Genomic DNA, 102,534 nt, shown 5'->3' on the forward strand with positions numbered 1-102,534 from the left:
AGCAAATGTCTGTAAATTTGAGGGATTTAGATACGTAGAGACCTCTCTGGTGAGAATGTGTAAATGCATAGAGCATGTGGAAGAGTACTTTTAATGCAGGTTAAGGCCAGTTTTTATGCTTCTGCGTCAAAATTATGTGTACCTACATGCCGGCCAGATATTTTCAGAGCCATCAAGTTTTGGAAAAAGATATGTAATAGCAATTAAGTTTTGGAAAAAGACTAGTAGCTCTCCAGCCCAGAGGGTTGTTGAACCCAATTGCAGAACAGTTGATCTCAAAGCAGGTAAAACTAAGAAGAAAGGAAACATTAAATAAATAAGTAAACACAACGCTCCTCATGAGCGGGATCGAACCCATGTTATCAGGGTCGCGGTCCAATACACTACCACTGCGGCTAGTGATTTGGGACACGGCTGGAAAAAAAACAACGCTCTTATAAGGAGATAAGGAGCCCGAGAACGGGCTGGAAAACGAGAACAGGTGGAAACTAAAGTCACGTCAAGCGCGACAGAGAGACGGGGTAGGAGTGTAAACAAAAGCTTGCAAGAGAAGCATTTGTTTTTTGTTTTTGTTTTCATTATCGTTCATTTTAGTTCAAAAAAACTCAAACAATTTCTCTGTCGAGAGAAAGGGGAAGAATGACTTTAGTTTCCGGCAGTTCTCTTTTTTTTTTTGCTCATTCTTAGGCTCCCTATCTCCTTATAAGGGCGTTTCTTTTCCTGGTCGTGTCCCAATTCACTAGCCGGGGCAGTGATAGTGTATTGGAACGCGACCCTGATGACACAGGTTTGATCCTGCGTGAGGAGCAGTGTGTTTATTTATTTATTTTTTCTTTCATCTTTTTCAACTGTTCTGCAACTGGGTTCAACAACCCTCTGGGCTGGAGAGCTGCTAGTCTGTAGCACTCCATCCCATTACACTTCATTTTACAAAACATCTTCCAAAAAATGTTTTTTGTGGCCCACCACCAATGTTATTTAAGATATTCTATTCTTATTTAAGACTTCATATAACAGACATTGCCGGGATGATGGTGGACATTAATACTATTGATAAGTGCATTTTGTCCTTGTCAAACTCAGAAATACTAGCCTACTGTTTTCAGTTTAATAGAAAGAAAAATCATAGGGACTGCTACTTTAATCTAAAGCTTGTATTTCTTAAATGTATTTTGTTCCATTTATGTCCCACTTGTCCCAAACAGCAGGCATCTATGTTGCCCATTCTCAGCAGGAACAGGGCTGACACTCGAGTGCTCTGCCCTCTGCCTTTCTCTCGCTCCCTCTCTCTCTCTTTCTTTCTCTCTGTCTGTTTTCACTGGGATTATGGGGGGCTGAAGGCCGAGCTTAGCTCACAGCCTGTCTGCCTAAACCACTAAACCACCCATCCGTCAGGAACTGCCTGTACTCCGAAACGCTCACGCCCAGACAAGATAACATCAGTCGCCTGTGAGATTACACGCTTCTGCTGCCACTGTGCATTAAGATGAAGACTTTTTATAGACTGCGCGAATTAGACGAGCACCATGGAAAATTAAATACAAAGGCAGGGTGTCGGAGCTACATGTTGAAGAGGAATTCCTCCTCAGATATGCGATTATTTGTTTAATTTAATTCTGCTTAAGTTTAGTTATTGCATGGTAAGCTCTTGGCATCTGCAGCAACAGCAGGAAAGGCAGTTAAAGGAACAAAATGTACTAAATGACAGGAAGCTTGTAAAATATCTACTGCAGTCAGATTTTCAAACATCGGAGAGAGTTGTCTGCCCCGCACATACTGTATCTCCACAAATGCAAAGCTCAAGCAGGTTGCCAGGTTGAGAGAACTAAACCTACACGAACAAGCAGAAAATGAGAAAATGAGGACTTTGAACACTGAGTCAGAATAAGATCAAACTTTCTGTTTCTGTCATGCTGGTTGTCACTGATAGTTGATGTTCATGCTAGCATGGTAGCATGTTGTAGCATGACAGCATTAGCCAGCACTAGCCTGGATCACTTTACCTATCTCAAATATTCTCTGCCTTCATAACCAGCTGAACACAGACCACTATGAACATGAATGGAAGCATTTGAATGTTAAAATAACTTCAATATCTCATCCCTACTAGATAGTGGTTGTGATAAATTGCCTAGATAAGCTTAGATAATCCTAGCTGAAGCTCAGTGAGGGTTATCTGATCTGTTCAGGATCAAAGTAGACAGCTCAGCATTCGTCTTGTAGTCCTTCTGGGATCTAAACCCGCTCCATTTATACCAAACACATTGCTGGTATTAATTTAAATTTTACTCTTACTCTAGTTGTGGTAATAGGATCGGGGTGTGGAGGCCCCCCCCTTCACAAGGATGAACAGGACTCCAGCAGTAGGTTGTACTCGAACAATTTTTTTTATTTTTGAGTTCTCCAGACAAAAATAGAAAAGAAAAACTGGAAAAAAAATAAAAATAAAATAAAATAAATAAATTTATCAAAGCTGGAATTATTAAGCCAAAGCTTCTTCAAGCAATTCCAAATGGCCTCCTCTGACAATTCAGCGGCCAGCTAGTGTCGTCGACCGCAAGGCCACATAGACACAACCATTTTTATGAAAAAGGAAAAAAAAAAAAACATGAACTCCCCTATCCCAGAGTCCCCCCCTATTTAAATAACTAGCCCCGCCCCTTGGCTGTACCACTACTGGGCTAGTGGGGATTACAATTTAACACAACACAAACAAACATGTAACACAATACAATAGACAGCCATCCTACAACTACACACCTAATACACCATACACATTCCACAACTTCCCCCATAACCTTACATACTCCTCCCTCCCCTTACAGGTACTCGGACTATGCCTCCCCCCCTTCTACATACAGCCGTGTGCTTGCCGGCCAGTACAAGGGTAGCCCTGGAAGGCCGCCGCACTTCCCTAAGGAACAGGATAGAAGAAAGGATTCAGGTAAGTTTACATACACATTCACAAAATACATACACCATCTTAAACTAAGTGTGCTCAATGTCTCTGTGCAGTATTAGTGATAGGGTAGTCTCACTGACCCTGTCACACTAGTCATGGAGCTTTTTTTTATAAACAGCTCTATATTGGACAACTCAAAGAAGAAAATACAGATAAAAAGAGATGCTAGTGCTTAAACGTAGCATGTTTTGTTAATATCTGATGGGGCACATCCTTATTATTTGGTCCTTATTATTGAGTATTGGTTCTTTAACAGATGCAACGTGAAAAAAAAAATATTCAGCTGCTATCTCGTTTTTAATAATGTGAGCCAGCATTTCAGCACTTTATCCTAATTAGTGTCACACATTCAGATCACGCTACACATTTAGCTGTGCAATGAATGGCCTGAAGCTAGAATCTCTATATCTCTACTACCACTCTGTGATAAGTACCATGTTCCAGGCACTGTGGAGACAGAACAAGCCCTCTCTTATAATAACAGATATGAATGATTATTAATATAATGCAAAGCAGAGCTTAGGGCTATAGTGCGAAGACCAGGATCCGTCTCTTTGCTCCTTAAGAGGCTTAATAACATGATCACATAGTTCTGCAAATCCCCCTCTCCTTTGATGACCTTGGGAGGACAACGATATTGGAGAATGAGACAAATTTCTTCAGGCTCAACCCCCCAGACCTCATTATCTACTCTGTAGAAACGGCCTTGATGGTACACACGTACATCCAGACGAGGTTTCCGCCCCGAATTCAGACATCAATACGCAATATCGGAATTAATTCCAGTTCTTCCAGCCCACTGCCTACTTATGTATGTGTTCATATATTAAGCAGCTATAGGATTTCCTCCACCCAGCTCCCGATAGAGGCTTGGGCGCGTGAGAGAGAGAGACAAATAGACAGAGAGAGAGAGAGAGAGAGAGAGAGAGCATCTCAATTGTAAAGCAACTGCACCCTGCTCTCCTCTTCACCTTGATGTTGTCAGACGTGTCGGCTTTTGAGGGAATGAAAGTGCGTCTTCCAAGAAGAGCAGATAAAAGGGTTTCTGGTTTCCATTTGGGCGCAGGGAGGCTCGCACCGCGGGGCACGGCAGCCTCTCTGATGCCTCCTGACAGGCCCAGGACTTTCCACAACTTTCATGTCACGATGCTGGAGTCAAATAGCTTTGGGGTGGGGTAGGGGGTGGTGTGGTGGGGGGAGAGAAAGATGGGTGATAATAGAAAACGGAGAGAAAGAGAGAACCTGTCGTCTCCTCGCCTTCTTCAGCTTAACGAAGTGTTCACATTTAATTACCGCGGCCAGGCATGCAGACATCAGGCGCTGAAGGTGAGAGGACTTGGCAATCAAATGTATTCATTACATTATAAAACATGCTCATGGCTTTGATATTTGCCTTTGCAAAGCCTGACTGGCCAGCTGCATCACAAACAGGACTCCCGCAAGGTAATTCAATGTGTGCTATACACACACTGAGGAATGTAATGCATTAAATTTACTTTTTTAGAAATAATGATAAAATATACAGTATATACATACATATATGCTGTTTTTGGGGTTGCTTTTATTTCTTTTAACTGTTTAAAACAAGCCAAACATTGTCAAACATTTCTTGACAAATGGAACAATAGAAAATCTTTAGTAAATTTATTTTTATTTATTTTTTATTTTTGGAAGGAAAGCGCGTTATAAAGGTGCCAAAGATTAATTATTAAGTATTTCAAGTTATACTTTAATGTATAATAGTAAGTAAAAACTTAAAGGACTTTTACTGTAGTAAAACATGATAAAAAGTACTTACCTTTGATGAATATCACACCTCCGCTCTCCCACAGCGTTCCGAGATCCAGAAATTTTAACAGTTTGTCCGAACACCCTTCAGACTGGGTGACACAGGGCATAATTTCCCCTGATAAATCGCTTTTCTCACCGCTATCCAGCTCAAAGTAGCTCCACACCTCCTTGCTAGAATCCAGAGAGCTCTGACATTTAAAACGAGGCATTAATAACTTAAAAAGTGCACAAGAAGCTTATTAAAAACCCCTGTTTACATCCTATATAAACAGCTTTAGCTCCGAGCGCCGCCATTATTCCTGGCACCGGCTGCTATGCAATGCTGAGTCTATGTATATATACATATAGCTTGGAGCTGAAGCTCACCTTATAGGATGTAAACTGAAGTTTTTAATAAGCTTCTTGTGCACTTTTTAAGTTATTAATGTCTCGTTTTAAATGTCAGAGCTCTCTGGATTCTAGCAAGGAGGTGTGGAGCTACTTTGAGCTGGATAACGGTGGAAAAGGCGATTTATCAGGGCAAATTATGCCCTGTGTCACCCACTTTTACTTTTTTTTTTACTTTTACTTTTACTAAACCAAAAGTCCATTTTACACTGGAATTCTCCTTTAATGTGAAATGATGTTACAAGCAAAATGTGAAATTTACGGTATTTATCCTGTTTTTCTACCTAAATGAAGAAAACTTGTGGATTTGACTTTTAATGGAGGCCTTATGGAAATAAAAGCAGTGTTCAGTGTTTTCAAACATCTCACTTTTACAACAATATGCAGAATTTTTATGCCTATCGATATTAGCTTCTTGGCACCCTCAAATCAGGACATTGTATATTGGGTTTGCTCCTAATTGGTCTCTTCAGTGGTTTCTGTGTGTGGGATTTACACTCAACAGCTCTACTTTGCGTTTACAACTTATAACAATATGTGAATAACATAATAAAAAATAAATAAATAAATAAAGGATACAACACATACTTTTATTTTTTTAATAAATGGATGATGAAAGGCTGCTGAATAAATATATGGATGTGGTGGAGGTCACTTGGTGGTGGGGTTTGGGGATGGGGAGGGGATTGTGTGGGGCGATGCTACATCCCTGAATTGTTTTTTTTTTTCAGGATGGAATGTCTGACCAAGATGAGCTTCTAGATTTTTATCAGTTTTAACATTGTGAGAAAAACACTGTAATTATTCTGGAAAGTGTTTGTGGCCTCTTATGATGTGCTGTTAGCAAGCTAAAGAGATAGTAGCAGGTTAGCTTTTAGCCTTGCCCCCACTCCCATATACATTTATACCTTGTCTTCTTACCTGTTAAAGAAACATGCTAGAGAGAATAGATCATTGCTTGATGGTAAGAGATTGTAAAAAGCTAGCATTAGCTTTAAGCTTTGTATAGCTTTTGCTTCATTATGTGCTGAGTTTGAGTTAACCATCTGTAGACACCAAAAAAAAAAAAAAATCACAAGGCTCACATAGGGCAATTGGAACATTTAGGCTATGTTTACATTTCAAATAAATGTGGACATATGTGATTTTTTTATATATTTTTTTTACCCTAAGATGACCCAGATCTGATTTTTTAGGGATGTGTAGTAGACGTGTAATACTGATCTTTTTTGCGATCTAAATGTGAATGTATTCCCTAAACAAATAGTCTGGTGGTGATGTGCTGCTCTTCAGTATCAACAGCAACATGTTCCTCCATTGCCATAATGTTTTACCATTTTTCAAGTTTTAACAAAGTCTTTTTGTAGTGTGAGCTCAATATTCCACTACATTTGAAGTGATATAAAGATATAAAGATACAGACAGTAATGATATTACCAAACGTAAAAAGTAAACTCAAAGACAAAACTCAAAAGTTCTAATGTGCTATATGTTTTTCATATGGAAATGATTCTTATATTAGCATGCTAGCCAGTTCAATGCATCCCTTTTTTCACAGCACATGTATGCATTTGCACACATACAGAGGCATTAGGAGCGGATCTGAATACTCATGGTCATTGGATTGCCATTACCATTACAGGGGCAGACATGTCCTGCTTCGTTCTGGTCCAGAGGTTTCCAATGGGCTTAAACGGTGCTCCTGTTTATGGGAGCTTAAATGAGACAAGCGTGTAAAGCAGAGATCATGATACCGGCAGCCTTCCAATAAGCAATCTTACATGCATGAAGACACACATTCATGCACAAGCACGAACTGCGAAATCCCGTACACGCAGACACAAACACACACACAGGGTGGACGTCCCCGGCAAACCCATGCATGCACACCCTGCGAGGTGGAGGGCGGGATGGAGAGATTAGGATAAAGAAGGAGAAGATGAATAGCTGGATAATTAGCCTCATCTCCCAGGACCTGACAGAAATATGCAGCCGAGATGGATGAGGCCCATAGAAAAGACCAGCCTCGTCCAACCCCCTCTCGACTTCTCACGTTCACCCATCCCCCCGTCCGCACCCCATCCCGCCATTCAAGCAGGAGGAGGAAAAAGAGCGAGGGAGTGAGAGGGAGAGCATCCCCATTGGGTTTGTTATCAAAAACCCCTTCTCACTTCTGCAAATACCCTCCCAAATTCCCTAAAAATCCTCTGTGACAATTAACGCTCGGAGAGGCGATGCCTGGAGGAAGAGGAGGAGGAGGAGGAGGAGGAGGAGGAGGAGGATGATGGTGAGAGAGATGGATGAGGGAAAAAAAACACACTGAATGCTGAAAACCTTCAACTTGGATGACAATGACTTTGAAAGGTTAAGCATCTTCAGTGTCTTCTGGCTATAATGACTTGTGATACTATATAATTACATAGACTATCTAAGAGCAATAAACCAGATCTGAGATCTGAGATTTCAACATTATTTTTTTTAACTGTAACTTACAAGACAATGGCAGATCTCAGATCAGATCTACTACCCTAAGATCTCTTCATTTTCTTCATTTCACACTCTCACATTAGAGAGTATTAGAGTCCATTAAAAACAGAACAATCAATCAGCCAAGACATGTCCAATATCTGACAAGTGCTTCTGGAGATGCTAGGCTAACATTGCTAATAAATAATAGACTGCCAATGTTATCAATCACAGCTAGGTCAATACATGGCATACTGCTGCAGTCACATAATGATTACTAATAGTAAAGGTGTCAAAGTTGAGTATACTCAAATATCCATCAGAACTGGTAGTTTTTTGAATTTTTGAATGTGGTAAAACGAAAAAAAAGGAAGGAACAATATTATAAAAAATGACACATTACAATGCGACTGCAACAGCAGCAGGAGAACATGCAGTGACTGTATATGAGCTTGCAACACTATATTGCTTCCTGTTAGTAGAAAATAGATATGTATGGTGATATTTTGTATAATAACCTGCAAAACCCTTCCTATTAATATTAAAATGTGTTTATTAGTTTTACTTATTTTTTAGCTTCATAAATACATAGTAAAAACTATACAGTTTATGTTTAATTTGAGGTTAACTTTAGGTTTGTGTTTAGTTTGAGTTTAAGTTTAGGTTTAGGTTTAATTTGAGGTTAACTTGGAATTTGTCTGAGGTGTTGGTTAACGTTAGATTCTGTTTTAATTTGAGGTTAACTTTAGGTTTGGGTTTTGTCTGGGGTGTTAGTTAACTTTAGATCCTTTTTTAATTTGGGGTTAACTTTAGGTTTGGGTTTAGATTGAGATTAAGTTTAGGGTTAGGTGTAATTTGAGGTTAACTTTAGGTTTGGGTTTAGATTGAGGTTTAGGTTAACTTTAGGTTTAAGTTTAGTTTAAGGCTAGTTTAAGGTATAATTTAAGTGTAGATTAGTCTGAGGCATAGTTCAAATCAAGGTTGAGGTGTATTACCTATTAAGTTTAGGTTCATGTAAGGTTAACTTTAGGTTTAGGCTTAGGTTAACTTTAGGTTTAGTTTTAAATTGAGGTGTAGGTTAATTTTAGGCTTGAGGTTACATTTAGTTTTAATTTCAGGTTAACTTTAGGTTTGGCTTTAGGTTAAGGTTAATTTTAGTTTTAAATTTAGGTTGATGTTTAGGTTAAGGCTAGGTTTAGGTTTAATTTAAGGTTAACTTTAGGTTTGGGTTAACTTTAGGTTTAGTTTTAAATTGAGGTGTAGGTTAATTTTAGGCTTGAGATTACGTTTAGTTTTAATTTTAGGTTAACTTTAGGTTTGGCTTTAGGTTAAGGTTAATTTTAGGTTGAGGTTTAGGTTAAGGCTAGGTTTAGGTTTAATTTAAGATTAACTTTAGGTTTGGCTTTAGGTTAAGGGTACTTTTAGTTTTCATTTTAGGTTGAGGTTTAGGTTAAGGCTAGGTTTAGGTTTAATTTAAGATTAACTTTAGGTTTAGGTTTAGATTGATGTGTTTGTTGTCTTTATGTTTAGGTTTAGATTGAGGTTTAGGTTAAGGTTAGGTTTAGGTTTAATTTGAGGTTAACTTTAGCTTTGGGTTTAGGTTGATGTGTATGTTTAGTGTAGGTTAGAATGAAGTGTAAGTTAAGATTAGGTTGAGGTTAAGGTTTAGGTTAAGTTTTAATATTATTAGTATTATTATTCTTTTTTCTGACATGATTCTGTAGTGCTAGAGTTCATTCTCATCTACTAACTGAGTTTAAGAGGTTCTTAAACTAATACATTTAATATATTTTTCTTGATCAGTGCAGGAGTGTTACCATATAATGCAATAAATCATGGGTCACTGACAGCCTGTCTGAAATCACTTTAAATTATATTTGCACTATCGCCTCCCCTGTTACAGCACTATTATATATTATCAGTTCTTTCTCAGGGCTGACAGCTCATAAGTAGATACTGATATAGACAAATGATCCACACACACACAGGCCTTCTGCAGTCGACCGTCCTCCGGATGAAGAAAATTAACCCTGACACTGTGAAGCTGAAGCCACAGTGCACAGCGTCTCACTGCTGGGAGAGTCTGATTTAAAAAGAGGTTCTAAAGGGCTGATCTGAGTCCTGACCACCGCGAGTGTGTTCAGCTGAACCACAGTCAGTGTGCTGACAGCTGATGAAGTCCGGCCCCTCGCTGGCCCCCACCAGGAGACTTCTTCTGGGTGAGGGAACGCTTACAGGTGGACTTCATTGACTCTGTGTCATCACCTTTTCCTGTTCCTCATCTGATATGGGAAATTGTTCTTTTCCGACAAAGGAAACTGATCCCCTGTCCAGAAATGAGCCACAGCTGAAAACGCTCAGGACAGAAATGCGAATCTTCAAATAAATTAATACCATTTATCCTGTCTCTACTCGCCTCATCCTGTCTAAACATTTAGTTCAGGGTCCAATTACAGAAAATCTCTTATATATCATATCTACAATTTCAGCATTTATTCATTTAATGCTTTAACTACTTAAAAAAATAATGGCATTTTATATTGCATGAACGTATTGTTAGAAATGGGTGAATAAAAATGGTTAATAATGTTCAATATTTCTTCTCAGCTTTTGAACATGAATTTGTTTTAAAGTAACAGTCCATATCCTTTTGACACCATGCGTCCTCATAGGGTGACCTATGACCCCTTGGTTTTATATGGAGACACTGCCCGTACTGTTTAGTGATAGCTAGCACATGACAACAATACATTTAATGTAATGTCTCCCATACAGCTTCTCCTTGTGCAAAGTGCGCTGTATTGTTGACCGATGCACAGTGACACCATCTGCAGCAAGATGATGCTGCAGCTCTTTGGAGGTGGTCTGTGGATTGTCCTTGACTGTTCTCACCATTCTTCTTCTCTGCCTTTCTGATATTTTTCTTGGCCTGCCACTTCTGGGCTTAACAAGAACTGTCCCTGTGGTCTTCCATTTCCTTACTATGTTCCTCACAGTGGAAACTGACAGGTTAAATCTCTGAGATAACTTTTTGTATCCTTCCCCTGAACAACTATGTTGAACAATCTTTGTTTTTAGATCATTTGAGAGTTGTTTTGATGAGCCCATGATGCCACTCTTCAGAGGAGATTCAAATAGGAGAACAACTTGCAATTGGCCACCTTAAATACCTTTTCTCATGATTGGATACACCTGGCTATGAAGTTCAAAGCTCAATGAGGTTACCAAACCAATTTTGTGCTTCAGTAAGTCAGTAAAAAGTAGTTAGGAGTATACAAATCAATAGAATGATAAGGGTGCCCATACTTTTGCACCGGTCAAATTTTAGTTTAATGCATATTGCACATTTTCTGTTAGTACAATAAACCTCATTTCAATCCTGAAATATTACGGTGTCCATCAGTTATTAGATATATCAAACTGAAATGGCTGCTGCAAACACCCAAATATTTAGAACTAAAAATGATTAAGATTTATAGGGGTGCCCAAACTTTTTCATATGACTGTACAAATTGAACAGCTCCAAATCTTCAAGTTCTGCATTTTACCTGTGAAGCTTTAATGTGTTAATTAAAACAGAAAAAATATACAAGTCAGTTTGAATTGTGAAGAAAAGAGGATAAATCAGTTAGAGTTATAGCACAATCAGAGCTATTGCACAATTAGAAATATTACACTGGACAGAACTTATTTCTTTACTTAGAATGTAAGGAATACAGCAGTAGTTGATGACAGATGCACTTTAAGAGCAGCAAAGAAACAGTAAGCAGTCATTAACAGATTTTGATAAAGAAAAAAAACTATGATTATCTGCATGATTAACCCACTTAAAACTTGATCATAGGCCCCAGTGCATGTTCTAACTTTAAGACACAGCAGGGCAAACACCAAATAAACACCAAAATCAATTTATAGTGTTTTCTGAAAGCGTCCTCAGTAGAGTTTAGAGACAGTACGCTATATGCGCTATACAGTCAGAAGCAGCAGACTTATTGAATTAGAGCCAGAGCCTGATGAATGTATATTTGTGAATATCCATTTTCTGTGCAGCAGATGCTAATGTAGCTCGAAGGAATCCCAAAATAACAGTAACAGCTTGTTCAGCAGGGATTTTGTGGGTTCATTCTGCCTCAGCCAGTTTGCACAAGAATTGTGACAATTCACACACACACACACACACACACTGCTTAAGCAGCGCATTCATTTCTCTGTGTTCTGCCAAATCTCTGAGAGATTCTTTCAAAGATGGGGTTATGTTTCTGGTATGTTCTTTGCCAAAGTAAAGCAATGATGTAAAACTGAAATCAGTGCGAGATTTCCCCAGATTACCTCTCACAATGTCTCAGTGTAATCTCCAAACCAAAGTAGAAAAAAACTGCAGATCATAATGAGCAAACGCAGAGCCTGAGGCGTAATAATAAAAGGATACGATGACAGTGGGTAAGATGTAGGGAATGCACCATCTGAAAGAAATGGACTAGCAATGTTCATTCCTTCATTTGTTGCTTTTTTTTGTACACTGAAGACGTCTTAGACTAAGATGAAAAAAAATAAGATGTGTTATAATTTATTAATATTATTTACCTGATATTTAAACAAACTTACAAACTGAATATCTTTAAAACCTGTGATTCCATCAGATTCCATGTGTTCACAATGATAAAACAACACAAACACGTATTTGTCTATGGAAAAAAATAAATGAGTGAATTTGAATTTTAAAGAAAAGAATAGAAAATCAATTTGCAATCAGAGCTGTTGCAAAAGCGCTTGGCAGAGCTAATTCCTTCATTTGGAATGAGAGGAAAACACAAAAAACATTGATCTGGCCAAGTAAAACAACAACAGCAGTTGATGACAGATGCACTGTAAGAGCTGCAAAGAAAAATCCAAAATGCAGACATCCCAAGTTGCAAAAGTTGATTTCAGGGAGCCCGCCCCCCAACCAGTAACAATATCACAAGAAATTTCACAAAATCAAAAACATTTCATATCATATTACAATAATTATTAATATTGCCTCTGCCATGATCTGCTTTCTCTCACTCTCTGAACAAATCCCGAAAAACACTACCCGCCCACACTAAAAACTGATTGGCTGTCTCACAGACTCTTTGCAGAGAACAGGCCAATCAGAACCCTCTCTGTTTTCTCTCTCTCCTTCCCACACGCGATTAGAGAAAAAAAGTCTGTGGCCTGTGTGCGCGTTTGGGGCGCTCGTTCTGAATTCCGGGAGACTATATGTGACTCGCGGGCATCAGGGAGCCACTACCCAAATGCGGGAGACTCCCGCAGCTTCAGGGAGACTTGGTTTGTCTGAAAATGACACTTTGTGACATCTCCAACAACTATCACAGGGCTGAGGTGAAGATATCGCAATACACAATTTAACAAAGACTTTAAGGGCCATAACACTGAATTAAAATATATATATAATGTAGCCCCGTAAGCTCTACACACTCTACACTCTACACACAAAAAAAATAATTAAATGAAGTGTTCACATCACTTATCACACTTGGTTTAGTTCACTCAGTTAATTACTACTAAGGTTTTCCAGCTGAAAGCTCGTATAGCTGTACAGGACTAGGATAGTAATGTAACCTAAGGTAACTTAACCTTAGCATTTGTTTGTTTACCAGAAAACTAATTGAACATTTCTGTGTAAATTTCTCTCACATGTGATCTATTGTGGCTTTCTGTGCTCTAAAATCTTCTAACATACGTCTGAAGTCTAACTGGTGTTATAAAAATACAAATATTATGGGAGGAGGAACATGCAAGACTGCTTCTTTAATTAGATTTCTTTTTCTCTATAATTTATAGAGAAACGCATCCAATCAAATCGTTGTGCAACAAGACAATGACCCAAAACACACTGCTAAAAGCACTAGAAGTTCACTGGGGTAAAGTGGAAGGCCAAGTCGATCACTCCAGACTTTAACCCAATGGAGTATGCCCTTCACCTTAGATAGAAAGGGCACTCCCACTCCCAAAAAAAGAACAAGGCTAAAGTAATAGTATGTACAGCTCTGGAAAAAATTAAAAGGCCACTTCAGTTTCTGAATTTATTTCTCTGATTTTGCTATTTATAGGTAAATGTTTGTGTAACATTAACATTGTTGTTTTATTCTATAAACTACAGACAACATTTTTCAGAAATTCCATATAAAAATATTGTCAATTAGAGCATTTATTTGCAGAAACTGAGAAATGGCTAAAATAACAAAAAAGATGCAGAGCTTTCAGACCTCAAATAATGTAAAAAAAAAAAAAAACAAGTTTATATTCATATTCAAGTTTTAAGAGTTCAGAAATCAATATTTGGTGGAATAACCCTGGTTTTAATTACAGTTTTTGTGCATCTTGGCATGTTCTCCTCCACCAGTCTTACACACTGCTTTTAGATACCTTTATGCCTTCACTCCTGGTGCAAAAATTCAAGCAGTTCAGTTTGGTTTGATGGCTTTTGATCATCCATCTTCCTCTTGATTATATTCCAGAAGTTTTCAACTTGGTCAAATCAAAGAAACTCATCATTTTTAAGTGGTCTCTTATTTTTTTCCAGATCTGTATATCATTATTCTCTAAACATTTTTATTTGGTTTTAGAGACACATACAGTATACTATTCATAATGAAATAACTCACCAATAAACTACTGGAAAAGCCTGAAAAATGTCCAATGTTACTTACATTTACTTTAGACTATCTGTTCCTATTCTTTTGCTCTATAAATAAACTATAAATTGAATGGAATGAAACGTTGTTCCGCACTTCTAGACATAGATCTAGATGTAAATATTTGAACTAATATGTAAAAAGTTAGATCTGTCATTTATATAGATTTTTTTTTATCTAAAACCCAATATTTTTAATGTATAGCAAAAACTGCAAGGACTCATATTGTCATTCCAAAGACTAAAGAAACTGTTTTTGATTGACAAGGTTACGACATCAAGACATGTTTACTAGATCATTTATCAAGGGTGAATCCTGTAATGTATTAGCAAATGCTTGTAAAAATAAAATAACCTTAATATATTACTGCATCAATATCGTGTTGACTAATTTATACACTCTCACAGATATTGTGAGACATTTTTTTTAACTTACAATCATAGATTATTTATATATTTAAACCCAAAACACAGTCATAAGTAAAGTCACATCCTTTAGAGGAAGCTGGTACAGTATGTGTCACTGGGTGTTCCATGCCCATCCGTGTGTGCCATTGCGTAATAACACAATGTGCGTTATGAGGATATCCGAAAGTGGCTGTGCCCAGGGTGGGTAACCAGGCTACATCCTCTCCTGACACACACCGCTCTTCCTGCACAGTAAACTGACGAGCACAGCAAAGAACGAGAGAGAGCACAGCAGTTACGGCTGCTGGAGATTAGTTACATATGAACCACTGCAGTGAAACCGTGAGTATCAGTGACTTTGTTCACTAATGGACCAGACGAGGAGAACCTAAACGTCCAGGCCTGAGGGCTGAAACGTAATCTGAGGGAAAGGATCAAATATACAAAATACCAAGAGCGTCCGTGTGTCTTCTGTATGTGGAACAATGGTGGGAAATGCACTGCTGGAACACGGGGCTGGCCTGCAGTTTTCAATGTAAAGAAACAGAAAGGGCACATAGGGTTAGACTCAAGTATATGGGTATATATTTACCAGTATTATATATGACAGTAATACATTCAAACATACCTGTAACTGATTTATGGTTTATTATGGTATGCATCTACAGCATCAAACAAAACATAAAAAACATGGAGCCTGATCATAGATTTGATTATCTCTGATAAATATACAGCCAAGAGGTTTTAATTATTGCACAATATTTCAGCTGATTGATACTTGGTTAATATGGTTTACATTTTTCGTTGTATTAATGATGTATTGAGTCATACATTAAACATTACACATCCATGCAAATTGATCCGCTTGACTCGCTAAGCGCTAGCCATTTGGCCGTTCAGAGGTGAGTATTATTGGCCTGTAGTCTGCTGCTAACCCTGGCTAGCACTGCTGGAGCAGTATTAGCATTACCCGCTAAGCACTGGCTTTTTGGCCGTTCAAAGGTAAGTACTATCGGCCTGTGGCCTCCTGCCAACCCCGGCTAGCACTGCTGGAGCAGTATTAGCATTACCCGCTAAGCACTGGCTTTTTGGCTGTTCAAAGGTGAGTATTATTGGCCTGTAGCCTGCTGCTAACCCTGGCTAGCACTGCTGGAGCACTATTAGCATTACCCACTAAGCACTGGCTTTTTGGCCACTCAAAGGTGAGTATTATCGGCCTGTAGTCTGCTGCTAAACACCTGTTCCAAACAAGTGCCGCTTAAAATGCGCCTTATATTTGAAAATCAACCAGAAAATAGATGTTTACTGATAGTGTGCCTTATAATACGGTGTGCTTTATAGTGCGAAAAATACAGTATATACACTGTCATGCAAAAAACCTTGTTTCTCACTTTTTTGACAAAGTGTGCATCTACAGTAGTAGTAGTGCAATTCATTTTTTTTGTTCAGTTGTCCTAACATTGAGTTAAGTTTCAGTTTCAGTGTAAAACAAACTTCTTTATTAACAAAAATTGAGGAAAACATTTGATTTTCTATAATTTCTGGTATATGATATTAAGATATATAAGAAAATAAGAAATGGCTGAAATTCAGAGGTGTTAGACCTCAAATAATGCAAAGAAAACAAGCTCATATTCATAAAGTTCAGAAATCAATTTTTGGTGCAATAACCCTGGTTTTTAATCACAGTTTTCATGGCATGTTCTCCTCCACCAGTCTTACACACTGCTTTTGGATAACTTTATGCCTTTACTCCTGGTGCAAAAATTCAAGCAGTTTAGCTTGGTTTGATGACTGGTGATCATCCATCTTCCTCGTGATTATATTCCAGAGGTTTTCCATTTGGTAAAATAAAAGAAACTCATCATTTTTAAGTGGTCTCCTATTGGTTTCCAGAGCTGTATATCTTTATTCTCTAGACAATAAACCAATAAACTACTGGAAATGCCTGAAAAATGTCCAGTGTTACTTTCATTAACTTTAGACTATCTGTACCTATTATTAATTTTCTCAACTATACATTTAATATATTTGATAAAAATTGAATATAAATTAAAATATTTTATGGGGCAGTTTCCCAGACAGGTATTAAGCCTAGTCTTTTACTATACATAATGTAACTGTTCTCTTGCACACACACTCCTGGTGGTCTGAGGCACCACAGAGAACATCTTCATAAACACGGGCTGGCTGCCCACGGCCTCGTTTTTCTGTCTATAATATCCAAATACAATCGAGCAGTGTCAGGTCTGAGAAGGCCTCTCAATAGAGCGCTGCAGACGCGTCGCCATTGTCTGAGGCCACTCACCCAGAGCGCACTCTCCTTCACCCGGCTCCAGATTCACTGTCCTCTGAGGGTAAACCAGGCCGGGTGAGTGACTGTCGTAGCAGGTAGAGCATTCCCTCTGAGCGATTGTTGGTTAAATGTGGGGTATTTGTAGCAGCGAGGGAGCCTGAATGGAGCATCTGAAGTGAACAGGGCCGTGATTGATTGAAGGGTGAGGGGTCCGAGGCTGCGCTGGGGAATGGGGTGACCTCCACACAAAGGCCTGAGCAGAGACACCCGGTTTGTTTTGGGAGTGGACAAGCCCCCCATGCACACACACACATTCATACACACACACAGACACTGAAGGAGAATGTGAGCATGGCCTGACGTGAATGCTGTCTTTAATCCCTCTCCTGGTCACCCTGCTCCGCTTGTTGTGGGCCACCGGAGCCGGACTGCGAGGAATCTGAAGAATTCCCAGGCCACTTTTTCTCACGTTCCCTCATGGAGCACAATAATGGCTCAGCCAGCAGGGTAAAGTCCCTTTAACTCTCTGTCGCCGTCTCACACTCACACACTGGAGTGTTTTCCCAATTGCCCACTTTTCTGGCACAGTCATAAAGACAAGCCTGAATGATGTGCGCAGTGAAGTATCGCTTAAACACGGCTTGAGGATATCTGAAGGGCAGTGCCTTAAGGATCTTATGGGCCCCAGAGAGACAACGAAACCCTTCTATTTAAAACTGTCTTTAGTGAATCATAAAACTGACGAAAAACCTGATTCACAAAACCTGGTTGTACCTGTTATGGTATTTACTGTATTTATAGGTATATGTTTGAGTAAAATGAACATTGTTGTTGTAGTCTACAAACTATCTACCACATTTATCCCAAATTCCAAATAGAAATATTGTAATTTAGAGAAAGAGTTCAGAAATCCAAATTTAGTGGAATAATCCTGGTTTTTAATTACAGTTTTTATGCATCTTGGCATCATGTTCTCCTCCGCCAGTCTTACACACTGCTTTTGTATAACTTTATGCCTTTACTCCTGGTGCAAAAATTCAAGCAGTTCAGCTTGGTTTGATGGCTTGTGATCATTCATCTTCCTCTTGATTATATTCCAGAGGTTTTCAATTTGGCAAAATCAAAGAAACTCATCATTTTTAAGTGGTCTCGTTATTTTTTTCCAGAGCTATATATTTACAGTGTTAGCAGAATAAAATACACTTCTTACATTTCTCCATATGTGCTACTTGTTTAATACATTCAAAACTGCAGATAAAAAAATAGCAAAAAAATGATTTGTAAGTAGAGATGCACATAATATTTGGCAACCAAAATGTGAAAACTGAACAAACAAAAAAAACACTAAATAATTTATACTGACCCAATGAATTTTAACTAGGGGTTGGAATCATAGGGCATCTCACAATACAATATTATCACGATATGTTGCCCATGATCCTGCAATACCTGATATATCACAAGACAATTATCTACAATACATCAGGGCAACTGTGCCCAGAATTATGGATTTATAGGTGTCAGTTTCAGAGAACTTCTCCATCAATATTCTAGTCTGCAGGTGAGTTTTTTGGTCAGGCAGTGTATCGAAGTCTTGCTTCAGAAATCATGCTTAAAAGAATATATCTAAAATGCCTCTTTATCTTTAATACAGCCTCTAAATATCTAAAACATTGCAGACAGTACCATAACATGCATGCTGATACAATATGCTGTTCAATACCATGTGGTATGTTTAAACCTAATTTAAATGAATCACCAAAAAAAAAAAAGAATAATAAAAGAATCTGCAACACAGCACATTTTTCTAGGAGTGAAAGAATATTTCAGTCTTTGAAAGTGTTTTCTCTTATTTATCACAAAACACTGAAGCTGAAAGAGGATTTGTATCTCCCAGTGTTGCTACTGGGAGTTCTGCCCTGAGGGCAAACAGGGGAGTATTAGCTTTCAAAACCCATAACATTAACATTCACAGCACAAATGATATCTACTCCACTTAGAAAAACTCAAGCTCAGTAGTGCATTAGCAACAGCTGGAACAAAGAGAGATTAACATTCAGTTTACATCTACGGTGAGATTAAAATTTACTTAACATTGTTTATAATGCTGCAGCCATATTACATGTTTTTTTATCATCAGTGCACTCAGTGCACTCTTATTTTATTATTAATTCTTAAGTCTCCTAAATTTCTTTTTTTTTATTTGTGCACAATTTTCTCTCAAATTTATCTGACTCAATTTACCCACCCACTCACTAGGACTCCCCTATCATTTAACAGTGCTCCTGACACAAGGAGGGTGTGGAGGGTGTGCATGCCTCCTCCAATACTTGTGAAATCAGTCACTGCCTTTTTTCCAACTGCTGCCAATGTAGCATCAGTAGGAAGCCAACACACTTAGAGAAAGGCACCGGATCCCCAGCTCTGACACATCAGCCAGCAGATGCCTGTGCCATCTGTTTCCACCCTGAGAGACCACAGCCAATCGTGCTCTCTCAGACGCTGGCTGCTGATGACCATGGTGAATACGTCTTGGTCAGCTGAGCCACTTGGAGCCTAAGTGTCCCGTTTTTCTCAGAACCATAATGTTGTAGTACCTTGATGCGTTTCAGAATGTTGAACGGATGAAATTAAGTTTTATGTTCATCAATAACTGATTTACTAAATGTTTATATGTTTATAAATGTTTATATAAGTTTATATTATAAGGTAACAAGGTTATATTTGCATATATATTTATCATTTAATGTTTAACACCTACCACTATTAGTTAAAAACTAGTGTCATACCAATGTTACTGTACATAAGAGCATTATTATAAAAAATATGAGACCACTTCAGTTTCTGAATTAGCTTCTCCGATTTTGCTATTTATAGGTACATGTTTGAGTGAAATGAACAATGTTGTTGTAGTCTACAAACTATCTACCACATTTCTCTCAAATTCTAAATAAAAATATTGTAATTTAGGGAAAGAGTTGAGAAATCAATATTTATTGGAATAACCCTGGTTTTTATTGAAGGTTTTCATGCACCTTGGCATGTTCTCCTCCACCAGTCTTACACACTGCTTTTGGATAACTTTATGCTTTACACTCCTGGTGCAAAAAATTCAAGCAGTTCAGCTTGGTTTGATGGCTTGCGATCATCCATCTTCCTCTTGATTATATTCCAGAGGTTTTCAACTTGGTAAAATCAAAGAAACTCATAATTTTTAAGTGTTTTTTTTTTCCAGAGCTGTATATTTACAGTGTTAGCAGAAAAAATACACTTCTTACATCAGTCCCTATATGCTACTTGTTTAATACATTTAAAGCTGCAAATAAAAAATTAGCAAAAAAGGCAATGCAGCTATTAAACAACTCTGTAGGTACTGTGATATCCTAAACATAAATAAAACAAGAATCTTCACTTAACACCTCAAACTTGTGATTTAATATAACCCTATACGTCATAAGCTGATGAGCATCACTTCACCGTGAGCTAATAACAATATTAGAGGCAATGGGTCCTCTGGGAATTTGTGGGCGGGTTGTAATTAATGGTTTCTGCACTAAAAGATTCATTGAGAGAAAGAGTCCCTTGACTGAGGATTAGCCTAATTGAGGTCTTCAGTCTGAGGGTGAGGCTTGTTTTATTAGGCTACTTTTTTCCTATAATATGGTAAGCTAAGCTATCCATGTCCATGGATTTGATAAGTATATGATTTATGACCACATACAGAAGTGTCTCAGATCTGATTTGTAAAAATTGAATTGAATCAGATCTGAGCCACATTGAGGAAAAAAACGGATTTGAGTCACTTCAGCCTGGTCAATGTGAACGTAGCCTGGGATGAGAGACTCTTATTAGAAAGAAAATAATTACAGAGAGAGTTAGGACTTGTATCACTGTGTGATTTTAGGCTAAAAGGGCTTGCCATGCTCCTCAGGCTGGCATGGATGTGGTTAACTCCCTGATTGGAGGAGAAAAAGGAGGAGGAGGTGAAGGGAGGGAGTGAGGGAGGGCGAGGAAGGGGAGGAGGGGGGTCTATAGCAGCAGGAGTGGCAGCGGTGGAGCTACAACACAACCCACCACCAACACCAACACACACCTGACTGCACTCATAATACACACACACACACACACACACCAGCTCTCCAGCTATATACCTCACTGGAGCTCGAGCTCCAGCTCTCTCTGTGTCTCACGCGGACTTTTAGGAGGAGGTTTTACAGATGGAAATGTGACAGCAGAGCATTTCTCCAGCTTACCTTTCTTTAACTCCCGAGGCTGCAGTTCGTTTTAGGAGAATTAACGTTACTTTTGCGAGGTTTTGAGTCTGAAAACTCTGGGAACTCGTGTGAGGAGAGAGGAGGAGGAAGCCGGAGGAGAAGTGCAGCATCAGATGGACACAGTTTTTGTGCTTCTCTGGAAAAAATCTCCTGAGTTTATGGAGAAAGCTGGACAGCAGCGCGGAATGTAACGCCTGGAGTTACCTGTGATACAGTGAGTGACTTTCCTCCAGAACTGAGGTTTGAGTTGATTGAATGAGTCTGTGTGTAGCTGTAGAAATGCTGCTTTTAGAGTTTTAGTCTCAGCTGAAGAGTAGAAATATATCCTATGTGTTTGTATCGCTCTTTTATAGCTCGCTTTTTAACTCGGTTTGAGCTCAGAATAACTAAACGTTAGCGTAACCTGTGACTGAGCTCCTGTTAAACCTGCTCCGGCTTCTTTTGTGAATTAACTGTCCATTCCACCTTAAATTATTCTGCAGTTAGATTAAACTCAAGCACTATTTAAGGTGGAACTGCAAACTTAAATCAGAAATGACGGTATGAAACGGTATAAAATTCATTTTCACGGTATGATAACACTTGCATACAGTTTAACGATATCACTTCTTCTAATTGTAAATATTAGGGATGGGCGATATGGCCCTAAAACAGTTTTACAATATTTAAGGGTATTTCATACATTTAGAAATATTTTATTTTATTTTAAAATAACACAACAAAGGAACCTAAAACAAATCCTGCACAGTAAATCAACACTGTGAGTGTTATACTGTATTTCAGCATTATTAGTCTTAACTTAACATTAACAGTGTTGATTTTACACTGACACATTTACTGTGTGACAACTGGGGTTATACCTAGGGCCTATTCCCTAGCCCTATGATCTAGTTTCCCACTCACTTACCTTTATCTACACGACAATGACAAGAGACCACTTCAGTTTCTGAATCAGTTTCTCTGTTTTTGCTATTCAGAGGTTTATTCTTGAGTAAAATTAACATTTTTGTTTTATTCTATAAACTTCAGACAACATTTCTCCCAAATTCCAAATAAAAATATTGTCATTTAGAGCATTAATTTGAAAATGAGAAATTGCTGAAAAAAAAAACAGAGCTTACCTTAAATAATGCAAAGAAAACAAGTTCATATTCATATTCAAGTTTTAAGAGTTCAGAAATCAATATTTTTTGATAATTGGTGGAATAACCCTGTTTTTTAACCACAGGTTTCATGCATCTTGATTTTGAATAACTTTATGCCTTTACTCCTGGTGCAAAACTTCAAGCAGTTCAGTTTGGTTTGGTGGCTTGTGATCATCCATCTTCCTCTTGATTATATTCCAGAGGTTTTTAATTTGGTAAAATTAAAGAAACTCATAATTTTTAAGTGGTCTATTTTTTTCCAGAGCTGTTTATTAAACAATAAGTTAAATAATATATTACTCCAACAAAATAACTGTTAAGGTTTAATTTAATGTAAGTATCCATATAAATATGGATTCTTAAAGTCATAATATTACTTTTACAATAAGATACGGAACACTCCTAATTATTATCATTATTATATGTTGACCCTTAACAGATATAAAACAGGTTATTGTTTAGTTGAACAAAAGTTTTGATATAATCAAATCTTGAATCAGGTTATTAATGAAAATATGTATTAATGTAACATGTCTGTCTCCTAATAATTACATAAGAAAGTTGTTTGTAACGTAAAGCTCTTTTAAAGTTTTTATTTCCAACTATTGATCAAATCGGTTCACTCAAAAACTTGTTTGGTTTGTTTTGTGTTTCCATTGTACCACTGCAATTTAACATGATTACAACATAGTATAATATAGCATGTTATATTTTGAAAATATGCTTTTCCATTTGTTTAGTCCTTTTTGTCAAAAAGTCTGTGTTTAGATGTATTTTGTGTAATGTAGATTGAGGTTAGCAAATTGACTTCTGCCACAAAGTTTTGGAAAATGTTAGTCAACTCTGTTAAATGGTTTAAAGGATTTACACAGTTTAATATTAATTAATGAGTTGAATGATAAGTCAGATCTTTATATACTTGAAATGTATCTGCATTTATAGAATGGATTTACAAACTGCACAGGATTATGATGTTTAAATTGAGGTGAAATCGAGTGCTGCTACCTATAACTGGGATATTTCTTTGTCATATTTTGCACAAGACTGTTCCCTGTTGAGCTTCATCTCTACAGAAACCAAACCATTTCCACATAAATGGTATTAATTAAATTATTTAATTATTTTAAAACACACATAGATGGTAACCTTTGTAGCAGGTGCAATTTTGTGAAATGGTCACAGAGTTTGAATACATCAGTATTTATTATATATTGCCTAGCCATTGCCTAGCCCTAGACTGAGAGCGTTTGAGAAAAAGGCATGAATGAAGTCCCACATCAGCTTTTGTCTTTGTTTTTCGTTAAACAAACTGAGTAAAAGCCGAGTTTATCCCCTCCCCAAGTGACGAAATGTTGAAATGCACATAACGTGTTCTTGTCAACTCACTCATGAATGATTTACTCGCCACTTTGGCTGAAGTGGTTATGCATTATGTATTTAAAGTTAAAAGCATAAAAGTTAAACGCTTTTCATTTTTGACCTTCCTGCTCAGAGGATGATATGATGTCAGATATGATGATCATCATCTCCAGTATCAGGACTGAGATTAGCATGAATACAGGTTATTTCCTGCTGTTGAATTTTGCATGCAGCATATGAACTGGTATTAAAAATGTATCTCTTGAACTCTATATTAGACTGACCTCACATCACAGAGCAGTTCATCCTGTTTAAACTTGCACAACGAGACCCCGAGACTTTCAGTCCGTTTTAGTGTTATTTTCTTTTGTTTTGCACACAGAGCTGCTGTGAGTAATGGGCTGAAGGTTAAGCTCAGTATTCGCAGATACATGCCTTTTTCTTTTTTTTGCTGGAGTTGCTGTAAAGCCTTTTACAGCAGCAGCAGCAGCAGCACTTCAGCACGCTGAAAACATGACAGAGCTCTTAGTGGTTTTCTGATTACAGCTGTTTTGAAATGAGTGTCCTTCAGTATTTTGCTTTAATATTCAGTATTAAAGGATGGGTTTTTTATCTCTCTCAGAAATCTCTGAATAATAGACTATTTAACTCTTATTAAGTTTGCTAAACATAACCAGAAACAGATTTAAAATGTATTATATATATATTTTTAGGATTATTTGGAAAGTATGATTAATGACATTTATTGGATCTGGCTTTGGATACTGTGTAAATATAGCCTAGCAGTAGGAGTGGGTAATATTTTATCATATACAATATATCGTGATACAAAAATTATATAAAATCAAACTATGCTAAACTATTTTTCTGAGTATTTAATAGCAAAATTGTATATGAAAGTCTTCTAAAGTCAATAATGTATTATTTTATTTGACTGTCATATTAATAGTGGCACAGACCTGGCAGCGAGCCAATTCCTGTGGTGACATATTACATACATATCTCAGTTTTCAATTGAGTAGCTAGATAAGTGCAATACTAGAATTCTTGTGTATTTTATTTAAATTCATATAATATATATATATATATATATATATATATATATATATATATATATATATATATATATATAACTAATATATTTATAATATACACTGCCAAATGTATGTAAATATAAATGTATAATGTCATGGGACAAAATGTCATGTGTGACATATGTGTGTATATGTTGTGAGGTGTTATCTTGTCAGTGAGGTTGAACATCACCCAGCATGCTCATAGCAAGTTAATTTAAATTTAAAGGTCTGACAGTGGGTGCCAGAGTAATGGGACATACCATTTCTGAAATAGAAAGACATTTAAACTGGACAGTGCAGTGGGTGGTAATGATGGTGACCGGCAGCATCTGGTTAGAATTGTCCATGCGTTCATACAAGTGATTTTGAAAGGAATTAAACACAAACACACACACATTCGATGCAGAGGCCAAAAAGTCATGTCATGTCAGAGTATGTGTGTGTGTGTAAAGTCTAGTCCTATTACGATCATTACATTATCGACGTATCATACAATAAGTAGACATGACCTCAATATATTTTATAATCGTGATACTGTCTATTGTATTTATTTGTATGTTTTATGCACAAATATTACAGTGAACAGTATTTAAGCCAGTCATGCAATACCAGACCAATGCTCCAATAGCTGCTACTCCATTAACACAGTATGAAATTCTGCAGTAGGTGAGAAGACAAACAAACATATTTTCCAAACTATGATTAATTAAAATTAGTTTTACACATTTTTGAAAGGGTAAAATTGCTTTGTCATCTTATTCTATTTTCATTATATCAGTGGCATTTAATGGTTTTAAAATGACAATTATATTGTTTATCGCAATAATTTCTGGGATTATATATCATGCACAAAAAATTTATATTGTGACAGACTGCACAAAGTCTGCACATTTAAAGCATAAATACTGTTTTAATGAACAGATTGCAAAATAAAAGTGAACTTTTGCATGTTTAAAGTAACAGCATATTAAATTTGTTTTTTTTGCAATGTTAGAACATTAAAATTGTGTCTAAAAATACAGTATTTATTTGCATCCCGTAGAAGAAATCAATTAAATCTGCCGTTTGACCATTATTGCTGAATTTTTGCATGCTCATAAAATACTTTGTGCACCATTGACCATATTATTTTAGTTGAGAATAAAAGAATACAGCATCTGCACCTGTCAAATCTTAATGCATAATTACTTTATTTTTTATAGATTGGGATTATACTTCTCATAAAAATCTAAATCAATGTGCTTGTGTAATCAAATATAGTCACCTTACAGTCATTCGTCAGGATTGGAACATCTCATTTTAGCAAAAGTGGCTGCCAAGGATTTTAGAAGTATACTTTGGTTCATTATCCATTATTCCTCAAATGAAATGGATTTTCTTTTTATTCTCTAAATGTGCTCTGCTGATTGTAGTCAAATAGTTATATTTTGACTTCATTTGTTTATAAGACTTCCAGTGTTCAAAACTCACCTGGCTTCTATATATATACTCTGTAGCATATTTTAAACGTTCTGTTTTGTGTCAGTGTTGCATGAAAGGTCCTGCACCACTGTCTTCTGACATGACCCTTTCAAGAAGATTATGTTTGTGCAAGCAACACTGCACAGTGGAACAGTGCACCGCCACCCCCTTCATACTATAAATCTTTCTGCTTTCTTATCAGTATACGAGCAGTTCTCTCCAAAATTATCTTCCACATCTCATCTCAACCTCCACACTTCCCCTGAACTTTTGCTGAACTGTTGCTTCTTTACAACAGTTCAAACTGTAGAAACCAAGCTGGCAAGCTGGAAACTCTTGGGCTATCTTAGTAAAACCTTTCCTCTGCCTTGTGGACATTGGTTAGTTTCGTTTTTTCAGATCCTCAGACAGTTGCTCAGAATAGCCTGGTGTTGAAGTATTTAAGAATCTGACATATCTGTCTTTAAATATATCATCCATTTTGTTTTTTTGTTGTGTATTGTTGAGATTATTGATACATAATTATTTTTTATCCAGGTGATTGTCTTGGCTCTTTGTTTAAATGTGCATTTTGGTGCACTTTTGACTGGCACTGTATATTTAATGCCTCTTGTGTCAAGTTGTGCCTCTGTATGTTACAGTATGCAAATTGATTATGAAGTGTTAATGATCTTGTATAAGTTTTGAGGTGTTATCTTGTGACTAAGGTTGAACACTAGGTAGCATGCTCATGGAATTGACCAATGCGAACAGTCAAGTGACTCTGGCAGATCTCACACATATATCTCACAGTCAATGTAGTATTCTTTAGCCTCCATTAGACATGAAAAAAAGTCATGGGACACAGTACTTTTTGCTTGTCTGTTTGCACAGACTATACCAGGCAGAAGCCGCTGGTCACAATATTTACCAAATCACAGTGTGCTGTCCACTGTGGGTGGTAATGACTTCTATGTAGTATTTACTGCTGTTCCATGACTTTTGGCATGTCAGTGTATATGAGATTTTACACATTAATAATAGTAGGACTTTCATGATATCTTCTAACTATCTTTTAAAGTGTTGAAAACAGTTTTAATAATTAAAGCTGAAATTATTTCTACAAAGAAAAACGATCCAGGTCATCAACCAGACTGTATCATCTCAAATGCACGGCAGGCCCTGGAATGTGAATTACATATTTGCATCAGTGTAGTATTTGCACCTCTATATTGACCTTAATCAATAAAGCAACTCAGGAGACAGAAATTCAGTGGAATTCAGAAAGCGAATCTGTCTCATCTATTATTGATACGGCTAAAATCGAGGCTGAAGAATGAAGAGGGGGAAAATCAATACTGAGGCATCGTGCCCTCAGGACTTTGCTCTATCTGGTTAAGCTCACCAGTCCATGTTGTTGTATCGCTGACAAGCTTTGTGAAATATTTATCCTGTCAATCATAGACAGCTTAGGCTAGATGCTGTATGTCGTGATATTTGTGTGATGTTTGCTCGGATTGTCAAGTAAATTTCACGTTTTCTGCTGCTGCTCTGCTATAGATGTGGACGCTTTCCGCATGCTGCCCTTTGGTGCTGATTTTATTCCTCCACTTTAATGATTAATGCCACACTGCATTTGAAATACATATCTACCCTAGTTTTTGAAGCAGGCTTGTAGTTAGTTGGGGAGGGGAAATGCATTGAAACAACAATGTGGCATTGTGCTTAACAAATATCTTAGTAATTAATACGATTTGTAACTGGAGTCTCCATGCTGCATTTGCAGCCAGGAATCCTAATTAAACAGTGATTGGACAGTCCAGACAGGTGTCCTTATTCTGCACACACTTGGTTCGCATTCAGGAAGACTTGCACCAAGTGCCTGAACCTGAATTGTTTCAGTCACTTTAAAGTGGGTGAATATTTGGCTACTATGATCGAAACGCTAGCTAATAGCGCCCTGGTTTACCAGAACACTTAGGGTTTCTTAGTCTAGTGCTGTCAGGCGGCATTAGCTGCTAACCGCTAGCGCTACTGGAAATCTGGAAACCTAAGCTTACTGTAAATAAACGGAAGCACTTTACTCATCCAAATAAACATAAAAAAAGTTTTTAAGAGAAAAATCTGTATAGATTAACATCCAGTGCTTGTTTGACTTTAAAATAATCTTTTTTTAAGAATTACTTAGCTTAGCTTTACAGGTCTCGTCAAACAGTGGCACAACCTGCTGAATTAGAAGGAAAACATGGGGACAACCCTGTTTCGTACTAGTGTTGCGTACTGTGCCTTATAATATGGTGCCCTTATGTATCTACATTACATTTTACATTACATTAACACCTATAACATTTGTATTCAATCCTAACAACATTTTGATGCATTTTTGTTTGTCTTTTTTAGTTGCATTATATGTACAGAACAATTCCCTGTACACTTGTGTATTCTTAAGAATAGCTACACGTTGGGAGTATGCACTATAAATTCATGTTCACGACACTAAAGCACACAAAAAGCATAGGTCATGATGATGAATAGATAAAGGGAGTTAAAATACAGAATTATACTTTTATTCTAAGCAGCCGCTTCCACAACGCTCATAAGCATTCGTCAGGTTAGTTTTCACAAACTGAATTTTTTTCAAGATACACGAGACACGATAAGGAATATTTATAGCTGCAAAAACGTGTTCCCAGATTGTTTGGAGTTTTAACCTGGAGCAGCGTTCATCATTCTGGTCACAGGGCTGCTTGTTCTCTGGGCTGCTGTGATAGTTAGCAGCCCCGCTGATATCACATTTGGAGGCTTTCATTACTCCAACACTCCTCCTCCTCATACATTCTAAGCTAATTACGAGACGCTGCTGCTTTTTTAAACTTTATTTCACCTTCTCCACCGGCCTTAATCATATTTGCTGCATATTTCTGCTACTTCGGTCCGCTGCTGGGAATGAAAAATTCAGCAGATATTCTGATCCCTTCATTTTAAGCTTTAAATCTACTTTCTGCCTCTGAACTCTGGAGCCGGGCTGCAGTCAGATGGATTTGCTTGCGCTGATACTCATTTAGATACTTGCCTGGGTTTTATTCATCATCACTTCACCGACACTCTCTGCCTCACATTTGTCATCTGTGGCTCTGCTTACAGCCAGTTGCCAGGCTGCCCCTCTTACCCACACACACACACACACATGCACGTCCACGCATATATACAGACTTACTCATACGCACGCTTGTTGCTCTCCACAAATACAACAGGCCTCTCGAGACGGTTGTCATGACGGCTTCCTTGGCGCTGGTGGGGGTCAGCCGGGGGGCAGGCGCAGACTCTGGGGGTCAAGAGGAGGGGGAAGTGGGGGCACAAGTGATAATTTAGTGATACCGCCGTGGAGATGGCAGGGTGCCACTTTTCTAATAAGTCTTGTCTCAGTGCAATCTCTGTTTCATCTCCTGCTGCTGGAGGAGCAGATTATCACCCACTGTACAGCATGTTTTCGTTTTTATAATAAATCACAATGATTTCATTTAATTTCCATAATTATTCTTTGTCTCAGATTTTAGCTTCTTTTGTCTCTTTTGTTACAGCATTACAGTATTTTGAAAAGTAGTTGTTTAAGTTTGCACTTGGACTGGCATCCGTCAACTTACTGTATTTTCCAGACTACTAAATTTCCTGGTCTATTTTAATACATAAGGTGCACCAGATTATAAGGCGCATTTTAATAGTAAGAATAGTAAGGAACAAGGGTGCCGCTATGTTTTCCTTCTGGGGGTGCATAAGTAAACAAAACTGTAATTCTTAAACATTTTTTAAAGTAAAACGAGCACTGGATGTTAGTCTACACAGATTTCTCTCCTGAAAACTGTTTATTTGGGTAAGTAAAGCACTTCTGTTTAATTCTTAGCTTACAGTAAGCTAAGAATTCCAGTATGTTAGTAGCAGTGCTAGCCACGGTTAGCTAGCGATTCGTCCCATGTACCTAGTTTTAACACGGTAAACATGCGGACTACAGTCTGATATACTCACCTCTGAGTATCGAAAGAGCTAGCACTCTGTTTACGGCTAATGCTAACACTGCTCCAGCATCGGTGCTGGAGAAACTTCACTGAAACTCCTGTATAAAGGTGCACCTCAGCAGAGTGGCCTTACTGCTCCTCACAACCTGACTGGGATTTTCAGTGATTTTTAAGTGTGAAACATACCGTAGGCCTGTTGGCAAAATATAACCTATATGTGCCAAAAATGGTAAAGATTGTATTGTACTCTTTTGTTTAATCTAATACTGATGGTGTGTTAGTTTTGAGGCTAACATATTAGCTTCAGAATAGATTTTAGAGCTCCTGCTGTAAAGCACGACTTTGGTTTCATGTTAGAGTTTCATTGGATCGCATTGGGAATCAGGGCTAATTTAGATACTTTTAATATATCAAATATCAGCTTTTAAAAATCCAATCTGTTGGTAACAGTAACAGACAAAACAAATAAAAGCGTGATAATGTGGTGATATTATACTATACATATACTATACTTTTATAATGTTGAAACTTCTAATCAGCAAATGAAAATAAACAGATTTTTTTTCTGTATTGAAAAATGTATTAAATTAATGCACCACTGAATCAAACCGAATTATAAACTAATGAACATGTGTATATATTTTGATGTAAATAAAATATTTACAAAATCTTCTAAAGCACCAATCAGATAACATACTGTACATTTTTTGTAGCTAATTTTAATGTTTTGCTACCAAACTGCTACAAAACCAACAGCAGGCTTGATCTGCTGGGATGGAGCACTTCTCTGTAGTCTGTTTCTTATTAAACATTAATATCATACAGACTTTCAAATATTTAACTCCTGTGTAATTTTGCAGGCACACAGCTTTTGAAGTGGTGGATTAAATAGTAGCTTTGAAGTGGTCATTAAGGAAAGGAGGGCCGTGTAGGACGAGCTGAGGAGAGCAAGAGGTTCAAATCACTGTGTTTTAAGATTTCTCAGGAATGGACAGAGGTTGCTGTGTGCTGATGGTAGCTGTGATGCTGTCTGTCGTCAGCCTGTCACGATTATTATTATTATTATTATCGACTTATTAAAAAATTAGAGTATCAATGAAAAGTTACTTTATTTAAGTAATTCAGTTCAAAATGTGAAACTTTACCATATTATATAGATGTATTACACATTTACAACCAATGAAAACCCAAAAAACAGTATCTCAGAACATTTTAATATTATATAAGACCAATTGGTACTTTTGGCAGTGTGGGCAATGTGCCAAGTCCTGCTGGAAAATGAAATCCGCATCTCCATAAAAGTTGTCAGCAGAGGGAAGCATGAAGTGCTGTAAGATTTTGTGGGAAAACAAAACTGCACTGACTTTAGACTTGATAATAAAACCCAGTGGACCAACACCAGCAGATGACATGACTCTCCAAACCATCACTTATTGTGATGAAACTTCACATTAGACCTCAAGCAGCTTAGACTGTGTGCCTCTCCACTCTTCCTCTTTACTCCTACCGTACTCTGGTCCCTTGACTTACAAATGAAATGCAGAATTTACTGAATTTGATGGTCAGTGATGGTTTGGAGAGACATGTCATCTGCTGGTGTTGATCCACTGTGTTATAATATCAAGTCTAAAGTCTGCCAGCAGGACTTGGCACACTGCCCACACTGATAAAAGTACCAACTGGTCTTATATGATATTCTAATTTTCTGGTTTTTGGGTTTTCATTGGCTGTAAGCCATAATAATCAACAATAAAAGAAATATAAACACCTAAAATATATCACTCTGTGTGTAATACATCTATATAATATATGAGTTTCACAAATTTGAACTGAATTACTGAAATAAAGTAACTATTCAATGATATTCTTTTTTTAAGATTCTTATGTCAAGTCTTATGTATGTAAATTTGTGTATGCCAATGTCTTTATCGTCGCTGTCCAAAGAAAAACACTTATCTCCAAAACAGCAACTTAACAGGAGAGAGATGAAACCTATGTGAAAGAAGTCAATTTAAAAAGAGTTTATTTCAGATCATTTTGAAGAGTTTCTATTGGTTCGTTCATCAAGAAATTTCGGCACAGTGTAAGAGACAGTTTGTCGCTTCAAATTATGTAGTAAACTAAAAATCAACAAAAATGGAGATAAGTGTTTTTCATAGGACAGCGATGATATATTTTTATTATGTAAAATTTCATTGCTCTTTTAAATGGTATATCTGCTATTTTGTGCTATTATACTATCATTATGTCAGTGCTATAAATTGGTCTTAAAAAACAATACTTGCAGGTATATCTGGGATAATATATTGCCCCCAAAAATATATTCTGCACTTTAATTAATAAACAAATATATATTCACATATGTACACTTTGCTTCTGCTTATCTCTGTAGACTTCAAAAGCAGAAGCACCTGACCAGACTTTAAAATGTTAACCCCAACACCCCCATCCCCCCATAACCCCCCCACCCGTCCCCCCAGTCCTCCCAACTCAAGCCCCTCCTGGTTCTGGTGCCACTTTTACGGGGAAAAGCACAATACAGGGGCGTCAATGACAGTGAGCAAGGGTGGCTAATCCATGCAGCTGTCAGCCCAGGGGGGTATTAAGCCTCCATTCTGAAGATTCTTGGGCCCTGGCCAACCAAAGACCTACTGTAGTCTCTTTCAAAGCCGGCGGACAACCAGCAAGTCTATTCTCTTTACTGAGAGCGCCGACAATAGGGAGAAAAATGAAGCCATCACACCATGAAGTCATATGAAAGAGAGCAGTAAAAGCCTTCTAGTACTTGTGCAGGAACCATTCTGAGCTCACTCAAGTGTTACGCCAGCCAGTGCCAGGCTTTTGATTGCTTCCAGAGTAAGATATCAGATTTTTACCCTCGTTTACCCTCGCTTACCCTCCTTCCCCCAACACATCTTCCAGGTTCTGTGTGACGTATAGCCAAGAATTACAACTATTCCTTGGTTTTAATAAAGTTAGTCAGTCACTGACGGACTTACTGAAGTAGGGGGATAGGACAGGGGGGTCAACCGCCCCCATTGTTGAAAAAGCATTGTAAAAATTCTATTATAGAGTGGCAAAAAATGAGTTAAAGTGCCCTACTGAGTGACTTCTTGTGGGAAAGATTGGATCATGTGCCTGCTAGGGTACTTCTTTTTCAATTATTCTGCCAAAATCTGCCATATTGTGCAAAAATGTTTCATAATGTGTCTTAATAAGTCCTTGTCTATGTACGAAATCCTGCTCTTTCAATAAAAAAGGGTGCCATCATAAAGTGCCTTCTACGCCATCTCCACTACACAGCCTAAAGGTGCCCTTCCTAAGGAATGTATTTGATAGTGAAAACAATTTCAGTTTTAGCCACACCCACTCTAGAGTGTTTATAGGCTGGGGGTGGCCTTAAAAATATTGTATAATTTTTTTACAGGCCCACACTCCACCCCCTCCTTCCAACTACTCTCTTTTAGCCTTGTTGTGGAGCCGACAAACGGCAGGTTTAAGTTCATTTTAGTTTTTTAATGCTCAACTTGCTCTACTATATATATATATATTTTTTTTAAATATAGACAAAACTGCATTAGGTCTATTTAATTTATTCAGTTGTTGTAAAAAAAACACAAAATGAATCACAACCTATGAAAAAAACAGATTTATTAATTAGCCCTTAGCCTAATGTTTCATTTCGTTTGGTTTTGTTTGTTTTCTAGTCGAAAAAAGTGACTTTAGCCTAATAACGCAGTTTTAACCAGGAATAAATTTAACATTTATCAGTTCAATTTTCTGACCCTTGAGGTAAAATTGGTAATTAAATATATTAAATATTGAATATGGAGTATAAAATAAAAATAAAAAATCCTGAAGAAATACGTTTTATCAATTGTTCCAAGTTTTTGGTCAGAATTTATGAAAAATAAAAAAAAATCTGTAACAAAAGTGGGTGGATTTATATAATCAGATCTTTGCTACACAATGAATAAAATTTAAAACTTTTTCTAAAATTCTGATTGTGAGGCAGCACAAACTATACTAAATTAAAAAAGCTTTTACATTCATATCTGTTTTATATCTATCAAGTTTAGCTCCAAATAGTGATAAAACTGAACTGATAAACATAACACTGGTCATAGTGCATCATAGGTTTTTGTGTGCTGGTGAGACCCCATGCTGTACAGTAGGTGCCCTTTTTATTTGTTCTCCTCTGCCCTTCAGACAGTCTGAGTCCGTCACTGAAGTCAGTGGAGATTTCCCAGTGCTATTCGGCTTGATTTCCTGCCCTGCTGCTCACAGCACATGCCCAATCCTCTCAGATCCCCTCCATAACTCTCTGCACTTAATGCTGGAAAAAATGGAAAATCACAAAACGACAGAAAAATAGGACTCAATTATAAAGCGCTGTGATGTTGGAAAACAGCTGTGAGCTATGAATAGTGGAGTCTGTTGTTATGGGAGGGTAATTGCAGAGGAATCCAGTGTTTATCGTGTAAATGAAAAGAGCGAGGCCCATCGAAACAGGTGTGGGAATTTGATGGAAGGCCTGTGCGCTCCCTCCCCGGAGTAAAGTCCTCCTAAAGCTCCTCACCTCCATTTGGAGCATTACGACACGGCAGCAGCGCTTTGAGGGATGGGGGATCTGTTCTGTGGAAGGGTGTGGAGAGATTACAGAGACAGGCACTGGGAGTTTGTGTGTGAAGGAGTGGTGCTGGTGGTTTGGGGGGGGGGGGTGTTGGTTGTATGATGCAGTGCATTAATGCTATGTGATGCAAGAGTTCCAGTTTTATCATGTAGCGAGGCATGGCTCGTCCTTACCTCTGATTGGGGGCAGAGGCAGATGGACACTGGTTGAAGAGATATAAAGCAGGTGGCATTGTATGTTCTGAACCAGTGTCCATCTGCCATGTGGCTTCCAAGGAAAACATTTAATTGATAAGAGATTACTTTTATAATATATAAAAGTCCCATAAACTTTTTCATGACTTTAATAACATCCCAATGAGTTGCATGCAAAAAAAACCCAAAACTCTGCAGACAAACCAAATGAGTATATTGAATTATAATTGTTGAAATTGGAGTGAATGTTGGAGTGAAGTTGCAAGAGCTAACTGGATGTGATTAGTTTCTCAGGGGGTCCTGGGGTCATTTTCTCCTTTATGGGGGGCCCTCTGTGATTTTATTCCCATCCAGAACGACCATGCATGTGTTTTTTCTCAGACGTCCCCTGAGAAAATTACAGACTGAATTACCTACTGTTTTTCGCTGAACTCCATTTTTTCGTGGTCCTCCAGTAATTTTAATCCCGTCCGGACAGACATCTCTCATTTTCGTCACCTTGTGTTTAATAAAATAGCTATTTGTCCACTGCCACGCACCGTAATTACACTTTGGGCGTGTGCATTTTCACGAAGGTCACACAACAGCGAGTGGAAATGGAGGAGCTACTGAACGCGATGTCATTTGACCGAGAAACCCACTGGTCCGCCTGTTGTTTTAATTGTAATCCGGATACAAACATTTTTATTTTTCGGCGATGTCACCCTGAGAAACTAATCCCGTCCGGATAGGGCTTTTGATACCCTTATTTTTACATAAATTATCTAAGTTTTTAAAACAGGTGGAAAATCTGCATTCTACATCAGAGAACCCACTCCAAAAACGCTCCAAAAACAATTATTCTTGACTAAATCTGCTCCAGCCGTGTCTGTATGTCTGTATCAGTTGTAGAAGACATATAGTGTGGACGCTATATTGGTAGCTTCCAGTACAAAACCTGTGTAATGTTTGTGTGATGTGAGCCCAAGTGTGAATAGCGCACGTAGCTTTCCAGAGAATTCACAGTTTCTCAGTACATTTAATGGAGTAAAAACAATTAAAAATATAGAAATGTCTCAGTTCGATACAGATGAATCAGGTGTGGTCTACTTATCATAACAAGCAACAGTGTTTAGAGCACCCCCTAATGTCCTCAAGGTGCCATTTACAGACATTATTGCTCAGCTAGCAGCACTGAGGAGAGTTTTCAGAAGGGGTACCACTTTAAAATAAGACTACCTTTATAAAGGGTTTGTAAATGGTTTACAATTAGATTATTAATGGTTACTAATTAGGTTGTAAATGCCTTACAAATCATTAATAATCAGTCATAACACATACATAGAAAGGGCGACTATGACCTGATGTTTGTCAAATAGTGAACCCACAGCCATCTATATTGTTGCCCTTTCTACATGTGTGTTATAACTGATTATTAATGATTTTTAAGGCATTTACAACCTAATTAGTTACCATTAATAAACTCATTGTAAACCATTTATAAACCCTTTATAAAAGTAGTCTTATTATAAAGTGGTACCGAAGAAGGTAATAAAATCGCTGATTTAGAATCTGCAGTGTGGATCAGTTTTACAATTGAGCATGAAAACATAACATGATATCTGAAATAGCATAAAATTACAAAATTACAAAATGCCCTGTTTTATTGGCAGGGGCACCATATACATTTTAATATAAAAAAGTAATTTAAAGTGTCTTTTTTATAAACTGTTACTAAAAATAAAGCACATTATACTTTAGTATAAATTAATCAGCAGCTTATCTTATCTAAACTGTGTAGCTGTATTATTTATTTATACAAACACAAAGATCAGCTCAGAGTCAGTATCCGCAGCATCAAGAGACTTGGATCAGATTGAGGGATAAAATAACTTAATCAGGACGTCCATAATGAAATTGCTCCCAGTACACATCGCTACAGTACCTGCAATCTCCTTACGTTCTACAGAGGTGCAGTGGGCAGTAATATTTGAACAAGTTAAAGCTTGAGTTGAGTCTGGTTGCGTGTCGAGTGTCAGGTCAGCTGCAGTAGTGTGAAGGTGAGAAAGCCTCTAGGTCTAAAGCTTCTACAGCAGACACTTGCACCAGATCCTCCGCAGCCTTTGAAGAGAGCTGGTGAATCCGATCTTTAAGGTGGAGGAGCTTAACACACAACTCCAAAGTTCAGCACACCGCCGTGCTTTAGTGCTGCGCAGCCTGTGCAGCCGCCAGCTGGAGTCCTGGAGACTGGCCACGGTTCCCTCATCAGTGACGGGCACTTAACCGTCTGACAGGCAGTGGAGGAGTTTATGTGTAAGTGAAAAACACACTAAACCCCCCAGAGTGGGCCTGACTCTCTATGTGCTTTTCAGAAAGGCATTGATTACAGGCTGCAGTAGGAAACAATGATATTGCATTAGTGCCGCTTAATATTTTATCACAAAAAAACACATTTAGGTTAGTTATAGGAGCATAAATAAGATCAAACTCTGTCACTAAACCTTAGGGTGCTTTTACTGCTACCTAGTTTGGTCTGAATATATATTCTAAAAACTAGAAAATATATTCACATATATTTCAACACACAACATTTCTTCCAAAATCCAAATAAAAATATTGTCATTTAGAGCATTTTTTGCAGAAAATGAAAAATGTCTGATATACCAAAAAAAAAGATGCAGAGCTTTCAGACCCCACATAATGCAAAGAAAACAAGTTCACATTCACAAAGTTTTAAGAGTTCAGAAATTAATATTTGGTGGAACAACCCTGTTTTTTAATCACAGTTTTCATGCATCTTGGCATGTTCTCCTCCATCAGTCTTACACACTGCTTTTGGATAACTTTATGCTTTACACTCCTGGTGCAAAAATTCAAGCAGTTCAGTTTGGTTTGATGGCTTGTGATCATCCATCTTCCTCTTTATTATATTCCAGAGGTTTCAATTTGATAATATCAAGGAAAAACATATTTATTAAGTGTTTTTTTTTTCAGAGCTGTACATTTAACATTTTTTCCAATTGTCTTCCAATTTTATTTGGTAAAAATCAAAGAAACTCATCATTTTTAAGTGACCTCTTATTTTTTTTCCCAGAGCTGTATATATATATATATATATATATACAGGGTGGATATCTCCCAAAGTTGTTTATGATTTTTAGGAGGATATAAAGTCAAGGAGGATTTGTTTGGAAAGCACTACTATTAAATGGATTATATATATATATATATGTCATATTTTTGTATATCAAGGAAATGTTATAATAAGATAAAACAAATACAATTTATATTTTAAAAATAAAATAAATAAAAAGCAATATCCAGTTAACCCTGTATTAAACTGATTTTAAGTGTAAAGTGATGCAAGTATATTAATAGGACAAAGCATTTAAAAATCTGTTAAATAATCCTGTAAATATGATTTACCTTGCTTACATATCACTTGCTTATAAGTTCTCTCCCCTCTTTTTAGTCTCCTCTCAAATAATCACAAGCTGATGTTATGTTCCAAACTAAAAAACCTGTTAATACAGAATGTAAATCATGTAGTTTTTTTTTCAATCAATCTGTAACTCAGTCTGTTTAGTTTATAACTATTGTTTTTTTATTAAATAATTGTTCATTAAATATATTTATTAAATATACAGTATAAAACATGACAGAAGCAACATCAGACTTAAAACATTAAACTGAAAAGCTGTGAATTTGGATTTGTGTAAGTGTTTCTGCCCTTGTGTTGACAGACACACTGTAACTCTGTCATTCTGTCTGACTGCAGCTCTGAAGCTGAAGCTGTGCTTTTGAACAGCGTGTCTCTGAGAGATGAATGCTGAGTCTGTCAGCAGCTCAACCTTCAGGCACTTCAGATGTTCTCTCCCAGTCAGAGACTCGCAGAGCTCCTCACTGCGCTGAGGAGATGTGGATGTCTATAAGCATGAGGAAGAGAGCAGAGTCTTAGTTGAAAAGTTAATACAATTCTCACTTAAAGCAGCTTTATGTTAACAGCTTTAAAATCATGCTGATGCTCCACTGAAAATGTGTCTGTGTCGTTACTACTTTAGATCTGTAATATTTGTGTAAAATCCTGCAATAGCTCTTTCCTTACTGGGTTGTGAATCTCTTAGCTTGTCAACAAATGCATGTGTAAGGCAGACATCCCAAGTTGTAAAAGTTGATTTCAGGGAGGCCACACCCCCTCCCGCCGCCCCCCCCCCCCCCCCCCCAAAAAAAAAAAACAAAACAAAACTTGCACACACAACAAAGGATAACGAAACTTTACTTTTATATTAATTAATTTTACTTTTTTTTAATTAAATTTAGAGTATTCAGAGGTGAAATGAGTTTTATCTTTTTTCTTTTTGGAAGGCCCTGCCTCTGCTTTCCTTTTTTTTTTGGGGGGGGGGGCTTTATTTGACAAAAATTGACAATTACAATATCACAAAAAATTGCACAACATCAAAAACATTTCATATCATATTACAATAAGTATTAATATTGCCTCCGCCATGATCTGCTTTCTCTCACTCACTGAACAATTCCCGTCCGGGAGGGGGAGAAAACACTGCCCGCCCACACTAAAAACTGATTGGCTGTCTCACAGACTCTTTGCAGAGAACAGGCCAATCAGAACCCTCTCTGTTTTCTCTCTCTCCTTCCCACATGCGATTAGAGAAAAAAAGGGACATTATATGTGACTCGCGGGCATCAGGGAGCCACTACCGAAATGCGGGAGACTCCCGCAGCTTCAGGGAGACTTGGTTTGTCTGGTAAGGTGTGTACTTAACATTGGGCTCAAAAGTTTATTTGTATTTTCTACAGTGGTGTACTTTCTTCCTGTACAGGAGCAAAAAATACAAATGCTTGCATAACAAGTAAATACTCAGGTGATTATGTTTTAGTTTCTAATTTAAGACATATTAGTTAATAACTATTGTAACTACTATAGGCCTAATAACTTCCTACAGTGAAATTGTTGAAGTTGTTGTTATTAGAGACATAATGATACAGATTGCAATTTAAGTCTTTTTATTGGGGTCAATACTGATTCAATACTTTGACATTGAATTAGTAATTTTGCGTTAGTTCATAAACTAGGAAACAGGAAACACAGGATGCTTGTGCAGCTACAATGGTTGCTATGGTGTTGCACAGTGGTTACAAGGCGGTTTCTATGCTATGGCATTGCTAGCTAATAGGTTTTTAGCCTGGTTGTTTTGGTATCCCAGGTGGTCGCTAGGTGCTGGCTAGGAAGTTGCGGTGTTGGTGTGTCAGCTAGTTCTTATGGTATATTAGGTGGATGTTCAGGTGTTGCCAAATGGATGGTGCCATATCGTATCGTACACAATAATTTTGCCAACATTTTTGCATAACGTGAACGATATTATACCCTGAAATATCGTGCCATATCACCCTCTCCTAATTTTCAGATCAGGGTACTACTTTTGTGCTGTTTTTAGCAAAAGAAAAATTCACACTGTTCTCATTTCCCATTATATATCTACTAGAGACAGATTATATCTGTCCAGTATCATTTATTTTACATTAATTCTGGATATATGGAGATATTTGAAATGCATTTTTAGTATCATGACATTCTGGATCATTGACTTCTGTTACAAATTTGATTCCGATACAATAAAATATATATATTTTTTTACAACTCAATTGGGGTGCGCCATATCATGTCGTATGCAATAATAAAATGAAAATTTTATTTTGTTGCAGTAGTGTATTCTTGCATTTTTTTAAATCAGTGTTTTGATATATCGCCAAGAGTATCGTTATCATGAAAATATAATTAAAATTTCTTGATATTATTTTAGGGCCATATTGCCCACTCCTAATAGAAAGTATTAGAAATCTAAAAAAAAAATATCTGTATCTTAAAACGTCTGCCAGACATTCTAGAACTTTCATTATTTTAAAATCTGCCCTTTAGAAACTGGTGAAAAGACCATGAGAAGTGTGGTTTGAGAAGTGTGGTTTGTTAAGAAAAGAAATGGACAATCAAAGGGTTAAGACATGAGCTAACATGCTAACAGTTGAGGCTGGGCCTCTGGTCAATCATTATATTTTCTAAACTGGAGGTGGGAACATGACCCTAGTTGACCCCTTTCATGCTGTCCTGGGCCCCTGGGGGCCGTTCCTTGAATAAGCAGCAGCAGCAGCATAATTCCCTTTAAGAGTCGGCTTCGCACTAATGAGTGCCAGCGTTCAGCTGGACGTTTCTTAACCTCTCCCTGCTCGTACGGAGAGGTGGGGGCGCTAAATAGGCCTGCTCCTTTCCTCACCTCGGGGGGCTAATTGCTAGGCTTCAGGCTTGTTTTGACGTTCGTCCTTCTTGGTAAATTGGAGGGTAATATAAATCAGTGGGAGAAAGTGTTTTTTAATTTGAGAGTGGGATTCTGGGGGCAGTCATTATGGGAAAAAAGGTTCCTGAATCCTTTCTTAGGGTTCTGTAAAGTGTGACAAATGGCAACATGGAAAGCTTAACAAAGGGTCTGCAGGATTCAGAATAGGCATGTTAATTTCTCATTTTCTGGTGCCTTTACAGGTATTGAAACTTAGACCCTATAGGAGAACTTTATAGTATATAATACAGACTGTAGTTTTTCTGTTTCTCTGCATACTTTAATATGCAGGTGCTAGTGTGTGTTGTGCTGTGTGTGTGTGTGAAAGTGGATCAGACACAGCAGTGCTGCTGGAGTTTTTAAATAAATCACTTTTTACACTGTTATCCAGGCTCAAAGTACAGAGATTGGACAATGAAACTGAAGCACCTGTCATTTTAGTGTGGGAGGTTTCATGGCTAAATTGGAGCAGCCTGGTGGTCAATCTTCATTAATTGCACATTATTGCACCAGTAAGAGCATGAAGAGTGTAAAGGTTCAATTAGCAGGGTAAGAGCACAGTTTTACTCAAAATATACAAATGCACACAACATTATGGTTGACACACCAGAGTTCAAAAGAGGACAAATTGTTGGTGCACATCTTGCTGGCGCATCTGTGACCAAGACAGCAAGTCTTTGTGATTTTGTATCAAGAGCCACGGTATCCAGGGTAATGTCAGCATATCACCAAAAGGATGTCAGAAGGACAAACCACATCCAACAGGATTAACTGTGGACGCTGTAAGAGGAAGCTGTCTGAAAGGGATGTTCGGGTGCTAACCCAGATTGTATCCAAAAAACATAAAACCCCGGCTGTCCAAATCACGGCAGAATTCAATGTGAACCTTAACTCTCATGTTTCCACCAGAACTGTCCGTCACCACAATAAATTATTGTGGTCTAAAACCAGGTGTTTAAGTTTTATTGTCCAACCCCTGTAGCTCCACACCTCATTGATAGAATCCAGAGAGCCCTGACATTTAAAACAAGGCATGAAGAACTTTAAAAGTGCACAAGAAGCTTATTAAAAACCACTGTTAACAACCCGTAACGTAACCTAATCTTCGGGTGCAAAATTTTCTGCAGGGGCAAAATATGCCCCCATATCATCCATTCTAAAGCATGTTTGGAAAAAGTGCAAAAAATTCACTGGATCTTAAAATTTGCGTGAGAATGAAGGTGGGCTAAGGTTAGTTCTCTTTATCATGTTTTACTTCACCAAAAGTCAATTTTACACAAGGGCTGCAACGATTAGTCGATATAATCGACAATGTCGATTATTTAAATTTGTCAACTACAAATTTCATTGCCGACTATTCATTAATTTGTAACAGTAGTTCATAACACAAATTTTGTGGGACAGATAAACTTGGTCTGTGTCTCCAAAAGTGCCCAAACACAACAGATTACATATTTATTCAATAAATATCAGTACTCTCCATGTTTAAACAACAAGTGGACATTAAATGCCTTTTTTAAATCTCATGTTTTGCAGTTTTTCTGTTGTTTTTAGAGATGGAGGACATGGCAGAAATAATCGTTAACTAATCGACTAATTGAAAAAATTATCATCAGATTAGTTGACTACCATAATAATCATTAGTTGCAGCCCTATTGTACACCAAAGTTCTTCTTTAAGTAATAAAAAATATATTTTTTACTTTATATATTTATTTATATAATAAATAAAAGGATGCAGAAACTTGCTTTCTCCATTCTGACTGCAGGATATTTAAAAGCATAATTTGATTTTTATTAGGGATATTTGAAGTTACAGCTTCTCATCAGGATGTGTCGGTGCCAGTGCCTGTGAGCTGTGTAGCTGTTTAGTGTGGTTTGGATTATCTGCGCAAGTAGATATAATATTTTCAAGATGTTATTTTATTTTTTTCGCTTTTTGTTTTCACTTCTTCTGAAACTCCCCAAAAGCTGCAGATTGTAAAGTGAAGATGTGAAGAAGCACTATGCCAATAAACTCAGAAATACCAGAATACCTTCAATTTGTCCTCATGGACCACTCCTTCCAGACCCCCAGAGAGCAGGTGGCCTAGAAAAACATATGCGGCCCGTCACTCCGACCGGCACTTTTCCGCACACCTAAAACCAGCTGAAAGGGAGTGAACAGCCCCAGGACCCGTTCATTATACTCTCCCCATCCTGCCTCTGCTTTACTCGCCAGGAAAAAAAGATCAGCCTGCAGTTAAGAGGACAGTGTTGCTCTCCAAGATGTTTTATAGGACTGAGGAACAAAGAACGGCAACTTCCAGCGGTGACACATGGAAATTTAAGTGCTGCTTTTAAAAGTACAGAGCAAAGAGCCACAAAGCATGGAGATCAGTAACCTCTTCACTCCGGGTTCAGTTCAGGAGCTTTTTTTGGATGTGGTTTTGTTGGCATGCATACTTAAATCTGCTCATTAATTTTTGATGATGTTGTCCTTTTGCCTTTGTGGAGCATCTCTCAGTAAAAAGGTCACTTTAGCAGCTTAAAGCACTGTACCTGATGCAGTTTCTCATTGCAGTTTTGTTGTGATTATGTAGGTTGCAGTTCAGCCCAGCATATTAATATCTGCTAATATTTATTGGCTTTTGGGATTTGTTGTATCTTCTGGATCTAGTTTTCCACGGACGGATTTGGAATTAGTTGTAGTGGTTTACCCTGAAAAGAATGAATGAAAAGGATTGCAGAATGAAATTGTGGCCAGATATTTTTAGAAAGCCAAATGTTTAGAGGTAAAAACCGTTCACCAAACCCCCTAAGCCTTATTATCTAATACTACTGCATTGTTTAAAATGCACCAAACTTTGCCAACACGCTTTACTATCACTTTAGGGGTTGTATCAGTATATGATTCTATACCTAAAACAGTGCCAGAACCCCGAAGACATAAGGCTACATTTCTGTTCATTCATTCAACAGAGAGTCAAGCAACTTACAGTTTGTCCTCCTTGTTGTCATATAGTCCCCCCAAACTAGTCAGTACAGCCTGCAGTGTGTCATCAAGTCTGATGCATCACAGAACCCTACAACTACTTGATACCATTGACATTCCTCCTAATCTGATTTACCATGATTCCATAAGTTAAATAAGAAAGTCTGAAATGTTACTGAAAAAAAAATAATTTTTAGTAATTTGCAAGCACTTGCAAACAGAACACTTATAAAGAATGATAAATAATAAATAAAATAACATTCACACATTCAAGTTTCACAGAAGGTATTCACAATGACAACATTTGGAGAGAAAGATATATTAGGATATTTCTGGTAGTATAGGGTAGTGTAGGGAGTATATGGTAGTGTAGGGAGTATAAGATATAGTATGGAGTATATGGTAGCATAGGGTGGGGTAGGAAGTATAGGGTAGTGTAGGGAGTATATGGTAGTATAGGGAATGTTTAGGGATTATATGGTAGTATAGGAAATATAGGATATTATAGGGAGTATATGGGAGTATAGGATAGTGTAGGGAGTATAGGGTAGTATAGGGAATGTTTAGGGATTATATGGTAGTATAGGATATTATAGGGAGTATATGGTAGTATAGGGAGTATAGGATAGTGTAGGGAGTATAGGGTAGTATAAGGAATTTTTAGGGATAATATGGTAGTATAGGGAGTATAGGATAGTGTAGGAAGTATATGGTACTATAGGGAGTATAGGATAGTGTATGGAGTATAGGGTAGTATAGGGAATGTTTAGGGATTGTATGGTAGAATAGGAAGTATAGGATAGTATAGGGGAGTATAGGTTAGTGTAGGGAGTATAGGATAGTATAGGAAGTATAGGGTAGTGTAGGGAGTATAGGGTAGTATAGGGAATGTTTAGGGATTGTATGATAGAATAGGAAGTATAGGATATTATAGGGGAGTATATGGTTGTATAGGGAGTATAGGATAGTGTAGGAAGTAAAGGGTAGTGTAGGGAGTATATGGTACTATAGGGAGTATAGGATAGTGTAGGGAGTATAGGGTAGTATAGGGAATGTTTAGGGATTGTATGATAGAATAGGAAGTATAGGATATTATAGGGGAGTACATGGTTGTATGGGGAGTATAGGATAGTGTAGGAAGTAAAGGGAAGTGTAGGGAGTATATGGTAGTATAGGAAGTATAGGGTAGTGTAGGGAGTATAGGGTAGTATAGGGAATGTTTAGGGATTATATGGTAGTATAGGGAGTATAGGATAGTGTAAGAAGTATATGGTACTATAGGGAGTATAGGATAATGTAGGGAGTATAGGTTAGTATATGGAGTATAGGGAATGTTTAGGGATTATATGGTAGAATATGAAGTATAGGATAGTGTAGGGAGTATAGGATAGTGTAGGGAGTATAGGGTAGTATAGGGAGTATAGGATATTGGAGAGAGTATAGGTTAGTGTAGGGAGTATAGGGTACCATGTGGACTATAGGATAGTGTAGTGTGGTAGTATAGAGAGGAGAATGTAGGACCTATAGGCAGTATAGGAAATTGTCGGGAATATATGGTAGTATAGGGATATAATGTTGGGCCTATAGGGAGTATAGAATATTGTAGGGAGTATATTGCAGTATAGGGAGTATAGGGACTGTAGGATAGTGTGGGGAGTATATGATATTGTATGAAGTATATGGTAGTATAGGGAGTGTTTACAGATTAGAACTATATCAGAATTTAAAGAAAATATAAACAGTGATATACAGTATACGATGTTCTTCAGTAGAGGACTCTGTGTTTCTCAGAGATGAAGAATGCTCCTGTGTAGGAATGCAGGGTTTCTCAGGCTTAATGCAGGGGAAGACATGGAGCTATTAGGTAAAGCTGTGTGAGTAATTTATCTGGGGTCTGCATTACTGAGACAGATGGCTCTCATCTTACAGATCGGTTTGTGTGATAAAAGAACTTGATTAACATTAAACACACATTCTTTCAAAGACGAGCGCATGAAAAATGCCAGTCAGGGGCTGCTACTGCTAGCACCGTTCTTGGGGTTCCACTTGGGAGAACTTTTAAAGCATTCTTCAGCCGGTGGCCTATTGAAGCCATCCCTGCATTCCTTGTCGCAACACTGACTTGCATTAAAGCAGCCGTCCTCTTTTGTCCAGAGTTTTGTGGGCAAACAGGGTTTTGTTTCTGACACTGACCCTGAAATACAGCCATCACCTCCACAAACAGCCTGATGTTTGAACAGCACAGATGGGTGAGTCTCGCCTTCTTTTTCAAATTAGTTGAACTCGGCCAGTATCAGGCCTGAGAGTGAAAATACAGGCATTGATCGGCTCGGCAGAATGAAGCAGCCGCTGCTGTTGAATCATTTAAATCGAGCTTCATCCACAGCCTTTGTTTTAGCCTTTATTTAATTATACAACTCAAATAAGAAAACACTGGAAAGGATTAAAAATGCAAATAAAATAAAAGTACACTGTTTTCTAATGTTTACATGGAGTTTTTTTTAATTGCACACAGTATAACCTTGAGATATTTTATGTTTTATCTGGTCAACTTCATTTAATTTATGCAACACATGCAACATGCAACACATTCCAAAACATGTTGTTGTGGGGGCAATTTATGGATAGAATTAAATAAAATAAATGAAATAATGATGTAATTATGATTTTAAACAGATGATGCGAACAGGTGATTTTAATCATGATTTTTTTGAGCAGCAAAGATGGGCAGAGGATCTGTAGTTTGTAAGATAAATGCAAGAGAAAATGGTTGAAATGTTCCTCAAGGTCTACAATCCAGATTTACTTTCAGTAACAACACTTACTACTAAACTAAACCTTTACTGTGCAAAACAGAAGCCTTATGTTAATCATGCCCAGAAGCAACATCACTTTTCTGGGCTCTTGGCATCTGGGATGGACCGTCACACAGTGGAAAGACAGTGAATTGTGTTCAGACAAATAGGTATACCAGGTTTTTTTTTTAAGAAATAGATGCTGTAAACTTAAACAGATTGGACCATCCAGACTGTTATCAGCAACACGTCCAAATTCCAGTTTCTGTCATGGTATAAGGATGTGTCAACATGTAACATGTAAACATCTGTGATGCAGCAATAATGCGGAATAATACATTAAAATCTTAGAGCAACATATTCTGCCTTTAAAACCACATATTTTCCAGTGACATATATGCATTTTTTAACAATCCAATGCAAAACCACATACAAAGAAAGAGCTTAGAGTACAAAACTGGCTATGATGATGCCTTACTGTTGAATATCTTAAGATATGTTTGCAAGAAGAATAGAACAAAATAATCTCAGTTCCAAAACATCTTTTTTTTAAGTGTTCTGAAAAGGAATGGCAACATCACAAAGTGTTAAAGTCTTTACCGTCGTAACTTATTTTGAAATATATTGCAGTCCTTGAAATGCAGAAATGGGTATAGATTAATAGATAAACTGAAGTTAAATAGATAAATCATACAAAATCTCAGGTTCATACTGTCTGCAGTCAAATACAAGTCAAAGTAAATGTAAAAAACATTTGGTTTTTAATATTTTTTTAAACATTTTTCATACTGTTCCAACTTCTTTTTCTGATTTGGGGTTGTGCATGCGTTTACTGCACACGCTGCCTGTCGGAATAAACACTTCTAACTAAGCTAGTCTCCATGAGGAGGCGACTGTGTTATTGAAGTGATGGGATGTTTGGATGTTTCCAGCAAACTACATGTTTACTTTCAGCCCTCTCCCGTTCCTGCGCTCTCCTAGAGCTCTGTTGCCACACACTGTGCCAAATAGGACAGATTTCAACAAACAGAACAGCGAGTGCTACAGGGATTGTGGATGGAAAATGTGAAGGTCGCTGCTTACAGGCTGTCATTATTAATTCTTCAGGTTATTAATTAGGTATCTTGCCTTATACCATGCCAACTGCCATAGGGCTTAGGAAAATATAGGGTAAAAAGGCCTCTGGAACAGACATTTAGCTGTTAATCTCGTTTGATGTACTTCTAAATCAGGGATAATATTATCACAATTCTGTATCGTAATTTCCTAGACATAGAAGAATTACTGCTAGAGGTGTGCCATATTGTATCGTACGCAATAATATCGGCAAAAAAAAATTATATTGTGAACGATATTATGCCCTGAAATATCGCGCCATATCACCCACCCCTAATTATCACAACAGGACACTACTTTTTTGCTGTTTTTAGCAAAAGAATAATTCACACTGTTCTCATTTCCTATTATATATCTACTAGAGACAGATTATATCTGTCCAGTATCATTTATTTCACTTTAATCCTGGATATATGGAGATATTTGGAGTGCATTACTAGTATCATGACATTCTGGATCATTGACTTCTGTTAGCCATATCATATTGCATGCAATAATAAAATTCTGAATAATTTTTCTAATTCAGTTTTTTGTCATATCGCCAAAAGTATCGTTATCATGAAAATACCATGAAATATCGTGATATTATTCTAGAGCCATATCGCCCACCCCTAATTACTGCTCATGTCACAGCATATTGGAGCACTTTGTAGTTCTAAATTTTGCAGACTGTAGTCCTCTAACCAGCTATCAAATATACTCCTCTTTTTATTTGAGCTAAATAAGGTGCAGTTTAAACTGATATATTAGCCAAATAACACTATTTATCACAGCTATAAACAAACACTGTCTCTGCTCCATGCTGTTTACACACGGTATGTGCTGCATTCACTACTCGGTTTACTACATGTACATCTGCGCTGCACGTCCAAACACTGTGTTTAAAAGAGCAGCGTTTCAGCATTCAGTGTTAAAGCACAGATATACGTGCCGGAATGTAGAATCTTCTCAATATATTTACTTTCTTGCTCGCACGCCAGACAGATCTGGTTTATTGGTGCACATTTTGGTGCGTTTAGATTTATGCCTGTGTGAAACCAAGCCAGAGGATCTCCACTTTGTAACAAGTGCATTAGAGCATTATTGAAATGTCTAAAAACAATGTACCTCAAGCTCTACAATCCAGAATTACATTCTCTAATAGCACTTAAACCTTGTCAACGTCTCTTATCTTAGAGGCATCTGGGATGGACCTTTTTTGAAAGAAATAGATGCTGTAAACTTAGACGGATTGGACCATCCAGACTGTTATCAGCAATCTAAATTCCAGTTGCTTGCACGCCAGACAGCTCTGATTTATTGGTGCATATTTTGGCGCGTTTAGGTTTGTGCCTGTGTGAAAGCAAACCAAACAGAGGGAGAAACGCACCAAGTAAATAAACTCATCACCTGATTTGAACCATAGAAGCGAACAACAATTGTGAAAACGCCCTTAGAAAAGACTTATGGTAGATATGATATCTTCTAGCTTCTGTGTGCAATTTTTACTCACCATAGTCGGACGCCAATCAGCCTAATCTACACTTTCAGAGTGTACAATGGTACAAACTGTCACTGTGTTGGTTCTCCTCTTGCCACTGGGTTGGTATTGGCACAATTGTGTACTCTTAATTTTATTGCAGTTAATTTTTCCTACTTTTATAAGGGATAAAGTTGGACATGAAGGATCATGGTGTACTTTGTGAGAGTACATTCTCACTGTTTGTACTTTTATGAGCAAAAACATACCTGCACAGTACCTTTTTTTCCTGACAGTCTATATCTTGATGATATCCTCCTAACTGCCTCCTAATACACAGAAATGTAACTTCTGTACTGTGACTGTTCAGGACAAATATGCATACTGTTACATTTTTATAGTACATCTACAGTATAGATTATATAATGCCCAGCCCTGTTACATGCCCTGTTCACATATTACATGCAGAATTAAATTACTTATACAATTTAAATATGCTTTCCTCTAGGGATGTGCCATGTCATATCGTACGCATTAACATTGCCAACATTTTTGAATATCGTGAACGATATAACGATATATACCCTAAAAATGTTGTGTCATGTCACCCACCCCTAATTTTCATGTTAGTGTACTACTTTTTTGCTGTTTTTAGCAAAAGAAAAAAATCACACTGTTCTCATTTCCCCATCATATATCTACTAGAGACAGATCATATCTGTACAGTATAATTTATTTTACTTTAATCCTGAATATATAGAGATATTTGGAGGAGTGCATTATTAGTATCATGACATTCTGGATCATTGACTTCTGCTACAAATCTGATTAAAATTCTTGTAGTTTTTAATATCTCAGTTAGGGGTGTGATATTTCATATCGTATGCAATAATAAAATGTAACTTTCTTTTTGTTGCAGTAGTAGTTTTTGTCATATTGCCAAGAGTATCGTTAGCGTGAAAGTACCATGAAATATCGTGATATTATTTTAAGGCCATAGCGTCCACCCCTACTTTCCTGTATCCAGTTAGAACTTCAGTTCAGACCTGTTGTTCTGTGAGCAGTTCAGCTCAACATTTAAACATTTACAAGCCTAATTTAAAACAAGCTGAGGCAAGTTTTACAAATGCTTTGCTAAAAATGTTTGGAGCGCAGTTTAGAAACGTTACATGCTGCATGAATCCTGTTCTGAATCAAGAAAATACACAGCATGCGTCTTTGTGAATTTTAGTGGGTTTTTTTTTTTCATTTCAAACTGTGGAGGAACCCCATAAGGGGCTAAAGAACCTTGAAGAACCCTCAAGAAAATGTTTTTTTTTTTTTTTTATAAGAAAATCTTCCTTGAAAAGCGTAAGCTGTCTTAAAGGTTCCTCAAAGCACCACAGTTTTAAATTGATGATCTTCTAAAAGTGTCTTAAGTAATTCCATATGGGATAAATTTGTATATTTTATCTATTTTGAGATTTAAAAAAATAAATAAATGTGTTGTATGTACTAAAGCCCTTGTCCTGTGTGTGTGTGTGTGTGTGTGTGTGTGTATATATATATATGCAGGTGTGGTTCATCATACCCACACACACACACGTACAAAAACGTGCATAGATAATGACACCCTGGTTGCCGTCCATGGCTCGTAATTAGTAAGTAGACATGTGCAGACTTTTAAAGATAGGTATTCTGAAGGGCTGTACAGGCCATACCTGCCATTTTCTGAGAATAGCCCGGAATAGAGGACAGACAGATTTAAGATTAGACCAGAGTTCCTGTGTGTTCTGACTGCAGTCACTGGAAACAGTGGGAGCAGCACCTATAATAATACAACAGCAAGACTCCAGTAGAGGAAGCTGTCCTGATATTACTGGATGAGAATACTGAATTAAAAATTACTGACTGAAGTTTAATTTTAGCACTTTGTGTGGCGTTAGTATCAAAAGTATCTGCTTGGATGCCGCTGCATCCATGAAATTCTTCTATTTGTTGTACTGTTCTTGAGATAATCTGAAGCTACATGAGGTTTGGAGGTCTGTAGTGATGTAGTGACTCTGCAGAAAGTTGGTTCCTCTGTGCAAACCAGAGTTTTGATATCAGCAAAAATACAGTGTACAGGTGTGTCTCTACTCCATCAGATAATCTTGTATGAGGATGACAGACATGCAATGCTGACAATTTACCATCAGATGTACCATGAAAATATTATCAGTGCACTGGAATGATGGGTCACCTATCTAAATGCAGCCACTGCCAAGCTTCCAGTATTATATTATCACTGACAGTTGGCTGTGGAATATTTAGTAGTGAGGAAATTAATGCAAAAAAAAAAAAAAACAATTTTATATTTATAAAGTTCAGAAATCCATATTTGGTGGAATAACTATTGGCATGTTCTCCTCCACCAGTCTTACACACTGCTTTTGGATAACTTTATGCCACTCCTGATGCAAAAAATCAGCTTGGTTTGATGGCTTGTGCTCATCCATCTTCCTCTTGATTATATTCCAGAGGTTTTCAATTTGGTAAAATCAAAGAAAGTCTCTTATTTTCTTACAGAGCTGTATTTACACATTTATATGTAATGCATTTATGACACTTTAAATCATAACACCCACCCACAAAATACATTTGTGTTATAAAAGCTATTTTATTGGAATTTTATGTGATAGACCAAAACAAAATAGCAAATAATTGTAAAGTAAAAGGAACATTTTATATGGTTTAGAAAATATTTATCAAATATGAATCTTGAAAGTGAGGTGTACATTTGTATTCAGCTGTAAGTCTTTTGGGATATGTCTCTGCCAGCTCTGCACATCTAGAATCTGAAATTTTCAAGTATCTGCCCACTTATATCACTTATTTATTATCATAACACTTTTTAAGGAACAGTGCATTATTAATAACATGACATCATGCTAGATTTTTGATTTTGGAGATATCTGGTTAAAATGCTGGTAGTTTTCTATATCACAGTATATATAGTATATTTTGCAGAAAATCAAAATATCTGTATATATGTATAATTTCAGCTTTTTCCAACGTTGTGCAACCCACTTTACACTATGAGGAGGAACTATGAATGAAAAACAATTCTGAACATTATTCTGCTTCCAGTAAATCCAGTTGAACAGCTTTATTGTTGAGAGAAAGCTGGCGACTACATGTGTGCCAGATACCAATCTTCAAAGTCCTTCAGAACGAGCCATTGCCTCCGGTAGCTCACAGGAGCAACAGACAGTGAAGAATGCAGTTCTGCGCCTCAATTGTCTGACACCTTAATCTAACTGAACACTTCTATACCGCACCCTGTAAAAAACAAGTGGCAGAGCATTCTATAGTGTTCTATAGTGCCCCCTAAAATAATCAAAAACTGTTGATTCCATATAAATATACAGGGGTTGGACAATGAAACTGAAACACCTGCTTTTAGACCACAATAATTTATTGTGGTGATGGACAGTTCTGGTGGAAACAGGAGAGTTGAGGTGCACATTGAATTCTGCCGTGATTTGTTCAGCCGTGGTTTTATGTTTTTTTGGATACAATCCGGGTTAGCACCCGAACATCCCTTTCAGACAGCTTCCTCTTACAGCGTCCACAGTTAATCCTGTTGGATGTGGTTCATCCTTCTTGGTAGTATGCTGACATTACCCTGGATACCATGGCTCTTGACACATCAAAAAAGACTTGCTGTCTTGGTCACAGATGTGCCAGCAAAATGTGCCCCAACAAATTGTCCTCTTTTGAACTCTGGTATGTCACCCATAATATTGTGTGCATTGCAATATTTTAAGCAAAACTGTGCTCTTACCCTGCTAGTTGAACCTTTTCACTCTGCTCTTACCTGTGCAATGTGCTATTTCATTGTTAAATGGTACAACCGTACAACACAAACACAAAGGCACACTTAAAATCCTTTAATTTTCCCAAAAATCGTTGGGGCACCTTATAATCTGTTGTGCCTTATGTATGAAATCTACCAGTCAGGTTTTAAGGAGGGGTAAAGCCACTGCACTGTACAGCTTATGGCTTTATACAGTAGATTCAATGAAGTTTCTCTAACACGAGGCTGGAGCAGTATTAGCATTAGCCGCTAACCGCGGCTAGCTCTTTCCCCGTTCAGCGGCAAGTATACCTGACTGTAGCCTGCGATTAGCGTGTTAAAACAAGCTACATGGGGCGAACCGCTAGCTGATAGTGCCCTGATATACTTACCCAAATTAACAGTTTTCAGGAGAGAAATCTGTGTAGGTTAACATCCAGCGCTCGTTTGACTTTAAAAGAAAAGAAATGTTTTTCTTTAATAGCTTATCAGTGCTTCGTCCCTTCCTGCTAGTACTTGTACACAAAACCTACCGAAACTTGCATTATTAAGATTAGTTGTATAGCATTTAGTGTATGTGTAGTACAAAACTGTGACACAGCCATTGAATACCAAGCAGACTGTTTTTCAGGTTAGCTTTAATGAATGAACTGTGTGGACTGTGGAGTAAATAATACACTTTAAAACCGCCTTTGGAGTCTTAAAAAGTTTTACTTTGCAATTATTTTAATCAGTTTGGGACTGTTTTAGTTTATTATTTAGCGTTTTTAAGAACTTTATAGATCATTTTTGTAAGTTATTGCCTTGATGTTCTTCTTTATTAATTTCTTTTTTTTATATTTTTTGGGGAGGATTTATTTTAAGGACATGTTTTATTGTTTTATGGCCCTTTGTTTTAGTATATTATAGCAATAGATGTTGCTAATGGGCATTAATTAATTAACAGAGCAAAGTGCAAGGTGCAATGACATTGATTATAAAAGAGAGTGATGTGCCATAGAAATATAGATATGCATGCGTTACAGAATAGTTTTAGGCCAAATTAGGTATTCTGTTGCTTTTTAGGTTTAAGAAACACGTCACAGTCATAGTCTATGGCAAATCTATGGCAAAATACAGATGCAGCAGAATTATATTACATTGGAAAATGTTGAAATATTTCTTTATCCATTAAGATCATCATCCACATCTATCACAGATGCACAGCAGTGGTCGAAATTCACACTCCTGTAAACTGAGCATGGATGTAGCATCCTCAGAGGCCCGGGACAGGGTGGCTGCTTCCCCCATGTTTGCGGTTGCCTGCTGGCCGGGGCTAAGAGTTTAAGATTTAAAGCAAGGCAGTGTGACAGGGATTTGCCTCAGCTGCCAGGCTTTGGCAGCCGATTTTAAGAAAGGCTTGCTCTCCGACTGCATACTTCCATAATCTCCTTTGAGAGCGTGTCACTCTGATAGAAAGGCATGCGGCCCTCTCGCACTAAATCAAGCGTTTTGTTACTGATTAGGCTGCAGTGATGGCTCCAAGAGTTGTGTTTGCGGGAACGATAAGAGCACAAAAAAGGAGCGAACAAAAGATAAAACAAACATGCTAATAGAGGAGGCCAGGAGTTTGGTAGATGTTTCCAAAAAAACACAGGCCCTTTAGAACTAAGGCTGGCTTCCTCTCACTGCGACCTCATACAGTCTTTTCCATGAATGAGCTCACAATGTTGTTTTGCTCTAAGGGACAAAAAACTCATGGGTCTTTGTAACATCTTGGAGCATCTTCAATAAGTGAAGCAATAAAGAGCTAACAAGCCATGTTTGAGGCTTTGGCCGAATCCCATTTCTCATTTGTACCCCTAACCCTTGTTTTAAGAGTCGCCCCTCTGCTTGGAACTGAGTTAGAAGGGGAAGTAAATAAAATCCCTTCAAGAACCCAAAAGGTTGCTTCATTAGTGGCTACTAGCGATGCTCTGAAGGTGTGCTTGCCAGTCTATTGTGACAGCAAAGTTCAGTAAACTCACTAAACTAAACTTTAGTTACATTTAGGGCATCAAATCTTCAATTATTTTTCATTATTTACCCTCTATTTCCTCTTTTATAGAAAGTTATTGTTTATTTATTTCCTTGTTTCTTGTTCAAAATGTTCCATTTCACCTTAAATGAAGCAGTTGTTTCTGGTACCGTTATGTAACTGCTGCACTATTTAAGGTGAAATGAAAAATCTAGCTAGGTGGTTTGCTAACTACAGCAACATAGAGTACTACCAGTGATTTTTACTGCTTGTAATAAAGAAAAGGGCTGCAATACATTAAAACAACTCTAAACTAAAATAATTCAGTAGTTATCTTTAGTAATGCACTAAAAACAAAGAATAAAGTACACATAATTACATAAAGTAATTTTGCCACAGAATGCATTAAATAGCAAAGTACTGTATGAATTAAGGGTAAATGAAACATGATGTCAAATAGGACATAGTAAATATACAATGTTTATTATTACATGAAGAGAAAAAATGCTGATGTCTTCAGTATTACAGTAATGGATCATTTCTTTGGCTATATTTTCCTTAAATAAGTTCGAAAACCAAACATTAGTTTTGCACTAATACTATATTTTATCAGAAGTTTAACGGTTTATGTATTTAAATATATATTAGACATTAGTAGCACAGTTAAGTTCAGTTCAGAAGTTCAGAAACAGCTCTTTCACCTATATGAGGGGATGCAGGGAGAAAAAGGGACAAATCGATTTATTTGTCATAAATATAGAGTTTTTTAAACATAACTCACCAGAAAAATTCGCTAAATGTAGTGTCAAATTCATTCTTGCTAAGTTGACAACAGGAAGTTAAGTTCGCTAAATCAACTACTGTTACTTTTCTAGCCCCAGCTGGAAAGCAGATCATTTAAGTGGAAGTGGTAGTAAATGAATAGCAAGCATAATAAGTCATTTTTTTCATTTAATTTATGTAAGCGGAAAAGCAGAAAAATGAACTTAAACCTGCAGTTTGTTGGCTGTTGGATGTATTGATGAAGACATTCTATAGAGCAACATAGCTAAAATGACTTGCCATTTCATGACATTTGATTCCTAGTATTAACCCTCCTGTTATGTTCTGAGTCAAATTGACCTGTTTTGAAGTTTGAAGATCTAAACTAAATAGTTAACAGTATTTTTCAGTATGAAACTTCTTCTGCTTCCCTTAATTAGTAAAATCAACATATAATATGAAAATGGTTCATCTCACATATTTGCAACCGCCTGCAAAAACTAAAGCAAAATTGCAATGTTTTGTTTCAATGTTATGTAAAACTTTTGTTTTATATGTTGGTCTTTCAAAAGTAATAAAGTAGTGAAACAAAAAAGTTTGAACATATATATTTTTTAATGAAAAACGAGTGAATTATCCTAATTGATCCATTACGTGTTAGAAGTAAGAAACACTATTGCACTAAATATTGATAGAATATACAGTAATGAGTTATTGGTGAAAAATTCACACTGCTTGTTAGGAGTTTTTGGTTTCAGACATCTTTTGAATAATTAAACCTGCACCAGTTCGAACAGAATTGAGAACACCATTACGGTTTCTGATAAATGAACATAACAGGAGGGTTAAAAAAAAACAAACAAAAAAAAAAACTGCAATTTAGGGTTTCTAGAATTGATTGTAAAGACATCTTCCTGGTGAATTCGCTTTTAGACTGAGCCTGTTAAAAATCAGTTTGAAGCTCTAATATTTCACCCTATCCCTCCATCCCAACATAAATCAGGACATCCTACCCCTAGCTAAGAACATGCAAAATGGAGAGATAGGGCTAATTTCTGGGGGCAAGGGGTGAAATGGGATTGGGACATTGTTTTGCTCAGAGGGACAAAGAACTCACAGCCCTTTGTAACATCATCCTCGAACATCCTCAATGCAGCAATAGCAATAAAGTGCTACCAAGCCACTTTTGAGACTTTGTTTCTGGTTTTGTTTCATGTATTTACAGCCTCACAGAAGCACAGCACTGCCTCCAATGCACACTGACCCGTGCTTGGCCCATAATTTGGGCGAGTGCCTTTCAGAGGGTGTGTTCACCTCGCTGGCTAATCACTAAGGACCGGACGCTTTCTACAGAACTGCTCCTGCTTTATGGTTCCGCCTGATTTATAGAAACTCTTTCAAAAACTACACATAACTGCTGTTTACTGGCCTTCCTGTGAACTTTCCGCTGCTCGTTTTAACTCCTGACCTTCCTCTCGCGCTGCCTCTCTCGCAGGTCTCAGAAGGTTAACTCAGCCCTTCTCGCGATGGAGACCACCCCGGCCCTCCTCCCACTGCTGCTCTTCCTGAGCCTGTGTGTCTGCGCTTGTCATGGCAACCTCCGCCCGACCCCCCGAGTATATCTCTCTTACAAAGGTAAGCAAGGCTTATATATTTATCGTGCTGTAAAGAATGCATGGAATATTTCTCCTTTATTATTATATAATATTCTACTACAGTATATTTTACTAATGCCTTTTTTCATCTGTCTGTAGTTTATTGAAGATTAACACAAATAATTATAATTGTCCCTGAAAGAACAAACATTTATTGTCAAAGCATGCTTATTTTAGAAAGCAATGACTGATTGCTGAATACAGTCGGTAAACATTTATGTGGATTTTTTTATTGTTTTATTGTTTTTTTTTTACTTTGGTGATTTTCTTTAGTAACTCGTTCAGACCCTCCATTCTTTACAATAGACATAATGTTTTTTAAATGTTTTTTTGCACATAACACTAATTGAGACCTGCTATTAATCAGAATAGACTATAAATAAGCCAAGGAAAAAGTTTCAAAGGCAATAAAACAATACCTAAGCCCTGCCCACTGCACTGGAAAAAACAGCACTAGAGCCAAAGAGGCAAATAAAAATGATTTTTTACTAATTGTATGTGATTTAGAATATTTTTAAAATTTTTGTTTTAGTGTTTATGGATGACTTGTGATGACTTTCAATCCAATATACACAAAAAAGATGATTTTATATTATAATATTAGAATCTTCCTTTGTGTGTATTACAGACAGAACACTGCATTATTATTATGTATATTTTTCCATCAGTGGCACAAAATTCAGGTCTGAAAGGGTAAATCATCATTGGTTGTTCGGATCAGCAATTTCAGTTAAATATATTGTATAGCAGACAAACACAGTGATACATGAGAAATGAAAAATGAAGTTCATAGGATTTCCAGAAAGTGCACAATAATTCTTTAAATAAAATTAGGTATATATATTAGCATTTTATTAATATAGACAATTGGCTAAGAAACACTGCATGCAATTCATAGACTGTGTGAACAATGTTTTCACATCTGTTCCAAACCTACTGTTAAAGTGGCAGTGTGTAATTTTTTTAGTGAGAATGTGTTATCACACAAATCATGATAAAAAAGGGTTTTTTTTAAACATGTATTGTGATGCAGATTCTTTTCAGAGAGGATGAATCTGGTGATTTTAGGGAGGATTCTGTTGCACTCTATTTAATATCTCACCAGCTCTCAGATAAAGTTTGCCTTTCTGATATCTCCATGTTCGCAGCAGCTCTTATATCAGCATCATTAGCAGCGCCATGGTTGCTCAGGTAACCATCTGATTCTGTTATAGACAGAGCGATGTCCCAGCACCTTCCAGACAACCTGTTTTTAGAATAAATGTATGTGGATTTGCAAGAATGGTATCAGAAGCACATTTATGCCTTTTATTGTAAGGAAAACTCAGGCACACTACTGCTTTTAATTTAAAAGAAAAATCTTAGTCACTGCTGGTTTAAGTAAATATATAGCTCTGGAAAATTTAAGAGGACAACTACGGACAACATTTCTTCCTAATTTTAAACAAAAATATTGTCATTTAGAGCAATAAGAAAGGGCTGAAATACCAAAAAAAGATTTCAGAGCTTTCAGACCTCAAATCACAGTTTTCATGCATCTTGGCATGTTCTCCTCCACGAGTCTTACACACTGCTTTTGGATAACTTTATGCTACTCACTCCTGGTGCAAAAATACAAGCAGTTCAGCTTGGTTTGATGGCTTGTGATCATCCATCTTCCTCTTGATTATATTCCAGAGGTTTTTAATTTGGGAAAATCAAAGAAACTCATCATTTTTAAGTGGTCTCTTATGTTTTCCAGAGCTGTATTTTAATGTCTTTGAGTCTTATTTTATGCATTTACTCAGGTTAAAGAAATTTTTATCATCTTTCACCCTATATACATACTGAATGAAACGAAGCGAGAGGCTTATTCTGAACCTGCTCACGTACATACATTTGTTCATACTGCTGGATCATGCTCAGAGCTGTTAATGTACAGTAATTGGTTTCAAAGTTTTGCAATATGGCAGCTTTACCCCCTCTATATTCACAACACGGTGCCTCTCTCTTTCCCCCTCTTTCTCTCTCTCTCTCTCTCCCTCTCTTATGCTTTCTAGCACCAGCACGCCTCATCACCCAATTAATGCTCTAGAGAAATGACTACCCATCATCCTCTCTGTGCGCTGACATGTCACTGTGGGGCACAAAGAGAGTCCTGCAGAGAACGAGGCCGTTTGATGTTTAAAAACTCCAGTCTCTCACACAATAGCTTTAGAGTGGATCATTATGGTCTGTTTATACAGAGAGGAGTGAAAGAACGGCAATTAAACCATTTTCACTCTTTGTTTTATGCAATCAGCTGACGCTTTTCTGTGGCTAAATGCATATAGGGTGTGTCCCAGTTCTGCGCTGAAAGACTTGAATAGCCCTGCTAGATTTATGCCTAAAATTACACTGCTGAGGCACATTTATGAGTAGAATAGCACTGTTGTGATAATTATGTTAATAGAAATGAACTTTGGAGGTAAATATGTGAATAGAGCAGAAGTGCTGAAGTAAATTCATGATTAGAATTGCACATTTTGGCTTTGTTTGTTTTGGCCAATTCTTAATTTTGGTGCATTCCTATTGTTATCCCACAATGCAATAAAAAGCACAAATGTCTAGAGCAATGTTAGAAAAAAGGCAAATACTGATGCAAGTAAAGCAGCAATGACAGCTGGAGAGTTTGCAGTGACATACTGTATGTAGGCCTAGCAGAACTTAAGAAATATGTAAAAATAATTATATCACAATATTTAAAAGCATTTCCATGATACACAGTTTTTTGTTTTACAATAAAAGTCTTTCCATTACTAAGTACAGTGATTTTCATACAAAATACACTGCAATTCATCAATTAAACAGGATTGAATACACTCTCTATAATAAAATGTAAAGTTGGGTTAGTGTTTTTAAGCCCTGATAATATACTCAATATATTTAAGAAATATATTGTTGATATGATAGGAAAATGTATTGTGATATGATACAATATTGTCAGGTTGCCCACTTCTAATCATTACCTGCTAAATCTGCTCTATTAATATTAGTATATAGTATATATCTTATAGTGTTAGTGTATAGTATGCATTTGGGACGCAACCTCTGAGTGTCTGGCACGAGCTCGTCTGCCAGCAGGTCAAACTCAACAAGAATATGCTCTTAGTTCTGAGAAACAATAACACACACACACACACACACGTACACACACACAAAATACCCAGCTTAGTGGGTATTGCACTCCATGACAATTTGATCCTGTGTCTCTGTGACAAAGACCCATACACACACCAATATGCACACACACACACACACACACACTTGCAGTCGCCACAGGGGATTTGCGTACAGGACCTGCTGGCGCTGTGCCAGTGGCCTAACGTGGCATCCTGCTCTCAGGACACTGGCCTTTAACATGTAACCTGAGCCCAGCCGAGAGACAGCAAAGAAAGAGGAGACAGAGAGGGAGGGAAAGGGAGAGAAAAAGGGAGAGAGAGGGAGGCAGAGAAAGGAAGGGAGAGAGAGAGGAAGGGGGAGAGCATAGGAGGAGAGGTTAACAAGGCGGGATAGGGAGGGATGTCATGTTTTATTTGTGAGAGGCAGCAGGAATTTATTACAAAAAAAGAGAGAAAGGGAATATGGGACAGGACAGAGACTGACTGGAATACATTTTAATGGGCAGAGAAAAACTGGGGATAAAAGAGGAGAGAGAGAGATAGAGTAGAGAAAGGAGAGGGAGAGAATGGGAGCTCAGAGGAGAAAGGGAGTGAGGGAGAAAAGGTGTGGTATAAAAGAGAAAGAATATGAGAAAACGAGGACAGGCAGAGGGACAATGGAGTGAGAGAGGGAGAGAGAGTGGGGTGAGAGAAAGTAAAAGAGATGGGGAAGAGAGAGAGTGTGAGGTGAAGGACAGAAAACAAAGCAGAGAGAAAAAAAGTGGTGGGAGTACAATGGAAGAGAGAAAATAATGTAGTCAGAGTGAGGAGAGAAAGAGAGAATGTAAAGGAATTAGTATCAGGGAGCGAGAGGGAGAGAGGGAACAAAGAGAGAGCGAGAAAGTGAGAGAATAAGGGGAGAGAGATAATAAGAGAAAAGAGAGAGAAAGTGGTGGAATAATGGTAGAGAATAAGTGGAGAGAAAGGAAATAGGGGAATAAGGGGAGAGAAAGAAAGTGAGATAATAGTGAAAGAGAGAAAGTGAAAGAATAAAGGAAAATAGAGGAAGTAAAAGAATAAGGGAGATAGGAAGTGAGATAATGAGGGGACAGAAAGATAGTAAGAGAATAAGGGGAGAGAGAGAGAGAAAGTGTGAGAATGAAAGGAGAGAGAAATAGTGAGAAAATGAAGGGAGAGAGAGAAAGTGAGATAATAAGGGGAGAGAGAGGAAGTGAGATAATAAGGGGAAATAGAGAGGAAGTGAGGTAATAAGGGTGAATAGAGAGAATAAGGGGAGAGAGAGAAAGTGAGAGAATAAGGGGAGAGAGAGGATGTGAGGTTATAAGGGAAAATAGAGAGAATTTGAGAGAATAAGTGGAGAGAGAGAAGTGAGATAATGAGGAGAGAGAAAGTGAGATAATGAGGAGAGAGGAAGTGAGATAATGAGGAGAGAGAAAGTGAGATAATGAGGGGGAGAGAGAAAGTGAGAGAATAAGGGGACAGAAAGATAGTAAGAGAATAAGGGGAGAGAGAGAAAGTGAGAGAATAAGGGGAGATAGAGAAAGTGAAAGAATAATGAGAGTGAGAGAATAAGGGGAGAGAGTATGAGAGAATAATGAGAGAGTGAGAAAGTGAGAGAATAAGGGGAGAGAGCGATAATAAGAGAATAAGAAAAGAGAGAGGAAGTGGTGGAATAAGGGGAGAGAGAAAGTGAGAGAATATGAGAGAGTGAGAAAGTGAGATAATAAGGAGAGAGAGAGAGAGAGAAAGTGATAGAATAAGGGGAGAGAGAAAGTGAAAGAAAGAAAGAGAGATGTGGGTTGAGAAAGCAAAGGAAAATGCAGGAGCTAGTAAGAAAGAGAAAGCAAGTGGAGAGATATAATGTGAGAGAGTAATGATAGAGAGACAGAGAGAGAGAGAACGGTTGAGAGAGGGATGAGCACAAGTGGTGAGGGAGAGAAAGAATGTGAGGGAGTGAGACAGTGAGGTGAATGAGGGGATTGGAAAGAGAGTTAGGAGAGAGCGTAAGTATATGAGAGCAAGAAGATGATGGGGAAACACAGAGAAAGAACGAGAGAGCGGTTGAGAGAGAAGGAAAAGCAATGGTCAGAGAAAGAAAGTGATGGAGGGCGAGAAAGAATGGGGTGAGCGAGTGAAGTTATAATGAAAGAGAAATAGGGGAGAGTTAGAGAGAAAGAGAGTGGGGTGAGAGAGAATAAATGGAGAGAGCATAAAGTGAAAGGGACATTAGATAGAAGAGATAGATAAAGACTGAAGGTTAACATCACAATTCAGGAGAAATTCTTTATTAAACTGAATCAAACAAACAGGATAAAAAAAGAGTTTTTCTGTTAATTCATATATATAAAAATATAAATTTTATACCAACTTTAAATTATAGTTATTATAGTAAATTATATTCTTACAAATAATGACCAGTATACATTGTGCCGTCCTAGTTACAGGTGTGTGTGTGTGTGTGTGTGTGTGTGTGTGTGTGTGTGTGTGTGTGGTTATTCATGTGCTCTGACTGGAGGTATTGTGTGCGTAGGTGACAGTGCAATAGATCCCTGTTCTGAGAAAGGGGGTAGGGGATATTGCCAGGGTATTATTAGCCTGTATGTTTGCTGTGTTTACCTCAGCCGGAGCACAGGGAAGCCCCCCAGAGTATGAGGGCCCACTGCCAGCAACCTGCTCCGATACGCCACATGCTTGAGCTCAATGTGGAGCTTCAGCCGCTGTCATCCTGAGCTCCACCACCGGGGCTTTACTCAGAGAGAACTGGCAGACTGACCCAACTCTAAATAAGTCCTGACCTAACACACACACACACACACACACACATACACACACTATTCACACTCATAGCATTACATCTTCCCATATCTATGTGTCCTAAACACTTCTGCACTTGCAGCAGGTGTGTGTGTGTGTGTGTGTGTGTGTGTGTGTGTGTGTTTGTGTTTGTGTGTGTGTTCGTACAAACTCCACTGACCTACCACCAAAAGTATATGGAATTATGAATTACTATTACTACTACTATTATTACTACTACATAAGATGCTATATATTAAAAAATGCATTACTGAAAAGTAAGGGTTCAGAACATTTTGCATAGTTACTAATTTATTACACATTGCTTGAGATTTTAAACAAACTCAAAATGATTAAATTGATTATTTTAAACAAAGATACACTTCTATTTTTTGTTTTTACTGCTTTGCCACTGAGTTATTAATTATGTTTTTTATAATTACCTTGTTTGGTCTGCACAATTTCTATAAAGCTATATATTAGGCAGTAAGTGAACAGTAAGTTTTGGTATTTCTGGGTAGAAGTTCTTAGTAATTGTAAACGCAATTACATTATCAGTTGATTGTACAACATATAGATTTGATCTCAATATGTTTTGCTGGACTCAATACAGCTCATCATGTTTATCTTAGCAAAAGGAAGCCAATGATTTGGATGAGACAGTAGGTCTCAATATGTCCAATTTAAAAGCATTAGTTTTATTCATTAAGTATTTAAAAAAAATCATATTAAAATTGCATTGTCTAGGTCAGGGGTGTCCAAACTTTTTTTGTTGGGGGCCAGAAGGAGAAATATATTTGAAGTCACGGGCCTCTGTAATAAATTAATAAATTAATAAATTATTAATAAATTAATTTATTACTCTGTAATAAAACAAATAATGAAATATACCACTTTAAATAATACATTTTCCTGATTATTTTCATTTACACACCATTTTACTTGACTTACTATCTTGATCTATATTTGACAGTGTTGTGTAAACTAAGATTTTTGAAATTGAAGTTTCATTTCATGATGTGTCATGATATTAAACTCCTTAATTACGGCAACTTTTAGATTCATTTGCTCTTTTTCTGCGCTAGAAATGTGCACTCTCTCCGCTTTTAGACTCTTTGGCCCGTTTTTCTGCACTAGAAACGCGTGCCCTCTCCGCTTTTAGACTCTTTGGCCCGTTTTTAGCGCTAGAAATGCGCACTCTCTCCGCTTTTAGACTCTTTGGCCCGTTTTTTGCGCTACAAATGCGCACTCTTTCCGCTTTTAGACTCTTTGGCCCGTTTTTCTGCGTTAAAACTGAGCACTCTCTCCGCTTTTAGACTCTTTGGCCCGTTTTTTGCGCTACAAATGCGCACTCTTTCCGCTTTTAGACTCTTTGGCCCGTTTTTCTGCGTTAAAACTGAGCACTCTCTCCGCTTTTAGACTCTTTGGCCCGTTTTTTGCGCTACAAATGCGCACTCTTTCCGCTTTTAGACTCTTTGGCCCGTTTTTCTGCGTTAAAACTGAGCACTCTCTCCGCTTTTAGACTCTTTGGCCCGTTTTTTGCGCTACAAATGCGCACTCTTTCCGCTTTTAGACTCTTTGGCCCGTTTTTCTGCGCTAGAAATGCGCACACTCTCCGCTTTTAGACTCTTTGGCCCGTTTTTCTGCGCTAGAAATGCGCACCCTCTCTGCTTTTAGACTCTTTGGCCCGTTTTTCTGTTCTAGAAATGCGCACTCTCTCCGCTTTTAGACTCTTTGGCCCGTTTCTGACACCTAGTGTTCAAACTTTGAATCTCACATTATAAAAACCTGATTAACAGCGGGCCAACTTTCATTCTATTTCTAAAATACCCCGCAGGCCGCTCCAAAAAAGGAAACGGGCCGCAAATGGCCCGCGGGCCGTAGTTTGGACACCCCTGGTCTAGATGTTATTGTTTTATAATGCAACCATAGTATCATTATACCAGTGGCATAAATTGGTCTTACGAAGACAATAATATCAGTTCAATTATTTTCTATGTTAAGAACCATAACAGTAAAAGCTGTTTAGATTCATTTGCTCTTTTTCTGCGCTAGAAATGCGCACTCTCTCCGCTTTTAGACTCTTTGGCCCGTTTTTCTGCACTAGAAACGCGTGCCCTCTCCGCTTTTAGACTCTTTGGCCCGTTTTTCTGCACTAGAAACGCGTGCCCTCTCCGCTTTTAAACTCTTTGGCCCGTTTTTAGCGCTAGAAATGCGCACTCTCTCCGCTTTTAGACTCTTTGGCCCGTTTTTTGCGCTACAAATGCGCACTCTTTCCGCTTTTAGACTCTTTGGCCTGTTTTTCTGCGTTAAAACTGAGCACTCTCTCCGCTTTTAGACTCTTTGGCCCGTTTTTTGCGCTACAAATGCGCACTCTTTCCGCTTTTAGACTCTTTGGCCCGTTTTTCTGCGTTAAAACTGAGCACTCTCTCCGCTTTTAGACTCTTTGGCCCGTTTTTTGCGCTACAAATGCGCACTCTTTCCGCTTTTAGACTCTTTGGCCCGTTTTTCTGCGTTAAAACTGAGCACTCTCTCCGCTTTTAGACTCTTTGGCCCGTTTTTTGCGCTACAAATGCGCACTCTTTCCGCTTTTAGACTCTTTGGCCCGTTTTTCTGCGCTAGAAATGCGCACACTCTCCGCTTTTAGACTCTTTGGCCCGTTTTTCTGCGCTAGAAATGCGCACCCTCTCTGCTTTTAGACTCTTTGGCCCGTTTTTCTGTTCTAGAAATGCGCACTCTCTCCGCTTTTAGACTCTTTGGCCCGTTTCTGACACCTAGTGTTCAAACTTTGAATCTCACATTATAAAAACCTGATTAACAGCGGGCCAACTTTCATTCTATTTCTAAAATACCCCGCAGGCCGCTCCAAAAAAGGAAACGGGCCGCAAATGGCCCGCGGACCATAGTTTGGACACCCCTGGTCTAGATGTTATTGTTTTATAATGCAACCATAGTATCATTATACCAGTGGCATAAATTGGTCTTACGAAGACAATAATATCAGTTCAATTATTTTCTATGTTAAGAACCATAACAGTAAAAGCTGTTTATGTATGTAAAAATCTCTCCACACTCACTCTACTCTATTACACTATTGGAGCCCTATTTCAGTGACCTGTAGGCGAGCTGTCAACTGCGCAGCTTGATCGTTTGCAGTGTGTCTTTGCTATCGTAACAACGGGAAAAGTATGCCTCGATCGTGGGTGTGTTTTGGGTGTAAAGGGACATAAACCAGTCAGCGTTTCACCTTAAAATGAAAATGAAGGTTCTGTGTGAAAGATATGAGGCTTTGTTGCACAGGTGATGCATCCTATCACGATACCACAGTGCTGCAGTTCACTGAGCTCCTGGGAGAGACCCATTCTTTCACTTATGTTTGTAGAAACAGTCTGCATGACTAGGTGCTTCGAGGTTTTATATACCTGTGGTCATGGAAGTGATTGAAACCTCAATTCAATACCTCAGTTCAATAGTTTGAAAGGGTGAGTAAATATGTTTGTCAGTATGATGTAGAAAGGTGTAAATTTAAAAACAGATCAAATGTAAAAGTAAGGCACAGGAAAAAAATCTTGTTACCTCCAATTATGGTAAAAATTATTTGTGTATCTTCACCTCCTCCACTTCTTTGTACTCCAGCCAGAACCAGTAGCAGAAGATTTGTGCCCAAGTGCACCATACACACGGCTGCTGGGATTACTCATGCCCTAAACCTCCTTGTGTGTGCTCTATGAGACAGACTGAGATACAGCAGGCCTGTTGCTTCTTCCTGGAACCCCTGGATCCGGGCTCTTTTCCCAGACCGTCCGGCGCTCCAGGACTGGCAGTGACGCTCTGCTTTATATGTGGGAAACTTCTTTGGAAAGTATAAAGAGATACATATACTGACGAACCGGGAAAACAAGCAGGATTAATAGCTGAGAGATCAGAAGTGGCCTGATGGGAAGTGATTTCTCCTGTGATGAATGTTCTGCTGTCAGACCTTTAAGAGGTGATCATGTGACTCATGTGGGACAGATGTTTGGATGGAAAACGGGAGCTTGTTGCGAATTAAAGTGTGGAGGCTGGCATTCGACTGCTGTAAACAATCCGAATCTGTCAGATCTCTGTTTCATACCGGAAAATGAAGAGACACGGTCTACGTTGGGACAGTGGAGGCAATGTAAAATGCAAATATAAATGTGTTTCTCTCCTTAACAGTATGACCCTAAGAAATTTCAGTGCTTAAGAAGCAAATCTTTCAAATTTTCTCCCAAATTTACAAGGCCAATTACCCAACCCACTCATTAGAACTCCCCCTGTCACTAGTGATGCCCCAACACCCGGAGGGTGAAGACTAGCACATGCCTCCTCTGATACATGTGAAGTCAGCCACCGCTTCTTTTCGAACTACTGCTGATGATGCAGCATTGCTAAGTAGTATCACAGCACACTCGGAAGAAAAGTACAGCGACTCGGTTCTGATAGATCAGCTCACAGATGCCTCATACTGACCGACATCACCCTTTGGAGTGATGTGGGGAGAGAGCGATATCAACACCCAGAGCGAGCAAGGCCAATTGTGCACTCTCAGGGCTCCAGTAGCTGATAGCAAGCTACATGAACAGGATTCGAACCACTCAAAGCACATCATTCATGATTCATTACAATAATTATTACATGCCTATTGTGCATTTCGAGCTGCGCAAGGCATACTTTTCCTGTCATTACGATAGCAAAGACATGCTGACACGCCCAAAATATGCATAGTGCACGATGGCTCGCCTAAAGATCGCTAAAAATAGGGCCCTCAGTATCACAGAACAACAAACAACAAGATATGTCATGTGCCTATGGGGTATGGGGTTGTGTCAATACATTTATGTGATGCAGCATTAATGGAGAAAAATACATTGAGATTTTAAAGCAAAAGCTGCTGCCTTCTGGACCATATCTTTTTAACAGAACAGTACAAAACCACATGCTGCACACATGAGAATTTGAAAATAACACCTAAAACACTTTATTGATGGATATCCGTATTTGTTGTAGGTAAACATGCAAAGGCAATAAAATTATTCTTAATCTTATTCTAAGTTCCTAAACATATCTTAAGTGTAGTTAGAAGGAATGGCAACATCACCAAGTTGTAAAACTTTACTGTTCAGTCTTTTTTTGGTGGGAATATTGTGCATGCCAGGAATGGACGTATATCAATAAATCAAAATAAAATAGATTAGATTAGATAAAACATATAGTATATTGGGTAAATACTGTCTACAATAAAAAAATAATAATTAGCATTTTCCTTACTTTTCCAAACTTTTTCTTGTTCTTGTTCCATCTATACTGTTTTTTGAAAACAAAAAAATGGCAATACTTAATATATCAATATTTTCTTGCACAAAGCCAATGCAGGGTTGTGTGCTTGTTTTATATATCTGTTCACAGATGTCTCTCAGTATAAGGACTTTGTCTGAAGTTTGTGTGTAATATGTTTTGATGAGATACAGTTGCAGTGAGGTAATGCAGAGATCTCCAGCAGGGCTGAAGTGTTTACAGTAGATTTTGTAACCGGTTATTAGGACCGACAACTTGTCTCCATAATTGGGAGCATTAGAATGAGGGAGAGAGAGAAAGAGAGAGAGAGAGACAGAAACACATTCAGATTCAGTAGGTCAGTGAGAATGACCCGTTCCGTGATCCTTCCCAAGAGAAACGTGGAGAAATTCCATATAAATGAGAACTTCAGCATGAACTTCTTGTAAAACGTCTGTGTGAGAAGAAGTCAAGCTTTTAAACTAAACCGGGGCCAATGTCATAGAACTGACCACTGATCTCAGTCCTTTAAAAACGAATCCAAACGTTAAAACTGCTCTCAGACCAGTGTTATGAGCAAATGCTTCAGTGCTGAAGATATTTAGTGTTGATGTGTCCTGGTCTATAGCCAGCTCCACTGGCCAACAGCCATTAATCCAACACACAGTGCTCATAATGTCTGCAAACAGTGGAGTTTTAGCTTTAGGAGAATAAAAAACACTCCACAAGGTCTTGACCGCCTCTTCTACTTCATGACAACATCAGAAATTTAAATTCTGGGGTCCAAAAAAAAACAGGGGTTGGACAATGAAACTGAAACACCTGGTTTTAGACCACAATAATTTATTGTGGTGACGGACAGTTCTGGTGGAAACAGGAGAGTTGAGGTGCACATTGAATTCTGTCGTGATTTGAGCAGCCGTGGTTTTATGTTTTTTGGATACCATCTGGGTTAGCACCCGAACATCCCTTTCAGACAGCTTCGTCTTACAGCGTCCACAGTTAATCCTGTTGGATGTGGTTGGTCCTTCTTGGTGGTTAATGCTGACTATACCCTGGATACTGTGGCTCTTGATACATCACAAAGACTTGTTGTCTTGGTCACAGATGCGCCAGCAAGACGTGCACCGACAATTTGTCCTCTTTTGAACTCTGGTATGTCACCCATAATGTTGTGTGCATTGCAATATTTTGAGTAAAACTGTTCTCTTACCCTGCTAATTGAACACTCTGCTCTTACTGGTGCAATGTGCAATTAATGAAGATTGACCACCAGGCTGCTCCAATTTAGCCATGAAACCTCCCACACTAAAATGACAGGTGCTTCAGTTTCATTGTCTAACCCCTGTAGATTGTAACCAGGTTCATTTTTACTGGTCTAAACAGTCAAAACATTTAAAATCTGGTCTAAACATTTAAAATCTGATTTTTGTAAATCTCTTACAGAGGTGCATTGAAATATGATTACAATCTGATTTGTACAGATGTGTCTTAAGTCCGGAAGTCCAGAAATTGGGTCCAATTGTTTTTTTGTTGTCTTTTTTGCTTCATCTTTACTACTTCTAAATATAAAATCCACTCCTCTATTGTTATTATTACAGCAACCCATGCAGGTAAGTTTGTGATGTCCAGACAGGCAAATCTAATTTCCTCACTATGACATTAACAGTGTGAACAATTCAGATTTAAGAAACAAATCCGATTTGACTGCAATCTGAACATAGTCTAAAACATGATTGCAATAAAAAAGCATCCTTAAAAGAAGCTGGTTTTCACAGAAAATGAATGAATCATCAAATATCATATAAACATTTAACTGTTGTTTAAATATATATACAGCTCTAAAAAAAAATAAGAGACCACTTCAGTTTCTGAATAAGTTTCTCTGATTTTGCTATTTATAGGTTTATGGTTTAAGTAAAATGAACATAATTGTTTTATTTTATAAACTACGGACAACATTTCTACCAAATTCCAAATAAAAATATTGTCATTTAGAGCATTTATTTGCAGAAAATGAGAAATGGCTGAAATAATAAAAAAAGATGCAGAGCTTTCAGACCTTAAATAATGCAAAGAAAACAAGTTCATATTTATAAAGTTTTAAGAGTTCAGAAATCAATATTTGATGGAATAATCCTGGTTTTTAATCACAGTTTTCATGCATCTTGGCATGTTCTCCTCCACCAGTCATACACACTGCTTTTGGATAACTTTATGCTGCTTTACTCCTGGTGCAAAAATTCAAGCAGTTCAGCTTGGTTTGGTGGCTTGTGATCACCCATCTTCCTCTTGATTATATTCCAGAGATATTCAATTAGATAAAATCAAAGAAACTCATAATTTTATAAAGTGCTCTCTTATTTTTTTCCAGAGCTATATATATATATATATATATATATATATATATATATATATATATATATATATATATATATATATATATACGTTAACACCTTAAAATAATTTTTTAAATAAAGTTGTACTTCTTTGTTATTATATAAAAGTGTACCGTTGAGGCTAGTCACCTCTGAGCGGACTGTAGAACTAGCTCTCTGTTTTTACTTTCCAAGGGGAAACTAGAATCATATTTCTCTGTCAAACCATAACAATAACCAGAGAATCGCAGTAATGGTCTGAGGTCACAGAAGCTGCATCAGTGGCTACCGTTTCCTGACGAACAGCTGATGAGGATGGTACCGGGCTAGGAGAAAAAAGAGCTGAACCTGCAGTTTAGAGTTTCAGCGTTTAGACTAGGTTCAATCTAGCGTTGTCCAACGGAAACACACAGATGTGGAATCTTTTCTGCAGTTTTGAAAAACAGTCTGAATCTGCTTTTTGTTCTGAAGCGTTTAGCAAGCCATGGCTGTACTGAATTCACGTCCATTTTATTTACTGGTATGTTTTTTTTTAACAAACATAACTAAAAAAAATTAAATAAACACTTTAAATTTGGGCAGAAAGTGTAGTATATTGTATATTCACATATGTCTAAATGCGTAGTAAATGTTGATCATCAAAAAAGTAGTTGCACCCAATAGTAAACATGGGATTGCAATGGTATTTAAAAGAAAGATAAAGGTTGCCAGAAAGAAACAATAAATGATTGAATACCTTGACTAATATGAACATAATTTATTGAGCTATATTAACATAAGAAGTGTATAATGCATGATAAAAGCAGAATCATGCTTTTGTCTTGGTGGAGACAACTAACAAATCTATGTGTGGAGGCTCTGTGGTCAGCAACAAGATGAACAGTTTGTTTCAGCAGGACAATACTTTTATCCACATGCTGCAAGTCATCTCAAGAGCTTTGGATGCATTAAATAGATTTTCACAGGATGTCATTAAAAATCTGTACGAAGGGGGCGGCTCCGAGTGGTCCAGCGGGCTAAGGTGATTGCCAGTTCGAATCCTGTTTATGTAGCTTGCCATTGGCTACTGGAGCCCTGAGAGAGTGCAATTGACCTTGCTCTTTCTCTGGGTGGGTAGATGGTGCTCTTACCCTTCACTCCAAAGGGTGATGTCGCTCAGCACAAGGCATCTGTGAGCTGATGTATCAGAACCAAGTCTCTGCGCTTTCCTCCGAATGTGCTGTGATGCTACTCGGTAATGCTGCATCAGCAGAAGTTTTGAGGGGAGTCCTAATGAATGGGTTTGGTAATTGGCCATGTAAATTGGGGAAAAAATGGGATTAAAATTTGAAAAAAACTCTGTGACACCATGTTACACACTACTTCTACTGAATGTGTAGCTTTATAAATATAGTAAAATATTTAAGAATTTTTTGTTTCTAGTAACTTTGATCTTTCATTCGAATAGCATTTTAATGCAGTGCAACTATTTTTTTTATAAGGATGGGTTTTTATTTAAGTCTAAAGAAAGTTTTAGTTTAGTTCAATTATCAATGACAAACAGCAGCAGAGGGGCAGTTAGTCATGTGACAAGCTCCCTGCCTCACTTTTCACTGTGTTCCACGGCCTGTCACTGTGTATTAGTGCAGAGTTTGTTATGGCCACAGAGTCTCTCAATGGATCTCCGACTAAAGCTTCTTTCTTTGCACTCAATCACTCTTTTTCCATTGGAATGTTGGGAGTTTGGGAGTATACTGAACTTTAATGAACTGCTAAACTTGGTTAATGCCCTCAGATGTGAAAAAATAAAGAAACCGTCTGGTTTAATAGATCTTTAGCTTAATGCTAAATATCAAAGTAGTACTCTTCATCATCAACAGCAGCAGCTGTGGATCCTAAAAGAGAAAATCTGGTCTTTTTTATCATCTGGTGGGCATTATCGGAATTATTGTAAGGTCTTTCCTCTCTGTAATGCAGGAAAATTCCAGTAAACTATGCCATTGAAGTATGGATCATATATCCACATCATGAAAAAGTGAAGGTGCTATATAGAGTTTCACAGAAAACCTGAAGCAGCACCTCATTTCACTTCTTTAAACAAATCCTAATAGAAAAACCTGAAATAGAAAAGCTGCAGGAGAAGAAACACAGGCTGGTGGTGTCTTTGCCTGGAAGAGCATGGAACATTCCCTCCACCCTCCTCCAAAAAAAATGATTCACCTCCAGCTGGTTATTTCAGTTCCAGGTCAACGACGCTTCCTACACACAGGACCCCAACTAGGCTGGAGTTGTCTGTGGAAATTTATACAATAGTTAACCTCTTAAACTCTACAAGAACTCATATTTATGTTAACATTTTAGTTCCTGACGTTCATAACTCTATACGTTACAGTAGAATCAGAATAACAACATAGTTTAAGTTATAATCAATAAGTAAATGCAAGTGAGTTTAGTAAATATAATGTTAATAGTTGTACAGAATGATTTGGTAATAATGGTAATAATAAATATAATATAATAGTTTCGGTTGCTTGGTGGCTTGGTGACGTGCACATTAGCCTCTCATCACTGGGGTCTTGGGTTCAAGTCCCTATGTGGGTGGAGTTCCCTTATTCATTTATTTATGTATTTAACATGATGACTTGAGTCTCTGCACGGATCATCTTCATACTAGGCTACGTACGTCTGATTCGTTCTTGCTGGAGTGTGGGGGGGGGGGGGGGGCGTGACGTGTGCAGGTGTGATGGATCACAGTATAAACCAATAGGGTGATGGAATGATATATGTTTATATTCTCATCCAATCATAATCAGATTCACTCTATCCGGATGGAGGGATTTATCTGGATAGTTCTTTTCAGGGTTCGTACGGGTGCTTGATCACTTGGAATCCTGGAAAAATGCTTTAATTTTAACTTTCTGTTTTCCAGGCCTGGAAACTGCTGGAATAATGTAGAAAGTGCTTGTAAATGCTTGAAATTCTAACTGCATTTACTTTACGATAATCTGACAACTATCTGACTAAATAAAATTGCTTAAAGAAAAATAAAAAAAGGCTTTAATTTCTTCTCCTTCTGCTGTTACAAAACACAATTCTGGTTGTGTTTACGTAAACACAATACCATCTCTTGCAGTGTGGCAAAAAAGCAAATCAATAATTTTGAGTATATGTATATGTATAAATGCTCTCAGCTCATCCCTGAATTTTACATACTACAGTAACTGCTCAAATGAATCAAATGAATAGGGTATTTAAATAGTGTGAAACTGACACCAATAAATCCATAATTACTGCTATTTACTTACTTAGAAGTATTTTTTTTCAGTAGCAAGTGTGGAAAATATTTTTGCAATATCTCTCTCTCTCTCTCTCTCTCTATATATATATATATATATATATATATATATATATATATATATCCACCTTTATTGATTATTGCTGAATTGCAGTTTTGAGATATCACGGTTATCTTTATTTTACCACACATTAAAGGTGCTGGAAAAACTTGAAAATGGGCCTTGAAAGTGCTTGAAAAGTGCTTGAATTTTACCTTGTAAAAGGTCAATGAATTGGAATCTGGGTTTTATTGAATGATAAAAAGATGGAATAAAAACAAGCTGCAATGAAATAGAAGTAATGAGGATATATTTTTTTTAATTTAAGGAGTAGAAAGTTCAGATAATTGTGTGAATTGTCTGAAAAACGATTTACTTTAGTAAAGTATTAATAACAAAGGTAACAAAGCTTTTGTAGATCATTATTTGCCACCTTTGATGATGCATCACTTTACATTTACCGTTACAATCTATGGTCCTCCTGCTGTTTCTGAGCCTGTTATAATGGCTGTTTTGGGATGTGAGCTCTGTTTCTCCAGCTTCATCTCCTGGATTTGTAAAGTCTGATTTCCAGCTGGTCGGGGAGACTGCGAGTGGAAAATGTGACCACTTTTGTTCTCCACAAATGAATCCTATTACACCAGCTTTTGGCTGTGGAATTGACCCTGGCTCAAACTGGTACACACACACATACAGTACGTACACATACACATATACAGACACGTACAAACATTCATAGTCCCCAAATTGAAGACCAGTTGGCAAAGATGTCCCAAATCCAATCCGTAAACCAGGTTGTCCCTGAACTCCTCTCTGCTACAGTCCGGTAAATAATTCCTGTAAGGTTTTAATACATAATAAACAGCTCAGTGTTGCCAGTTTGCCAGTAAACAGGTAACTTTGTTTCATAAGCCCTCATTCACTACAGTGTATTTTGGGGCAAATCTGTTTTCCACTAGGCCAATTATGCCTTCATGAACTGACCGCCCCTCTGGCCTTCTCTTTAGCCCACTTCCTTCATCACGTAGATTCAGTTTCAGCGTCACTCTGTGAACTGGATGGACGCTTCTTGCTTAATGGCTGATGAATTGTGCCCAGTCAGCAGAAAAAAGCTACTATGTCATCTTTTTGTGTGCGTTCACACCAGTATAAGTTCACACCCACACACATAAACGACAAAACCAGACCCAGACCTCAGACTTTAGTGAATTTTAGCTTTAGAAGAGCTTCAGTCATTTAGGTTGCATGTTAATGTGTTAGGAGTCTGAGGTTTCGTATGATTGTCATTAAACTTGGCATTGGGTTATGTCCAGAGATAGGTCAGAGTAGGAGTCAGAGGTCATAGACTTACAGACATTGCGATACTCTTTCTAAACTCTCTTAAGGTAAAACTGTGGCTTTTGCAGTTTTGTGTCTTGATGAATGACTGAAGACACATATTAAAAAGTCCTCAGAATACACAGATTTAATAATTTTCCAGCATAATCACTTTAGATTTTTACTTTTTTTACTCTAATCCACATGCCCACTTTGTGATGCAAGCTACATTAAATTGTCGACTTTTTTATTTAGCAAAAAATTGGCATTTGATTAAACGTGGTTGACACAGAGGTGAAAATATGTTGAATTGTACATAATAATCCAGTTCTGTTTCAAAAATACATTTTGATTTTCTAAAATGTTTTTTAATCACAGTGGTAGTTTACTATGACAGGGTAGTTAGCATATGCTTTACCTCAGCTAAATATAGAGACTCTTTAGTCCCTTGAAAATAAAACAATATAAAAATTGTGATGTCGCTGATTTTAAAGATTAAAACACATCTGCTATTTTAACAAGTGCAAGAATTTCCCGTCCACCCTGTCATCTTAGGATAACCCTGCCCCTTTTAAGAAAGCAATGCTTAACTTCATTGATATCCCAACGTTTAAACTGTTTTATTTTCAAGGGAGTAAAACCATTTGCTGCATGTTCAGGCAATTTGTTAATAGAATTAAATTCACATTAGATTTGTAATTCTATATATTATCTCAATACTTAGCTGAGGTAAAGATTACGCTGTCCACACTTTTGTGTACATCTCACTCTGACATCACACACATACACGATCACCTGACTCTGCACACAGCACTTCTAGGAAGCAAATCACCAGAATATTGGGTTCACCTGTGCCCACCTGTATTTATACCCCTTCAGCACATATACACTATTTGCATAGTATTGTTCAGTTCATCCTGCTTTACAACATGTTATTTTCCTTGCCCTTGATTGTCTTTTTTATGACCTTTTGTCCACTTTGTTGTGCAGCTTGCCATAACAAGGAGAACAAATATGATATCTGTTTAGGCTGAAATCTGAACAATATGATAAATATTTAGGCACAGTATTTGGATAATGACTCATCGACTGACAAATGACAATTTAATTCTAAATTCTTTTTACATGAACAAATATACTTGCTACAATCTCTTATTTCGACAAGTGGAATTATTGCCAGTATTAACTTTAATCTAATTAAACTCGCCCAGCCTTGTACCAGCATGCTATGAAAGTTCAGAAAGGTCAATCACCTGTTTATTAAACACAAATTACTATGTTTACCCATATCAACGTTTTTGAAGTTACCCAGCCATTATCAGAGCTAGGAACCTCTCATTAAGAAATTCTCCACCACCTCCACTAATTCCACTGTTCCAGCAGAGCTGGAGATCCAGACATGTGCAGTGTGGCCCAGGGCACACGCGTGCGTCCTCCTGGAAAAAGCCTGACCGCGTGTCCCGCCCTTGCGCAAAGGTAGTGGATTTTGTGGATAAAGCCTGTTGGACGGGGATGAGAGGAGGGCTGAGAATAGCTCTGTGGCCCCAGAATGCAGCGAGCGCTCAGGAATCCCAGGCTGACCCTGTGGCCCCAGGCCCAGAGAGATTCTGAGCATGGCTGGAGGATCACCCATACAGCTGCCAGAGGCACACAACACCTCACACACACTCACATACACACACACATACACACACACATGCACACTCCAGCAATACACTTCGCCACCTAGTTAGAGCAGCAAGAAGAGCACACAACACACACACACACATATTAGCACACACATATACACTCCCAGACTGTCATCAGAGAACCTTCATACGCATGTGAGGTTGAACACGGCCCTGCTGTTGTCATCTTCCAGACTCGGTTGGGTGTGTTTATTAGCGAGCTATTTAAGTGCGGTTTTATGAAAGATTTATTATCGTGAAATTGTAGACGGCATATATATATTTAACTTTTTGATCTCGTTAGTTTATCTTCACTTAGTCCATGTATAGCTGAAAGAAAGCATGTTAAACACCTACTACTAAACAAACCACAGAAATAACCTCAGGCTATATTAGTACTGTACAAACAGCTGTCATGTAGTGTAAAAATGTGAGACTGTTTTTTGAGGAGACACTCATAAAAGTATTTTCTCTTATTTTTTGTCATGCATATTATGTCTACTCCATGTATATGTTTATAGGCCTCCCTCTACTACGGCTTTGTTTTGGAAAATACAGGAAATTTGTATCATATACAGCGCACATAATTCAATATATTGCAATATATAATGAGATACTGCAAGCTGTCTGACACCCGTCTTTACACACAAAATAGGAGGGTAGTTGATGAAACACATATGTTATTAATTATACCACAGTCACTTCCATCACTGCAATGTGATTGGCAGAGAGGCGTTCTATGAGGGCCATTATCAGCCGGTAATGCACTGTAACCAAAGCTCTCCATGTATTACTTCACCACATACAGGTAACCAAGCAACGATGCAGCGCTTACAAACCAAACAGCGCAGCTACAAACAGAGCAGCAATGGAACTCGCGGAGTGTTTTTATAACCAAACAGATCATATTATTTTCTCCTCCTCTTTAATTCAAAATATTTAAATAAACACTGATAATAGAACTGTGATATAATCGCAATAATACATTTGAGGTTCATGCTATAATGAAATATTGGCACTGCTGTGCTGATCTACGACACGAGGCCGCACTGCAGCACTGCACTGCCAATATTACACGTTATAGTACTCCCTCTTATGTATTATTTAATGTGGAATTACTATCACTGTGACAGGCCAGTGTTGCCTTTACAATTTATGTGCTGTAATTAATGATTATTAATGGTTTATAACCTACGTAATAACCATTAAAAAACTCCTTTTCCAACTACTTACAAACCCCTTATAAAGGGAGCCTTATTTTAAAGTGGTACCCAATTTCTTTACATTAAATTACAACATACTCACAAGCTTCTCACTCGTAGTTCTGCTGTATAGGCAGGATTTGGGCAGACGCTGGTTCTAGTAGGGATTAATTATTGCAGGAGTGCCCAGGCCTTGCGTACAAACACATAAACAAACACCTACTGAAGCCAGTAATTATCTGATGAGTCTTTTTTGAGTCAGACGTCTGGAAGAAGAGAAATCACAGAACTGTGCTAGGAGGTGGACAGCCCTGAATTAGAGCTTGTATCATAGGCATTACATGAAAGCATGTATGAGGGTGACCTTCTCGCCGCCACTGCCACTACTACTACTGCTATTTCTGTTTATTCAGAGCATGGGCTGCTGCGGTCGATGCAGGTTAGCGCTAGGGAGGAAGCTCTGCGATCCTCTGAGATCAAAGTGCAGGGTGGGATAAGGCTAACGTGAAGTAATTTATAGGTTCACTGCAAGTGTGTGTGTGTGTGTGTGTGTGTCAGTCCTACCCTCGAACCCCCACCACCACCCTGTGCGCTAAACATGCACTTCCACTTGTTCTCATAGAGGGCAATGATGTCAGCACGTCCTCATAACCTCAGATTTATATCTAAAGTCAAGCAGTTTTTCTCCCCCCCGCACTAAGCCCCGCCCCCTTTTCATTCACGGTTCACTCTCAGAGCACAGGATATCAGTGTGTCAGGTGGAATAGTGCTGTCTTCGTAATGTGCAGCTATGTGAATATGCGCAGTAACACAGCAAACATTCGCAGTAAAGCGCATTGCTGCGATGGCAGCGATGGTTGGCGTGGCGCTGTGCGGAAAAGCTCTGGGACGGGGACAGTAAGAGGCGTTTAGCACGCGGCCGGCCTGCGTGCTCAGACAGCTGAACTCATCTTTCATCTCCACACCTGCTCCCATCCCCTGTTGCCCTCAGCAATACAGACAGAGGGACACACATACACACATTTACACACACACACTCATAAAGAGAGAGAGAGAGAGAGAGAGAGAGAGAGAGAGAGTTGGTTGCACAGAGATTACTGCCACCTGCTGTATGACAGATATGTATGATAGAGGAACAGAGCAGGGCCTGCTTGCATAAAATTAGGGACTGAGCGCGCTGATCCTGGAGCACAGTCTTCTCTCGTTTACGATAACAAGAGAAACTACAGCACAGCTCCTACTCCAGCGCTCTACTCTCACCCTTACAGCTTTATGAAGCTTTAGCATGGTGCATTTATTATAATTTTATATCTCATCTGTGGTGTGTTTTTTTTTTTTTCGCAAGCTTGCAATGCTAAGCACCTCGTTAATTTATTGTTAATCTTTAATCATGTTTATTTTGCATTTAGTAACTACTAAATTTACAGGGATGTATATGGATCAGATACAGCAGTGCTGCTGCAGTTTTTAAACACCTCATTGTTACTACTGGACTGAAAATAGTACACCAACAAGAAATATCGAGAAGTATCTAGTTTCTTGTAGGAAGTATCATGTGGTCAGATGACCAGAATAAACTGTGCAGCAACAGATTCAGATATCTTTGGTGGTTTCTGGGGTCCTGACTAGACAGAAGCAATATGTGAACTCACTTGCCAATTAATGACTGACTTTGTCCTATTCTTAATTTCCAAAGTGCATTTTTATGCGGCTCAGCACCTAAAATAAAGAGGCCGCCTAATCATTTTCAGTTAATGTACAATAACTAATAAATCGTTATTAAGAGTATTATTAAGAAGAATTTCCTCCCGCTCTTTCCCCCCTCAGAGCTGCTGGAAACGAGGACTATCCGGCCTTTCAGCTTCTCCTTCAACACCAGCGACTACCGCATCCTGCACATGGACCAGGACCAGGGCCGACTCTACTTGGGCAGCCGAGAGTACCTGGTCTCTTTGGACATGCAGAACATTAATAAGGAGCCACTTATTGTGAGAAGGAATTTTAATGTTTCTTACATGTAGTTTACTATGCAGAGCTTATCACCACAATATTGAGTTCACCTGCGACCACCTGTATTAATACCCCTTCAGCACATACACTCTTTGCATAGTATTGTTCGGTTTATCCTGCTTTTAAATGCCTTTTTTATTACCTTTTTCTGTTTATCTCAACTCTGTACTGCCTGATCATGATGTTGTGCAGCTTGCAATATCAGAGAGAACAAGTGCATACAAGTAAAAAAAAATAATTACATTAATTAGTATCAGAATGCATAATGCTTGCCTACATCTATGTTTGAATTTAGATCCACTGGCCTGCTACTGCCCAGAGGAAAGGAGAGTGCCGAATGACGGGAAAAGGAGGACAAGTAGGACTGTTTTTAGCTCTTTATTAATGATGCTATTGGAAATATTTCCATGTGCAGTTAAAGGATAAAGTAAATTCTCATATATAGGTATGCTGTGTTTTCTTTCTCCTGAACAACAGGGAGAGTGTGCCAACTTTGTACGTCTGATCGAGCCCTGGAACAGAACTCATCTGTACACATGTGGCACTGGAGCGTACAAGCCCATCTGCACCTTCATCAACAGAGGCTGGAAAGCTGAGGTGGGCGTCCACATGCAAATATACCAACAAGTACACAACTCAAAGGCGTCAAGCCATAACTTCCTTCATATTATACAATATATGAGCCCTTTATTCCAGTTTATCAGTTTTACAGTTCCAGTTACCACCAACTAGCTAAATCTTACTGTATCACAATATGCTACTGGTGCTAAGAGGGTGAAAGGTTAGGATGAGCTTCCTCCAATTTTCTTGAATTTCTCAAAGGAGAAGTTCTATTACGTCAATTCTGTTATGTCAGCTAAGTGAGTATTGGAAAGGGCGAGGCTCATAGATCTCACTCAGGGTCAGAGTCTTGAATAGCTGTTGCATTACTGGCAGAGCCACTCAAGAAATCACTGATTTTCACTTAATTCTCAACTTAATTTTCTTTTTAGTTACATTTAAAAACATTATACACTCTTTAAGGGGCAGTTTCCTGGACAGGGATTAAGCCTAGTTGTAGATTATATTTTCCTCTCAATGGAAAATCTCCTTACAGAATTCATTACAATCTAAAACTAGATTAAATCCCTGGGAAACTGAATTTGAATTTGAATTTATTGAAAGGATAGCCCCTTGAGATGTGACATCTCATTTTCAAGGGGGTCCTATAAATACATACACAAAACAAAACTAATTAATTGATTCGAACATAAAACAGGGATGAGTTCTATATGGACATCTCAAAACAAACCTACACAAAAAGTTAAACACAACATTAAGAGGTCTTAAGTGAATTTCAGAGGTGTTCATATAGACTATATCAGCATAATCAATAATAGGTCAAATTAATTGAGAAACCAATCTTTTTCTAATATGAAACGTAAAACAATTAATTGCACGATAAAGTGAACTGCCCAATACCTGTACTTTAATGAATAGTTTCAACCTTATTGGACTCCACAAACTACTAAACTGTTACTATAATAAAAATAATAGTAGTATCTCCATTGTGTTCAATAAAAGAAACATAGATAAATAGAGTTCAAACAGTTAAAATAATACAGCTTTTAAAATAGATTTTAATACACAGCTTTTTAGTACATTTTTTAATCCTGGGTCATGCTTCTTCACCATCAGCAGCCAGAGTCAGAGAGAGCAATATTGTCTATGGTTGGATAGATGGCCTGTTGGCTGATCAGTGCTGGAAATCTGGCGCTTTCCTTTGAGTGTATTGTCTATTTATCGATTAAGTGGAGTTTGAAAAGAGCCATTGGCTGACTTCATATGTGCTTGTCCTCAGTCTGATATTGTTGGGAACATTTCAAGTGATAGTGGGAGTTCTAGTTAAAGGGTGGGTTAAAATTGAAAGACAATTGGGAAAAATGTTAAATGTGAGCTCTGAAAAAAGACCACTTAATAAATATGTTTTTCCTTGATATTATCAAATTGAAAATCTCTGGAATATAATCAAGAGGAAGATGGATGATCACAAGCCATCAAACCAAGCTGAACTGCTTAAATTTTTGCACCAGGAGTGGCATAAAGTTGTCCAAAAGCAGTGTGTAAGACTGGTGGAGGAGAACATGTCAAGATGCATGAAAACTGTGATTAAAAAGCAGGTTTATCACTAAATATTGATTTCTGAGCTCTTAAAATTTTATGAAAATGAACTTGCATTATTTTCTTTGCATTATTTGAGGTCTGAAAGCTCTGCATCTTTTTTGTTATTTTAGTCATTTCTCATTTTCTGCAAATAAATGCTCTAAATGACAATATTTTTATTTGGAATTTGGGAGAAATGTTGTCTGTAGTTTATAGAATAAAACATCAATATTTATTTTACTCAAAGATATAACTATAAATAGCAAAATCAGAGAAACTGATTCAGAAACTAAAGTGGTCTCTCACAGTACAGTGCGGAGTGCAGCTTCTTCCTGTGAAATTAATGTGTATATGTGTGTTTGTATATGTGTTCAGGAGTACCTCTTCCGCCTGGTTCCTGGCTATGTGGACTCCGGAAAGGGAAAGTGTCCATATGATCCCCGGCAGGAAAACGCTGCAGCTCTTATCCGTAAGCCTGCTCTCTAGCGTTCTTCAACTCTCTGAGGTTCACAACAAATGAGATTACAAACAAGCCACACTTCATTAGTCCTGATTCATTTCTCTCTCCACACCCTCTTCCTCCTTTGGCAGATGGTAACCTGTATGCGGGGGTGCACGTAGACTTCATGGGGACAGATCCAGCTATCTTCAGGACGCTGGGAGACAGGCCTGCTGTCAGGACCGAGCAGTATGACTCCCGATGGCTGAATGGTATGACGTGAATAGAAAGATTGAATATATATAGGATAATTGGGTACTGAACTTGCGTGTAGATGTGGGTGTTCTGAAAACATTACTTATCAATATCTGTGTTTCTGTCTCTCTCTTTATTTCTTCTAGAGCCTGTGTTTGTAAAAATCCAGAAAATTCCAGATAGTGCAGAAAAGAATGACGACAAGTTGTATTTTTTCTTCCGTGAGAAGAGTCTGGATGCAGCAGGGGGCAGCACCCCCAGTGTTCTGGCCAGAGTGGGCAGAGTTTGTCTGGTGAGAATTTGTTATTTATGACCATAATTTATGACCATAAGATGACATTTAGAGTCCTATCAAGGCGTGTTGTAATGCTCATTCATATTCTACATTCTGTAAAAAGTCTATTTTGCACCTGCTGGAAATGAGGTGCACCTCTGGAAATGAGGTGCGCCACTGACTGATTAAAACCTTGCCAGTCAATAGACCCCTATCCATACCTATCTTCTTAGTGCGTATACGCCCACCAGAGTGCAAATTCAGCTTTTTCATTAACAATAGACAGAATAAAGAATAAAATAACATTGCTGTTCTCTTAAATTGTTTGCTTCACTAGTAAGAATCCTCTGCTGAGATGGGCAAAGCACTGGGCTGCTCAAATAGCTTTAATACATTTGCTTGTTATGGTTTTGGCAATTTTTTTTTTTTTTTTTTTTTTTTTTTAGGCCTATGATGCAGACCATGTGAAATACTAATCATAGAGGGTGCCATAACTTAGCTTTTTGCAAAATAGCTTGCGGCTATGTTCCTTTTTATGAAATCTTCATAAATATGCAAATAAAACTGTGTGTTTTGAAATCAGGTTGTCTTTTACTTACTTGCCTTTTCACAGTAACAGCATTTTTGACCAGGGGTGCCCAAAGCCAATGAAGCTACAGGAACATTTATAAATATTTATAGCAATAAAACTCTGATGACTGTCTGCTCTGTCTGTTTTGTGGAAGTAGTCATTTTTGTCAGTTTTGCTGGATGTTATAAATATCTCATGAAGTCTGTAAATAGGAACTCCACAAAGAGGAACTTTCAGAAGATAGACTTTGACATGGATGAGTTTAAAAAGTTTAATCACAGGATGTTTTAAGAAATTGCGATGGTGATGTTCTTTTTTCCATCTTTCTTTATATCAGAATGACGATGGAGGTCAAAGGTCGCTGGTAAATAAGTGGACGACGTTCCTGAAGGCTCGTCTGGTGTGTTCTGTAATTGGGGCAGAAGGAGTCGAGACGTATTTTGATGAACTGAGTAAGGCGTTGTGTTTTTCTTTCCTTTTTTATTCTCTAATAGCGCAGTAATTATAAATATGAATGCTCTGTGGTTCTGCTTCAGTGACAGATTCATGTGTTTGTGTTTTAGGGGATGTGTTCATTCAGCGGACTCACGATGAGCGTAACCCCACTGTGTACGCTGTGTTCTCCACCGCTGGGTAAAAACCTGCTCTTATTCAAAAGCTTTGACGTCAGCTTAACCAATGAGTAACTCTTGTTAGTGATGTAATATTAAGCAATGCTTTTGGCAGACAGATCAGACAGTTTACACAGTTTTCCTATTTGTCCCACGTGCAGTCCATCGACCAAGACGAGTGGTGTCTGAAATTAGCTTTTTGAGGTTTTCCTGTAGAGTTATGAGGCTCAAGGGGCTAATATGTAATGTGTAGATTTGTAACCCAACAAATAGAGTTACTTTACTCAAAACACCTTTAAATACATCGACATGTGTCTCCTTTTTTATTTTTAATGTCTCATTAAAGAAAAAAAACAACACTGTACTGACCTGCTGATTACGCATGTGGGGCTCCTGCAATGAACATGATTATGAGTTATTTTAGTCGCTTTTCTGTTTGCATGTGCAGTTCTAGCCAGAAACTGCTGGTCATGATCATTAACAACCGCTGTTCTGTCCACTGTGGGTGGTAATGCCTTCTGTGACTAGGTCCCAGTACACATGTGACACAGTGTATCGAGGAATGTAAAAATGCCCTCCACAACTTCAAAAATACTTCAGTCCCATCCATCTGGCACCCATTATAACTATCCCTCAAACTACACTAATCTACGTCAGGAGTCCGCAATTAAGTTTGGCTGTGGGCCAGATATTTTCCAAGCCATTATGTGTCGGACCACAAAAAAAATTGTTTTGGAAAATGAAGTGTAATGGCATGGAGTGCTACAGACTAGTAGCTCTCCAGCCCATAGGGTTGTTGAACCCCATTGCAGAACATTTTTCATTATTGTTCATTTTAGTTCAAACAACCCCACGGGCCAGATGTTTCATGCTTGTGGGCCACATCTGGCCCGCGGGCCGCCTATTGCTGACCCCTGATCTACGTCATGTAAAACCTCACTCACAAGATAGCACTTCACAATTTATACAGGTGTGGGCATTCCTAAACTTTCCCATGAAGGAACACTGCATAATTACGTACTTCTATCCCATGACTTTTGGCATGTCAGTGTATATCATCACTGTCATGTAAAAAAATTGTATTTTAAAACGGATCAATGGACCTATAGAAATGCTCATACAGTTTAATTACATTGACACATTACTACTGTAAGTTAAGGTCTTTTCTTTTTCTTGCAAAGTAAGCAAATTGGAGATACCAGGATTTTGCTGGACATGTTTATTCATATCTATATACAGTCATCACACAAGAAGGACTTACCTAATAAAAAAATAAAATAAAACTTTAGGTTCCCTGAAGCTCTAAATAATCTCAAATGAAACAGTAAATGCTATGCGTTTTTGACGTTATATGGAATAATATGCTCTGTACAAAAATACGCTTAAGTATGATGTATAACTCAAATTACATACAAAGTGTTGGCTAGAATCTTTAATTGCTAGTTGTACTCACTGCTTAGCTCCAGTACAAAGCAAATCTCAGACACCACATGTCTTGAATTCTGACTTATATAGATTAAATAGATTAAATAGATTTTTGTCAGATTTTGACTAGGGATGCACCATAATATTTGGTAATCAATATGATCTGTCTGAAAATGAAAAAAAAGGACAGTGTTCTGTAAAAAGTAAAAAGAGAGAAAAAAAATTCAGGTTTACTTTATTATTAAATTTAGCCTAGTTCTTTTACGTAATGATGTGAAAACATGAAAAAACATGTTCAGAATTTGTTTGTTTGTCAGTCAGATGCTGCATTTTGTTCATTGTCCATTAAAGGAGAAATCCTGTGTGAAATGGACTTGTGGTGTAGAGAAACATGATAACGAATACCAACTTCTTAAAATGAAGTCAAAATAAGTCAACTAAAGAGCATTAACGGATAGGTAGGATAGGGGAACAGATTGCAAAATTAATTCTGTGAAAATGTGTAAATTGTATGAAAATTTCTCTATAATATTCATGCATTTTCACAGAATTCATTGTGTAATCTGTTTCACTATCCTACCTATTTGATGGTGGCGTCTAAAGAACTACTTCAAGGTATTTTCTAAGTTCTTAGCGCCTTTTTTTAAAAATATCAGTGCTCTTAGAATTCAACCAATAAAATGTGGAGCTATTTTGAGCTTGTTATTGGTGTAAAAATAGTGATTTCTTTGCATGTGCTATGCTATTCCCTTATTGCTAGCATTGTAAGCCTTTTAGGAGCTTCGGCTAAAAGCGCTGTATTTTGGAATGCTGGGGATGAATTGAAGACAAAAGTTTGTACTCGTTATGGTGTTTTACTACATTCCAAGTCCATTTCACACCAGATTTCTCCTTTAATGTCAAAAAGGATAATTTCAGTGAATTCCTATTTCTGACTTGTATTGGATCAGTTTTCCAGACAGGGATAACACCTAGTCGTAGCCTAAATTTTTCTTTTAATGTAAAATGTACATTCAAAATGTTGTGTAGTCCCCAGCGGTCTAATGCGCTGCCACTATGAGCAGGAGGTCGCAGGTTCGAACCCCCGCTCATGCAGCTTTGCCATCAGCTGCCGGCGCTCAGAGGGAGCAAAATTGGCTCTGCTCCCTCTGGGGTGGGTAGATGGCGCTCTCTCTCCATCACGCTTAAATGTGGCAATGGGCGGCACGAGGCGTCTGTGAGCGGATGAATCGGAACCTAGCCGATGTGCTTTCCTCCGAGCGCGCTCGCTGCTCAGACAGTGATTCATCAGCAGCAGCTCGAAAAAAAGGGGTGATTGACTTCACATGTGTCGGAGGAGGCGTATGCTCGTCCGCATCCTCCAAGGGTCACGGGCGTCACCTGTGATGGGGACGCACAAAGGGGCGGGACAATTGGATATCCAAATTGGGAGAAAAAGGGGAAAAATCAGAAATAAAATAAAAAACAAAATAAAAAAAAAGAAATGTTGTGTAGTCCAAGATTGGGCTAAATCCCTGTGTGAAAATATGCCCCTTTGAGTTTACATTGGTATTATATTCTATATCATCTGTCTTTCTCTTTCTCTCTCTGTCTGTAGATCTGTGTTTAAGGGTTCAGCAGTGTGTGTGTACTCCATGGCTGACATCAGAAACGTCTTCAACGGGCCTTTCTCCCACAAACACGGACACAACTACCAGTGGACTCCTTACACTGGAAAAATCCCCTACCCCCGTCCTGGCACGGTGAGCTCCAGCGCTGCGTTTTTTTTTCCTCTGGGGCCGAACTGTACAAACACTGAATAATGTAATCCTGACCGGCAGATTCATCATAAAGCATCGTGGAAATTGATTAACCCTCACCACGAAGCCTTTTATCACGCCGGACTGGCTGTAGTATTGCATTATTCTGTAGCATTTCCAGCTAATCCTCTTGAAGTCGCTCAGAGATGTGTGATATTGATGTGGGCTGTGTGGATTTATGGGTGCTATCTCTCTGCTTCTCTCTGGGTGAACTCAGTGCCCCGGAGGAACCTTCACGCCTGGTCTCCACACCACCAAAGCCTTCTCCGACGAGGCCATCAACTTCGTACGCGCGCACCCTCTCATGTACCACCCCATATACCCTACCCACAAGCGCCCCCTGGTGGTGAGGACGGGCGTGGACTACCGCTTCACCACCATCGCTGTGGACATGGTGGATGCTGTTGATGGGAGATATGAAGTTCTTTTCTTAGGGACAGGTAAAAAAAAAAGAAAAACATACTGTAATAGATGTATTCTCAGAAAAGAACTGTACATTGAAAATTCTGTTTTATTTAAAAAAATATATTTTTTAAAAATCAAATTAAAGGGGTGAAAAGTCTGTTTTAATAGCTTTCTATAATGAATGAATCACTATCTGGCACCAACTATCAGGCCTTCCTTAGTCTCAAGCCAATAATTCAAACCACCTTTATATTAAGAATGTTGGCCACAGTTCATCCTCACTCACAAGATAACACCTCACACCATTTACAAGTGTGGGCATTCCAAAGTAATGAGGGAACACTCATGATGCAAAACAGATGCTATTCTTTAAACATACTTTTATTTACTTACTGTTATCCCATGACTTTTGGCATATGAGGGTATTTTAAACTACGAAAAAGAGGGAAAAGAATGGCTAGCAATAACAAAAACATGTAGTAATTTAAATTAAATATGTCTCACTCAAATTAAAGGTGCTATTAAACATTATACACATATTAGATATTGCTAAATATTATATTATAAGGCTTTTTCTTACATTTGTCCAATGTTTTATTATTTAAATTGAATTAAAATGTAATCTCTTTTAATATTTTTATTACATTGATTAAAATGCCCACTTTTACCATGTAATACCCCATTTTAACATGTAATATCCTTGGTGAATCTCTCCTAAGTGGTCTCTTTCTTGTTCTCTGGTAGATCGAGGAACAGTGCAGAAAGTGATCGTCTTACCAAAAGACACGAGCACAACAGAAGAACTCATTCTGGAGGAGGTGGAGGTTTTCAGGGTAATCACACTATTTCATATAAATTGTACATTATATGAATAAAATAGCTTTTTCAGCTGAGGGGAACGTGTTGAAGTTGAAGGTTAACTGTGGTCGCTGATGTTTTTCAGACTCAAGCACCAGTGAAAACTCTGAAAATGTCTTCTAAACGGGTAAGATCAGCTCATACACTGGATTAATTATGTAGTAGTTAATTTATTTTATGTTCATTTATGTTCTTTTACATCTTTATAGAACTACAGAGACCTGCAAAATTGAATTTAAACTTATAATATTTATAATAAAGCCACCGTTTGATCTGTCTGTTTGTTGTAACTGTGGTCTTTCTGCTCCTCTCTGGATCACAGCAACAGCTGTACGTGTCGTCGGAGCGGGGTCTGACCCAGGTGTCTCTGCACCGCTGTGACGTGTACGGTAAAGCCTGCTCTGACTGCTGCCTGGCCCGAGATCCGTACTGCGCCTGGGACGGAGAGACATGCTCCGCTTTCACCCCCGCCACCAAGAGGTCTGAACACCACTGCTTACCTCCACATTCTTACTAACACGCAAAAACTTTTATCTCACTGTTTTTCACTTTAAAATATTATAATAAATGGAATTATTGGTGGCAGATCTTCAAATTTTTGTAATTTAAAGCTGCACTCACTTGGTTGGTTGGCTGCACATTCCACAGAAGCAGGGTTTAGCATGGGTGCTCTGACCAGCCTGCGGGTACGAGGCCCCATACATGTACAGTATTCGTACTGTAACCATTAACCATGCAAACTTTTGAAATGCTAACTTTCCAAGTTATTCCCTTTTAAACTTTTAAACTTGTCAGTAGTTTTGCAGGAGCCAAAATAGTAAAACAAAAACAATGGGTCCATTTTTGAGGCCCAAGTATCTACTTTCACATGAGCCATTAACCACCAGAGTACAGTGTTTGTTTATTTATATTTATATTGTAAGCTGAACATTAGGACCTCAAAATTGGCTAAAATTGCATTTTATGAAGAAAATTAAGGTCATTACATTTGAAAAAATGGCATGAAATTCAAAAGTATCCTCAAGTGCAATAAGAAGCACAATCAAAAATGTTATGATGAAACTGGCTCTCATTAGGACCACCTCAGGAAAGGAAGAGCAAGAGTGTCCTCTGTTGCACAGGATAAGTTACCAATCACAGAAACTGCAAGTTGACAGCACCCCAGAGTATGTTTTTTAACACTTTTAAGTTACTACATGATTCCATATGTGTTCCTTCATAGTCTAGATGACTTCAGCTTGAACTTATAACGTAGGAAAAAAATAAAAACAATAAATGAGATGGTGTACCCAAACTTTTGACGGGTACGACATGTTAAGATTGCAAGACAATCAAGGCTGTTTATTCTGTATCAGGGTATGTGTTTCTGCTCTGTGTTACAGCTGTATTCTCGGATATCAATAATCAATATAATGTTTGTGGATAATTTTTAGGAGAAGCCGGAGACAAGATATCAAACACGGAGATCCGTTACGCCAGTGCAGGGGCTTCAACTCTAAGGGTAAGATCTGATTATGAATGATATAATTGAGTTTAATTATTTCGCAAAATTGTTTACATTTTTTTACATTATCTTTTGTAAATGCTGTGTATTCTTTTTTTATTACCATAATAAGTGCTTTCATTCTATTATTCATTCAATTATTTTATATAAGTATGTATTAATGCCCTTTTATAATTCTGGGAACAGCAGACAATAGGCCTAACTACACAGATTGTCCATGACTGTTAGGTTTTTCTTTACAGCTACAGTTAAAAAGAGCTGAACAGGATTAGGTGTGTAAGTCTGTGCTTTCTCTTGTTCTGTCAGTAGAGAAGCGCCTGAGGGAGACGGTGCAGTTCGGGGTGGAGGGCAGCAGCACGTTTCTGGAGTGCCAGCCCAGATCTCCACAGGCTACTGTTAAATGGCTCTATCAAAAAGATGGAAAACGCAAAGCAGTAAGATTTCCCTCTGAAACGTCTGTCCATCACACAGTAGCACTTCTCTTCTCATTATTCAGATCAGATTAGTATACAGTAGTTCAGTAGTAATTTCACTCATTTCAGCATCCTCATACCATAAGGTAGAATGTAGAATGTTGTAACCATTATATTTTTAAATATATTTTTTAACAAAATATATTAAAAAGCCACATTATTAAAGGAAAATAACAATGTAATGTTTTTAAAAATTGATTACTGTAAATATAGATTTCAGCTGTTCCTTTGTGTTTCTTTTTTTTAATTATTATTTAAAAAACTACAAAAAAAATTATCTTAGAAGGTAAATATTGCCTAATATAAATATTCCATCGCTGTCCAATAAAAAAAGTTTCTCCTTTTTATTTCAACAAAACAACTGTCCCTTATACTGTGCTAAAATTTCTTGAAAGTTTTTCTTGAAAGGATTTATCTCTCTCCTGTAAAGTTGCTGTTTTCGAGATACTTGTTTTTCATTGGACAGCGACAATTTATTTTCAGCAAAAGTCAGTATTTTTAAGTTACGTAAGTATTTTTGTTACATGCTTGTGTATTTCACTAACAGACAAAAACCCCACTTTTGTGTTGTCACCAACGAAATGTTTTAGTAAAAGGAAGTATTTCCCTCTGAAAATGATTGCAGTTGCACACGTTTTATTATACACGTTTATTAATTTTTTTGTGCGTATTGGAACAACACAAGACTGTGTGAAAAGCATCATAAAATCTGAAGATTACTAAAGGATCTTGGGTCGTAATATAGGGCCTGGTATCAGAAGGCTGGATTTGTGTCCTACGTCACGGGTCATCCATCTTACAATTGCTGTTGGGCAAATATGAAAGAACAGTTTGCAAAAGAAGAGTGGTCCAGAATTCTAGTTTAGAGGTGTAAGGAGCTTGTTAATGGTTATAGGAAGCTGACTGATTTTATTATTTTTTTTCCAAAGGGTGTGCAACCAAATATTAAGTTGAGAGTGCCAAAAAATGTTGTTAGGCATATTTTTGGAGTTTTGCATGAAATCATATCAAAAGTTTCATTGTGTTGTTCCAATTGTGTATAATAAAGCGTGTATACTTGCAATCATTTTAATAAAATGTAATACATTTTTAAGTATTCCAGTCAGTTTAAACACATAAACCACCCTTTTCTGAAGCTCTAAACATGTGTTTTATCCAAAATTTCCTTTTATATAATAGATTTTAATAAAAACACAATTAGCTAAATATTTTGAAAGAAGTTATTAGATGCAGACACAGAAAACGAGTCTTACAGCACTGACACACGTTTACTTTCCTCACTCACAGCTCAGTCGAGATAAAGAGGTGCTGAAGACGGGTCACGGAATTCTGCTGAAGTCCCTGGTTCACTCAGACGCTGGTCTCTATCACTGCCTCGCCACCGAGAACAACTTCAAACACACCTTGGCTCGAGTGTCCCTGCGGATCCTGGACCGCGAAATCGTGGAGGCCCTGACCGCTCCGGACGGCCCTGTGGAGTCTGAACGTCACCACCAGCACCACCATCATCGGCCCCCGCCTCCACCCCCGCCTCATACCCCGCCTCCACCCCTCCAGCAGCTCCCCCCACAGCCCGAGGTGCGCCTCATCAACCAGTACTGCCAGTCCTACTGGCAGCAGCAGAGCCCCGGCCAGACCCACAAACCCAAACGCACCAACCGCAGACACACCGACCAGCAGGAGGCGCAGGAGGAGCTGCAGGACCAGTGATAGCGTTCTGCGCGCCAGCTGATCCAGCGTTCCATACTCTCTCTCTCTCTGTGTGTGTGAGCAGGATAGGTAACGTCGGTAAAGACTGTGTTCCTAAGATAAATTACGGGGAAAAAACACACGATTTTAAAGTTAGTTCCAGATTTCAATTTTTTAACACATTGCATGTTGAGGTTCTTGATGCGAGACAGTGAGGATACAGTCTTGTTAACTAGGGATGGGACAGTTTGAGGGTCTAAAAATGAATAAAAACTAAGTTTGTAAAAAAAAAAAAAAATCTACTGATAGATTTTCCCAGCCCAGGAACAATGTGTGGTAACCTGCTGGAATATTAACAACATGACGAAGGGAGTTTTTAAAGCTTTTGTTAATATTTCTGTGTTTCCAATCCAATAATTCTGGGAAGATCAGTAGAAGTTACACTTTAGTACCTGTGGTGCATTGATGTCAATGTGTATTAGTGTATTATTGGCTTTTTCTATGTGTTCACATGTTCACAAGTTTTAACAAGGATGAGTTTTGACATTTGATCACTGATATCTTGGATGATAAATGGGATGTGGTACATATTCATGCTGTCCCATCTATAGGCTGTTCTGTGTTCACATTAGCAGGCGACTATAAGATTATAGTCAATTATAGTATAGTTGCAACCAGTGACCAATCGAGTTGAGGTTTTCTCAGCTTTACCCAAAGTGACATTCTAAACCGATTGGCTCCAACAAGCTTTTTTTTTTTTTAGACCAATCATAGACACAGGGGTCCGAGGTCCCCAGTTTCACCCAGTTTCGCTCTCTGAACGTTTGGTTCCTACCAGCAACTTGCTGATGCTGATTTTCCATGCTATGAAAGGTCTGTTTCTACACTTATTGTCAAAGAAGTGGTTGCACCCGGAAGGAAGTGTCTAATTAAAGTGCTTTTCGAAACAACAAATGTTTTAAAGACTTTTCAGCCTGGGGTTGTAGAGGTTCCTAATGGAGTCCTGCTATAATCCATCCAGTGCATCTTGAATATTTATCCAGTTCTTGCTTTAGGGGTGGAGTGATGATAACCTGTGCAATAGCACCACGGACATTTTTAATGGGGGACAGGTCTGGCAATGCGGCTGACCATGGCAGAGTATCTGTGTCTTTAAGACAAGCTCTTGAGAGAGCAGCAGTATGTGGATAAGCATTGTCCTGTTGGTATAGCAAAAGCAAGACTTGTCCCTGAAGATGACCAACTGCCATGACAGTGTGGCACGACTACCCACCAAGATTCATTCCTGTCTGTGCGACTTGCAAGGCTATTCCTATTACAGAGAAAGGGAAAATGTAGTGTTGGGAGTCTTGCCCAAGGACTCTTATTGGTGTAGCACAGCTTTTAGTCACCCAGACCTGGAATTGAACCCCACATAGGGTTCTCCCACACTGTAGCTCACTGGCAGATGGTGGTGTTATCCACTGCACCACACCAACCAATCATTCCTTGGGGTGCAACTGTTTTTTTGATGATTGTGTGTAGTAATGTATTTTCTCAAACTTTTCGCCTGCTAGTGTGAAAACAGGATGGAACAGGCTGCTGTATCTTCTTCTTAGTTTTCTTTTGGTTTTGGCTTTTCTAAGCTTACAGTACATTGTGTGCTCACTTTACGGAGCAGTAGGTTTATTAATATTAATGTGAAATGTTTCTCCAAACCAAAGGAAACAGTCAACATGCCGCCACATTACATAACACACATAGAATTTAGGGCTGTTTTTTTTCTCCACTGTATGTTCTCTTCCGCTGTAACCGGTCGTTATATTGCCATTACTCTCTCTCTCTCTCTCTGAGAGTAAAAAAGTCAGTATTTCATGAACATTGTACTTTGGAAAACATTGTAAAGCTCTGGCGCTTGCCTTTTCTAGTATTTAAAGCCTGTTTTGTTGGGATAGATGGTTGTTAGTCCTCAGCCTGTGGAACACAGCAGTGGAAAGAATTTGCTGTGGAGTATTTCTACATGATTCCACTCACATTTACGGCACGGTCATCCGCTGATGTGTCCAAAAGAAGCCTGTTTTCCTGTACTGGGTTATAATTACGACATGATGCATTCAGACATGATTTTGACCAACCTTTTGTGTTACCAAGACCAAGGTGGGAGAATGTAAAGGCTTCTAGAATTTGTTGGTTAGTTTTTTGTGTTTTTTTTGTTTTGTTTAAAAGACACAGTAACAGTAACGCTACCATTTTAGTAAAATCAATGTTTTTAAGAGTTAAGAGCATTTTTGAGTTAGTCTGCATCAGACAACAAGCACAGCAGCAGAAGTCCGGAAGTCTGGAAATCGATTAGCACAAAGCTTTCCATTGATTTGTAATCTTGAAATCATCAAAATCATACTACAAAGATACTCCAAAAAGATATTAAGTGACATTTTTTGAGTTTCTGAACAGCTAAAGCCTTTTTTTCTAATACTGGTCAGGGGATGTTAAAAACTACTGGAATTTAGAGGTGGTGGTGGGTTTGTTTGAAATATGTTTTTTGTTTTTTCTTGAAAGAATAGTATATGATTCAGAAAGAGAATATTATGGACCAAATTCTGCTCCAGTTTTCTGTCATAGTGAGAGATATTTGCAGAAGGAAGGAAAGTAAGTCATGTAAATACTGTTTGAGATAAGTGAAAACTGGAGAGTTAGATTGACAGGAAAGAATAAGAAAAACAGACAAATGCTGGGAACGAATTAAAAAAAGACAAAGACTTCTGAAGATATAATCAGTATAAAAAAGTCTTTTTTTTTCTTTATGGGAAATACAATGGCCATTAGCAAAGTTTCAAGTGCATTTAACCCTAAATATTAATAAATTGTCCAAATTATGATGTCATTAAGAACATGCTGCAAGCTAAGATTATTATTATTATTATTGAATTCATTTAGGTAGAGTTCAGACTGCAGATTTGCCTGTCTTGACATCACAAATACGTTAAAAAACTAACTGGCCGGCGCCCAGAGGGAGCAAAATTGGCCCTGCTCCCTCCGGGTGGATAGATGGCGCTCTCTCCCCACATCACTCCTAGGGTGATGTCTGCAACACAGGGCGTCTGTGAGCTGATGTATCAGAGTCGAGCCGCTGCGCTTTTCTCCGAGCGCGCTGTGATGCTGCTCGGCATCAGCAGCAGCTCGAAAAGAAGTGGTGGTTGACTTCACATGTATCGAAAGAAGCATGTGTTAGTCTTCACCCTCCTGGTGTGTTGGGGTATTACTAGTGATAGCAGGAGTCCTAATGAGTTGGGTTGGGTAATTAACCGTGTAAATTGGGGAGAAAATGGGAAAAATTAGAAATAAAATTATGAAAAAAAAAAAAAACTGGCATCTGCACCTCCATCAGTCTGGACATTATCTCATCTATCTGTATGTATGACTATTTGTATTTTGACCAGTCATTGACCTTGCAATTCAGATGACACAGAAATATTTAGTAGATTTCTTTTTTTTTCAAAGAACTGTATTAGGCTTGTGTAGATGCTAATACTGAACTATAAATTGACAGGATGTCCTCTAATAATGGTCTAATAGTATTTGTTGAGCTTGTTGGTATTCTGTAAAATCTGTAAAAAAAAAAAAAAAACTTTTACAGAACCTTCTCAGTTTTTTTTTACTAACAAAGTATTGTCACAAAGTGTCTAGATCTTTTTTGTTTGTTTGCCCCCTTACTTTAATAAGTCATATAAAGCTATGGAAAAAAATAAGAGACCACGTAAAAATGATAAATGATTTCTTTTTTTTTTTTTTTTACCAAATTGGAAACCTCTAGAATATAATCAAGAGGAAGATGGAGGATCACAAGCTATTAAAAACAAGCTGAACTCCTTGAATTTTTGCACCAGGAGTAAAAAAAAAGCATAAAGTTATCCAAAAGCAGTGTGTAAGACTGGTGGAGGAGAACATGCCAAGGTGCATGAAAACTGTGATAAAAAAAAAAACAGGATTATTCCACCAAATTTTGATTTCTGAACGTCCTTTTCTTTGCACTACTTTTTTTTCAGCCATTTCTCTGCAAATTTTTCTGCAAATAAATGCTCTAAATTTACAATATTTTTATTTGGAATTTGGGAGAAATGTTTATCGTAGTTTATAGAACAAAACAACAATGTTTTTTTTCAAACATACACATATAAATAGCAAAATCAGAGAAACTGATTCAGAAACTGAAGTGGTCTCTTATTTGTTTCCAGAGCTGTATATTGAGAGTGACAATATGATGCTCTCATATTTATTTTTTTTGTTAACATTTCTTTTTCTTTTAATTGCTGCCTCTCCGGCTTCAGTAACACAGCAGTGGTAGTTGTGTAACATTGGCACCTTTCCCATATCAGCGGTAGATGTTTTGTACGGTTTCTTGTGGTCATGTTTTGCTTGTGTGTAAAAGCAGTAATGTGCTCTGTGTGGCGATTACACATGTACATAGAAGATGGTGTGTATTCAGATGCTCATGTCTGTCTTCAGTCCAGTTTTCAACACTGTTTCTCTCTATCTCTCTCTATTTCTCTCTCTCTCTCACCCTCTCTATTTCTCTCTGTCTCTCACCCTCTCTATTTCTCTCTCTCTCTCTCACCCTCTCTATTTCTCTCTGTCTCTCTCTGTTTCTCTCTCTCTCTCTGTATGAGATATTTATTTTGAGAATGTACATATTCATGTGAGTCGTGTTGTGGTGGTGGTGGGACAGGGCTGCAGATGGCAGTTATTCTTGTGTGTATTCATTACCAGGACCAGAAAAAATACAGTCACAAACAGAGACAGTGGTGCAGAGCACTCCTAATAAATAAAGGTACTACAAAAAGTTCTACTTTAAGTGATGCCACAGAATCACCACTGTGTGTGAGTGTGAAGAAACTTGGTTTTAAAGTGGAAGTACTTTAGACAGGGTGATTATTTGTCCTAATTTTGGCCTGAATGTTGCTTCTATAGTCACCACACATTAAACCCATGTGTTTAAGCCCCGCCTTCTTACTGCCACAAATGGTCTATATATGTACGTGTCACTGTTTCCCACCACGGCCAATTGACCGCGGCCTAAATATGCCCAAACACAACTACAAATAAACACAAATGTGTTTGATATTTTTATACATAACATTGAAAATGCTTACATTTTTTCAAGTTCTTTTGCAATTTTGTAATGTTTTTGTAATGTGTTGGTAAGGAGCTGATTTAGCTATAAAATCCATTATGCTCTGTGACTTTCATTACCATAAAGATTAATAAATGGGAATACATGAAAATCGGCCGGTCAGAGCAGTTAAATAAAGTTAGATAAATTAGTAAATATTTGCATATTATTGTGTAATCAATAAAGATGCACTGAATTCATATATATATATATATATATATATATATATAATTCATAAGGTTCTTCACACTTTCACACTCTCTATAACAAACATGGCTTTTTAAAACAATGGAACCAGTTTTAATTTTTCTAACTAAGGCATTTCTTTAAAGAACCATTTGAAGCGCCTTTATTTTTAGGAGTGAAGTTTTTTGTTTAAGTAATCACGATGATTCCTGCCAGCAGAACAAGTTCAGTGTGAGTTCAGTGTAGAGGATCTAAGCTACACAAACTCTGTCAAAATTCAGACTTACGCTTTTGTATTAAACGTCTATATGTGTAACGTTTTACGCTCCTGCACTTTCTACAGAATTTCATACAAACCGACCGACATGAGCAGACTTTCAGAATGACGTCCAGCCTGCTGATTACTAAACCTCAGACTTGAGGCGCTATTTTAGGTTTTGGGTAAATGCAGATCTTTGTACAAACAGGTTGGAAAGCACAGATTTACTCCATTTAAATGTTCTTTGTGTCCAAAAGCCTGGGCGGGACACTGCCCTCCGAGGGAACGTGTGATGTTTGTTCTCTTTTATCTTTGCTCTAGTGTTTCTCAATGAACTAAATGGAACTTTGACTGCATCTTACGATATCTCTATGTATTCACGGTGTTTCGTGTTAGCTTAAGTTAACGTGGATGTTTGTAATAAATATTATTTTATTATGATTGTGAGGTTGGGGAGTCAAATAGATGTTTTATAATCATAACAATAAACTGCTGTAATTGTTCTTATTTAACTCCTTGTTCTTATTGTCCTTTTTTGCTATTCAAAAGTCGGAAAGGCTGAAGCATAGACTGTGTATATCTGGACAGAGCATCTTCTCTCAAAAGTGAAGCCACCACAGGTCGGGCACCCCCTGCTGTTCGGTTGCAGAACGCTGTGTGACCCCACCCATCCCCTTAGGTTTCAATGGCAAAACAGCCAACTTTCAATCACGTTTTTTTCCCAATATACTGTAATTCTACCTCCATTATTTAAATGCAGCAGCTAGTGTAACCTCTGCTTATATTGTTACATTTTTATTTCCCCACAGAATTTGTTTTTTAAAACATTATTCAGCTCTTTTAAAAAAGGTGTGGTTATTGTAAAAGGGCTGGGTTACACCTAGCCGGGGTGGGACCAATGACTGTATGGGTGGGACCATAGACTGTGTGAGCTCTGTGGAGGCAGTCCTCAGGGGCGGGATTATTTAAATGAGTAGGCTGTCTCTCCACAGTCTTTCTCCCTCCTCTGGTCTCTACTGCGCAGACTTGGGTTTTCAGGATTTAATGAATGGGAAAGGCGACACGGCGTCCATCTTTTTTTCAGTCTCTGGGCTGAAATAAGCTGGAAATTACTTTTAATTTATAATTGATTCGGCTGAGGAACATACAGTACATGCAACAACGACATGCCTAAAGTCAGACAATCAAATCCAGATTCAGTGCAGGAGGCCCCATATGCAAAATCCACAGGTCAGCACTGTGTTATTTGGCTTCCAAAGGACAAGGGAGAAGAAGATCCACCAGATTGTCTTTATCATCACAGCCTTCTGCACAGTGTCTCACCTGGGCTCATGAGGGTACTAACTGGACCCTGTAGAGCTGGTAACATGTGTCATGGTCAGAAAAAAAAAGATGACACTCAGAATACACACAGGTTGTCACACCTTAGCCTTTGCATGTCTTGTGTTTTTCCTTTCTTTGTCGTTCCCATCCTGCTTTTCAGTCTGTTTTATATATATGTAACACTTGCTGCTCTCCTATGAAAAACAAGTATCTCAATTTTTGTTGATTTTTTAAGTTCACAACATACTTTGAACACACAAAATCTCCCTTCCACTGTGTCAACATTTCTTGATGAAGGGACCAATAGAAATTCTCTGAAATGACCAGAAATAAACTCTTTTAAATTGACTTTCATTGAAAGTTGAGAAGATTTTATCTCTCTCCTGTGAAGCAGCTGTTTTGGAGATACTTGTTTTTCTTTGGACTGCGACAATATACAAACTTGGAAACAGGAAACACCTGGGGAAGGAAACGAGGAGTCAGGGTAACAAACAAAACAGGAGAAAACACTAATGACTAGGGTGGGGTTAGGCCGGAGACAAGGGAGGATACCAGACTGTTCTCATACAGAGTTCCCCAATTGTGGAACAAACTACCTTCCACTACCTGATCAGGAGAATCTCTCACTATCTTTAATAAACTCCTAAAGACAAAGCTCTTCAAAGAGCACTTACTCTCCTAACACCTCTAACTAACTACCTTCTACTACCAGATCAGGAGAATCTCTCACTATCTTTAATAAACTCCTGAAGTCAGAGCTCTTCAAAGAGCACTTACTCTCCTAACACCTCTAACTAACTACCTTCTACTACCAGATCAGGAGAATCTCTCACTATCTTTAATAAACTCCTGAAGTCAGAGCTCTTCAAAGAGCACTTACTCTCCTAACACCTCTAACTAACTACCTTCTACTACCAGATCAGGAGAATCTCTCACTATCTTTAAGAAACTCCTGAAGACAGAGCTCTTCAAAGAGCACTTACTCCCCTAACACCTCTAACACACTAACTACTTCTAACCTCATTTCCTTCCTCCCCTCCTTCACTTCTCTATCCCATTATTTCCCTTTGACCTCCTTAGGCCCTATCTAAAGAGGCTTTTTTTCTATTACTTTATGTACTTCACTATTGCAAAAGCGTCTGCCAAATGAAATGTAATGTAATGTAATGAGACCAGACAGAAACAACACAAAGCCATGTTCTAAGGAGCACATGGAAAATAAAACAAAACAGACTGAAAAGCGGGAAAGAAACAAAAAAAAAGCTAAAGTGTGACACAGGGGTGGTGTGCTCAAAGGCCCAATATTGGCAGCACGCTAAATCTGGGTATCAAACTCACAACCTTGTAGTCACTGGCCCTGTGCTTTAACCTCTGAATCAGCACTGCCCAAGTGATTAATCTCTGTACCAATGGTTTCGGGGTGATGGACCCAAGTTCAAGTCAACAAGGCACTGTACAGACTGAAGGTGGTTAATACTGATGTAATGTGTATTCCCATGGCATGGACTGGGTTCACTGGTCAGCCAAAAAAATGCTTATGGGATGCGGTGAAGAGTTAATTTGTACCCAATATCCTACACTTACAAATACCAACATCCATCCAGACATGGAATCGATGTGGAAGAGTGGACCCTACCAGAGGCATGCAGACATAGACAACTCAACATCAACTCTGCCCTTTATCAACCAAAGTGCCCTTTTGAAACTTCGTTTTTTTTATTTTTATATTATTATTATTAATATTTTACTGAGGTCAGTTTAAATGATCTTTTGAAAACCTGAGCTATTAAAAACGGTAGTTTCACAGCACGCACGGCAACAGATAGGCTTCTTCTGAAATCATTTTGTTGTGCAGTAAAATGTCTCATACAGCACGAAACTACTAAGCATCTTTAGCCGACTGGTCACCAGATGAACTAGCCGCTCTAGCCCAAATCAATGATAGATAACGTTTTTTTTATAATGAAGTGTTCCACCTGCGCTAAAAAGTGCCCTTTTCCCCCCTGAGAACTTTTCCCCCAAAATGTCTGT

The 102,534-nt window shown here is 37.9% G+C and overlaps 1 protein-coding gene across 2 annotated transcripts; it reads left to right on the top strand.

Annotated features, from left to right (window-relative positions):
* The first annotated feature begins 21,046 nt into the window (after positions 1–21,046).
* On the top strand, positions 21,047–95,432 carry sema3gb (sema domain, immunoglobulin domain (Ig), short basic domain, secreted, (semaphorin) 3Gb). Of its 2 annotated transcripts, none has more exons than XM_049485809.1 (18): positions 21,047–21,477; positions 57,866–58,005; positions 80,959–81,119; positions 81,437–81,499; positions 81,619–81,738; positions 83,659–83,752; positions 83,875–83,994; positions 84,124–84,269; positions 85,160–85,274; positions 85,386–85,455; positions 88,456–88,600; positions 88,875–89,097; positions 89,807–89,895; positions 90,006–90,047; positions 90,243–90,400; positions 91,354–91,421; positions 91,731–91,858; positions 93,185–95,432. In XM_049485809.1, exons 2-18 carry the CDS (start codon positions 57,897–57,899, stop codon positions 93,605–93,607), a joined length of 2,274 nt encoding a protein of 757 aa, XP_049341766.1. In that variant the 5' UTR covers positions 21,047–21,477; positions 57,866–57,896; the 3' UTR covers positions 93,608–95,432. The 2 variants fall into 2 exon arrangements, with proteins under 2 accessions (XP_049341766.1, XP_049341767.1); XM_049485810.1 differs by having other exon boundaries at positions 91,734–91,858.
* Positions 95,433–102,534: the final 7,102 nt, after the last annotated feature.

Source organism: Astyanax mexicanus, chromosome 12 (assembly GCF_023375975.1).
Source record: "Astyanax mexicanus isolate ESR-SI-001 chromosome 12, AstMex3_surface, whole genome shotgun sequence".
Classification (NCBI taxonomy): Eukaryota; Metazoa; Chordata; class Actinopteri; order Characiformes; family Acestrorhamphidae; genus Astyanax; species Astyanax mexicanus.

Coding starts and splice junctions, on each gene's coding strand:
- sema3gb (XM_049485809.1), top strand. CDS start 57,897: ATGGAGACCACCCCGGCCCTCCTCCCACTGCTGCTCTTCCTGAGCCTG. Junction 81,500..81,618: donor TGACGGGAAAAGGAGGACAA/GTAGGACTGTTT, acceptor CCTGAACAACAG/GGAGAGTGTGCCAACTTTGT. Junction 91,422..91,730: donor CAGGGGCTTCAACTCTAAGG/GTAAGATCTGAT, acceptor TTGTTCTGTCAG/TAGAGAAGCGCCTGAGGGAG.